The sequence below is a fragment of the Curcuma longa genome, chromosome 4, assembly GCF_044706935.1.
Source record: "Curcuma longa cultivar G26 ecotype Majalengka, Jawa Barat chromosome 4, ITB_CL_G26_1.1, whole genome shotgun sequence".
NCBI lineage: Eukaryota > Viridiplantae > Streptophyta > Magnoliopsida > Zingiberales > Zingiberaceae > Curcuma > Curcuma longa.
Window position 1 is genome coordinate 14439081 of NC_133864.1, and position 121300 is coordinate 14560380.

General features: G+C 38.8%; 20 protein-coding genes, 2 non-coding genes and 1 pseudogene across 26 annotated transcripts; 9 read left to right on the forward strand and 14 right to left on the reverse strand.

The window, feature by feature from the left end:
• Positions 1-2647: 2647 nt before the first annotated feature.
• On the reverse strand, positions 2648-4092 carry LOC141828349 (transcription factor bHLH30-like). The gene is made up of 2 exons (XM_074715766.1): positions 3562-4092; positions 2648-3148 (listed from the first exon to the last, which is right to left on the reverse strand). Exons 1-2 carry the CDS (start codon positions 4090-4092, stop codon positions 2648-2650), a joined length of 1032 nt encoding a protein of 343 aa, XP_074571867.1.
• Positions 4093-10017: 5925 nt separating this feature from the next.
• On the forward strand, positions 10018-15735 carry LOC141827329 (ABSCISIC ACID-INSENSITIVE 5-like protein 5). 2 transcript variants are annotated; one of them, XM_074714550.1, is made up of 5 exons: positions 10018-10104; positions 10383-11400; positions 12738-12809; positions 13278-13307; positions 15109-15735. In XM_074714550.1, exons 2-5 carry the CDS (start codon positions 10396-10398, stop codon positions 15184-15186), a joined length of 1185 nt encoding a protein of 394 aa, XP_074570651.1. In that variant the 5' UTR covers positions 10018-10104; positions 10383-10395; the 3' UTR covers positions 15187-15735. The 2 variants fall into 2 exon arrangements, with proteins under 2 accessions (XP_074570651.1, XP_074570652.1); XM_074714551.1 differs by lacking the exon at positions 10018-10104 and adding an exon at positions 10115-10278.
• A 5113-nt stretch (positions 15736-20848) lies between these two features.
• On the reverse strand, positions 20849-21964 carry LOC141828635 (E3 ubiquitin-protein ligase ATL31-like). Its single transcript, XM_074716095.1, has one exon. The coding sequence runs from the start codon at positions 21940-21942 to the stop codon at positions 21028-21030; it is 915 nt and encodes a 304-aa protein (XP_074572196.1). The 5' UTR covers positions 21943-21964; the 3' UTR covers positions 20849-21027.
• Positions 21965-23860: 1896 nt separating this feature from the next.
• On the forward strand, positions 23861-25308 carry LOC141828309 (uncharacterized). The gene is made up of 5 exons (XM_074715712.1): positions 23861-24030; positions 24124-24195; positions 24286-24356; positions 24448-24641; positions 24935-25308. Exons 1-5 carry the CDS (start codon positions 23981-23983, stop codon positions 25058-25060), a joined length of 513 nt encoding a protein of 170 aa, XP_074571813.1. The 5' UTR covers positions 23861-23980; the 3' UTR covers positions 25061-25308.
• A 5771-nt stretch (positions 25309-31079) lies between these two features.
• LOC141828390 (uncharacterized) lies at positions 31080-31860 on the forward strand. Its single transcript, XM_074715815.1, has one exon. The coding sequence runs from the start codon at positions 31080-31082 to the stop codon at positions 31623-31625; it is 546 nt and encodes a 181-aa protein (XP_074571916.1). The 3' UTR covers positions 31626-31860.
• A 2738-nt stretch (positions 31861-34598) lies between these two features.
• On the reverse strand, positions 34599-37548 carry LOC141827751 (F-box protein FBW2-like). Of its 2 annotated transcripts, none has more exons than XM_074715068.1 (3): positions 37424-37548; positions 36031-36371; positions 34599-35456 (listed from the first exon to the last, which is right to left on the reverse strand). In XM_074715068.1, the coding sequence occupies exons 2-3, from the start codon at positions 36336-36338 to the stop codon at positions 34787-34789; spliced, it is 978 nt and encodes a 325-aa protein (XP_074571169.1). In that variant the 5' UTR covers positions 36339-36371; positions 37424-37548; the 3' UTR covers positions 34599-34786. The 2 variants fall into 2 exon arrangements, with proteins under 2 accessions (XP_074571169.1, XP_074571171.1); XM_074715070.1 differs by having other exon boundaries at positions 37309-37430.
• A 1273-nt stretch (positions 37549-38821) lies between these two features.
• LOC141826725 (protein PHOSPHATE-INDUCED 1-like) lies at positions 38822-39904 on the reverse strand. The gene has a single exon (XM_074714012.1). It carries the CDS (start codon positions 39875-39877, stop codon positions 38942-38944), a length of 936 nt encoding a protein of 311 aa, XP_074570113.1. The 5' UTR covers positions 39878-39904; the 3' UTR covers positions 38822-38941.
• Positions 39905-42109: 2205 nt separating this feature from the next.
• Positions 42110-43108, forward strand: LOC141827454 (protein PHOSPHATE-INDUCED 1-like). Its single transcript, XM_074714703.1, has one exon. It carries the CDS (start codon positions 42141-42143, stop codon positions 43065-43067), a length of 927 nt encoding a protein of 308 aa, XP_074570804.1. The 5' UTR covers positions 42110-42140; the 3' UTR covers positions 43068-43108.
• A 2352-nt stretch (positions 43109-45460) lies between these two features.
• LOC141826230 (EPIDERMAL PATTERNING FACTOR-like protein 1) lies at positions 45461-45883 on the forward strand. The gene is made up of 2 exons (XM_074713479.1): positions 45461-45577; positions 45665-45883. Exons 1-2 carry the CDS (start codon positions 45461-45463, stop codon positions 45881-45883), a joined length of 336 nt encoding a protein of 111 aa, XP_074569580.1.
• Positions 45884-48942: 3059 nt separating this feature from the next.
• Positions 48943-50185, forward strand: LOC141826556 (transcription factor MYB93-like). The gene is made up of 3 exons (XM_074713811.1): positions 48943-49075; positions 49159-49288; positions 49387-50185. Exons 1-3 carry the CDS (start codon positions 48943-48945, stop codon positions 50087-50089), a joined length of 966 nt encoding a protein of 321 aa, XP_074569912.1. The 3' UTR covers positions 50090-50185.
• A 4878-nt stretch (positions 50186-55063) lies between these two features.
• Positions 55064-55136, forward strand: TRNAR-ACG (transfer RNA arginine (anticodon ACG)). Its single transcript has one exon. It is a non-coding gene; the product is annotated as a tRNA-Arg (tRNA).
• A 1022-nt stretch (positions 55137-56158) lies between these two features.
• LOC141827136 (uncharacterized) lies at positions 56159-56893 on the reverse strand. Its single transcript, XM_074714393.1, has one exon. It carries the CDS (start codon positions 56891-56893, stop codon positions 56159-56161), a length of 735 nt encoding a protein of 244 aa, XP_074570494.1.
• A 5686-nt stretch (positions 56894-62579) lies between these two features.
• Positions 62580-64630, reverse strand: LOC141826075 (putative trehalose-phosphate phosphatase 6). The gene is made up of 11 exons (XM_074713327.1): positions 64376-64630; positions 64154-64294; positions 63981-64052; positions 63797-63892; positions 63650-63706; positions 63474-63575; positions 63277-63354; positions 63110-63179; positions 62905-62975; positions 62723-62815; positions 62580-62648 (listed from the first exon to the last, which is right to left on the reverse strand). Exons 1-11 carry the CDS (start codon positions 64628-64630, stop codon positions 62580-62582), a joined length of 1104 nt encoding a protein of 367 aa, XP_074569428.1.
• Positions 64631-66616: 1986 nt separating this feature from the next.
• LOC141827137 (leucine-rich repeat receptor-like protein kinase PXC1) lies at positions 66617-69344 on the reverse strand (annotated as a pseudogene).
• Positions 69345-70481: 1137 nt separating this feature from the next.
• LOC141827138 (type I inositol polyphosphate 5-phosphatase 5-like) lies at positions 70482-72826 on the reverse strand. The gene is made up of 9 exons (XM_074714394.1): positions 72743-72826; positions 72567-72651; positions 72402-72473; positions 72115-72313; positions 71522-72041; positions 71235-71431; positions 71040-71148; positions 70807-70955; positions 70482-70713 (listed from the first exon to the last, which is right to left on the reverse strand). The coding sequence occupies exons 1-9, from the start codon at positions 72824-72826 to the stop codon at positions 70482-70484; spliced, it is 1647 nt and encodes a 548-aa protein (XP_074570495.1).
• An 823-nt stretch (positions 72827-73649) lies between these two features.
• Positions 73650-76397, forward strand: LOC141827891 (pentatricopeptide repeat-containing protein At1g74600, chloroplastic-like). The gene has a single exon (XM_074715231.1). The coding sequence runs from the start codon at positions 73650-73652 to the stop codon at positions 76254-76256; it is 2607 nt and encodes an 868-aa protein (XP_074571332.1). The 3' UTR covers positions 76257-76397.
• Positions 76398-76979: 582 nt separating this feature from the next.
• LOC141827901 (chlorophyll a-b binding protein CP24 10A, chloroplastic) lies at positions 76980-78070 on the reverse strand. Its single transcript, XM_074715242.1, has 2 exons — positions 77804-78070; positions 76980-77710 (listed from the first exon to the last, which is right to left on the reverse strand). The coding sequence occupies exons 1-2, from the start codon at positions 78019-78021 to the stop codon at positions 77161-77163; spliced, it is 768 nt and encodes a 255-aa protein (XP_074571343.1). The 5' UTR covers positions 78022-78070; the 3' UTR covers positions 76980-77160.
• Positions 78071-79456: 1386 nt separating this feature from the next.
• Positions 79457-88618, reverse strand: LOC141827894 (MICOS complex subunit MIC60, mitochondrial). Of its 2 annotated transcripts, none has more exons than XM_074715235.1 (12): positions 88434-88618; positions 88226-88286; positions 86654-87322; positions 85340-85435; positions 85050-85172; positions 84302-84379; positions 82072-82164; positions 81872-81991; positions 81630-81707; positions 80863-81042; positions 80007-80108; positions 79457-79863 (listed from the first exon to the last, which is right to left on the reverse strand). In XM_074715235.1, the coding sequence occupies exons 1-12, from the start codon at positions 88442-88444 to the stop codon at positions 79630-79632; spliced, it is 1845 nt and encodes a 614-aa protein (XP_074571336.1). In that variant the 5' UTR covers positions 88445-88618; the 3' UTR covers positions 79457-79629. The 2 variants fall into 2 exon arrangements, with proteins under 2 accessions (XP_074571336.1, XP_074571335.1); XM_074715234.1 differs by having other exon boundaries at positions 85298-85435.
• A 179-nt stretch (positions 88619-88797) lies between these two features.
• Positions 88798-91236, forward strand: LOC141827892 (pentatricopeptide repeat-containing protein At2g22070). The gene has a single exon (XM_074715232.1). The coding sequence runs from the start codon at positions 88798-88800 to the stop codon at positions 91159-91161; it is 2364 nt and encodes a 787-aa protein (XP_074571333.1). The 3' UTR covers positions 91162-91236.
• Positions 91237-92567: 1331 nt separating this feature from the next.
• LOC141827895 (glutathione hydrolase 1-like) lies at positions 92568-96949 on the reverse strand. The gene is made up of 5 exons (XM_074715237.1): positions 96221-96949; positions 95104-95339; positions 93763-94027; positions 93274-93411; positions 92568-93140 (listed from the first exon to the last, which is right to left on the reverse strand). The coding sequence occupies exons 1-5, from the start codon at positions 96734-96736 to the stop codon at positions 92889-92891; spliced, it is 1407 nt and encodes a 468-aa protein (XP_074571338.1). The 5' UTR covers positions 96737-96949; the 3' UTR covers positions 92568-92888.
• Positions 96950-99370: 2421 nt separating this feature from the next.
• On the reverse strand, positions 99371-99442 carry TRNAW-CCA (transfer RNA tryptophan (anticodon CCA)). The gene has a single exon. It is a non-coding gene; the product is annotated as a tRNA-Trp (tRNA).
• Positions 99443-101406: 1964 nt separating this feature from the next.
• Positions 101407-106160, reverse strand: LOC141827896 (aspartate aminotransferase, chloroplastic). Of its 2 annotated transcripts, none has more exons than XM_074715239.1 (12): positions 106064-106160; positions 105890-105969; positions 105728-105775; positions 104376-104570; positions 104160-104198; positions 103979-104068; positions 103551-103659; positions 103354-103463; positions 102488-102631; positions 102249-102415; positions 101914-102178; positions 101407-101781 (listed from the first exon to the last, which is right to left on the reverse strand). In XM_074715239.1, exons 2-12 carry the CDS (start codon positions 105962-105964, stop codon positions 101650-101652), a joined length of 1374 nt encoding a protein of 457 aa, XP_074571340.1. In that variant the 5' UTR covers positions 105965-105969; positions 106064-106160; the 3' UTR covers positions 101407-101649. The 2 variants fall into 2 exon arrangements, with proteins under 2 accessions (XP_074571340.1, XP_074571339.1); XM_074715238.1 differs by having other exon boundaries at positions 105728-105778.
• An 862-nt stretch (positions 106161-107022) lies between these two features.
• On the reverse strand, positions 107023-120283 carry LOC141827890 (callose synthase 5-like). Its single transcript, XM_074715230.1, has 42 exons — positions 120049-120283; positions 119776-119876; positions 119542-119663; positions 119348-119444; positions 119104-119214; positions 118834-118959; positions 118648-118740; positions 117078-117169; positions 116864-116996; positions 116624-116761; positions 116445-116521; positions 116265-116352; positions 116055-116180; positions 115872-115986; positions 114483-114814; positions 114230-114282; positions 114101-114161; positions 113926-114007; positions 113782-113831; positions 113592-113678; positions 112625-112747; positions 112433-112551; positions 112281-112365; positions 112037-112197; positions 111799-111922; positions 111607-111701; positions 111374-111497; positions 111148-111299; positions 110928-111037; positions 110699-110824; positions 110550-110618; positions 110271-110460; positions 110025-110136; positions 109828-109947; positions 109609-109724; positions 109441-109524; positions 109255-109367; positions 108947-109176; positions 108005-108802; positions 107766-107816; positions 107494-107679; positions 107023-107365 (listed from the first exon to the last, which is right to left on the reverse strand). Exons 1-42 carry the CDS (start codon positions 120281-120283, stop codon positions 107135-107137), a joined length of 5838 nt encoding a protein of 1945 aa, XP_074571331.1. The 3' UTR covers positions 107023-107134.
• Positions 120284-121300: the final 1017 nt, after the last annotated feature.

Genomic DNA, 121300 nt, shown 5'->3' on the forward strand with positions numbered 1-121300 from the left:
TTTAAGTATGCTATTAGAAATATAACTTCAAACCACGAGACTTTAAAAAATAGGTAGATGTAATTATGTTTACATCAGTTATAAAATGAATTCAACTTCAATTTGTATTAAAAAAATGATAAATCTCAGTTAGTCCCATTGACTATCTCTGGAGCTAATCGGTCTGGTCGGAAGTTTCCCACCGGCCACTAGGGTAAATCGAGAAGTGCACGCAGCGATCAGCCCAGACGCCCAGCCAGCATCCTTTGATTCTTTCTATTTGGAGAAAAATTCCTACAAATACGTCGTAGTTGGGGATCGAACCGTAGGTACCAGAGTGACAACCTGAATGTACTACCGGGGCACCATTGCCCCGGAGACTTTAAATTTAAATAGGATCGAAAGGTTGGTTACAAATGTTTTTATTTTAAAAAAATAGTAAAATATTAAAATTTTAATTGGAATTTAAAAGAATCTTTTCCCGTCTCCCAGTCGCGGGGCAGGCAAATGAGAGTCGGAAGAGCACCGCGGCGTGCCGGCAGTCCACCGTGGCCGCCATCCTCCTCGGAGCAGCACTTGTCTTCCCTGCCATTTTGTCTACATGTTCGATCCTCTCTCTCTAGATCTCTCTTCACCGGTGAGCCGTTGCTGCAGAAGTGTAGTCGTAACCTAACTCCTCGATTCCATCTCTATCTATCTCCTCGGAGTCTACTTCTTTCTGGACTTTAGATGAATGCTCTCCGTATTCACGTTGCATTGATTCATTCAAATGTTTTTAAAATGGCGACTATGGTTATAGGCGATCGAGTTCTAAAACGTAGGGTTTCTGTTACAATTCTTCCCCGGGCTTATTAGGGTTCATGCTGTTGGAATGGCACTGAATTCTCTATATGATCCAGCTCTGTGTGTGCAGTTGTTCAGACGTGTGAGCGGTGAAATGGTCCCTGCACTCTTGCTTTCTGACTATTGACCAACTTGCCTTTTAGATATCTTGCATATTTAGTGAAAGTTGTACTTGCTGGGAAATAATGTGTTAATCTGTAATGCCTACATCAAGACAGGAGGCATTCTTGTTCATTTCATGAATACTTATTGCTTGTTTTTTGCATATATTTTTCTATAATATTCATGAAGTTACACATATTGCTTGTTTCCACTATTACGCAACATCACAAATGATTTCTTATTCATTAAAAACCAAAATGTTAATTGAAATAGAAATTGTAAAAAGCAATTATTAAACTGTGTTTTTTCCCTTTAAAGAATAAATTCTCTGAATAAATTATTCTTTTATATGTGTGTGTGTATATTTGTTTTCTTTTAAAAAAGTTATTTTCTTGAAGAGAAGATATTCGATGCCTACCTATTAATAAATAAGCTTAGGTTTTTTTTAAAGTAAATTAATATCAGAATATCCTTGAGATATCCAAATGGTAAGCCATGCAAAGTAACCATATTCCCTCTTCTATCTCTTGATGTGTACCTGATTATTCGTGGATCTGATCTTCTATCTTTTGATGTTTTCCTTAAGCAGGACATTCATGGAAGTGGTAACACAGCAAAAATGTCTTGGTCTAACAACTCACGTTTGAAAAACTATTACAAGTTTTATAAATTGTTTTATAATTCAATTTATTTTTTTCGTGAACAATATATATACACCCCCAGAAATATATATACCTTTTATATTAACAACTTCTCCTTACAATTTTATATTTGTTTTCCTTGATTTATTCCTGTCCATTAATTGTTTGAGCTTTCAATCAGAGATAACCTGAAATTATGAACTAAAAAAAAGTAAGATATATTTCAATTCAGCTCAGTCATTCTTAACAAACCACTCGAATGGCATGGTAACTAATTATAAAAGAACTTTCCTATCCTAAAGATAGTTTGACACATGACATTGATCTTAAGATATCTTAAAGCATGACTAGTAGAATAACATGAATGTTAAACGAGATACAGGTGCATTGATTCAATATTCCATGAAATCTAGCACTAGTTTAATAGAAGTAAATACATCAATTTTGCATTTCATTATGCACCTGCACTAGTCTTCTAGTAAATACTTAAGTACAAAGTGTAAATGTAATTATCTTTGCTCTTACTCGACCTGCCTATGTTCTAACAAGCATTCAAGCAAATAAAGTAACGTCTAGCTTTTCTTTTTCAAAAGAAAAAAAATGCTATATTGATAAATTAAACAGTATGCATATATCACTTAAAATTTTCTTTATCCATGTACCAGAAAATGAATGGATATAAAAATATTCCTAGGAGTAGACAAACTTTAATGAGTATAAAAAGTAGATGCAAAGACGATATATAGAAAAGCCCATTTGTCGTACATTCCAAACTTTTGCAAGTACAAGAACACACAGGCAATTCCTGGTTTTAAAAATTTACCAGATACTGACCTACCTCACTCCAAATTCCATAAATAAAACTGAGTAAAACTCATCACATCAATTCACAAGCAAACACAAACCTTGTTGGTTTAGCTACGAACGTAGACACCCAAATCACACCGCTGTAATTGATAATTAAGAACTTAAACTATATGTAATATATGCCATATATATCTTATATTTTAGCTACCTCCCTGCATGCACTGCATGCAAGCCCTGCAGAGAATGTCCACCGGTCGAGTTAATTAAGCCACTACTCAGACATTGGAACTGTGCTCGATCATACCTGCCACCGATAAGCCGGCCGTCCGCTGTCGCTTCGTTCCCCCGGGTGACTGATCGTGCTTCGTCGCCTGCTCCAGCACGGCCTTCAATGCGTCTTGGACGGCGGCCATCAGCTGCTGCTGCTTAATGTGGTCTCCGTCGTCGTTAATAGCATCTTCCGGCTCGTTGTCTTGCTCCTCAGCGTGAGAGACGATGAGGACGTTCTTGACGCGGCCGCCGACGGTGGTGATCTCGGCCTTGAGGACGCGGAGCCGCAGCGCCTTGAGCGCGCCGATGAGGTCAGGGAGCAGGTCGGGGCGGTCGTCGCAGCAAAGCGAAGCTCTCACCACCAGCTTCCCCTCGTCACAGGCGGATTCGACCGCGACCTCGTCGGCCTCCGTCGGCAGCGGGCTCTCCTCTGCGATCTCCGAAGTCTGCCGCTTCAGCTCCTTCACGTGCTGGATGACCTCCGCCAGCAACGACGCTTTATCCGTCTAATTAATCAAATAATCAAAAGGATCGATGAATTAAATAATTGAATGGTATGAGGAGGGAGAGTTGTAACGAAGCAGAGGGCATGCGCGTGCATGTTTGATGTTTCCACTTGCGATTTCGTAGAGGAAATGGCAAACTTAGGTAAGGAGATAAAGCTGCAGCTGCGTTGTGCTGCTTTTTTATGTAAATTTCTATTGGGTTTCTTTCTGACAAGAGTGCGCATGTTTGTCTTTCTTAGAATAGGCGCATACATTCTCTGACATGCACTAGCAATCTCTCTGTTTGGTCTTACACCGTCTGTTAATCCAATATTCGATATGCATAGGGAATGATACATAAATCTCAAATAGTTAATTAAGATGCATATGATATCAATGTTTTCGGTTAACTAATTAACATATATATATATTACCTTGGTGGTATTAGGGAGCATGCTGCGGAGCTTAGCAAGATGGCCGTTGATGCGCTCGCGGCGGCGGCGCTCGGCCTCGCTGTGGTTCTTGGAGGCGGCCAAAGCCTTGGCATCCATGATTTCCTGCGCCGTTAACTTCCCCAGCTCGGCGTGAATGGTGCCGAAGAGAGACGAGGAGGCGGAGCCTTGATCCGACCCTCGTAGGAAACGATTCAACCCCATAAACGCACTACCGCCGGCTAACTCCATCAGCCCTGCAGGTGACGGATTGGGGTACATGGCACCAGCTCCGTAGAGGGAAGGGGCAAAAAGAGGGAGAGAACTAGGACACATGGTGAGCTCCTGATCTTGGTGGAGGGAAGCCGCTGGGTTCGTCGAATGAAATGAAGCTGGCAGAGACCACGGTAGATTGGTAGGGTTAATAGCAGCAGCCACATGTTCTCCTCCTGCAGGGAAGAAGCTGCAGGCCCCGTCTCCTCCTCCATAGCCATGAGCCATGTGATATGGAACTTCCAGTACTTGATTCTCCATGGATAGATGATCTCAGTCGATGTGTCTCTTCTTCACAAAGTCAAGCCCCAGCTGCTCTCCGGCCGGTCACACTCACGCACGCCCTGCTCTTTAAATGCAATCTTTTCCTCCAAACTTTACCACTTGGTCTTTGCTTCACTTTTCCTGAGGATAGTACGGCACCATTTTCTAATAAACCGCTGCTTTTGTGTGTTGGGGCGAGGCAGTGCCTGTTGGATATATAATTGCACTAATCCTACAAGTTACTGACGCTTCTTGAGAGGCTGCGGGGACAAGGCAGAAAAAGAGGAGCAGCGGCGATGGAATTGGAACCGACCGAGCCTGATGAGATCAAAAAGATGGTGGCTACGACCTAGCCATAAAGAATCATATATTAATATTGGAAGGGCAAGCCAGGGAATGTGTGCAGTGTAGTGCAGGGGAATGATAAACAATTATGATTCCAGTCTTTACTGACCGAGTCGTGCCCCACGTTGTGTCTCCTCTGCGCCTGCTCCTCTTTACTTTCCCAGTTCCACGCCTACCTCCTCCGGAACCACGCAATCATTGTGATGATGCCCATCGTTGAATTGAATCGATCCATGAACCAAGGTATCCATATGAACAACCATGTATTCGTATTGCATCGTGTATGTGTGTGCTGTGTGTGTGTGTGTGTGTGAGAGAGAGAGAGAGAGAGAGAGAGAGAGAGAGAGAGAGAGAGAGAGAGAGAGAGAGAAAGAGGGATTAGAGGATGTTGAGGCGAGCGCGTGGGTGGGCAAGCACATGCCCATGCCCTCCTCCTCGAGCTGTTTAATTTAAAAGGATGCGGAATGATGCCTCCACCGCGGCACCGGCACGGGCAAGGCCACCACCACCATCGCCACCCACCGGAATGGTAGGGACAAGGCGAATGATGATGTCAGAGCCACGCGCGAGTGACGTGGTTCGTGAGACCGCTAGCCATCAATTGCTGATTGGGCTCCCGAATGAAAATGCATATATAGTATAGGCCATTATTATTTTTTTCATGGGGAATTATAATGAATTTAATTAATGGAATGTGGTTAATTTCCTCAACATTCAACAACGCTCGTCGGTAGAAGACCACACGAAGGATCGCTTATTTCTAATAATTGTGACATTTATTTACAGGCTCAAGGCATAGGCCATTGTCTAGGTCTCTATTAGAGCCCCTAATTTTTTATATTTTATTATTATTTATATATTTTTAAAAATATATTCATAAATTAATTTTTAAAAATATCAATTTTAAAATTTAAATTATTCTAATTTTATTTATTATTGATTTATTTTAATTATATATTTTATTTTTAAAAACTTAATCTGATATTTTAAAAATGTGCGGCCTCATAATTGTCTATGATCTCGTACCTTTTTCTTTTTTTATTGATCTTTTCATATCTTTTTTCTCTCCACTTGATGTTTCGTGCCTAATCTTTTTTTCGATCATACTCTCAAAAAATGTTCTGTTCCTTCCTCAACGGTGATCATACTTCTTTACTTTTTCTTTCTCTTTCAGAACTAAAAGTAAAGGATTTTCCTTCATTCGATATGTAAAACAGTATATTAATTTTTTAAATATCAAATTGATTCTGAATACGAAAAATGCAAAAAAAAGGAAAAAAATTATTCAATCTCACTTTATAGATTTATTACTAATATTAAAATTCAAAAAAATCAATTAAAATTTAAATAAAAAACTAATTAAATTTTCGTTAGAAAACAATACTTTAGAAAAAAGAAATAATAAATTCAAAATTAAAATAAATACGCGACGTACTAACCCTTATAAAAAAATTAATTTTTTTTAATGCACAGATAATTGATAATTTATAGAATACTATTGACCTGGAAAAGAAAATTTTTAAAATTAAAATTAATAAAATTTGATTTACGTTCAACAATATATCAAAAAAATTAAATATTATAATTTTATCAATTAAAACAATATTATTAAATATAAAATTTTAATTACTATTTTTATATTAAAAATATGTTTAAAAATTAATATTCATTTTTTAAATTATATATATATATATATATATATATATATATTTTACCTGGGCCTCGGAACTAGCTAGTTGAGACCGCGCCTTTTTAATCTTGAGTACAATAGTCGATCGATTTTGTCCCGTAATGTGATTGGTAATGCCTGAACGATGAATAACTCCGCTGCGTATAAATAATTAATCAAAGCACAATCAATCAAACTAACTCAACGCACTGGTGGTATATATATATGCCTACTATAAGTCCTCCATCTAAAGATTTTTCTGTTTCATAACTTAATTATCCAACTCACGAAGAAGAATCGGTTTCCAGTTTAACATGGTTGATCATTGAGCTTCAAAAACATAGGCATTATCGATGTTCTTGATATACAAAAACTTAAATCGCTCATTACCAACACTAACTTTACGTTGTCCCAAAAGTTGGATACTTCCTAAAGCTACTGCATAGCAAAATAGACATTTAATTTCCTTGCAGATTTGAACTTGTTTGGCAAGAGAGGACATCGTGCACCAATGTAGAGCAGCTGGAGACGAACATATATAATTAAGCAACTCACGCATGTTATATATATCGGTCTGTATATCTACTCACATACGCTATAGTTATCCACTTACAAAGCCTTCAAGGGAATGCAAATCCTGTAGAGGGACCATCAAATCAAGAATTATGCAGTGATAGTTATTGAAGAACACAAATTTTACATTATGCATTAATTTCCACTACAGATATAGTCAATCTGCCATTCCCCAACCCATGAATGTTCTCAAGATAAAAATCAGGAAACAAGTGCTTAGACTTACAAGAAGAGATATGTTCAGATAACGTTTCACATCCATTTGCTCCTGCAGAACACATCTTACATATCATTAATTCTCATCTGCCAAGCATCCATCAGAGAGGAATATTTTCACTGTGAACATCAGGTTGCCCTCCCTCCTTCAGACCACGGGCCACTATAAATTTATACCTAGCCACTGCACAAGTGCATGCCAAATTGATCATCAAACTCAGTTGACATGTCAAAGCATGCCCATATGACTAAACAAGGTGACCTTCCCCAACCCATTAATGTTCTCAAGATACTTGTTGAAAACAGCAAAGATTTCCAAGTCAAGCAACAATCTTGAAATTTGTGGAGGCCTATCGAACTCTGTTGATCTGGAGTGCACACAGGGAATGAAATAGTCGATCTACATAGATAAGTATCATAACTTCTGTGCAAAGACAAGGCATCCGTATGGAATATAGAGTAAAATTATACTTTTTATATGTACTAAATTAAAGTGTGTGGTTCTATCAAAGTGAATAGTCAAATAATAATGATAATTTAACCACAGCTAGATTCTATGCAAAAAAAGATGACAATCAATAAGGATTACCAAATAATAGAATAATGAGATAAATAAAACAATGCGAGTGTAAGAACTACCAAATAGAATAATTTAAAGTGATTAACTTAAATATTTATTTTTAACTTAATTGAAGTAATCATTATTGAAGGGGTCGCCCTATCCCCTCTTTTCTCTTACGAGCCGTTGCCCTAAATCACGATCGCCTTCCTTCTAGTTGAATTCGTTTATAGCTTTGGGGATGTTGTATAGTGATGTGCTCGTACCGCAAGTAGTACACGGTGTCATTAAGTAATAAAACCCCACAAAGGAGGAACAAGATTTTCTCAAATTGAGAAGGAAACTGAAGGAACAGGTTTAAAAAAAAATAAATCTGAAGAAGCAAAATGCTAGTGAATTTGGGGAATCTTCTGGAGGTCAAGAAAATAAAAGAGCTACTAATTGGCACTTTTGGCTCCTTTTTTAGTTCGTCACAGCCTGCCATTGCTTTGAGGGTTATTGAAGAAAGCAAAGCCGTCGAACAACTCAAGTTCTTCTATTAAGAAAGGAGATGGCACTTGTCAGTGCCAACTATACCAAACTAACAACAGCATAGCCAACATCCGAAGCTGTAAAAGAAATAAAAAAAGAAAGAAAACACTGGTATTGAAGGACTTGCGTGATTACTCTTTTATTTTTTCTGATGATGCTGATCGTCCTGCTAACAAAAGACGAGGCTAGGCCCGAGAATTCAACTCCACACTCCTGTGGTCACTCTGCTCAGAGGCTAAACAAGTTGCCAATCGGCAAATCTGACAACTGCAAAGCAACAATTTTCATCCCAGAAGCAGCATCACCGAAAACAGAGACTTACTCAAGGACGTGATCGAGTGAGAAAAACAGTGAAACAGCCATTGTCTACTTTGAAATCTCAGAATTTAAAGCAAAATTTGTCTCGTGGCAACTATGATATGATCGTCCAAAAAAGAGACCGGCACCAAGGAGTTTAAGTGACGATGAAAATGTTGATTATCGAAGTCTCATCTGGGAAATGTCTAGGTATGACCCTAACAAGTATGCAGGGAATGATGACGATGGTTTCGATGTGATGCAGAGAAGAGCGAAGAAGTTTGAAGATCGCCAGAAAGGAGGATCAGGAAGACAGGAACAGCTTCGCCTGATCGAGGAAGAAGAGGAGGAGTTCAATCTTTGCATCTTCGCCTGATAATATAGAAAAGTGCTCATTTATCATTCATTTACTTCAAATAGCAATGTTACCAGCAAGAAAAGAAAATAGAGCATAAAAGAAAAAAAAAGATACAAATCTTTGCATAAGAAACATGATAATAATATAAGTTGTTACTTTTGCAAGAAAACTCGACGTGTGAAAATAAGTTTCAAGCATGCAAAATGTCCCGCAAAAAATGTAAATTTCTCAAATTTGTATTTTCAGAAGTTAATTTGGATTTAATATCCAGTCACAATTCATTTATGTGGATGATAATAACAAGACTCTAGTAAGTCCCTATGAATTTATGCATGTATGTTGTTTTTTTATTTAGTTTTCTTGATGATTTAATATAAAATATTCAAATGAAATTAAATTTTTTTAAAAATATGATAACGATTAATTTTCTTACACAAGAATCAGATTCAATGTTTATCACAATCAGATTAAAAATATTTTAAGAATATCATTAAATAAGAATCAATTTTGCTGGCAACCAAATAATTCACAATTTTTGTCTCCTGGACCAAAAAAAACCGAAAGTTCGCTAAACTTTCGAATCGAAATTGAAGACGACACGTTTACGTCATCAGTCAGTTAACACGTCGCCAGGCGGCTTCCAGCCTCCAACTGCAATCATGAATTAATTAAATCATCCCAACGTAATTTGGTAACCCTTGAGGTAATGAGTTGATTCGCAACGTAATTTCGCGGAGTGAACTTTAATCTGCAAATTTTTACAGTAGTGGAGTGATCTGCAAATTTCTAGAAGTTTCGCGTTCGTAACAGGGCCTTCATTATGGCAATTGGCAAGTCCTAAATTTGGCAAGCCTGCGACTCTTTTAACCATTCGAGCAGTAATTTCTCGACCTACAAATAAAGTCTTTTTTTTAAAAAAAAAAAGCACAGCGTGACGTCACGCCTCACTATCCACCAATTAAAGTGCTGCATTATTTCCATAAAATAATGACTGCTTTCTATCAATCCAACACCCTCGACAGAATCTAAATTAATAAAAATAAGAATCCCTCTGCGAAATATCTTACAATTGCCTAATTCTAGCCGCTGGATCAAAATCCGAGGGCCAATGAGCAGGACAGACGTCCGTCAGCTCATGCATCATCCTTACAATAAAAAACTCCGCGTGCAAATCTAGGCCCTTGTCGGGGTGGCGAAATGGACGGGAAGGATCGCAGAATGTGTCGGCTCGCGAGTGAGTGCATGTCGCCATCAGCAGACACTCCCACGTTCATATCGCGCCACGTTGCGCGTGACCACTTTGGGCAAATGCGTCTCTCCGTGCTCTCGCTCTTTTATATGTACGCGGGCCGCTGCTAACGACACCTGGCCATCCTCCACGCAGCGGATCACAAGCTACGGAAGGGCGAGCGACGGGCGGAGTTAACACCCCTCTCGCTGCTATATACAAAAACAAATCAGGTCTCTGTTTTCTTCTCGCTTTTTTTTTCCTCCTCTCTTTCTCACGCAGTTCTTGGAGTTCATAAAAACTTTTGGATTTGTATTTGCTGCCTTTGGCAAGTGCGATTTGCTAGGGTTCTTTTAAGGACGTGCTAAATCTCGTAAAAGATTAGGGAGCGAGTGTCGTCGCTGCTGGTTCGTTTGTGTTTGTGGGATGACTTTGTCGAGGTTTTTTTTATGTCCGTGAATTCTAATTATATTATGTTCTTGTGGGTGTGATTTGAATTGTTGGAGAGTAGGATTTGAGGAAGGATGGATTTTAAGGGGATGGGGGGAGCCGGCGGGGAAGCGCCGTTGCCGTCGACGCCTCTGACGCGGCAGGGGTCGATCTACTCGCTGACGTTCGACGAGTTCCAGAGCACGACCGGAGGCATCGGGAAGGACTTCGGTTCGATGAACATGGATGAGCTGCTTAAGAACATATGGACGGCTGAGGAGAGCTACGCCGTGGCCTCGGCACTCGGTGATTCAGGTGGCGGTACCGGGGCCGGACTCCAGAGCCAGGGATCGTTGACTTTGCCCCGAACCCTCAGTCAGAAGACTGTAGACGAGGTCTGGCGGGACCTTGTCGGGCCTTCCTCGTCCGGGCAGAGGCCAACTGTAGGCGGCGCGGACGTCCCGCGGCAACTCACTCTTGGGGAGATGACGCTGGAGGAGTTCTTGGTGCGTGCTGGGGTGGTGCGGGAGGAATTGGCTCCTCAGGCGCCGCAGAGGCCGGCGGACAACAAAAGTAACAGTACCAACTTATTTTTTGGCGATTTGTCGGGTGAGAAAGTGTCCTCTGCTCTTGCACTGGAATTCAATCAAGGAACAAGCCGAAGTAAAGGAAACATAGTGACTCCAATTCCTCAAGGTTCGGCTGCCAATTTGGGGATGGCGATCACTGCGGCAACACCTTATGCGCCTACCGTGCCCTTGGGAAATGGCGTAGACTTGGGGAACCCGCAGGGCATGGCAAGTGGAGGACTTGTTGGTTTTGGTCATGCTGGGTTGAACAATGGAATGATAACGGGAATGGTTGGTCTCGGCACACCAGGAGTTATGAAGGCATCAGGATCACCGGTGAATACTCTTTCTTCTGATGGATTTGTGAAAGGCAATGGGGATCTTTCGTCTGTATCGCCTGTTCCATATGCGTTCAATGGTGGAGTAAGGGTGAGGAAGTCCAGTGGAACTATCGAGAAGGTGATGGAAAGGAGGCAGAGGAGGATGATCAAGAACAGGGAATCAGCTGCCAGATCACGCGCTCGAAAGCAGGTGATCCTACTCTTCTGATTTGCAGTACTGTCTGTTCTTGCTTAAACCCAATGTCTATATTTTGTAACATGGTTGCATTTCGTTTTTTTGCCCCCTCTCAAAAAGTGTTTTCTTGGTTCTGTACCTAGTTAGGCAATAGAAGCATGCCACACCAAGCTGGAGTCTGATGTTTAGTTTGAGAACTTGTTATTTTTCTTCTTCTCACACAACAGTCAGTCCACTTGCTACAACTTTGAATTGTCTCATCTTGCTATTTGATTACCTTTTGGATTAATATTTATTTTAATTTGAAAATTTATAATAATATTGGAATACTAATGAACCATGATGAATATTCCAATCACAATCAAGTATAAGAATTTGGGATTGGCTTTCCATCATGAATAACAGCATTCTGCAAAACATCCAGTCACTTGCATGGTACTTAAAACATATAAGAGAATCTCCCCTTGATTGATTATTTCATTTGCTAGATCCAATGACACCTGGTTATATATTCTAGTCAAATCATTAGCTCTGTTACGACTAGTTGGCTAGCTTGCCCCAAAATAAAGTGTAAATTAAAGAGTAATATCTTTGTAATTTGATATTCCATTGTTAATAAATCACAATGTAAAGGAACACCAATATTTTTTGGGGGAAAATGTGTGACACACATGATATGACATACTTTTAAAACAATATAGAATAATGAGGATCAAAGAACAATTAATGTTTAAGCAGATATAATTAATTAACTAGCACCGAATCCCTAATATGTACTTAGCTGAAGGGTTTATTTTATCATCAGAGTAACTTAGAAGTGCAAGATCAACTTGATAATCAACAAAACAATAGATCATACTATATACAACATATTTTACTAGGGCCTTAAATCCTCAAAAGTAGTACTATAAGTCTATACCTACATGTGTTTTAATTACTGGAGGAATATGATTTTAGCGGTATGCAAAGGTTGAATGTGCACTCGAAGGTGTAACGTGCAACATGGTTGCAATTTGAAAGTCAACTAAACTTGAAGAACTTGTGCTATATAGTTTTTTACACCTATGATTAAATTGAATTGGCACATACAATGGGTGTTGTTGTAACTTTTAAGCACAATTGAAGAGGTTGTCACACATAGCCACCCTTGTACTATAAACAACAGTCCTCCTCCGACTATTCTTGTGCAGCCGTTATATTCCCATCTTAAATGAGTAAAATAGATATATGTAAATATCTGTGTACGTGTGTCCTCTTTAATTCCTGTAGATATTATCTACATATTGAGAAGTTTTACATGGAACATTCTTTTGTGTTCTAATTTTTTGCTGTCGAATTTATATGTTTTATAGGCTTATACTATGGAATTGGAAGCTGAAGTAGCAAAACTCAAAGAACAAAACCAAGAATTGCTTAAAAAACAGGTGCATTCTCCATTTTTTTATAGTTCCATCCTTGTTTCTTTTGCTTGGCTGTTTATAAAACCCATTTGCAAGTCTTAGGCAACTATCTGAATTATTGTGGTTACAAATTGGTCATCAAATTACATATCTATTTGATATGTCTTCCTTGAAGACTCGGGATATGAAAATTTAGTTAGATGATGTGATTATTCCTTTTTTTTCTACTAGATGATAAAGAATTTGTGATGATGGTTGTGGAAAGTCGCATATTAGTCCTGATGGTTCCAATTGTTCAACATTAATGAGCATACATGGCTGCATTGAATGTGCTTTATTCATGTAATTTAGCATTGATGTTGCATCGCATCCTGTGAAGTTCTACATGTAGGCACATTCTGAGTCAAGTTTGTGGATTAATATGAAAATTCAAAACGTTGTCGTTGGATATGGCCCTTTTAACCTTTATTATGACATTCTTGTTTATTTCAGACTGAGATGATAGAGATTCACAAGAATCAGGTAACTCTTTCTCCTTCAAGATTTTTCTTTTTTTTTCCTGTATCTATTTAAATCATCTGCTCTTGTCCTGTTTATTATCTCTTTAGAACTTTATGTTATGCCCTTTTGGATGCATAATTATGGGTTGTGATTTTGCCACTTTGGTACGATCTACTAATTAATGAGGCAATATATTATGTTAGTTTACTGAACCACACGCCTAAGTTTTCCAAATACCAAAATCACCCACCCTATTTCAAATTATCAAATAACGCACTGATTTTCCAAAATACCCCTCAAGCCTCCATCATTTGTCACTCTAAAAAGTGGCCGAGACTACCCTGAAATTGCGGCCGAGTTGGCCTCATGGCCAGTTGACTGCTCAACCATGCTGCTATCAAATCACAATCAGGCCGCTACGAACAAGCAGCAATTTTGTGGCTTGAGTTGGCCATGAAATTCAAGCTAAGTAACCACTCGACCAGCTCGGCCACGATTTCTCGGCCACGATTTCATGGCCACCTCGGTTTTGTGTTTGAGTGTCACCAATTGGACAAAGGCGGAGGAAGGGAAATATTGAAGGGTCGAAGGGTATGGATAAGGGGTATTTTGGAAAATTGATGTGTCGTATGGTAATTTGAAAGATATGGTGCATGATTTGAGTATTTAGAAAACTTAAATATGTGATTTGGGAAATTGCCATTATATATTAGTCTTTTTGTCATAACTTTTTCTCTTTTGTTTTGCTGTTGTTTCTATCATGTTGAATATCAGCTAATTTGGGATGCCCTACATTATAAGCATGTAAGCATTACCCTTAACAAAGCGTAGAAAAAGATGTTTTACAGGATATATTAAGACTAACTAGACCGATTGAGTATTCCACGAGTGCAACCCTTCGATTTTATCCATGTATACTTTCAACAAAAAAGTTACAAGAATAACCAATATTTGCTAAATTTCCCAGTGAAGATATTTGGCAAGAGGATTCACAATTTGATTAGATACATGCTCAAGGTTCGCTATTTTGGGATGTGGAAATTCATTGTACTGAAGCCTGAAGAGTCTTATCAGTAGAGTTGTTGATGATTAATGGCAAAAAGTTGGTTCTTTCTGAGATTTTGTTCATTAGTCATCATTTGATGCCACTAGTTGACTCTTTGTTCTCGGTTGATCATTTAGTGACCAACTTCACTATGCACTTAAAACAGTAAGTTTATGTAAGATTGCAAATTATGAATACCTTTACAAAGGCTTGTATTTTAAATACATCATTCTCCTACTATGACATACAAGTTGGCAAATCTCTTTCCTGATCTGTTGAACTGGAAAATTTTAAAAATTTTAACATGTTAATGCATGATAACTCGTTCAGACCATAGATGATACCCTATATGCAATAAAAATATTTGCAAAAAACGATCATAAAAACCTTCAACATCTTAGCTATGAAGTCATCTGGATAATATCCTTAGGAATTGTCAACTCACGCTGGCTGTGGGGTTCTAAAAATCAGACACACATGAAAGAAAGAAGAGAGAACACAGTAACACAGCCAATGTCTGGCTCGGCTTAATTGGATGAATAACTAGTACAGGAAAGTGATGGTGCAAAAATGTCCATGCATTTCATATGCTCCCGACCCATCCCATTTTTCAAGTAAATTCATCTTATATAGATCTTGATTACACCACCATTTGTCCTATATGTATATATGGAACCTTGGAACTTGCTATTTGTTGGAATTATGCTGACTCTACGTTTCCATTCTAATTATTCGTGGTAACAAATATACTTAATAAAATTTATTTGCTCATTACAGATCCTGCAGATGATCATTAATCGGCAACATGAACCAGAAAAACGTTGCTTAAGGAGGGTACAAACAAGTCCATGGTAGAGAAAGGCATCCGAAATGCTAGTGTCATCATCATATTCTCGTTTGAAGGTTATTTTTGTATATGTGTAGGGTTTGGGTCACTTGATGTAAGCCACAAATCATTATCTTGTAGAAGAAGTTGCTTCTCACCCGTCTGTCTGTTGTAATAGCGATCTTCATTCTTGTATTCTCCATTTTAGAGAGTTGTCTTGTACTTACCTAGAGTACTAGCTATTTTTCATGCTCATTATGGTCTTCTCACATGCAAAGATCACGTTTTAAGGATCGCATGCCGGAAACTGGCCGCTAAAGATGAGCATGTTGGTTTTCCAGTCCTCGTGCTCCACTTAATGTGTGTGTTCTTTAAGGTTCTTGTTTATGTACCTGAAGCATCTAGGGAAGAAGCAGATGAATGGGTAGGATTGGTGACTTTTGACTTCTTAAGTTCTTATGGTGTTTTTTGGACACATGGCCACGTGGCTGTGTTATCATTTAGATACTGATTTTGTAACTTTGTAATCCAATTTTATGAATAAGCTTCGATGGGTCCTTGTGATTTGACTGATTTCAGTTATCATCCAATTTATTTTGCTTTTTTTTATTGCTAGTGGATATAAATGTTACATCAGCTATTTTTCTGATTGCTAAACACTCGCCTGCACCGTCTCTATCATCGTTTACTGCCTCCTTCCCAAACCCTCGCCTGATCTAGTCATTACCGTTGCTCCCAAGAACGCGGGTGCCCCGCGGCTGCCGCCCCCACAGGCGCGCATTCTATCCGGCTTCAGTTCTTCGCCTTTTTCCAGTCATCACCCTTTTCCAGAACAATTATTCTTACGCCTTTGTAATGTATACCGTCGAATCAATGAACAAGACATTGGAACTTTTTCAGAGAAAACAGTCTAGAAAGCAGATCTAAATCAAAGGCAGTAAGGATTCGAAAAAGGAACAAGGCATTATTTATCTCCTTCCGAAACTTCCGCCGGTCTCTCGAGAGGAGCGCATAGAAAGATTGTCCTCTATGGGCTCCGGTGAGTACAGTGAGGAGCAGCACGAAGGTGAACAAAACGAGCGCCGCCAGTGACTTGGTCCCTCCGAACCAAGCGCTAGATCCAGCCAGCGGTGGCTGAGGCGACGGCGGCAGTGGCGCGCGGAGGCATTTCCATCTGCTTCATCATCTCTATACTCATGCATCTCCTACTTCAACGAATTAAACCTGGTTATCTCAGCAAACTGATCTCCCGCTTGGAATTGGAAAAACGAAGTCGAATTGGCACGAATTAAAGGAGCGTGCTAGCGATGCGTATAGAATGGAGTGGTTCCCTTCTCATGGCGAATGGTGTTCTTAATCTGGATTTAGGAACAGGAGGAGCGGGGATGTATCTGGTGCGGTCGGTGGTGTTCAATTCAGTCGCACCGTTCACGCTCTCATCTGCTACTGGATCTCCTCGACTAGGTTCGCTAATTGGATGGCAGGCGGCTCAATATTACGCACCACTTGATAATGAAAAATACACCAAAAGAGATAAAATAAAATGATTAATTGTTAGATATATCATAATTAAACTTTGCAACTTAGAGGTGGATTTCTTGCTCATATATATATGAAGACAAAAATGTCCTTATATCCTACACTGACAAATTAAAATTAGTATATATGGTAATTTGTGGGATGAATGCAAGGATTTCTTGACCCACTAATTGTTCAACCCGATTAAGGTCAAATAGACTAATAGAGATAATTGTAAAGTTGGGTACGTTCATCAGTCAATCCTAACGATATTTAACAAATCAATCAATTAAGTAGGTTCGTTATACACTAATTGATTAGATGGGTTAAGCAAACTAATTAGCTGATCAAACTAAAGTGAGGTCTGTCTATGAAATAAAACAAGGTGAATATTGGTATATTAAACCGGCCTAGATTTATAATAATAGAATAATTAAGATTTGAATCACGATTAAAGTATGCCTTTGGAAATTAGCTCCTCCCATCTATTCGGATTTGATATGATGGTTTACCTCCCTTGAGGTCTTGAGACGGATAGATGACGCGCGAGCTAGTGTTATCACCTATGATCATACTATTAATATATACTTCTGAAGCAAGCGATCGGTCAGAGATATCATTGCAACTTAATTACAATACGCACTCGAGTACTTATTTTTTGCATTATTAGATAATATAGTGATGATACAGGTGCACATGCAATATATATGACTAATTTAGCACGCACGTAGATAGACACACACGAGTCCTTTAACAGTTAACTGTATAATATAATTAACTAGTAGAGAGCCCCTTGATGCATGAGCCCCCCATGAGCATCGACGATATTCACAGTCAGGGCGATGTTCCAGTGGTGAAGGGCATAGTCCTTGAGCGCGTCCATCTCCTTGTTGCTGATGTAACCGTCGTGGTTGCTGTCGGCGTTACGTGCCGCCTTCCGACTCTGAGAAAATACGGAAAAAAAGTCACCACCTAGAGTTTTACGGAGACCTTTCCGAAGCTCGCTGACGCTGATGCGGCCATCCCCGTTCCGGTCGGTGATCGTCACAGTCATCGGATGTCGTCACCTGACCGGGTTTTCCCCACATTGTATTGTCTTTTCTATATATAATTGCCATGAACCCTCGAATTGGATTGATAAGCAGGTCGATCGAAAGCCATCTATTTATAGCGATGTATAATTACCAGGTTTAATTTCATTGTTCTTCCTTATCTCATTCGCCGGGAATCAAATTTAGTGCATCTTTTGCAAGAAAGGTTACAATAATGGATGCATCTTTGCAAGAATAATATATATATTATTCTCGGCACAAAATAAGTGGCTTAGTTTGCTCCCACGAGAAAGTTGTTCTTACAGGAACGTAAGTATGTGTGTGTATTATATATACAATATTACGTCATTCAAATTGACGTCATTAATATTTCTCATGAGAAATAAAGAAAAATATTCTTTGTCTGTAAAAGCGATTTCCTTCTTTATTTTTTATTCCTCCTCTTTTTCATCCTTGTGTAATACGATTCAATTGCAAAAAAAATCAGTCAAAAGTGAAGTATAAAAGAAAGAGATGCCTAATGCTATTGCTTCGGTCAAAGATGAGTCAAGATATCGATGTATAAACTAAATTTCAGTAGCTTATAAACTTTCCTATGATAAATCTTATTTAGTTACGTTGTTCAATTGGGATGGATAAAATTTCGATTGTTGATGATGAATGATAATTAATAGTCCAAATCTAACAGATTTTGATAATAGGGATTCTTTGTACTAAATATTTTGATAATATGGAATTATTTGTACTAAATTTATGAAAGGTCTTTATAAAATTTATATTCCGTGGACTTGGAGCTTCTTAATCTAAAGCTATGGCAATGAACATTTTTTTCCTTATTACTGCTTGTTTAATTAATTAATTAGTTAAATATTTATTAATTAAATAAGATATGAAAATATTCTCATCAAGTTGCATATTACATACACTAATTCAATTAATGGATAACAGGAGTTTTAAACATGAAAAGATAGGCTAGCTAAGAATATGTGCAAGGGAATAAAATTGTATGGGCCTGTGGCATCGAATTATTGGAACATTTTGGGCACTCACAATAAATATGTTTGACCAAGATGCTTATATAATTGTGTCCACTTAAAGCATGTGGTTGATCAAAATATACATATTGACTTTTTTTATCCACCTTATCTGTTAATTATTCGAGAGTCAATTCTTGCATGAATATATATATTTTTGTTGAAGCTTCAGATCCATTGGGTGTTCTTAATAGGGAAATTGGATGGTCGAGTCAGGAAATTAAATGGCTCACAGAAGAGACCATTCATGCATGTCTTTCTGAAAGGAACGACAGAAGAACCTTGTTATTGAGGAGCTAGAGCATAGAGGAAAGCTAAGGCATTGCTAATATGATCCTATATATTGCCTAAGCCATCTGAAGGCATCCAAACCAAATATATATGGTTGCACACTTTCGAGACTTCGTCAAATGCAAGGGAGAGCAAACCACCATGTGACTTGTCTACTGGAGGTTCCTGAGCGGCAGTACAAACTGATCTGGTCCCAGATCAAGGAGGAGGTCAGCTTGTGGCTCATGTAAAACCCTACCTGGTTGTGTGCATGCATGCTTACCGGACCTAGCACAGCCCCAAACTCGAGCCACACTTGGATCAAAAAAATGTTCCAATAATTTGATGCCATAGGCCGATAAATTGAATTAGTGTATGTAATATACAACTCGAGAATATTTTCATATCTTATTTAATTGATAAATATTTAACTTATTAATCAACAAAGTTAATTTGGCGAAAAAATAATTTTCGTCGCCAAATATCTCCATTTTCTTGTAGTCTCTCTATTGCAACAAAATCAATTTTCATCGCAACTTTGGTAAATTTTGATGAAAATATTTTTGTCGTAAAATAACGACGAATTTGACGATAAAAAATTTATTCGTTGCAAAATTGACAACGAATCAATACTTTTTCATTGCAAAATTTATCGTAAATTACATTTATTTTTGTAGTGTGTATGCAGCCACTCCAGCCTCCACCTAAAGCCTAGCTAGCTTAAATTGGCCCTCGTGTTTGTCTGCCTAATTTACACCTATATCAAGAATAATATCATTCCTTTAACAGTCGAATACTTTGTGATAACCTTTTCTGTGCTTCAAGGGCTTCTACTAGGGGCAGGGATCGATTGATGCATAAGAAAATTGAGCATTGAATGATTTGACTATTCTTCGAAGTGCATCTACCCTGCTTTGCCTTGTCTTGCCTAGCCTAGTGCGCTCCATGGAAAGTTCTTCATAATTAAGAATGATTGAAAGGGATCCATATATATAATTATATTTTATATTTTTCTTAGTTGGATGTACTCTTGGTTACGAGATACCAGTTTTTTTTACAAAATAGTTTATGATTAGGTTTTTACCATGAGACACTAACTAGATTTCTCATCCGAATAATTAAATTCTCTCTTCTTACTGTCATTATACATATATAAACTACGAATTTAATTAATTGTTTAAACTAAATTAAATATCTATTGAATATTTAAATATTATTATTTTATTCAAAGGTTATTTGAAAGCATTCCATACATCGAAATTGAACTAGAAGACATATTTACATGATTTAGTTATCATCATCAACGGGCTATATTTAAAAATCGAATGCAATAGCAAATGAAGGGCTTATCTGAATCCAACATTAGAGTCATTGTTTTTTACTTATCATCGAGAAACTTTTGTAAGTGCAACAGAATGACTATTTGGAATCAAGGAACAATCAGATTCTTTATCTCAACGGGGAAGAGAAGTAAGAAAAGAGATGCTCCAATTCAACATCTCCAATTGAATGAGGATACCTTGGCCCATGGACTATCCATCATAAAGGACTATTCAAGCCCATTACCGGTTAAATCTCCTTCACACATTAAATGTTAAATTATTTAATTAGGATTTAATTCTTTAATAACAATTAGTGTGGGTTGTTACCTTCACTATAATGTTTAAAAAATATTTTTAAATCCCTAATTTAATTATTTATAAATTTAATCGCCCTTTAAAAATCTTTTAAAAAAATAGGCGAGAGTTGATTTATCAATATAAGTAAAAGTAAGATATAATCATAAAATTTGTAGTTTAGAAAGTTAAAAAAAAAAGTTATAAATACGCAAACTGTTCCATAAGTTTTTCTTTTACTGGGTAAATTAAATATAGATTCGAATCTTTTTATGTACATTAGATACCGTAACGCACGGCCAGTTGACCAAGTTGTATATGAGAAAAAAAAAAAAAGTGTTGAAACTAAAAAAGTCAAGAACAAAGCATACTGCTACATGTCAAGCTTGCGACGGCGGCAAGGAGGTGGAGGAAGACCCATCGTCGAGGGTGGCAGCCGACCTACCTCCCCTCGAGCTCTCTCCCTCCTCAACTTCACTTCTCCTCGCCGCCAAAGCCGGCAGACTCGTTGATAGGGAGCGCAAGAAGACAGATGGCCATTGGTTTGTCTCCGCCATGACGAACAGGTAGATGTCCATGTCCGGCGTCGGACGGACTGTCACCGAATGACTGGTCGAGTGAGACAGTTGGAACCAAGTCGGGGGCATCCTCCCTGAACTCGACCTCGCCTCCTGCCTCTGCCTTCCCAGACGCTCGAGCTCGACGGCCTCCTCTGCTTCGCCCGCCACGATCGCCACGTGATCCTGCGACGCGCCGGCGGTCGTCGTCTCATCCGGAAGCTGGGCGACATTATCGCGGCAGACGGGGCAGGTGGCGTGCGAGGCGAACCAGGCGGTGATGCAATCCGCGTGGAACAGGTGCCCGCACCTCGGGAGGAGGCGCACCAGCTCGTCGTCGTCCACGAACTCGCTGAGGCACACTGCGCAATCCATAGGAAGCGGGCCTCCCTTCATTCCCTTCGCCTCCGCGTATCTCACAATCGGCAGCTTCTCCATGGCCTCCGAGCTCAGCCCCAGCCCCCTCGACAGCGATTCGCCGCCTTCCCCTCCAGCAGCGCCGCGGAAAAAGGTGCTAGCGAAGTCGTCTCCACCGCTGCACCGACGGACGTAGATGGCGAAGAGGGCGAAGAAGAAGAAAGTGGCTGCGATGACGACGACGACCACGGCCATCGTCGGGCTGAACCGTCCGTCGTAGTAACGATAGTTGTCATTGCGGTTGTCGGAGGCCACCTGGGCGTCGGAGCACCGGACATTGAGGACGAGCAAGAAAAGCAAGGCCACCATTCCGGTGGCCATCGATAGGGAAGAAGTTGTGTAAGTGAAGCGCGAGGTGGTTGTTAACTTATAACAACCATCAAATGCTGCGTGACAATTGATAAAAAAAGAGTTGTCATTTAATTTTCCACCCGCTTGTTTATCTTCCCATTTACTGGAGATGCCAGGTGGGCTCCAAATGGTAGGTCAACGATTTGAGTCGTCTGACCGAAGTGTAAAAGAAGGGTGGCACTCGGTACGGTTCAAGTAATTCTAGATACGAAGAGGATACCGTGGAATCTATACGGTTTCCACCAACGCCGGGTTTGACCGGGATGTTACTGGGTATGACTTTATACGGTCGGAAAATTAATAATATCTTAGCTCATGTATTAATGTTTTTGAATTTAAAATTGAATTAAATACTGGATTTTACTAAATGCAAGATTGGGATGAAAAGAAAAATTCGGTGCCATCAATATTTAATAGTAATTCTTTTCCTTTAAAATTAATTGCTCCGTTGAAACAGGGTGTTTCTTAAAGTTGTGAGCTTGGCCAACGGGGAAAGCGTGACAAGTGAGTTGAAGTATCGTCCTTGCCAACTTCGTATAATTATTACTTTATTAGTCTAATCAAATCTTCGTAAGTGAATCCGCCGGTTCAAACTTTAAAGCCATGATTGATTGCTTTTCGGCATTTTATTGAGTACCGCTTGAGAAAGTTTCGGTTTCAAATATTCAACTTTGTTAATTTCAAAAAATACGTATCATATTCCCATTATATCTTTCCTTTCTTTCCATTTAATTATTTCATGAATTTACAGGCATAGATCGTTAATTTTTTTTAATCCATTCAAAAATTCATTAGTTTTAATTTATACTATCAAATTCAAATTTTAAGACATAAATATATTTAAAAAACTTTTAAAAAATATATATAATAATTTTAATTTGATATGATTTAAAATTCTCTAAGTTCATTAATTATTTTTCGGATAAAACTGACTGATTGATCTATATTATTCAAAAAATTAAAAATTTAATATTTTTTGAACTAGTAAGTTCTAGGAATTCATTGATGATATTGATCAGTGAATATTATTATTCTAGGTCTTATAATAAGATTGTGATAAATTTTTTTAAATCTTTATAAATTTACAAATTTATTATTCTCAATTTATGTTATCTAATTTAGATCTATGAACCTTAATACATAAGGAGGCTTACAACGTTGATTATGATTTGAAGTATCCAAGTTTTCTAAGTTTATTAGCCAATTTTATTTGAACTTGACTGATAAATCTACACTATTAAAAATTTAAAATTTTAATATTTTTTAATCGGAGGAGTCTTAGCATTCCATGGCAGTGTTGCTTAATGAATATCATCATCATAAGCCTTATAGTGATTCATGAATTTTTTTTAAAAATATTTATAAGTTTAAAAATTCATCGTTCTCAATTTATAGTATCGAATTTAGATATGATACATGAATACACTAATAAGAATTATATGAGTATATTAATTTTGGTTTGAAATGATTCAGAATTTTTAAATTCATTAATTAGTTTCAAATAAACCTGAACGATAGACCTAAAGAACTTCAAATAATTTCAAATGAAAATCAATTTACTTCTAAAAGTTCCTAAATGCCCTTAGATCTAAATTTTGACCGTATAAATGGAAAATAACAAATTTTTAAACGGATTGAGAAAAATTTAGACATCCACAATAATTATGTGGGAAGAAGAGAAGGTTATAACGGAAATATAATACATAATTTTGAAATTTAATTAGATACGTGAAATAGATCACGTGTTTTTTTTAAAAAAAAGTCACAAAAAAAAATTAATATTCTAATTTTACCCAATAACGCGGAATGACCTTATTGCCCACTGGGAGGCGTGACCTATGAAAATTCATTCACCAAATCCGTTGAAGCAGTCAAATTCGGAGTCGCCGTTCAGTAGTTATCTGGCGTCGAGGTCCGTCGTGCAACCTCTCCTCCACCGACTCTTCCTCATCCCCGAACTCCCATCTCAAGATCTTCAAATCAGCATCGGTCGTTGACCAATCGAGCAATGGACTCTGCCGCCGTCGAAACCGAAGAATGGACGCTCGTCGATGCAGAGTACTCGATCTCCATCTCAGAGAATCACTTTCTTCTTGTCGATTTAGCTATGCGCCGGATAACAGTTTCTGATGCTTTTTGATCTGGTTCTAGAGACGCAACCTCTTGCGCTGACGCGACTGCCGATTCTCGTTTAGAAATTGGATCATCTGGCATCTCGATATGGTAAGAGAGAGACTCGATCAGAGTTGTGCGAACTTGTTTCACCTTGATCTCTGAGCATCTGATCTGATGGAGAAATCCTTGGTCTTGAAGGGCTTTGTGGATGGTCGGATCGGTGATAGATTTTGCTGTTCCGCTGTACAGAAGAATTTTAGGAACAGAAGGTTCTGCAACAATATCTAATTCGTCTGATCAAGTAAAGCATATTTGGTCTTAATTGTTTTCTAGGCTGATTAAGTAATGATAATTGTTCAGATGCTATAGAGAAGACTGCTGAGAGCACTGCAGAAGCTCTGGAGAAGATAGCTAAGATAGCAGAAGAAGTATCGTCTGACATCGCCGGTGGACTCCCTGATGGCGCAAGGCTCAAGAAGGCGGCTTTGCAGATGGAAGAGATTTGTGAAATTGTTGACCAGGATTCAGTAAAAGCTGAAGCCTTTATTCAGAAGGTCCTTGAACTTCTTTTCCATATGAAAGATCTTATCTCTTCTCGGTATTTGCTTGACATGGATTTACTTGCATCGATCTAAAGTCAATTTTAGTTGGCATCATAAATAATACATTTAAAGTAGATGCACGGAAATCTTATAATTGCTTTTGTTCTCTTCGAGCTTAGATCACGTATGCTCAATTTGCTTGTTTCTTCTCTGTATTCTCTTTGGCAGTGATTCCAATCTGTTGTGGTTTTTTCCTATCAATGTTGGTAATTAGATTGTGGACTGTTCTCTTGTGGTGATGGCAGGTTGATCATATAAAAGTGCAGGTAGATACGGTGATTGAGCCCATCATTGAGAAAGCAGAAGAACTAGAGAAAGAGATCCGAGAAAAGGAGACCAAGCCAAATGCTGTTCCTGATCAGGCAAACTAATTGCTTGATCAATGAATGATGTCCATTAAAATTCAGAAACTCGTCATTGTTCAATGCTCACATGTCCTCAACTTTCTGTACATAGAATTAGGTTTGTAGTTAAGGCTGTAAATAATTGGGATGTCCAAGTTTGCATTGAATGCTAAAGTCGTGTGGCAAATGGTAGCTGCAGGAACAAGCTTGAACTATTCAGTAATTGACATTCGAACTGTGTCTGCACTTTTAGATACAAATCGAGCTTCTGCTGATGAATGTGTTCATTCGGATCTTTGGATTGGATGGGTATCAACTCATGCTTGCTTTGATTCATTGGAATAGATAATTACTTTTAGATAAATGTAGATTCTAAGTAATGCTTTTAAAATTTGATCCGGCCAGCCGTTTCAACCAATTCAACCAAACTCGGCAGTAAATCCACTATGGCCGTTTCCTTACTATCTTGTGTTTGTGACAAGTTCGACACCAATTAAATTTGAATTTTTAGATTGTTTTTCCTCTCATTAACTTAACTGCTACTATACAGTCTGAAATCTCGATAGTTAACATGTTGATTTATTCGATACAATTGATATAATATAACTTTTTATATTTAAATTTTTATATATTTTACATTTTTTTGATAATTTGGATATTCAATTTTTACGATCTGACTAATCTCATAGTTAATTGATTCGGTCCCATGCAAATTTTTTACAGGCCATCAAGTTAAATGGGAAAATGTAGATGGATCCTATAGCGAATGAATCAATGTTATAAATTTTTTAAACTCTCCAAGTATAATGTGTCATGGATGAAATTCAAACCCTCATTGCCTAGTGAGTCCGTCTCACATCGTACTGTCACACCATAATCTCAGTTTTTTTTGTTGTATATAAGTATAGTTGGTATTAATTAATGTAGTTTAATAAATATAAGTTTATGGAGATTTAGTTATATCTAACTATATATTACCCTGCTAGAGAGATGAATCCATTATAAGTTGGGACTAGCAAACAGGATGAATTGATCATGCTGGTGAGCCCTAGCAAGTTGAACAACTAGTCTAATTAATCCATTTAAATAGGTCTAATGGGTTATGATGTGGTAGAAATCTGTCATCTCATTTGAGATTGCTGACGAAACTTTCTCCTGAGTTATCGTTGACCTTACATAGATTAATGCTCGTTAAAGGGTTTGCTGAGAGTTACCCGATAAACCCCTCCGATATTTAAGTCAGCCTTGGAAGAAAAAAATTAGTAAAATCGATAAGATAGCAAAGAGTAATGTTCTCATATTTGTGATGTTGATATCATTATCGTATATAGGAAGAAGAGATAGATGAAAAACTATATTGTCTTTGTCTAAAACGTGCACCATGCCTTTTTCATATTCATCAAAGGACACATTTCTTTGCAACTAATGTGATTGTAATCGCTGTGTCAAATTGACCTCAGTTGAACTCCCAAGTCTTTGGCTTTTAAATACTCGGGTGATCGAGTACTTGGTCTCGAGCTCAAGTGTAACGCCCGCCCTTACGTGGGCCCTTGACGGACGCTACAGTTTCTTACTTTACATTCATTCTTTCATTTACTATCATATACGAAATCTAAAACTAACGGAACAGTTTAAAACTTTGCAGCGGAAACATAATCTGTTAATTTCTAACAGGAGTTCATATATGATAGCATAATATAACTGAATAGTAACACTAACCTAAGTTGCATAGCAATGCTAGGTTATAAGGTTCTAGACATGATAATTGAATTTCTAAACATGATACTTAAGACATTGTTTAACAGGCATAAACAAAATCCACGGCTTGGTCAAGTCACCCCACACACATCTTCACTGCCCTGTCCTGCTGCCTCCCATTGCTTAGTACCTGTTAACTGGATCTGCAATATAAGGAAAGTATCTATAAGCATAAAGCTTAGTAAGTTCCTTTCCTACTCACAAAATCCATCGTTACATAGCATCATAACATTTAAAACATGAAAGCATATCAATATCTCTTAAACATGCATATTCAATCACATTTGTATCATAAACATGAAAATCATTTCCTTTTGAAAACATTTAAACATAATCATAATCATTCTTGGGGATCCCTGGCTTGGTACCAAAGCGCGCTCCCTAATAGTCACTGGGGTAGCGAGCCGCCAGCCTAAAAGGGGTCTACCAGGCCCAACACCTTGGAATTGGTCACCTGTGGTCTCACTAGGCCCAAAACCTTGGTATTGGTCACCTGGATTTCTTTAATGACAACCTTGGAAGTCGAGTACCAGCCATACATTAAAGTAAAATAATGATATACATGCTTCCTTTTCATTTTCATCATGAATGTTCCTTTCATTTCATTATCATAACATAATGAACATTCACTATCCTTCGACCTACTAGACCTACTATCCTTCGGCCTAGGAGCGTTCTTAGGTGCCCATCCCTTGGATCCCTTTCCGGGTCCGGTACAAGCCTCGCATTAATATAACATACATTCTTTTCTTTATCATAATGTATGTTCTTTTAACATTCAGTCAATTTACATATTATAACTCATAAGTCATAGCATACACCATTCCCTTTCCTTTCATAGTGAATGTTTTCCAACATTCCATTATTCATTAATCAGGTATAGCCTAGACACGTATGAGTCTTCCCATAATATTCTTTAATCATTTCATTACGCTTAATCTATGTCTAACACATCTTATCATAACTTAATCTTACTTGGCATAGAGTAGGGTCATGGAGCATAGATCATCAGGCATATCATTATTTAAATCCTAATTTGCTCCAACCATAACCTTTCCTTAAAGAGGTCAACCACTCATAGCATATCATTTCATTTCATTCGAACCTGTTTGAATACAACTAACTATGATACTTGAAACCCTCATTCAACTAACCCAAATTTCTTAGGATTAGAGCATTCTTAGGGTTCTTAACATAGACCTGTTCTCATCGGTTGCATTCAACATATCTTTGAAGCCCTAATCTAGGTTTGGTTGAACTTCCTTCATAAACTTAGCTTCACTAAGCTTCATTCACCTTAAACCGACCCAAACAGGAGATTATATCCTTATAATCGATCAGAAGATCAATTGATAGGCTTAAATCGATCCACGGGTCGATTCTGTTCATAATTTTCCTCACAGTACTCTCTGTAATCGATCAACCGATCGATTACAGGAGTTTAATCGATCAGAAGATCGATTTCCTCGTTACGGAGTCCACAGTAGGCTTGGTAATCGATCAACCGATCGATTACAGCCTCGTAATCGATCAGCTGATCGATTACGGCCCCTTAATCGATCGGGTGATCGATTACGAGCCGCGATTTCCATCTCATTAAGCCGTGTAATCGATCAACCGATCGATTACACGCTTTGGTAATCGACTAAGCAGTCGATTACCATCATCGCTGTTCTCGGTTAAGTTCCGTCTAACCAAAACTTTTTACAACATTTATTCTAACAACTATCTAATCTATCTTTAAATCTTAACTTGTAAAACATGATCGAATTCTAGGTTTTCAACAACATAGTTTACACATGCAATACCTTAAATCTTGTTACCAACATACTGAAAACAAAAACATTTAAACATGCTGTAAACCTTAACATGCCGAACAGAACATAGTTTATCTCTACGGTAAACAAAATGCATGACTACAACTCATATTCATAGCTATTATATCGCAGGTGAGGGAACTTACAGTGGTTTCGAAGTTCTAAAACTCTACCCAACCAAAAGCCAAATTCCTCTTTGCTAAACCTCCGAGCTCTTGCCGTCGACTTCTTGAGCACCTTCGGCCAGAAATCCACAGGGAAGAAAGCAAGGAGAGGAGAAGATAGAGAAGCGAAAAAGGAAAGGACTCGAGGAGAGGAGTTTATAAAGGAGAGAAGTCGGCAGTTACATTACTGCTCGTAACCCTTGATCCCACGACTTGACCCCACTACTTATCTCTTCGTTTGGTTTTAATGAACTTCATGAACCCTCAGGTTTAACAAGCATTGCCCTCATTCCTTTAACAAGAATTGATTACTATCTCATATGGTTAGCTTGGCTTGCTACATATTGGAGGTCCAAGGGTCAATCCCTGGCGCCTCCACATTTCTTTCTCTTTTTCTTTCTTTTTGCAAAGCCTTTATGCGTTAACCCATTAAAGCAACATTCTTAAAACATAATTATTCATTTCTTTTTATCATAATCAATTTATCATTTACGCTTAATTATCCAGGAATTATCGTAGGGAAATTGCGGGTGTTACAGAGAGTTAGAATGGTATCGAGAGATCCCGACAAGTCATTCCGATATTCAAGTTAGAGTTTTGCGGGAAGAAAGAGATTAAGAACTTGAAAAAAAGTCGGATTTTGTATATGCATACCTGTGCCCATAAATATAGACAATCTTTTATAAAGTTATCCATATATTTAGTCTCTGAAAGATCAACATCTATTTAAAATATATTTCAAAATACGTACTACCATTTATGATATATTTTCATATACTCATTCTAATTGTCCATGTCTCTGGGGACTGAGATGAGGTCGATCGAATAGAGGTGAGCTCATGAGGTCGGTGTCAGGACCCATGGATCCAAGGCTTAGGTTGCCAACTGGTTATCCTTTAAAATTTATCTAATCTTTCTTTATCTTGCCTAATAGTTGTAATACTAGATTTAGGATTACATGACAACTTTGCGCTTCCGCCTTATCATTGACCATAATAGCTCACGGATTAATTGAGCCAAATAAAATTAAACAAATCAATGGAGCTGAACCATTCACCATATGACCCATCGTCACCATGAGTTAGAGAGAGTTAAAAGTAGGAAAGTAAAAATATGTGAGGTAAAATGTGATCGGATCTGTCCTGGAACCATCAAACAATTCGGGTCTGTCGACCCCTCCACCAGGGCTCAGGCTCGGTTCCAATTCAATAAATAAATACAGCCACAGCATACTCGAACCACTCCACGATTCCTCTTGCCTTTTTATGGTTAATTTTCCAATAAAATTCGGACCCCAAACGTCGACGTCTGCGGACCACATCGGAAGCTTTAAATCATATCCTTCTCCGACTTTTTATGAACCCAACGCCCGTGTCCTTTCTTTTTCCCGCAGCGCCAGCCCAAAACCTGCCCTCCACTCTCCACCCTCCACCCTCCACCCCGCCTCCCAGTCCCACTCCGCGGCACGCATTATTCTTTTTGCCCGGAAGACTTAATTTACCCATCGACGAGGCGCATCCAAATTAATCCGTAGCCGTACGAAAATTACGCATTTTAATTACGAAACGTTCCTGACTCGTTGATTGGGACCCACCGCGTTATATCCGACAAGGAATGATGGGATTCGCGAGGATGGCGGGGTCGGGTGCACGTGAAAGACGACATGACACGTGCAAAAAAAAAGGGATTAAGCGGGGTGCAGGCAGCAACTCCGACGAAGACGACGCCGGGGCACGCGCACGACTTTTGAGGCGAGGGCAGGTTCCGCGCTCGTGTGATTCCGCCGGCCGTTGCTCCCACGCTACCTGCCGATTGCTGCTGTATTATCTTCTATTACGAACGGTACTGAATCTGTCACACCCAGACGGCCACCCATTCCATGGTTGGATACGCGTGCGATCGATAAAGTTACCAGTGGGAGTGCGTAATCACAAAAGTAATGGACTCGTCGTTTTCGGCACAAAAGTCATTGATTTTGACCTTTTTTTAAAATATTGTTTGGTGGGTGGCGCAAATTCGGCGATGTCAGATCTGCATGTTTTAATCCTCGGGTCCGAACGAAGGAATTAAGGCGATGTTGGCAATTAATACAGCGACGTGGAATTCCTCGCCCAGCGACGTGCGCTTCTCAATAGAGTCCAAGTCCAACCCAACCGTCTCCAGCATGGATTTGGACTCCTCCATGTCGTTCTCATCCACGAAGTATCCACGAAGTTGGTCGATCCCAAGGCACCTTCGCTGCTGCTTCTCATCCTATTTATGTATCATCTCTCGGCTCATGCGACAGCCAATAGTAGTAGAAGTTGAATGGAGGGAGGGCGGTGTCAGCGTCACCCGAGACACCGGCAGGCCACCGGCGTATGCCCCTACTGCCTCCGGGAGTGCCTCTTCCGCCTGCCTCACCACCACCACCACCACCACCCCTCCACCACCGCCGACCTCAGATCCTCATCCGTCTCCTCCTCGCCTTGCTCCTCAGACGACGACGCAGAGGTCTCTTCCTCGGAGGACTCCTCGCCCATTCACCGCCATAGCCCAAAGAGCACTGCCAGGGCCTCCTTTCTTTTCCGAGCAGAGATTTGCGCGGTGGCGAGTGGGCTGACAAGGAGTCAGTCCCTGGTTTTCTTCGAAGCAGACGGAAGGAAGGAGGGGAAGGAGGAAGAAGGAGGAGAGAAAGGAAAGGAAAAGGCAGAAACTGAGAAATCTTGGAAAAAGGGTAAGGTTTGGTGGAAGCTGATGAGTGGTTCGAGGAGGTGGTGGAATAACAAGAAGGAGAGCCGCGGCGTATCCAATTTGATGCACTCGCAGACCTTCAAAGAGAAGTCCTCAGCCAAATGGGTCTTGTTTGTTTAATTAACTAACAAGAGAGAACTCCTAGTTGTTCTTTGCTTCTTTGATATATTGATTTCTTCAGTGTGTGATTTGTATTTCGTCGTAGTACTATTTTCTGTATCTTTTGTCTACTCGATCGCTGTGTGTTTCATCCTAAAAGGGTGTATCTGTTCCTGTTTCTGTTTCTTTCAATTGTACAGAGGACGGAAGAAATGAAACATTGTTGCACGACCATGAAAGGTTCTTTTTCTAATCATTATCTCTGTTCTGTTCTTGGAGTATTCAAGAAATTTAGTAATAATATAATTTACTAATTTAATTGTAAGGCTAAAATAATTTACTATAATCGTTTCAAAAAAAATTCTTAAACAAACTTTAAATAAAAAAGTCTCTTTAATTATTTATAAAAATTAAATTAGCATACAAATTTAAAAGATAGTAATGGCCAATGATTCACCAACCGGCCCATGGCCAGGGTCCGACTAAAGAATAATAGTTGAAACTTGTAGATCAATTTAAGAATACATATATATAACTAGGCATGGTAAATATAGAATATAGAAAACTCATATCGCTTCCTAATTAATATTAATATAAAACTCAAGGAAAGACAAGAGTTACCATGATCAGAACAAGATATGTTGTATGTATGTGAACAAATATGCACACAAATCACCTACAGAGGAAAAAACAACTCAACAAAATGTAGAAAACCTAGATTTTGGTTGACCAAATAAAACTTGGTCAACTAAAGCAGTTAACCTTATAGAAATTTAAAAGTAGAAAAGGTTTAATATTTAATCAACCAAAGCAAATCCTTAGGGCAACTCACCTTTAACAAAAGTAGTCATTTAATTAAACTGCCACAAACCAAGGATGGATCCACGAGAAGAAGGTGGGCTGGACTTTGGGTGTGGAAGTTCCACCCTGGACCAAGTAAAAAACTTTTTTACAAAAAAATTAATGTGCAATAAATTTAATAGTGAATTTTTTTACAATTTTTTTTACAATAAGTAATAATGAATCAACCATAATTTCTAAGCTCGGACTCATAGGAAGCTCCTCAATATTGATACTTGAAAATTGGCACAAGGTTAATATTAAACATGGCTAATAAAGGCTCCATAAGTAACTAATCTTCTATGTAGGTGAAACATTCGTATTCAGTATAATCTACCCATGTGCACAACAAGATGGCCTTTAAATTCTCAAGTCTGCTACAAGCTTGATGGCCTTTAAATTTCTCCACAGCTTCACGCTCAAACCACTACATCCTAGCTTGAGCCTTTGAATCAAGTCAACCTACACACTTAACCAATATGTTAACAATATATTAATTGCTTGCTTTAATTCGCTTTGTTAAACATCAGAACAACTAAAGACTAACAATCTTCTCATTTTTAAAATTTGCAAAATTTTAAGCTAAAGGAAATGTTTTAAACTTTCTCTAAATCAATTATAAACTTGCCCTTAATTAATTCTTGCATCTGGTGAACACATAGCGCCTCAATCCATGCATCTAATGAACAATCATAAATAGTTATTCTTTATCTATATCAATCAGAAACCAATTACGAAAATTTTATTCCTTATCTATTATGTTCCATGAATCAAACCACATCATAACTTTCTCTCATTCAACTACATTTTCCTACTATAAGTCCCAAAGGTAGAAAATAAGAATGAGCCACCGCTTGTGGAAGATCAGATTGACTCCTGTGTCCAATTTGAGCTATATTTATTTACAAACTCGTCTACTGATTGCCTCGTTGCAATCTCTTTTACTTGGACCTTCAATGAATGAAAGTTAATTATCACCAAAAGAGAAAGGAATAAACTTCTAGAGCCTGACTCTGAGAGCAAGAATGTTAGACATTTTCTTCGGCAAAGTATGTACCAATTGAAATTGTTGTGCTCCTGCCAACGGCTGCAATTTGTGGAGAATGCGCCGGATCTGGATATGCGTATGAACACTGAATTGTTGTGGCAAGAGCAGTCATTTTCGAAATCGATTGCTCACTCACTTTGTATCGATTTGAAATCTCAAAGCTTGTGAACTTCCAGTCCCACTTTGTTTTCTTAAATTCGGATCAAGTTCCAACATCTTAGTCTGTACTCTCACCTAATCGTATTAATTAAGCATTCAATTGTAACTCGAAAACCTGCATACTAAAGTAAAGTAACGCAATTGATGCCTAGTTTTTTTTTATTGACCGATAAATGTCTCATAAATCGCCGACTTTGTTATTCTCTTGGCCACTGGAATTCCAAGTTTGCGGCGCAGAGCGCGGTCTGTGAGTCCACCTCATTGAAGACTTTTGAAGTCAGATGGACCCCACGGGACCGACACTGATCGCCCATCTCTCCGACAGCTCCCCTTCATTTCACACAGAAAACCCACAAAGCTCGTCTAGGCTAGCACAGGGAAGGGGTCTGTCCGTCTGACTGTCATCTGCTATATCCGCCGTCCGTTTCTCTTCCCTTCCGTAACATTACGCGGTATTTAGCGGGTGGATTTTTCTGGGGTGTTTTCAGCTCCGCCATTTCTTTTCGTCGTCCTCGAAAAGATTCTTCCAGGCACGAGCGCGGCCCACGCCAAGTCACGTCGCGTCCGGTGAATGAGACGCGTTGCTGCTTCCCTGTGTCGTTTGTCGATCCATAATTCCCAAAAACTAACAAACACTACAGCGCTCTCTTCATAAAAATGTCAAATCTTTGTACAAAAAATCAAGCATTTAAACACGAGTAGTGTGATATACCAACTGGCGACCCACTATGTCACACCCACGAGTAGTGTGATATCATGGAGGCATGCAGTTGTGAAGCACGACATGCATCGCCGGCACTTCACTTTTCTTGCAACAAACGAATGCAGAGAAGATAAGAGACATAGTCAAACCAACTGATGATGCAATTTCACGAATTTTTTCTGAAGGAAAAGAACCAAATTTTATTACATATATATCAGTTATTCAGATTATACAGTAAGCCAGAGTCATGATTGTCGATGCGGTAAATTCTTTATCAGATTGCAGAATCAAAAGAAGAGTTCAATAGGCAAAGCAAAGTTACAATGGATTTAAACCTTATAGTTACATTATGTGACAGACTTTTATCGGTAGAGAAAAGGCAAGCATTGCAGCAACGAAACTATCTGATATACTTAAAAGCATCGACCATACTCATGGAGATGGAGGCCAATCAAAGCCAGTGATTACGTCACTGAAGCCACCTCCATAGAACCTTACTTGAAAACCATCCAATTGAATTCCATTCTCATTCTCCCAAATGACATCATCATCAAAAGCCTCCTCGTAGCCTTCTTCATCGTCATCCATAAACTCCCATGAGTATACAGAAGAATCTGAGTAGGAGTCCGCACAGTCATTCCAAAAACTTTGTTCATAACGGTCGACGATGTCTGGTCCCAGCACCTTGAGACTGGAATGCCTCTCCTTCAGGTACTTCTCGTCTAGTTTCACATCCCAACAACCTCTTAGGTCCAAGTACTTGAGATTCCTGCACTTTGAGAGGATTTCGATTATAGCTCGTGTCGTCAAGGGTTGGTAGGACATTTCCAAGTGGCACAACTTGGTCATTGTTTTGGCAATGGCGTATGCCTCTTCTTCATGGCAGTCGAAGTCCCTGAGGACCTCTGCTGGATGCATTGTACGCCGGAAGACAACTAGGGATCTACAATGTTTGCCAAATGCTTCAATGGCACGAGCACTAATCTTTGAGCAGTAGCTGACGTCCAAGTAAGTTAAATTGCACAATTTTGGCGCAACAAGTTCAGCAATTGAATCATTCATTTCACTTCTTGGAAGCTCCAACCTCTGAAGGGAGCCAGCACTAGACAAATGCAAGAACAGATAGAAGAACACAATAATGCCAACCAGTCAGCAATCAAAAACGCCCATTAGTTCCCACCTAACTCAATATATAATATGAAGTTACCATGAGAAAAGATCAAGACAAAGTGCAAAGAAAAGAAAATGACATTTCAAAAAGAAAGTGAAGAAAAAAAGGAATGGCAAAATCAAATCAAGCATTCAAGTACATTGTCATTGGCAACTGTTACTAACAGTCACTCGCCTTGTTACTCCTACATCAAGTTACAGAGAAAGCTCCAAATAAAGAATAATTTCATGGAAGTTTTGCCGTTTTGTACCACAAACTTGTGATCAACAGTAATGCCATCGCATTCATTATCTATCAACAGTTTGTAAAATTGATAGTGATAACGATAGGTCTACTAATTAAGTCACTGTTTCACCAAGTTATCTCCGCCCATTAAGCAGATGCATTAAATGCAGAACCATACTCATGATCACCACCACGAGGACCAGAGGTATGTTTGTGGATTAAAAAATTTTGAATCATGAAAATCAGAAACAATAAGATAATTGGGGTGAGATCTACATACTGGTCTGCGATGAATGTGAACATGGATTCAGTATGGAGGCCGGAGACGCTGAGCCTGCGAAAGGAGCCACAGCTGCGATCTATGAGCATGTGAAGCATTTGATCGAGCTGCTCTGGCTTGCAGCGCTGGCTCCATTCGTCGATGTCGATCTCCTGCCAGCAGTAGGGGCCGGACACTGTTCGCGACCAAGATTTGCAGACCCTGGGGATAACGGAGAGGATCTCCTGAAGAGGGAGGTTGCGGAAGATGAGGCCCAGGGCATCAGGGATGAGCTCCTCCCACGCCCTTACTTCACCGCCTTCAGCCATGCCCTCGGAAGAGAGTGGAATTAACCTGCATTCCTGTTCGAGCAACCATGTCAAATGTTAATCAGTTTTCTCTTTTTCATTTTGTTTTAAAAAAGAATTCCAAGCAGCAAAAACAAATTTTGACATGAGTGTAAGATTTAGCAAATGGGATGAGTTAGATTCACAACAACAAATAGCGAGTTAGAAACCAAATCAATGCGAAGATTGAACAATGGGACAGATCCACAGAAACATTGACAAAGAACCCTAAATCTTCGTAATGGAATCATGAGAGTGAGAACGAGAAAAGGAGGAAAAGCAAAGGGCTTATGTTCAATTGAGCACCTCGAAGTTAAGTGAGGGCGAATATTAACAACAATAAGGAAGAAGAATATAATAGAGCAGGAATCTTAGAGGCAAGATGAAGAGATTCTGCCTTAGATGCACAAATAACTGATCTTTGCCCAAGATATTGTATAAGGAAAGCTCCTGCATTAAAGAAACATGTTCACGGAGGACGCAACCCCAATTCAGGGAAATAGCTGCAACAGGCAGGACAAGCAAGCAACAAGACGAAATTTTAATCGTAAAACATCGCTTCCGACAAATAATCCACGATGAACAACAAAATCAAACATGAAACAAAAATGGGAAAAGATCGAGGCTTGAGCGTTCAGTCTTCCGTTACGTGAACCAGAACGGCAAGGGATCCACAGCCAAAAGGAAGAAACGCCAAATATTGCGTCTTTTATCACTTTCAGTCTAATTGAGAAAAAAAATGGGAAAAACAAGGCCAAGTGCGATTTTGTTGCTTCCAGATCGAGTGAAGAAGCTGCCAGCATACGAATCATGAAAAAAAATGCCATCTTGAGTATTCCTAACCATTCAAGACGAGAAACCCTCGCAGAACCATATTTATCATGGCAAAAAGAAAGAAATACTAAAAATCGCTTTTAACAGAACGAGAAGAGGGAGAGAGATGAAGAAATACCAAACGTCAAATACACAAGAAGAAGTGTTCGGACGAAATCAGCAGCTGCGAGCGAAAATGAGAGAGAAAACACTCGCAGAGAGAGGAGGTGAGGCGAAGAAGGTAAGAAGCTCACACTGAACCGAAGAAGGCAGAGGAAGTGCAGGGATTGCCAAAGCCAGAAGACAGCAAAATGACTTCAATATTACAAAAACAAAAAACACTGATAAATGTACTTTATAATTTGCGCCAAAGAAAAATAGATTTGTCAACTTAATCAGTGTAAACACTCTCAGTCAAATTTAACTTAATTCTCGAGCCTTCACTAGGAATTGGGAGGCCGTGGTGGTGCAGAGAACCATCCTTAGCCTATCTTGACCTGAACAAAGGCAGGAATCAGACAGCCAACTACATCTCTCAGTTGAAATGTAGATGAAGGCAACTTGTTGCAACATCACAGTGGAGTTTCCTGAAGCTCTCTGACAGAAGGTAGCCAATTGGCCCACTAACACAGCTCATCACGAAGAAAGATCGAATCCAAATCTCAAATACCAAACAGCTGTGAGCCTGAAATACTCATTGAAGCATCTCTTCCATTTTTAAGTTGTCGAAACTGGCCAAGGCGTGCTCATCCATTTTTCCAATGTCCTAGCTGATAGTAGCAGCCATTGACCTACCAATTGGTTGTTTTAAATAAATCAAAACATTACTCTCCCTCACTCTGTCTAACAAAGTCCCAGATGGAGTTGTCAAAAAGGCCAGCCCATGCACCCCCACTGAGGAGGTTGTTTAAGCATTCAGTAACTCAACAGACAGTTGAATTCAATTGACTGATAGGTAGCTCATGCCGAGCCAAAAAAACGTACGTGGAACTCACAATCAAATTAATGAATATTCTGCACACATCAAAGCAAATGACATGAAAACTCGAAAACCTATTTTAGATCCAAACTTAATGACCTCGAGCGGCAACAATGGCTAGCTGAGTGCACCAATCATAATGCATTCTATTGAAGCAGACGGAACATGAGTCTGAGCTGATCAGCAATGTCAAATTTATGGCGAGGAGCAGAGAAGGTGATATATAACTCTTATATAATTCGTTTACCTATTAATTTATATACTATTTTACAGTGCCCCATTTATGATTTTGCAGAAATATATTAATACTTGAAAAAATTATTGCAGCTAAAAAAAATCTTGGAAAAGAAGAGATGCTGTTAATTTTGAGAAATTGTTCAATTCAATAGATGCAAAGAAGCAACTAACTTCTTGATACAAGCCAAACGGGCTTCCAGGAGGCAGGAGCAACTAATTTCTTCTGAATAGGACTGTAATTTTGTAAAGGAATTGAGTGATGCTGATGCACAAACTCTTTTATTGGAAAATAAACGAATTCAAGTCGGGATTAACAATAACCGATCCGTACGTTACATGTTTAAGCTTTACTGTCCACTCGTGCTATGTTAAATAGATACTTTAAAGGCTTAAAATTTATTGAATATATAAAAAAAATCTATGGTATTCTGGATACGTAGAAAGAGCCGACGTGCTAACATTATGCAGTTTATTAGGCATTTTTTATCATTTTAAAATTTACTTTACAAAGCTATAGATTTATATATACAGGCAACACAAACTATATATATATAGATCAAACCAGAGTGGAGCAAGTGGAGGTGGAGGGGTCAAACAGAGCAGGAAGCAGATATTTCCTACCGTCGACCCCATTCGCGTTGTAGCTGGCCCCAGTAGACGGGTCCACGCTCAAGTCGCCGGCGTAGCCAGGATAGGATCCCTTCGCGTACACCCCGGGGCACGCCGTGGCCGCCTCCAGTGGCGCCGACTTGGGACCCTGGTAGAAGCCGTCTCCGAATGGGTTGCTGACGGCGCCGGCCACCATGCTTGCCAAGTTGATGATCATGCCATCGGCCCCGACGTCGCCGTTGGGCGCCACCAGTGGCGGCGTCTGCGGGCCATAGAGGGGCTGGTGGAAAGGCCAGGCGCACTGCCCCGGGCACTGCTTCGCGGCGTTCCCCACCCAGATGTAGGCCGCGCCGGACTTCCGGTTCGACCCGTGCGAGCCGCACCGGTTCATGCAGAAGCCCTCGACGGCCACGTCTTCGCCCGTGAAAACCACCGCGATGCCGCCCTTCCCGGGATTGGCCTTAGCCGCGAGCTCCCACACCTGCGACATCTTGAGCGCCTTGCCCAGCGAACACTCCTCGTCCGAGACTTGGCCGGCGACGACGATGCTGGTTTTCTCCCTGTTCCCGGCTTTGGACAGGTAGAATTGGTCGATGGTGTTCCACCACTGAGGCACGGAAGGGGCTACTGACTGAGTCTGGGAGGTGGGCGAGAGGGAGTGAAGGAAGTCGGTGATGATGGCCTTCTGCGAAGGGGTAAAAGCCCCATACCACATGATGGAAACAGGGATGTCGCCATGGAGCACTGCCCCATTGTGGTACGTGAGAAGCTCCTCCGGCTGTTGGACTAAGCTTGTTAACCTTCTCGCTCCCATACTCATCTGAACTAAGATCACAAGAACAAGCAACGCTAGAGCTGTTTTAGAAAATCGCAAAGAAGACATTGTAGGAAAGATGAGCCGAATATATTTGAGTCTTGGTGCTGAGTGAAAGGCCGAAGGGAGGAGTATTTATAGGTTAACAAGCATGAAGCTTCCCCTCAGCTTCCTGGTACACGAGTATTGATTGTTAGAATGCGACACCTGGGGACACGAATGCATCGTCATCCACTGTGCTGGCCAACCTCGCCGTGTTTTAATTTAAAAATATTGAGGCGGTCAAAAGGTCGATCGAAGTAAATGGAAGAGACCGATCACGCAGATTCCGCCGCCGACGATATGGTGGGCGGCTGAGATTTGCATGTGAGAGCGGAAGGTTAACGGGCCGCCCCCCTCACAGCCGAAGTTTGAGTTAGTATTCAAGCTTGTCTGTCGAGACAACTGTGCATCAATTATTAGATGCTTAGTGGTCCTATCCTTTGTTGGAATATCTCTCGACGATGCTTGAATAACGGCGGCACGCACGCTGGATTAGTAGGGATCCATTCTCACAAATATCTATTATCGATAATTAATTAGCGTCGAAAATGAAACAGGAATATTATATCAGGAAGCATTGAAGTATTGAAATCATTATTAGTTGACAGCTAGAACGCACAGTGTCTGCATTCCGTGGACAGTGCTTGCAGGTCCACTCTTCCAAATTCCAATGCTCTTAACGTGCGTTGCATGGCTGCTTCGCTGCGCTCCCGTCCAAAAAGAATTCACATCAGCACGCCGCGCGCCTTAAAGCTTGTTTAATACGATCATGACTTTTGGTGCACAGAGAAGTTCAGACCGAGCCGAATTTAACACTCGATATCGTGTCCTCTTTACTTAGATTCCACCAATTATTAATATCTTTAAACAAAAAATTTATTAGTGAGAAGATAAGGTCGAGGAATGGAGCCAGCCATATATTTGATTGACAATGAGACAAATAATGGATAAATAAATACACTATTGCCGACCTCTTGCTCTGGTGCGCGTCAAAGTGCATGGCACCGGCCCAGCTCCTTCCTCTTTGTTCCATGCATCATAATTCAGTACAGTGATTTTGTGGTCGGTTCGCCTCACCTTCCTGCGGCGCTTAAATTATATTAACACCCAATCAGTCTACATAAAACTCATTTAGGGCAAAACATCAATTGCGAGCATCTCTGAACAGGTATATCATGGTCGGTTCCAACAACTGTTCTTATTTCAATCACTTTTGAACTTCTCTAGAACTGCATGTTGAGATTGTTCGTAGAGATGAAACTAACAGTGAGGCTCGAGGCGTAGCAGGCCATCTTCCCAACTACTCGGTTTTGGATAAGCCCAAAGCTGTGAGAGAGCGTAGAGGATGCCATTGCACAGCAAAGCTGCTGCCTCCGAAGAGCTTTGTAGCTTAATTCTGTGAAGCTGCATCATGTCTCAAGGGTACGTGCCTGCCAAATGGTCAATGCCCTTCGTTCTCTCTTTTGGGGGCATGACAGTGCAAGCATCTCGCAAACTAGAAATACCTTTCAATTTGGTTCACGCGTCTGGGTGTTGACTTGGAGGCAAATAATAATGCCACGGAATTTAAGTTACTGGATTCTTTCATAGCTGTCTCACAAACTCCTAGCAAGATCTATCTACTGCATTTGTTTTTGCAGTTGGTAAGGTCCCGATCTTTTAAGTTACACCTTGTACATATCTTTTTTTTTAAGAAAAAAAATCTAAAAGAACAAGATGAGAAGCTGTAAAACTTGCTAACAGATATACCACACAGCTGTTAGATTCGTCAAAAACCAGCTGATATGCATTGTTCTGTTCTGTTATCTACATTTCTCACTACATAAGCTGTATAAAACACAATTTGCTGACTGTGGCAACTACGTTTTAATGAGATGGCATGCATATATTAGATTAATCTTAAAAAAATATGCATGCATCTGCATAGGAATCACTGCATGCTAATGGTTTCTTAGACAGCTAACCTCAACTGCACCCTCACCATTAAAAACACAAATATCAACGAATAAATAAAGCACCCATCAGTATCCATCTGACCATCTCCTAACCCAATAGTAATAATTCATTAGTATATAACTACGGCTGTCTCCTCCTCCACCTGTCAATTAAAATTAATTGCCCCATATTAAGCCATTACGCTGTACCATGCCATAGGAAGCTAATTCGAAAGTTCCTTCTTCTTTATTCTCCTAATTACAGACCGCCTATTTATATTCCCCTGCCTCTGTTTCTATCCTCCACCCATCTCCAATTCAAGCTTCTTCATTTCCTCTTGGCATTGTACTCTTCAATGGCTTCTTTGTCCTCGATCCTTGCACTGCTTGCCCTTGTGAGCTTAGCTCAAGTGAGCCTGGGAGCAAGAAGGCTAACGAGCTTAGTTGAGCAGTCAGCGGAACTCCTCACGTACCACAATGGGGCAGTGCTCCATGGCGACATCCCTATTTCCATCATGTGGTACGGGGTTTTTACCCATTCGCAGAAGGCCATCATCTCCGACTTCCTCCTCTCCCTCACGCCCACCTCCCAGCCACAACTAGTTGCTCCTTCCGTACCCAAATGGTGGAGTACCATCGACCAACTCTACCTGTCCAAAGCCCGGAACAAGAAGAAGACCAGCATCGTGGTGGCCCGCCAAGTGTCGGACGAGGGGTGCTCGCTGGGCAAGTCGCTCAGGATGTCTCAGGTGTCGGAGCTGGCGGCCAAGGCCGGTCCCAAGAAGGGCGGCATCGCGTTGGTTTTCACGGCGGACGACGTGGCGGTCGAGGGCTTCTGCATGAACCGGTGTGGTTCGCACGGGTCGAATCCGAAGTCCGGCACGGCCTACATCTGGGTGGGGAACGCGGCGAAGCAGTGCCCGGGGCAGTGCGCTTGGCCCTTCCACCAGCCACTCTACGGCCCGCAGACGCCGCCACTGGTGCCGCCCAACGGCGACGTTGGGGCCGATGGGATGGTGATCAACCTGGCAAGCATGGTAGCCGGAGCCGTCACCAACCCATTCGGAGATGGCTTCTACCAGGGGCCGAAGTCGGCGCCGCTGGAGGCGGCCACGGCGTGCCCCGGAGTGTACGCGAAGGGTTCCTACCCTGGCTACGCCGGCGACTTGAGGGTGGACCCGTCGACCGGGGCCAGCTATAACGCGAATGGGGTCAACGGTAGGAAATACCTGCTTCCTGCTCTATTTGACCCGGCTACCTCCACTTGCTCCACTCTCGTCTAGACTCTGTTTGATCATTTCTATTTGCTACTGGTGTACATAGTTCTATCTCTATCAAAAGATTGCTTAATTCTTTTTTTTTTATTAGCTATTAATCAAATAATCTCTTCCTTTCGAACTTAAATCCATGACAGCGAAACAGTTTCTTTGGTTAATTATTCCTGTCGAATTCATAAGTGCTACTTTATGGAACATAATGTACGTACAGATTCAAATATACATCACCTTTTCTGGAGGTAGCCAAAATTAGTGATTCAAATATCAAAAATAACTTTTTAAATCTACTAATTCATTCACGTATGAATATCAAAAATTAAAAAATATACTTACCGCTTTCCTAAGAAGACGATGAGAATATTATTAATCAATAAAAAATATTTTAAAATAATTAAATAAATATTTAAATAGACTATAAATCTTAATCAAAGGACAAAAATACTATTAAATTTTAAAAATAAAAAATTATTATAAATAATAAAAAATATATTCAGAACTTTCAAAAAAATACTAAATAATGTTTGATGGATGAAACTGACTGGTACAGGTAAACCCCATAATGAATATAGATCTTTGAAAGAGCTATGATTAACAATTAAAAGTTATAACTTCTGAAAGTTTACTTTGCTGTTTCAGTATCATTCTTTACAGGGTGAAAAAAAAATTTGTCCTTGAATTGCTAACCACATATAATCATCATCATGAAAAAAAAATCAAATATTTCACATTAAAAACATCAGTTGTGCAAATATGATCAGATAGTTTTAAATAATACATATTGGGATTTATCTTTTCAATAATCTCAACCGAACCAATCTTCTTGGCTAATAATTTATTGTAATCCCCAGCGGAAAAACAATCCTTAGACAAAACTAACCATATGAAGTCACCAACATCAAACTCCAAGTGCCGGTGCTTTTGGTCAGCTTTATGTTTGTACTTTGAATTAGAGATTGATAGGTGTTCATGTACTATTTTATGGACCTTTTATAAGCAATTCACAAAATCAACTATCTTACCATATGTTGTGCCCTTGCTAGGCAAATGTCAACAAATCCAGTGGACCTCAAGGCTGAGCTGAGTAAACCACTTAAAAAGAGTTGAAACTAGTACTGCGATTCATGACATGGTTGTGAACAAATTTCATCTGGCAAAACTTCTACTGTGATCCTCCTCTACTGCTACTTTGCGTTGCCTACTGGAAATTTCTTCTTCATAAGCGTCCTCTTCTCCTTCTGAGTTGATCCGATGATCGTTATTGCATCGGATCAGGCCTCCTCTATTCACGTTTTCATATCTGTTTCTGATGATAGTTGATTTACAATCAATTCCATTCATTCATCAATTGTCTCTCGAATTTGTTATTTCTCCAATTCGCTACTCCATATTATGCTCATAAATGTTGTGAACGTTGTCAACATGCGATTGTCTCCTTAGCGGCATGATAATACAAGATCAATTCGGCTCTAATACCAACTGATATAACGAAAAATATTAATCTGTTGATTTGCGCACGAATATAGGAAGCAACCTTCTAAAACATATTAATTCTACCAAAGAATATCATAAATTAGGAAAAACACTCGTCACTTTTTGAAGAAACGGCAAAAATATTATTAATGAGCAAAAATAATCTCAAAATAACTAAACAATGCTTAAATAGACCCTAAACCGTACCTTAATCAAAAGACAAAAATACTCTTAAATCTTAAAAATAAAAAATTATTATAAATAATAAAAAAAATATCCATAGTCTCTGAAAAGATATACTAAACGATATCTAATGAGTCCAAAATTAATCAATTACGGATAAATCCTACAATGAATATAAATTTAAAAAAAGTTCTGATTAACTATTAATGATTATATCTTGTTCTAATATTTGAGTCAAAAGTCATATGTAAGTTATTTTGTTGTTTCGGTATCAGTAAACTATGGAGTGATTGGTGGGTACGTACTTGTAAGGACATTGATCAGCTAGCAATCAGATCCAACAATTGGTATGGACTCAAAATAAGTTCGTGAATCGTGACTAACCTACGTGGGAGGAGGACTGAGCGACGAAATATATCCTGTTAACGTTTGTTCATTTGGGTAAACGATGATGTTAAAGTGGGTTTTAATGGAGGAGGACGAGGCAGGCGGCGGCATTTACTCGGTCAAACTCCAATTCCGAAGTCGATGGATGGGGTTGGGTCCTCCCTCAATCCCTGAACTGATCTGGTGAGACATCTGTCAACTGCTTGTACCTCTGTTGTTGATGTGGAAACATCCCATTTGTTGCCATTCCTAAGCCTTTGTGCTTTTCGATTCCTCTCCTCTCCTTCCCTTGCTTCCTCCCATTTAATAAGGACACAGAGTAGCCCATAAAGTGAACTGAACCCCTCCCTCTTTACTCCATGACAAATTCACTTCTCAGCCATGGCTTCCTAATTCTCACACTGCTAAGTCTTCTTCTTGTGCTTCCCCCGCCGGCCTACTTCCTCGATGACTCGCTGCTGATTTCTTCTTCTCAGGTAAGCATTTGGCTCCGTTAATTGTTGATCACCGATTCTTCCTCTTGTGTTTGCTAGAGTTAGATTCATATATATAATTGGCAACAGGGAATGCTGGTGGATCAAGACAAGGTTCTTCTGGGGTCTGCGCCGCCCAACTGCCGCAACCGGTGCAACCACTGCTCGCCATGCACGGCGGTGCAGGACCCGGCGCCACCGTCCGGGTTACGACCGGGGAATGGCTGCTCGTTGTCTGCGAACCAGTTCTCTAATTACAAGCCGTTGGAGTGGAAGTGCAGGTGCGGGAATCGCCTGTACAACCCTTGATTAATTTAAGGCAATGTGGTTAATTGGACAGATTTCTCCTTTATCGTACTATTCCTATTAATTTAAGTTTCAGAAACCATAACATAAGAACAAAAGAGCTCTTCATTCTTCAACCTATTTCCAAACATTTACAGCCCTTTCGTATTATGGAATAGCAGAACATGAGCAGCAGGGAATTCTTGATCTGTACTTAAAAAGAAAAAACAAAACCAACATCTATAAATCGACAAAGCAAATGCGAGAAAACATGTAATATTTATCTCACAACGAGCATCTGTCTTAGGAAACTTGGACCTTATTTCTAACAAAATCAATCGCTTGATGACCATCCTCTTCTATTTCTGGGTGAAGCCTAACCTTCGAACCGGACAACAATGCATGATTTCCTCTTTACTTTCCAGAGTCAACCGTCGAGCTGCTGCTAATTGATTCTTGAGTTTTCTAGCAAATATCAACAGTCTCTTGATTGCTCATAATCTGGTTAAAGTCTACAGGAGCATATATAGTTTGTATCTTACAGACTCTTGTCCCCAAAAGTCCCTGAGACGGCTAATTGTCCGTTAACTCTTGCGCAATCTCCTGAAAGTCCAGAGAGGTCATTAATGACGAAGAGCCACAGTTGGGGCCAACTTGTTCGTAAAATGTAAACACACTAAAGTTACTAGAAAATATGAAGTGCTATAAGCCTACCAAAAGATATATAAAACCTTGTCGTGCTTCACAAGAGTTCAGTGAGAATTTCAATGTAGATTTTAATGCAACTGTAATTTATAGTCGAATGCCTCTATCACGTGATAATTTTGCTACAGAAATAAAGCAAGAAGAAGATGGTTTCTTCACAAAGTATTCATACAACTCACCATACGAGGTAGAGATATGAAAATATTTTTTTCTCTCAATTAATATTTATGATTATCTTGAGCAATATCTGCGTATTATTCAATTGAGGAACATAAATCGCCCTTATCACTTTTAATAATTTGAAAAGTGAAATCATATATATAGATGACACGTTTTGATAAAGAAAAGAAGAGAAAATAGATAAAAATGCTTTTCTCCAAAAAATATTGAAGTGAAAAAATTAAGAATTAATAAATGTCATCATCAGCCAAATGTCTTTTTTTTTCCTTAAAAAAAGTAAAGGCATCATTAATTCAGACGAAGAAACAAACTATATATTGCCGCTCAAAGAGTCTAATCATAAGCCTGCCCTGGAAGCAATTTTGATTCTCCACTCTTTTATTTATATATTTATTATTATTATTATATATTCGATATAATTAAAAATGAGAATGACTATAAATGGTCCATTTCGTCTAAATTACTTGTATTAATAAAATGGTAAAACAAATGGAATAGTGCATTTATATTTGTCTTGTCCAAAAACTCTCCTTCTATTGATTAATTTGACCTCCTTAATTTGTTTAGCATATCAGAGTAATCGATGACAGAAGGAGGATATCAAGTAAATCAACGACGGGAGAAAAGAAGATCGCTTGGGATCTGAGATCAGCTCGGGTAAATCGGCCATTCTGACTCCGCAACTAGTGCTCAGCCTTATGGGTTTACATAGTTTGATTCATTCAATTTATTTAAAACGGTCTATACGCGGTACTCTTGCTTAACTTGTGGAACACCAAGAAATAAAATTAAGTTGGTGAAAAACATACGAAAGCATGCAACAAAGTGAAGAGCATGGACAGGAGAGCTTTTACGTTGCGTGGAGTGCAATGATGTCACCTCCAATATTTGTTTGTAGGTTTAGTTGGGTCTTTAAAATGACTCCATGCAATCACCCTTTGGTTTTAAACAAATTTGTAGATGAACAACTTCCTAACCTATGATTCATCCAGAGCTTCTGGGAGATTTTTATTTATTTAGAATAATTCTCTCTCAAATTTTTTACAAGTGCAGTTACCAGACTTGCTTACTCAGCAGTTTCAACCAGCATGTTGCTGTAAAATTAACTTGCCATGGAACTAATTTCATCCATGATCACTTTCAACGTGGGACTATCATAGGAGCCAATTTCATTCACTTTTCTAACAAAACAAGACAAACATAGACTCTTTTCGATATTTAAGCTGTTTGCTTTAACCAATATTTCCAGTCTGTTTAATTATCTGAAACTATGCTCAGAGGAAGGAGCATCTTAGGGTGGTCCTCTACAAGTCATGTCACTCCCTCTGAAATTTTTTACTTCGTATCTTGTTCTTCATCGAACTCTGTTGTTGATATGGAGATCTTTCACAAGAACAAAGTAGATACTTCAGTAGATAGAAATGTAGAATCAGGACAGGGCATGCTCTATAATAACATTACACGTGCGAACTAAATTTAATTAGACCAGAATTTATCTTTTATATATATGGCACATGTGATGTCCTATCATTTGACTTCCATTTCCAACCTTAATTAAATAGTTGGTAAGGGTAGATTAGATTGTTGAGTTCCTGTAATAAACTCTTAGTACTGTCGGCAACTAAGGCTGGGTTAGCTAAACATTGCATGTAAATGAAACCTTACAGGCAGCATCACTTTTATTTGCATCAGATTTACTAAATAGCCTCATGCACGTCATATATCATCTATGAGTCTGTATAGTCATAAAGCTAAACTTAAGGTGGGTGAAAGGTGACGATAGTCTCTTTGGCTTCGTGTTCTATTGCGTGCAAGGGGAAGTTTTGTGACGTGGAGAAGCTTTAGTCTTCGTCCATCGAACTGTACATGAAAAATCTTAGATTTCAGGCTCTTGAATTATCATACACGGTAACCCTCAGTATAGTATTAGTGACTGACTACGTAGGAACAAATGATTACTTGTGATCTAATTAACCATCTTTTTTCTGAAGCTACCTATTCGGATGAGCCGCAGGCACGGCACGTGGCATGCTCCAGAGTCATGTTGATATTTAAATACAGGAGCAACCAAACGAACGAGTGTTTATAAATAAGCAGCTCATCTTCTGGTAAGAAAGTGTGGAGTAACCTAAGGATCAGTCAGTCCTCGGCTAGCTACTCCTCCTACCTCTACCACCCAGCTTGATTCAATTCCTTCAATGGGGAGATCGCCCTGCTGTGATGAGAATGGCCTCAAGAAAGGTCCCTGGACTCCTGAAGAGGACCAGAAGCTCATCCAGTACATAGAAAAGCAGGGCCACGGCAGCTGGAGAGCCCTCCCTAAACTTGCTGGTGCCTTTCATTTCTTACTAATTTCATGTTTATATGCGTATTGGTGATCTTGTTTTCAGCCTTCTCACTGAGATTTTACACAGGTCTGAATAGATGTGGCAAGAGCTGCAGGCTGAGATGGACCAACTATTTGAGGCCAGACATTAAGAGAGGCAAATTCTCGACCGAGGAAGAGCAAACCATCCTCAATCTGCACTCCATCTTAGGCAACAAGTAATAACCTTACTGACTATACTGATTCCTCTCTCGGTTAATGTCGTGCATGCGTTCCAATATTTGGTCCATCCTTGATCTGAATTCAATCAGTTCAGGTGGTCTGCAATTGCCACGCACCTTCCTGGACGTACGGACAATGAGATCAAGAACTTTTGGAACACCCACCTCAAGAAGAAGCTCATCCAAATGGGGTTCGATCCCATGACCCATCAGCCGAGGACTGACTTCTTCTCAGCTCTCCCCCAGCTCGTTGCCCTTGCCAATCTCTGTGAATTCTTCGATGGTTGGCCGAAGGACAACCATGCTGCACGCCTCCAAACTGAGGCAGCCCAGGCTACGAAGCTGCAGTACCTTCAGTTCCTGTTTCAATCTGCAAGTACCATGACAAATAGTTCCAATAGCAGTGGCCTCGGCGCCACCACAGCTGCCGACTTGGAGACCATGAGCCTGCTTAACTCTCAGATGACTTCACCATTTCCCACAATGGCGTCTTCTGGTTGTCAAAATATCAACGACCATGAACAAGTTAACCAGATAGCATCCGTCTTGTTTGAGCCGCCTACAAGCCAGGAGAACATTGAGTGTTACACCATGACTGGGGGATTTAGCCAGGGAGACAACAGCCAAATAACAACACAGCACATTTCTCCTCATTCATCTCTTCCTCCTCTCAATGGTGCGTCAGTTGCCAACCAGGGGGATGTTTGCAACATGTCTAGCTGCAATGAGAATGAGACTCACTCCATTTGGCCTGAGTTTTTGCTTGATGACCAATTCATAGCTGAATTTGCTAATTAAAGCATGGGAGATAATCTTCAAAGGTTCTGTCTTGTTCTCCTGGTTTTTTGGATGTTCTGGTCTGATGTTTGCATTCTATGATGGCTGCTGAATTAGTTCAACATACTTGTAAATGTATAAATACATATATATATATATATATAATGCAAATTCTGTCGCTTCTGCTCCTTTCTGTACTTGGCTTCTATCTGTACTAATGATTGATTACTTCTCCTGTAATTAAAATAGCACTAGTCATGCAACAGCAACAGCACATCATAACGTAACTACTTCACAATGATTAGTATAATTGTCCAGATTCAACGAAGACTAGCTAGGAGAACAATGAACATAAAAACAGGCACAGAAATGGAAATAAATGCACGTACCGTGAATCCACAAGAACATGACAACGAATTCAGCTCATATAGTAGTGGAAATATTGTATTGTAGCTTTGACTATACCATTGTTTTTTCTTAAAAACAATAATTTTCAGAGAAATCAAAGTTTTGTATCAACATCGTTAATGGAAAATATAATGCATCAATTATAGAAGAGTGAGTTTCGATTGTAAGCACCAAACTAGGAACAAGATCGGGTGGCCTTCTTGTGCTTTGGTTTTCAAAAAAAATTAGTAAAAGGATTTGCCGAACAAAACTGAAAGCATGCTTATTTACCTAGGTATAGATTTTAAACTGGAAAAAAATCTGTTTATTTCATTTACGGAGTATATACAGCTACATCAATAAAGAGAAGTTGAAGTATTGTTCACTGTAGCAAATACCAGTTTCCTTCGTAGAGAAAAAACTTAAGCAAGAAGTTCATGCTAGTGTGTACCTGAATGGCATACAATATTCAATCAGAGTGATTAGTTTTGTTCTCCCTGAAGCTGCATGCATGTAAAAGTCAAGCACACGTGAAAGTCTAACCTACTATAGTATCAACAACTCCAGTTTGGTTTGGTTTACAATCCAAGGTTTAGACAGCAGCAGGGAAGAATCACTTATGCGCGCTACAGGAGGTTAGGTAGAGAACTGACCTGGGCAAATTATCCTAATGATGGATATTAACTTACAGGAGCATCCTTTTAGATTTTTATTTTTCAACTATCGAACTCAAATTAAGAACGATTTTATTACTTAGCTCGAAAGAAGGTATTATCAAAAGTTATGGGGTCCTCATCTGACCTATTTCTAAGATAAATTATCTCTTTCTTTAGTTACTAGTCAATAAATACTCAAATTCATTTGAGAAATTTTGAGCTCATAGGCGATGCAACACTACTTTTTTGAGGGTTAATTTTGTTGCTTTCAAATTTCATATCATAAAACTTCCAAGATCAGTGTTGATAAATTTTTACATTTTTTGCTCTCTCTCGTCTAATGGGATATAAGACAAACAAATATTTGGTAACTTGGTATCTTCTCTGACATATAGAGGGTCCTGAGTTCTATTAATTATGTTAGATACTGAAGTATATTCCATACAATTTTATTTTGCCTTAAGAGGGGCGTTCTTTGACCTTGTGCTGGAGACCAAAGGTTAAGAGTAACAAACCAATGGCATAGAAATAAAGAGCAAATTAGAATGGATCTTCTTCACAAATATTTTCCATCAACATGAGGAAAAATTGAGTCTCATAGGATAGACTTGTGTTTCAAAGATCGTTGATCAAATAGAACAGGGAAATTATGATAAAAAAAACCCAACAATTACCTATCCAGTAAAAGAACCACAGAAGAAACATCACAGAACAAAATTTTTAAGAACTTGCTTAAGAAAAAAGAATAGCAATCATCATACCCACCAAAAATGAGAAACCAAGGGAAAACAGCCAAACAGAATTTTGCTCCTAAAACATAATAATCTGAATTGATTAAATACCTGCCAGAGATGAGACAAAATAATAGGTCTGCCAATTTGGAAGAAATTCATGATCACATGATTAACCTTTGTAAATATTCGAACTAGTTCAAGTATTGAGTTTAGCAAGCAATAAGTGAGAAACAGTATAAATATGCTTATCAATGTTGGCCTATGATGTTTCCTCTATGCAGATATTTGCTCCTCTTGCTTCCTCCTTGGACAGAAAGATAGCCTAACAATGATATGCTTACATTGACAATCTTCTATTTATCTGTGCTCATCATCTCCATCTCCTACTGTCCACATTAAGACGATCAGAAAGTAGCTCATGGAATTGACCCTTGCAATAATTGTCAGGATGAGAATAATTTACTTTAATGCTTAATCATTATTTCTTGTGAACAATAAAGAAAAAGCTTGCAGCTACTCAAATATTCAAATAACCTAGACACACAAAGATCTTATTTGAAACAACTGTAGTAGTAATGCTCTAAAAAATAAGCTTGCAGCTACTCAAATATAGATAACTGCTTTAGGGTTAGGTCACAAAAGCTTAAAAATGGAAATAGATCTTCCCCCAACATCATTTTTTTCCCAGAGGATATCTGGCAAATGAAATGATTGAAGGGGGCAACTCAACAAGGGCAAAGATTCATTTCAAAAGCTTAAATGAGCACAGAAAAGGTATTTCCTCCTATAAGGAAGCATCTAAAAATTGAGCCAAGGCCTTATATAATTTGCCCCAACAAAATCGTTTTTCCACCTGAACACAGTGAGGATTTGATTAGCTGTGGACAGATCATCTTGACGATTCAAATTGAGCCAAATATGGGTTGGTCAACAGTGAGGATTTGTTTGACTAACTGTGGATAGATCATCTTGATGAGTCAAAATGACTTAAATAAGGGTTGGCCAACATGATTTAGCTTGGCTAAATTAATAGTCATCTTTCAATAGTCAATCAAGTTAAGTTTGGTGGAAAATTGTTATAGCTCAGTTTTGAGCAAGCACATGCCAGACAAGGTACCAAGGTAGTTTCCTTGTCCAAGAAGAACTACCAGATTAACATGAAGGAACCTTAGTCTGAACAAATCGAAGATTTGATACTATGTTTGAACAATATAAACATCAACCATTTTGAATTGGAATAGCACCTAATGGAGACAGAAGAAAGCCTAACACATTTCATTATAAAACCAACAAATTGGAAGAAGATGGATTGTTTTGTGAAACAATCTATGGGCCGAAGACAAGTGGCATTTGTGCTTGGGGAATTCATGGACTGGCTTCCACCAATAGAAGTCTGATACATTTCAAATGGTAGTAAAGTGATCCACAAGAGGAGCTCTTCTACAAAACACTCAGTTTTCCAAGGAAAGGAGAAAGAGACTGATGCTCCTCCTACCTAGCACAAATTATAGAAAGCCACAGTTGAAAATAATCACTAGATCGAGAAGTTAGTAAACCATAAATTTTATGGCATTGGAGTAGATTCATTACCATAAAATCAAATCAACAAAATTGTAACTAAGTTTGTATCAAAATCCCTCAAACAAGGACAAAATATCTAGTAGGTCATGACAACATTATAGATAAATGAGTCCTTATAACATTTTAGATATAAACTTCCTTTCAATTAAGTTGTATCCTTCACATCTTATTGTGTTTAATTCTCTCAATCTCTCACAGTGTATTTATCCCACTCCAAATTCCTATCATAAATCATTTATTGAGTCAACAGACAAACATCTCTGATCAACAATATCCAGATTCAAGATTATTGAGATTTTTATTAAGATTATAGTAAAAATATAACATAGATTTCTATTTTATAACAAAAAAAGAAAGCAAATATATTTTTCTCTGTAGGTGGCAAGGGCTTTTTCTCTAAACACAAATGAACTAGCTTTGCATAACCCATCAACATTTTTCTTGGATGAGGTTATTATCTTGACACTTTACATTGAGGCATGAGGCACTCGTCGAGGCATTGCCTGTTCAAAGACATCAGAGTCAGAGCACACTGAAATGCTAGATTGAGTGCCTCACTTTATCCTACCAACAAGGCACCAAGCTGAGATCACGTGGTGATAACAAAGCTCCAAACGTTTTGGAAGGAAGCATATCCATGTTTGAAAGGGATTATACAACTCAATTACTCTACTTCAGTCCAAAATAGTTGGGATTAGAATAGGTGGTATTATATAGTCTAAAAAAATACAGCTCCTTTATGAGGAAATTGATAGTTAGCCATTTTTGTTATTGATTATTCCAAAAACATAGAGAACTCAACCACCAACACTATTCTCTTCCTTGCTTACCTTCAGTTATCTAGAAAACAAATAGTCTTCAGAAGCAATCGTTCTAATATTGAGCACCAAAACCATAGGGCTTAGTCAACACTAGCGTATCAACAAGCAGAGATGAAGTAATAGAGTCCAACAAGGGTTGACCCGGCCATTTCCTGCTATTACATAATATCAGATCACAAAGCTGCTTTAATTTTCCAAAGTTTTAACATTTTAACCGCATCAAAAACATAGAGAAAAAAATATTAAAAAATGACCGAACCAGACTCCACATTCTCTCAAGGTAAAATAGAAGAATAAAAAACGATTTTGACCATCAGATAAGTAAGAATCAAGAGCACTGCGCTTAGAGAAAAGCAAAGCGGAAACAACCTTACAAAAGTTCACCATGTAAATTAGATTTGAACTCATTTCTCGAAGATTTCGGAGGCCGAAGCACGAAGGCTATCGCTTTCAGGCCATGGACTACTTATTTCGATCTCCTCCATCGTTTTTTGCTTGTTTCTCCTTCATCTCCTCATCTTCCCTGTTGGCTCTCGTTCACCTGTTGTCCGTCCGTGGGAGTGTTCCCGGGATACGACAGCGACATTGCAGCTTGTGACCATGAATCGATTCGGATATCGTGGGCTCAAAGGAATGCTCCGCCGAGGCGAGGAACTGACGGATGTCGAGGAAGTAACAAGCCGCTAAAGTGAAGAAAGAGGAGGCGGGGTTGCTGGGACAAGAAATTGAAGGCTTGTGAGCCATCGATCGATCCTTCAAGCGAGTTGTGAAAAACAAAACTAATTAATTAATAACAACAAAAAGAGTAACAACAATGACTCCGTGGCCCAATGGATAAGGCGCTGGTCTACGGAACCAGAGATTCTGGGTTCGATCCCCAGCGGAGTCGACTTATGTCCTTTTTAACCACCGCTGCAGGTTTTAGACGTCAGGTAGATTCTGATGTTTTTGACCAAATTAATAGTTATTAGTAGTAATGTAGTTTTGGCCGGCATGCCGCCTGTCCAACATACGTGCCCAGTATATTTCTGCATTCAACGCCACTTCATCACCTACTTCTACAGTTCCACAGAAAGATTCGGCGATCGTTCAAGATTTCCGGCGCACGCAAAATGTTGAAGAAAAAGAGGGACCTTGGTGAACTGGATCAAGAACAGTGGCGCCAAGGTGGCCAGCTTCCTCAAAAGAGAGGGCATTTCATTTGTGGCTCCTGCTCCACGAAGATAGATGGAAATAATACTGGCTTGCCCGAAGCAGGTCGACGCCGACACCTCGAGGGCCTCCATGATCACTCCTCTGCCATATATCTTCGTGATCAAGGATCTCGTCGATCTCACCAATTTCTATCACCAATACAAGGACGAATTAAAACAGACAATATGAGTGTTGTTTCTGATTAATTCCTAGCTTTGAACTTTGCTTTGCATGCGGACAGGTTAATCGAGCCTTGGCTGAAGCCGTCGCTGGTGAAGGGAAGAGAGTACCTGTGATCTCCCAGTGATCCGAGGAAGCTCGACGATGCTGAACCTAGTGGACCTCATCCTGGGATTCATGCCAATTCCCCTAATTAATCCAAAGAGCTTAGGTCCAGCGAATTCCTTTGTTGAAGTTAGGTCCAGCGAGCATGTACGCGTTGAAGCTAGATGTCGAATCAAATGGACAGAGGTTTTTGAATTTCCCACAAATTTTATTACAATATAGACCTGACCGAATGATAGTATATCATAATTTGCATAGCTAAACAAATATACAGTATTGCTGGACATCACAAAGGCTAGACAATCATGAACTCAACTGCTTTTTTGTACCTTCGTCGTCGTCATCATTGTCTCCAGCTTTGGCTCCTTGTAATTAAATTTAAGTTTCCAATGACGCTAGTTTTCTTTGTAAAGAAGCCAAGGGTAGTTTTCTTCAGCAATGTTTTTCCCTTCTGTTATCCTCGATCATCTCTGCAGCACCTTGCATTCCTTCGCCACCACTTCTTTCTAAAACTCCCCTCGGCCATGGCGCAGACCGGCATCTCATCATCAAGAGTGCATTTGGAGGTGGCACGATCAATTCTTGCCGCCCATTTTCTGGGTTTTCCAATAGCCTTATACACTTTGAAATCCGAGTTAAAGAGTCACTAGTTGTGACGACTCCCTTGATCTCTTCCTTAATTTCTCTTCCTCCGCTCTCATCGACGATGGCGCAATCGACGTCACCGTGGAACGAGCATAAGCAAGGCTTCTTGGACATGAAGTCAAGCCCCTTGAGAGCAGAAATAAGATGAACCATCGAATCCTTCTTGAGGCTAATCCAATGAGTCCTCTTCCTGTAGTTCTTGTCGCCAATAGTTGTCCTGGGCCATGATTTCGGCCCGCTCCTTAACTTGATCTGGCCGGAGCACGTCACCTCTGGCGACGTCGGCTCGGCGATCTCCGGGCTCATGTTCTTCGCTGCTGTAGCATTGAACAGGGGGCTCGCCTGGCCGCGAGGCCGGGACCTCGCGGGAAAGCGTTTGCTGGTGTCCCCAGGCGGCCTGGTAGGGCTGCGGAGTTGCTTTGGCGTCAGAGAGAGCTGTGCAGTGGGTGAAAAACAGACCATAAGGTCTGTTGAAGCTCCTCCATTCCTTGCTACTCTTCCTTTCTTCTCTCTGTTTTGCATCTCTCCTTGTATGAAATTTGGGTTGGCATGGAATATTGTGTGTTGTGTGGCCTTAACAAGAGAGGTCAAGGGGTGGTTTAAAAGGTAGTGCTGTACCAACCTCTCCTCTCTATCGTCTCCTGTTGGAGTAGGAAAGAATTTAGCAGCGCCCAAAACCTTGAGCTGAAAATGGAACAAATTCGAGCTGAGATAAAAGTCTATGAAACTCATGAGTAGTAGTTGTGCTATATTGAAAGAGTAGTTTGCGATCATACAACCAGTCAACCAACCAGTTAGGTTCTGGTTCTCATAATTTAAAGATCAATACAGTTCTTAATTTGAAACTAAGGTTGTGTTTATTATATATTTAGATACAGCCAACGAACTGCTCAGCCATAAAATTGTTTTGAGGGGGAGAAGTCGAGCAAACATGCACTTAAACAATAGCTTCTGGTCGGTCATAATTCATCAATCAATCAGAGAATAGATATGGATGAGATTCCCTGGTAGTGCAGTACTAACTACAATTGACAAGACCCCAGAAGCTTTTGATGGTTAATAGCAAGGATTATTGTGATGGGAAAAGTAAAACAAAATAATTAGCAAATTTAGTATACCTTATTTATTGTATTATCTTAATTTTTTAAAATCTAATAAATTTATTCATACTTTTAACTTTGGTCATGTGGTACTAAATTAATAGGTGATAAGTGTAGAAACATGAAATCTTTACCATCTTAGCCTTTAGTACCTTTGAGATTTATCTTTAAATAATTACAATTATTTCTTAATGATGTAGAAAAATAATTGATGTTGCCTCACAGATGTGATGCATTAATAAAGTATTTGAGTATATTTAACGGACCGATCCAGCGATCGCGCATCCATTTGTAACCGATATAACAGCCGCGGCATGTGACACTCCGTCCGTTTTATTCTCGTAACCGAAACTTTAGCAGGCTACGATACGTCAACACGCAGAGAAGCCGATACGGTAACAACAACGATACCGGTTTGATATCACAACCAGGAAAAAAAACCGGCAGGCAATGGCAAGGTCGAAAGAGGACACAGCGAAGCAGCGGTCCTGATCCGCTCACTGCCCGTGCGTCACGTGGCTTCCTTTGCCAGAGGCAATTGCAGTCTCGTCGCCGTCGCCTTCGGAACAACAAAGGTATCTAAACGGTGAAGAGCTGCTGGCTGCTTCCCATGTGGGGGCCGATGGTGGCGAATTTACAGTACCCGCTGTAGAATAAACAAAATTAAATGAATCATTAAATTTAAATTCATATAACAAATTAATTTAAATTTAAATAATTATTTCAATAATTTAGTTCATTTTAAATTCGATTGACTTAACTCAATTATCTTATCAAATAAATTTGGACGCCATCAAATTTGACTAGTTTATAGCTCTAGCAATACTTCTGTTGTTTTAAGGTCCATATCAATTATTCAGATTATACAAGCTACTGGGCTCAAGGCCCATCCTAATTCCTTGCGCTTTTGTACGTAATTCGTTAGTTGGGTTTAGGCGGATCCTTTCAATCGTTTGCATTTAGTTTTTCTTTATCCACTCTTTTTTTTTTTTTTCGAGAATTTCATTCTCCCCCTCTTAATCCATCTTTTTTTTCCAAGGCACATTTTTTTAAAAATAAACTCTTTCAGAATTTACGTTTATGTGCAACGTATGCCCTTAATTCCAGGTTAATTTGTAAAGGGTTAATCATAGTATAATTTTTAACATTTTTCTCAAATTTAATACACATCTTTAATTTTTTTCTCTTAATTTAGGATAATGTTTAAATTTTATGTTAAACTTGTTAAACATTGATGACATAAATGTAGTACTTCATCAACTCGATAAACTGCAAACTAGATTTTCTGCACGGCATTGCTACAATTCGAGTCAAGTTTATCAATTGGTTAGTTTTAAGCACATCAATATAAGTTATATCAAATTTAGTATTTTTCTTATTATGAGATTTTTGAAACACATTTATTGTTTAATTTGATGATATTTTTATTATAATTTAGAGTTTTCGCATTGTCAACTAAAAAAATAGCGTAAAGACAAAGCTAATTAAAGAGATGATTTAACAATTAATTTCATTTATTTATTTTAACATTGTCAATTCAGATTGAAGCTCTTCGTTAAGTGAAAATAGAACTAAACACTCAATGTACAATATAGCATTCATACTATTTTGTTATTTTTTACCTGATTAATATAAATTTTGTCGTACACTCGTACTAGGTTTAAAGAATTTATATCGATTGTGGTTGATTAAGTATTGATTATGTTAGATATAATAACACTCATAAATCGATAAATCTAACTCAAAACGAATGAATATCATATAGAAAAACTAATATATAATTGCTGAATTGGCAAATCTTTTAAATAATATTGGCAAATCTTTTAAAATAGTGACCGAATCAGATGACGGCTGACGAGCATTCAACGTGGCGACAACGTAACCACATGACCTCTGACCATATCACTTATTCACACACACGCGAAGTTGGAGACAAGGACGTGGATCTCTTTTCCCGCTTTTGGTTGTTTCTGGTCAACCAAATCTATTGGAAAAGCTGAGCGCTTTCAGTAAAAGCCAACGTAGTACTGACTGCCATCAGACAAGTAACCAGCCAGCACTTCGAAGCCGAACCATGCACCTGCCATTTTTTGCGGCCCCATGCCTGCAGCGACAAGACGCACAGGAGGACTACGTACAGGCCCTTGCACTTCAGCCGCCCAGCTAATCACCACCCCCTAACATGGCAATATGACATGAAGTTCCTATTCCTCCACAGCAGCAGTGCAACACGAGAGACCAGGCCGAGGCCCCCCCTGCCCTCCTGACAAATAATATACATGGGGGCCAGAAGTTTACCAAGAAGGAGCCCATTGCCATTAACCTCTATAGCCCGGGGACCCCTGCAGTTCCAGGCCGGGGCCTCCTGCCTTTCTGCCTACGTACTCCGTGCGACGTACGTAGGTACGACGATAATTTATGCGATCACAGTTTGATTAATGTAAAGTCCTTTTGTCTTTGTTTTCTAATTGCGTTGCGTTGCTCTCCTCCCAAGGAAGCCTTTTTTTCTTTCTTTTTTTATGTCGACTTTATGTGACAGTCTGCTCCACAGTTTCAAAACCAGTATCCTTTCATGCTCCATCCATGTATGTTGCTTGCTTTTGGATGAAACGGTGAATGAATCAAATGTTCTAATAGATTTGATATTTTAAATAAAAATTTATTTATATTCATTTAATATACCTAACGTTAATTAAATAAATAATTTTAAATAAAATTTAAACGAATAAAATATATATGTTTCGAAATTAATAATCAATATATATATTCAATTTGTTAATAAATATATATGTCCTAACAAATTTAAATGAATAATATTTATAAATAAAATTCATAACTTTTGGATCACTGTCTCCGATGATAGCACAGCTCTTTGTTGCTTCTATGGAAATGTTTTCCACTGAGTAAATTAAAGGTGGACAAGAGCTCTGTAAATGGCATGAAGGCTGAGCAAATGCATGAGAGATGCAGTGGTATCTAACCATATAGATTCCTCCGTCAAGGATATTCCATCACCCTCAAACTATTAAAATAATATATTATCGGATCATTAACAATTTGAGATCCGCCGTTTAATGCTTTGCCGCATGCATTGAAAAATAATTCTCATAATTGATTTATCAGATATAAATATGGATATATACCCCATTTGGTAATTAAGTAGATTATTAAAAATTATTTTTTAGGTCGATAAAAGAATAATATTATATCTATTCGCGATGAAGGATGCCTTGAGCTTGAGCTCGTATGTGAATGTGGTGTATGAATAGACAAATATTATCTCAAATATAATTGAACCCCAAGTAAAGAGTACCAAATGAGATTAAATAATTAGTGTCAAATTGAATTAGAGAATCATTTCTTGAGATCGATTAAATCAATATTAATTTAGTAACAACTATATCGACTAAATTCACCAAAATGCATCGATAAATTATCAACAGTGACAATTCCACCGGACCAAATTGCCAACAATAATATGGCCTCGTTATCCAGACAAAGATTGATGGACAGCAGCATGCACCTTATAATTGCTGCTCCAAATACTCAACTTTTCAAGGATCTCGATCGATCAATTAAGTAGTGTTATTTTTTGTTATCCATCCGCATTTGGCCATCATTAGCGAACCTGTACAGTTACATCAATTCCATGTTCCTCACTGTTGCATCGTCCTTCATCAGATTGATGTGACTTGGTAATGGGTGAAAGAGGATAGGGACGGGACTATTTTTATTCCCTATACCACTCCACTTCGTTCCTTCCCTTCCCCCAGAAGACTTCAAATCATCAGATGCCATACCTTCTATGGATGAGGTTACCATCACCAATAATTTAAGTTCCTCTCGTGCGTACTGTTTTAATACCTGCCCCCGAAAGCTTACTTCCTCTAAACATGGCATGAGAAGGCAACTCTGACAGCTCCTCTCTCGGAGATCTAGCTTATATCTTCACTTCTCCAGCACAAGATTCTCTCATGCTGAAATGGCATCGAATCATTGGATTTCATTTAAGGGGCACGTGTAAGGCTCCACAATCTAGAGGTGTTAATTAAGTTGGTAGGAATTTTCTTTTCTTTTCTTCTCCCAAGTGTGAAGTGTCGAGCTTGGAGTTGATCTACTGCGGTGTTACAAGTTTGTTCCTTAGAGAACATCACATGACTGCTTAGATTCAACGGAGATGGAGCTTGAGAAGAAACCAGGCGAGGCGGATAGAAATGGGAGTCTGCGATTGGTGAAAAGGCTCATGCATGCTTTTGGATCCATGACCTGAAAGAGGTGCAGATGTGGAACTTATTAATCATGATGTGAGAAAGAATGGAAAACTGAAGGACCACCTGAAAACTACAGAGAGCACAAATTATTAGCTGACACACTTTTTTTTTTAACCTTCCATGAATAGTTCAGAACATGGATCTCTGTTTCACTCATGCTCAGAATCCTTCCGATTCTAGTTTCATAGATTTAGATCACTAAAAAGAATACGTCAGCGTCAGTGACCTTGTTTGCAGCAAAGCTATTGGAAACTCTAAAACAATTAATGTGATCATTGATGATAGGCGAGATGGAAAAATCGATCACACTCGGTTGCAGTCTACTTATGTTTATGAAGTTAATTGCAGCCAGGAAGCATTAACTCGAGACATGGAGTGATGCAAATTGATAAAAGCGACTAATCCCAGATTTTTGATTGAGATATGGAGAGGTCAATGAGGAATATGGAACACCATCAAGCATAAGTAAGCATTAGAAATCTGGTAATTAGTTGGGACCATGGGACTGCATTGGATCGAGGAAAACCAACTCATGTCCTCGTGCATCATTTGACTATCTATTGTAATCCGCAAAAGGTAATTAATTATCTTAGCCGAGTTTAAACATGTGATTGTGAAACATATCAAAATAATTAGGCACCAAACTAGAAGAATATCCAACAAGCAGAAGCAATTCTTTGCAGAGAAAACAATTGTTGTTCCTTGTTTCTAGCTTGAATGTCCACAGATCGATCTAATTACAGGATTCCACCTCTCTAAGAGGTGTGCTCGGGTTCTCGAGTGATACATAGACCCTAATTCAATGCCCCTAAAGTTTTCACAGGGCAACTTCTAACCCTATTTACCAAACCGAGCCTTCGTCGACAAGCGCTTCCACTCGACGAGCCTCACCAAGAAGTCCTTAACCTGCACAAACACATCATGATCAGTGATTTAAGCGATTTGACATATCACTGTTGTTATCAAGTCTGAGCACTTGCCTCAGATGGCTCTAGAAGGGAATACGTGGCGTTTGTCTCCTTGGGAAACTTTGAAACCAGGATCCCAAAACCTTGCCCTCTATCCCTCAAAACCTATTGCAGAGAAAAAGATGTTAAATGTTTACACCATTAGTTATTGAAATTAGCTTGTAAACTAGTACAACTTCTTCCATGAAGCTCACTTTGAATGCATCTTCATCGGTGCGATCATCGCCGATATAAACCGGCATTACATCCTTGCAGTCAGCGTATCCTGTAAGCGAAAAGAAGGTTGTTTAGAGATTAATAACGGAAGAAAAGGGGGGAAAATGATGGTTTTGGAATTAATCTGTGACTGAACCAAATTGATGAATGTGATGTGATGTTAACGCATGCTTGTGAGCATACCAAGTGACTCCAATAGATATTCCAATGCCTTGCCTTTGTCCCACTTAATAGTGGGACGAATCTCCAATACCTACAGATGAGGCCACCAATAGATCGTGTCACAATCATATAATAGCAAGGCAGCAACGTGCTATGCTCCCGCAGCCAATGAAGGAACAAAATCACACCTTTCTTCCTTGCGTGAGCCGCAGCTTGGGATACTCCTTCAACACAGACCTCACTTGCTCGAATAATGCATTCCATCCCTGCACCAATAGAAACGGATAAAAAATGTAAGAATTTGAAAAACCGAAAAAGGAAATTTTTTTGTCCATTTCTTGCATGAGGTAGGATGTCGGTGCCAAATTCGGCGCAAAAATCCAACCTTTTCATCCACGCATCTGAAGTGGACAGATACGCAGAACTTGTTGTTCTCCACCCTGGCGCCGGGAGTGGACTTGGTTCTCTCCAGCAGTGATCTGTAAACCTGAGGAAGCGGTGGTGTCTTAGTTTCGACGAGGATGGATTGATGCATGAGAAGAAGAGAGAAGGGAGACGAACCGCATCTATCATCGGGAGGAACTCGTATGCTGGTTGAAAGAGGACTGGTTTCGCAGCCTGAACCACCCAAGTGAGAGGCGAGGATAAGCACCAAGAGAAAGTTGTCTTGAGAAAGAAATGTGAGAGTTCGATGCCGAACTAGCTTACCCTGGCTTTGTTATGGCGGGGCTTTGCGGGGCCTTTGATGTCCATGCCGTGGCTACCGGCGTAGTATAGCCCGGCGAGCTTCACGAAGTCGATCACCTAAACACCGTTGTAGTAACAAAGTCAAGAGAGGGAGAGAGGAAGCAAGAATAGGGGTCCAGTCGCCAGATTGGTCATCGAAATGTACCTTGTCGAGGCGTCGCCCGCTAACGATGGCGGTGGGGAAGTACCTAGCGACGTTCTTGAGTGCCGCTCTCATCTAATATCCAAAAATAGAGAGAAAAAAAATCAAAATCGAATCTTTTACGGGAGCAGGAAACAGGGGAAGAGGATAGATAAGCAGAAACAAAAAATGCTCACCGCAGTCGACATGAAGGCGGAATCGGGGTCGTCGACGATGGGTGAAAGCGTTCCATCATAATCCAAAAACATGACGATCCTCTTCCCCTTCGAGTCTCTCATGATCTGCTCGAACTTGCTCAGCGCCGAAGGATGCCGCATCTACCAAAACAGAGTTAGTGAAGAGCAGGACGCACGGGTGTGATAAACAGGAAGCTCGAAGGATAACTAAACACAACTCACCACCCACGCTGACTGCTCGTCATCGACGGTAGTGTCCGCGGGAGCCGCCAAGGCGACCGCTTGCTTGGCGTGAGTGGGGGAAGAGGCCTTCATGGACTCCATCCACGAGTCGATCACGCAGCCTCCGAGCTCCAGCCGAGAGAGGTACTTCATCCGGCTTGAAGCGCGAGGTGGCGGGTACGGGAACATTGGGGATGATCCGGCCACCGCGATGGACGCCACTTTCTCTGCCGGCACGACATTCTGCTTCGTCATCGCTAAGGTTCGATGTGACGGGGTCGAAGTGGGGACGGAGAAGGCGAAGGAAAGATGGTATCTGTCACCTATCCGATAAAAATCTAATCTTGATGGTGCGGAGGTCGGGGGTGGCGGTGACGGAGAGGGGGAGGCGAAGATTTATAAGTGGAGATGGAGGGAGGAGTCGAGGAGGAGGACCCAGGGCCGGACGCACTCGAGGGAGGGGAGGGGTCCGTTGGAGACCCCCACCCCACTGTACGTGCAACCTCGCCGGGCCCACATTGCGTGTGCACGTGTTAGCTTCCGGGAACCTCCGCCTCACTGCGTCTGCGCTCCAACCCAAACAGCTGATTCGGATGGCGTTTTTTTTTTTTTTTTGTTCTTTTCATGTATTATTATTATTTCTTCTGGTTCAAATAATGTTTTGAAAATAAATTAACAGATAAAAACAGATAAGACATAGAAAGTTAAGATCTCTTGTCCGTTTAAATCACTGTCAATGGATCCATCTGGTGGTTCGGTTCAGTCTGTGGGCTATATGTTCAGCAATGATTTTGATTTGATTGAATATTTCTTTTCTCCGCGCGTTGTCCAAAATCATCAATAATATCACTTCACACCAAGTTTCTTTATTGACCTTGACTTACTCCTAAATTTTTTCACCCCAACAGCTTCACTTTTTTTCATAAACTTAACGATTGGAATTTTTTCAGACCGAGAATCTTGTTCGAGTATTCTGTGGACTTGTTTTGAACATCTGTCTGAGTGTTTTTACAAAACTCGTTTGTTCTTTTGCGAAACTTCAGAAAGTTATTATTCATTCGGAGTGAAGAAAAAAAATAAAAGAATTAAATTACATCCAATCAAGACTTTGATTCCCTGAGATGTAAGGTCAGCAAGGCGTAGCCATGGATTCTCCTCAAAGAACGAGGAGAATTTGATAAGCACATGATATTTCACTTTTTTTGAGAATTTATCATCATCATGTCTCCTCAAGTTCTTTGTGTCTCCAATCATTAGCTTATTCCTACTACAGAGGAACAAATAAAACCCCATGTCTACTTCGTCGACCAACGGCTCGATGGACCAGTCCCTCGCTTTGAGATTCGCGACGCCTCCTTTCATGTGCCCCCGCGGATACTCCTCGTCGCCAGTGTTGACTTACACCTTTCGTTAAATTATTGGATGCATGTATTTGATTTGGTGAGCCTAAGCTGTGCCGCCAGTCCAGTGGAACTCGTTAAGAGAATTTCACAGTATTATTGATTAATTAGATACTCGTACGCATCGTGACAAACATATGTCTCGATTGGTGCAAACGATGTCAAGCATCTCATATTCTATAGTTAGTTACGATCTATTATCTGAATAATTTTTCTTCTATGAATAATAGATCAGAGAAAATAGATTATCTATTGTAAATACTTTTTGATTTATTTTGATAGTTGATGAATTTTTTTTATAAAATTAAATAGATCGTCTCAAAATTAATATGGAATATATTCAATTCGCTGTGGTATATGAAAGGGAAATATCAGGATGGTGGTGGGTGGAGCAAGTGGTTTGATGCAAGTAGCAAAAAGGTCTCTTTTGATTATCCTGCAAAATTTAAGCACAAGTCGAAGCGATTTAGGCTCACCTCTTGTGGGACGCGATTCGTCACATTTTCTATGCTGACTCAGCTGGGTCCCACCGTCATAGATTATCCACGGTAGAGAGAAATAAATTTTTTTTTATTAATTTCTTGAAACTACAGATTATCTGCACAAGCCACTTCTAGCTAGCTCAGGCTTCGAATGCCCACGGGCCAAGCGTAGTCAGACTTGGAGTCATTGAAACACATCAAAGTGCTTTCATGTCAACGCACGGCAACAAGTCAACTACTGCTTTTCCTATACCACAATTGATCGTACAAGAGCATCGAACCGGTTGCATATTATTACAATGGATGCATCTTATCTGTTATTTACAGCTATGATCCATGATAAACAAGGATTTAACTGATCATTCAGTGGATTTAACACTTTCGATATACGAAGAGTCGCTCTCTGCATCAAACCCGCACGTCATTATCATCCCAACCTCAGTCACCACTTCTCCCATGTCCGGCCTCTTCTCCGGCGACCATTCGCAGCACCACAGAGCAAGCTTCAGCAGCTTGATCATTCCAATGGACTCCCTCTTATTCTTCAGGATCTCCGTGTCGAACACTTCCGCTGTCCATTCCTCGCGCACTGCTCGGTTAACCCAATGGCAGAGATGGATGCCATGGATGCTGCCCGGCTTAGAGTTCATCGAGATCCTTCCGGTCATCAGCTCGAGGAGGAGGCAACCGTAGCTCCACACGTCCGTCTTCTTCGATACCATTCCGTTGTGCTGGTGATCCGGCGACTTGTAGCACACCATTCTATGTACCGCAAGGGACGGGGACACCAGAGGCAGAAGGCCATAGTCACAAATCAGTGGCTTGTCATTCTCACCGAGAAGAACGTTTGATGACTTCAAGTTGCCATGGGGAACAATGGCTGCCCCATTCATCTTACTGTGCAGGAACTCCATTGCTTGGGCCACTCCATATGCTACTTTCAATCTTGAGGCCCAGGCAAATGGACTTCTGTCGGCGCCTCTTCCTATTCAATTGAATTTCAACAAATTTTAAATCAACTCCGAGTAAATCTAAGAGAAATGGCATGCCAATGGTGTTCTAATCTTACCGTGAATGCGATAGAACAGGTTGCCATTGCTGGCGTAGTTGGAGATCATTAGCTTCTCAGTAGTGGAATAGTAGTAACCAAGCAGAGGCAGTAGATTTGGATGCTCCAAGGAAGATAGCAGTCTCATATACTTCATGAACTCTTCCATGGTTAGTGGTCCAAGGTCCCTTAGTCTCTTCACCACCACCGTCATGTTGTTCTCCAGCTTCGTCTTGTAGCAGCTTCCGAATCCTCCCTTTCCCAACCCCTCTGCCGAGCCTTGAAAGAGATCGGTGAGATTGAAATCGCCCATACCTTTGGTGAATGTTATCTTGCCTGGCTCCTGATCAACTATCACCGCGTCCTTCTGGTCACTCTCTGCACTGCTTACATGATCACTAGACTGGAAGAACTTGGCTTCCCCTTCCTCCACCACTTCGATGGACTTCTCCTTCACTTTCTCACGCTCTTGTATCTTCGTGCAGAATTGGCGGATACTCAAAAGCAAAATGAGCAGCACGAGGCCGTCGACGATGGCGAAGAATATTATGAACAGTTCGCTGAACTGGCCCTCTCCAGCCACAACATGGCCGAGCACAAAGAGGAGCAGCAGGAGCAATTGGGAACGCAAGAGAGTAGAGTGCATGGAGTGCTTTGGGAAGGTGGAATTTTGCTTCTTCTTGGAAGAAGGGTGTTGAAAGAAAGAGATGAAGTCGTGGCACTGCTTATATAATCATCCTACGAATCTGGCATATGCTCCAAATATCATCTGATTCCAGCTTTGGTTGAGTTAAACAAGTCCAGGAATTTCTGAATTATCTTTTCTTCAAGCTTGGAAAGATTATTTATCAGAAGTAAAACAAGATTTGAAGACCAGTGGATTTGGTAATATTCTTCTTGATTTCATCTGAGTTCATGTCATTTAGACCGTCTGTTGAAAATGTCAATCCTTGAACGTATCTAATACCTCGATTGTGACGCGGCCATTTTTGTCCTTCGATTCCTGTTTGCACATGCTTTGCTAGAACTGGCTGTGATTGATTAAACTTGGGGTGGAACACGGAATGCATCCATAAATCAATCCGAAGGATAAGGACATGCCTTGCGTTCGATGTTAACGTCATCGCATCGCTCAGGTCTCCACATTTTCCATCAAAGATTACAGACTGTTCTGTGTGTTTGTTCTGAACAATGTGTACCTTGACTATTCTGTTTAGAACGTTCTTGTTCTCAGCGAGAATAATAGCTAAGAACTATGCAAAAGGTTGACATTTAATTATTGTCCAAATCTGACTCTTTGGTTTAAATGGATCACAATCTGAATATCAAGCTATGACTTTATTTCTCAGATACGCCTACAGATTGTATCAATGGAGGAAATTTGATAGACGTTAAACGAATGATTAGAAGGCATCTACAACAAATAAGACTATTTCAATTCAAGTTGAACTAGAGATAAGTTTCTGATAAAAGATTTCCCATTCTGTTTAATGATTATCGGAAAGAAAATGGATTTGAATTGAAACAACAATTTTGTTTCAGGCAGATGTGGCGGATAAGGCAGAGGCCACGTGGCAAGCCTCGAACTCAATCAACGTGAAACTAGATCAACGCGACCAAGCTTGAGTCAAGCCAATTGGACTTAAGACCGAGCTCGAATCAAACCGGTCAACATAAAAGCAGAGTCCCGTAACCACGGTCCGACCTAAATCAAGCTCAAAGGGAACCTCTGATAGACGGGCGGGCGAGTGGGAGACGTGGTGCAAACACATTCTAAGGATGTGGGCGGACGCTCTAGATGTTGTCTGGACACATTTTGAAGACGTGGACTAAAGTGCACAGAGTACTCGATGTGGGCTACCCCCACTCTCTCAAGCTGATATAAAAAAGTGCTTGTACAACATACATATGTACACACACAATACAATTCACTAGTATATTTCTCTTTCATTTCTTCTTAGGAGTTTTGCTATAAGGTGCACCTTAGTCTCCCTTTTAATTTTTCTCGGAGTTCTCAGTCTCCTCAGTGTGTTCGCCATCGCTTGAGGTCTTTGTCGGAGCTGAATGCATGTATTCTCAGTGGGCATCTCGGAGTTCTCTCGTTGCTCAGTCCCCCAACCGATCCGACATGAGCCAACTCGACAAGAGTCGATCCGATAGAAGCTGACTTGAGGAGAGTCATCTGAACTATTGATGGTACTCTACTTCGATCGGTCCACAAGGAGTTAGTTTATCCCTTGATCTCAATTGGATCACGGACAATTTCTAATAAAGATGGGACTTAAGCAAAAAATTTTTTGATACAATTCTTCTTGCACATAGAAATAGGCCTCTATTTTAAATGTTATGAGATAGGCCACCTAACAAATCAATGTAAGAAGAATTCTTAATTATGTAGATATTGCAAGAGAAGGGGACATCGATCAAATAGAACATCAAAAAAGATGTCATCCAAAGCAAGAAAGTCCCATTGCATATGCCATAATCTAATTAATTTACATCACAAACAAACAAGAGTGATCAACTATAAAAATAAGATAATAATCTTAGTAGCCAAAATTTTAATATTTTATAAAAGGACCAAACACATTGATATTAAATTTCATTACACTAAAAAAAAAAAAGTAAAGTGGAGATTGTGCTACACAGTTCTATAGGAATGAAAAAAAAACTTATTGATATATGTACCATGCCAGAAGACAAATGTTTTTCTTAAACTTAAAAGGATAATTGACATGGTTAAGATTTGCTTTAGTAAAGCTCATGATGTTTTTTTTTTAATTCTTTGCATGTACGTGAGTCGTTAGAAGTAAAATTGATTAAATTTTCTAAAAATGATATTTAACTTTTAATTATTTTCATATAAATATCTATATAAATAGAACTATAGTTTCAATGTTTCGATGCAATACAAATATTTTGCTTCTCCAAATTTGTCTGAGTTAATTAATTATCTCTATATAGATTTCATTTTTTACGAATATTCCTTGATATTCATAATTTTCGGAGTAAACAATAATTCAACTCTGTTACAAGAAATGGACAAATATTAATTAATTGGGTTTCTAATATTATATTCAGTATGGATATACCGAGAGAGCAATTAATTAACCCACCACAGTTATTAATTAATCTCCGCATAAAACATAAATTCGCAGAAATTAAGCGTTGGTTTCCTAGCACTCGTAGAAGCTGTGTCTTCGTGGTATGATATCGTGGAGAGGCATCCTCGAGTAGACACCGGAATATCCCTTTCGGCATAAGCCGCCGCCGCCGCCGCCTTTGCTGCTCGCCTCCACCTGCGCCCTGAACACTGCACAAACCGGCCTGTGATCGGAGAATCTCGACTCCCCTCTCGTGTACTGCAGCTGCTCTATGCCATTCCCATGCCACAGGATCCTATCGCACCTATATTTTAAAATTAATTATTATATAAGTCTCAATTATTTACTCACATTTCGTTATTTAATCACCCTTTTTTTTCCTCTCTTTTTCAAATACCATGCCGGTGTTCTACGCTTCTTCTTGGATTTGGTGGTCTCCCCTGAGTAGGCGTCGGAGTTTTGCGCGTACTTGTAAGTAGGAGCAAAGTAGATCTTGCCCTCCTTCCATCCATGAAACACCTTTCCTGCTTCTCTCTCCATCTTCAGCTGCGATTGTATTTGTTTATCAAGAACAAGAATTATTGATTGTATTTGTTTCAAGAACTTATTAATCCAATTTAGTCCTTTTACCTGATCCCTTCCTAGCAGAGCATCCCAATTATTATCCTCGAGCAGTGTTCTTGCGTCCTCGTAGCGCAGTGCAATCCGGTAGTTCAAGTCACCAAACCATACAACGCGACTTCATACGTTCATTGATAAGAAATCATTCGCTCTGACGATGAAAAATTCGGGTTGAAAAGGAATTAATGAATTGAATTTACGTACTCATGATCGAGGATTTTTTCCGGCATTTTTCGACTTCCGGGGATCTTGCAAATTTTGGGGAACTGCGCGCTCTTAAGGATGTCGGCGACGTCGGCGTTCCTCTTCAGCTCGTCGCCCTCCTTCTCGCCGGAAGTCAAGTGGCTGCACACAAAGCAAAAGGTCGTTCGGTGCAACGACATGCTCAGTGCAACGCATCCCTGTTTTAATTTATAATTTTTTCACACTTAATGAGCTTCAGCTATCCTTCAATTAAGCAGCTTATCAGTTACAGAAGCTCAAATTTGCACCTTGTTCCCGAGGCATCCCATGATTCCTCTGCCGACGGTGTCGACCCGGAGGTGGCCGATGTGCTGCGCCAGATCGTTCCTCACCCACACCGACAGGAAAATGCCCACCATTTGCTTGCTCGCGATGAGGCAGTAATCCGCTTGGCCGGCGGTGCCTCGGACTTCCGGCCACACCAACTGGGACGACGTCGAGTAGCATCCGAACTCGTCGTCAGAGCCCGAGTCGTCGATGAAGTACTCACTCATCTTCCTCTCCATCGGCCCCCCTGCGCCGCCGGGCTCGTACCTGCAGTTGCAGGCCTTGACGAGTGCGGCGCCAGTGGCGCGGTAGTTTTTGCTGAGGACCTTCAGCGATGGCTTCTGGAAGAAGAGGCCGCTGTTCGACTTTGAGATCTCCTTGTTATCGTATCTAGTGTTGTTATTGAGTGCCTGGCCGATGAGCGCCAGCCATTTGGCTGCGGGCTCGTTGTCCTCGATCACCAACACGTTCCCTGCATTCAAAGGAACTATTTCCTGAAACCTGACAAATCAAAGACATTAGCAATCAATCAAATTCATTGTTCAGTAAATAAAAAGGATAGTTGAATAATTACCCAAGAACGTAGATGTCAGAGGATCCTTCTACGCGGAGAAAGTCTTCAAGGTTGAGGTCATTGTTTGGTGACCTTCCTCCTACATTCCATGTCCCCACAAATATAGTGTACTCCCGAGTTCGATGAACAGTAGCTCTCCTTCTGTGCCTCTCCAAGATAGATAGGTTGAGCCCTTCTATTCTCGAGCTTGTGCGTCTGCCTAAAGTTTGGAGAAATCCATGATGAGTTTATAGATTCTGATTCAAAGTTGAATCCATCAAATGCATGCATGGTTTCACATTAGGCACCTGATAAACTTTTTCTTGCAACAGGGTACGCCTCCGGAAAACTTCTCCTTGAGATGTAGCTGCTCTCCAAGTCTTTTGATTTCCAAAACCCAACAGGTTACAAGTAGGACGAAAAAACAGAATACCAACGTCAAATTTAAGAAGAAGAAGAAAAAGGTTATTTACCGAAGACGATCTCTGTTCTTGGGAGGTCACCGTCGGAGCTTCTCTTAGTTTTCCCTTTTCTACTAAAAATGCTTGGTAAAATGGACTACCAAACCGAACAAAAAAAGAAAACAAAGAAATGAAAGATCGATTGATCAAAATGACAGAAAAATGAAAATAAAAGAGAAATGGCATACTTTTTTCTTTTTATCATTCCTGGCAGAGTCGTCGAGGGATCTGGTCTTGGTCATGTCGTCTGAGGGAGGCTCGTCGAATGACATCCAATTCAGAAACACATTGGGGTCGTCGCAGGGTCAGCCGTTGCCGATGCCTCTGTCTCGATTGAGGGATATCATGTGGAGATCAGAGGAGGGGAATGAGATGAATTGTTGGGGATGATGATCAACTAGAAACATGCGAGAAATAGAGAGAAATGGATGATGGATGGGTGGGAGGGAATTAGGAACGTGGAAGAGGAAGAGTTGGTAGGAATTAAGGACGAACTCCTACTTCTCTTCCTTCCTTGGCCATTCTGGCGTCTCTATGTTTTTTGGGTGTCATTGAGGACAACAGATTAGCTAATACATGCAATTTTTAGGCTCCTAATCTTGCAAAAGATATGACCCGGTCTTCCTTTTTTTTCTGCCTTCCTTCTTTCCCATCTACATTGTTTTGTATATATATGTTTAAACCGAATACGTCGACTGCTTCAACTGCCTCAAAGTTTCGATCACTCTGATTGAAATATAACAACTCTTTTTAAATCAAATTCTACTTAACTTTGAATGATTGAAACATGTATGCAAAGTATTATACCAGGCTGAACAGGTTGACACGGTTGAGATTTTTTTCGTTCCACTTTCTTAAAAACGTGTGCGACTGACAGTAGCATTTGCCATATGCTATTGTATATCAAATCGGCGCATTAGGATTCGATGAATCTGGTTTCTTACGCCGTCAAGTCGAGTGGGACTGGGAACGATATATCTGGGCCGGCCTCATGAGTCATAGCTATATAACTGACAGCAGGTGATTCGTTGAGCATTTGGCCATTGAGGGAAAGTGTCGAACAAGATGTAGGCGTCGCGGAACAGCAACACTGCGATGCGAAATTTACTCCCGTTTGCTTCCGATCTCGTCTGGATTTCTCGTAGTATCTTAAATAACCTTCTCCGCGTCCGAATCCACGCTGCACATTCTCCTCCATCGCCCTTCCCAATCTGTGCTTCCGTCCTCCGCGCACCAATTCATGCCCTGCTATCCACCAGCACAGCGCCTAGGGACCCTGCCACTGCCTCGAACTACATTTCCTCGAATTCAGATATCCATGCAGCGAATCCTCCTTCTGGCAAGAACTGTACTTCTGGCGGCGTGCAGGATGCTCTGTGCATGTTCGACGAAATGCCCCAGCGGGACAGCTCTATCGCGGGCTTCTGCCGCATGCGCTCTTCGGGTTTACGTCCCGATCAATTCACATACAGGCATGCGGTCTCGGCCTGTGCTACCTCCCTGAACCTTGGTTTGGCCGAGCAGCTCTATGCTTCAGTGATCAAAGACGGGTTTTGTTCAGATGGATACGTTTGTTCCAGGCTCATTGACCTCTTCTCCACGCATGGTCGTCTAGACGATGCTCTAGGGGTCTTATGGCAGGGTGCCACCAGAAATGTCGTGTGTTGGAACATGATCATCACTGGTGCAGTGCGAAATGGGGAGATTTACTTGGCATTGGATCTTTTCCGTCTGATGCTGAGCGACTTTTGCAAGCCAAATCCTTTTACGTTGTCAAGTATCTTATGTGCGTGTGCTTCTTCTGGGAAACTAGAAGCAGGTGTAGCTGCACATGGTTGGGCGATTAAGAATGATGCCGTTGCTGATGTGTTTGTTGCCACGGCGATCGTTGACATGTATGTGAAATGTGGGGTTATGGATGCGGCCATGCGACAATTCTCGTCCATACCAATTCGCAATGTGGTTACTTGGACAGCAGTTATTTCTGGTTTTGTCCAGAAGGGCGAAATTGTAGATGCTTTGTTACTTTTCAAACAAATGTTGTCTTCAGGCGTCGAGATTAACAAGTTTACACTGACAAGTGTACTACTTGCCTGCTCTAAATCCTCTACGACAAAGGAGACAGACCAAGTACATTGCTTGATTATGAAGAAAGGCTTGCATGTTGATTTTGAGGTAAAAGATGCGTTGCTCAGAACATATGGAAAATTTGGATATATTACGTATGTCAATAGGGTTTTTGAAGAGACAGGTACAGTCAAAAGTGCTTCCACTTGGTCAGCTATGGTATGCAGCCTTGCTGAAAACAAATGCTTGATAAGATCAATGCAGCTCTTCTGCTGGATGTTTAGTGAAGGTCTTAAACCTGACAAGAATTGCTGCTCTTGTATCCTAAGTATAGTTGATCATGTTGATTTTGGAAGGCAAATACACTCATATGCTATTAAATTTGGGGGCGTCCATGATATTCTTGTTGGAAACGCACTTTTTACCATGTATTCCAAATGTGGTAGCCTAGAAGAAAGCTATCAATTTTTTGTCACCATAAAGGAAAAAGACAGAATTTCTTTTACATCCATGATTTCTGGTTTTGTAGGATATGGTCACACAGATGAAGCATTTCAGTTGTTCAGAAACATGATGGAGGAAAAGGTTATACCAGATAATATGACTATATCTTCCATTCTTATGGCTTGCCATGGTGAATATTCCTTGACCAAAGGAAAGGAGCTTCATGGATATGCTCTTCGCGGTGGGCTCGTCATTGATCCACCTCTCGGTGGTGCTCTAGTATCAATGTATTTGCAATGCAAAAGACCAGTATTAGCCAAACAAGTCTTTGATAAAGTCTCACCAAAAGATCAGATGATGTGGTCTTCCTTAGTCTCAGGCTTTGCTACAAATGGTTATAGTGAGGAAGCACTCATGGAACTTCCATGCTTAGTTAGTGCTGGCTTTGAGGTTGATCAATATGCATGCTCATCCCTTCTTAGAGTTTGTACAAATTTATGGAGACCAAGTATTGGTGAGCAATTGCATGCTCTTTCAATTAAAAGAAACACTATTTCTTGTATATTGGTCAGTAGTGCATTATTGACACTATATGCAAAAATTGGTAGAATTGATGATTCTCGTAGAATTTTTAATGAGACTGAAGATCCTGATGTAATCATGTGGACATCCATAGTTGATGCATATGCTCAGCATGGGAATGGGATTCAAGCTCTTGAAATGTTTCAACTGATGAAAGAAAGTGGGGTCAGGCCTGATCTTGTGACATTTGTTAGTGTCTTGTCTGCCTGTAGTCGTAACGGTTTAGTGGAAGAAGGCTTTCGCCATTTTAACTCTATGAGCTCTGATTATGGGCTTAGACCAGAATCACATCACTTTGCTTGTATGGTTGATTTACTTGGTCGTTCTGGAAGGCTCAAAGAAGCTGCAAGTTTTATCAGTATGATGCCTTTCAAACCTGATCTACTGGTATGGAGCACATTGCTTGGTGCTTGTAAACTCCATGGAGACGTTCAGTTAGGAAATTTAGCTGCAAAGAAAATTCTTGAACTGGAACCTCAAGATTCTGCAACTCTTATTTCTTTGTCGAATATATCTGCTGAATTAGGAGATTGGGAAAATGTTACTATGATAAGAAGCCCAATGAAGGGAACTAGACTAAAGAAGGAACCTGGATGGAGTATAACCTAAACAGTATAACTCATTGGCACTCCAAACTCAAAAGAAGAATAACTTTGTTATTTTTCATCTCTAAGGTTGGACATAACAGTCAGGTCATCATTAGATGTTGAGATGGATGAACGCAGAGCCTTGAAGTTTATCCTTTCTTGATAAGGCCAAGCCTTGTAGCTATAGGGTAAGCTCAGATTGCTGTTAAGTAAATTTTCATTAACATATCACTAAGAAACGATTGGTTATCTATATCATATTTACAATAATCTAACATGCCTATTTAACTTTGCACAATTCTCCATCTTGTACTCTTTGGATCGGCATTAATTTCAATTGATTGTGTGGGTTTATTGATGTTAATCGACCCTGTTACTTTGTATGCAGATTCAGCAGGTGAAGCAGAAGCACAGAAGACATCTTGAGATGGTTTCCCTAGCTTTTTAGTGAGAGTCTCCACTGACTGATCCATGCAACTGACCAGGTAACTCATGGTGAGATGCTTCTCCCAAACCTAATATTGTTAGGCTATGTTCATTACTGTTAAACAGAGATTTTTCTTTATATATATATATATATTTGGGCATGAATATAGTGTTGAGAATAGTGTTAAACAGAGATTTTCTTCTTGAATTAAATAGATAATGTGCCACAAGTGTTTAAGCCCAAATTTCTAATTTCCCACATAATTAGGAAACGCTATATACAGTGGATCATCCTATGTTTTTGTTCTTTGAACATAGGTTTGGAGCAGAAATAAATAGTGTCTGTAACGCAATCACAGAATCAAATCACAGCATTCTACAAGATCTTTTATAGAAGACTAACTGTGCTGCCTTAAGTACCTCTAGAAATGACACAATTATCACAACGATGATGCAATAGAGTAGATTAATACATTTGTCCAAGCCTCATGGTTTACAATTTACAATCCCAGTGCACCAAGTGGGGTCTTGCCCTGTCCGGCCTCAAAGTAGAATATCAGCATGGCGAGCATTGCGATCCTGGCGTGCTTGATCTCGGCCAGCTTGAGCCGCTCCAGCTTCTCGAAGTCGGGCACGTACACGCCGTCCTTGATGGTGCCGGCGAGGCTGAGGGGGTCGAAGAACTTGCCGCCGGGGTAGCCCTGTTCGCCCGTGGCGTTGGCGAAGTTCTCGGCAGTGCGCGACCATGGCGTGGCCCACTCCACGGACTGCGAGTCCGGGTTGAAGAAGTCGACCCACCGCTTGGACTCGACCCACCCCATGAGGAGGAGCTGGGTACCGAGGAGGGTGCCGAAGGAGAAAGGCGCGATGGCGCCCGGGTCAGCGCCGGCCTCGAACCACGGCACGCCGCTCCACGCCTGCCCCACGAAGATGCCCACCACCGCCGCCATGGCCCACCGCCCGTGGATCAGCTCCGCCTCCCTGTACCACTTCAGGAACGCGGGGTCCTTCCCCAGCCCCAGCGGATCGAACCCGAAGTCCCCCGGCAACCTGCGCTCATCACATGGTAGAAAAAAAATTTGATTTTTCGACAAACCCCCAATTCTCGACGATGACTATACAGAAAGAAAGTGAAGGGCATACGAGCCATCGAGCCATTCTGGATCGACTAAGTTGCCACCGGCCTTGACGCCGGGGAGCCAGGACTTCTTGGGGGCGGCCGCGACGACGATGAGCCGACGAGACGAAACCGCGGAGGACCTCGCGCCGATTGTGGCGTTGAGGAGAGTCCGGGAGCCGGAGAGGAAGGGGGTGGACAGGCCTTGGAGGACGACCGCGGCAGAGGTGGAAGCCATGGCCATTGCTGCTGCTGCTTTGATGAATTGGTCTGTTCAGCTGGGGGTGTGGAGATGCGCGAGGGGTATTAGTGAGTGGAGATGGCTGACAGGGATGCACCAAATCTAAGGGAGATCCGGGATTGGAAAGAGGATAGATTCCTGACCAATGGGGAACTTGGAAAGGAGCTCTCAATCTGCTGACGCGGATCTCTCTACCTCACACGTGGATATGGGCCTCTAGTTTTTTGTTCATCTCGAAATTTATCAAATTAGATTCGTGTATGTGTTGGCCACGCGGATATCTCGTAATAGGTCAGTTGATTTTTTTAGGCCATCTCGTTGGTCTCATTTGCTATATTCATGTGCGACTCAGGTCGTTTCTTTAGGACAATCTTTTCACACGTAAATATTCTTTTAAGGGCAATGTTTATTGGAAAAATTAGATATTTCGCTCGTTCACAAATGAAATAAAAAAAATAATAAATCAAATTTGCAGCAAAATTCCCAGTTAGAAGCTCAACACATGTTTGAGTTGATCTATCTTATTTTAATGCTATAGCAAACAGAAAATTCAAGAGAATTGAAGAGAAGTTGGATACTACTGATGAAATGTAGTTTTCTGAATGTTAATCTAGGGCAATGTTTTGAAACGTGAATTGAGACAATCAATTCGAACTGAAAAAACCAAGAGACTGCTGATGAAATGTAATTTGCTGATTGAACTTGTGGGGAAGCCACAAGTTTCGTATGGGGACGAAGGCACAAGGGTCATTCTCGTTGGTCGTTAGAACATCAATTGGGAGATTGAAACTAATTGGCAGAGGCCTTCGAGTCACGGTTGAAGCAATAAAAAAATCTTAGTTAAGGGTAGGTTTGTTTCGCTGAAAAAAAATTTGGAAAAATATTGTGTTTATTTTTGTGTGGGTTTAATGCAATGGAAATTATAGTCCTTTATCAATAATTTTGTTTGGTCTTTCACTTTTCACGCTTGTTCCTACATGCCTAATTGAATTGTACAAGGCAGGTGAGTTGAGCGGGTCAATAGATCGACTGGCCATTTAAGCTAGGCAGACCGAGCAATAGAAGATTCGAACAATACTAGCACATCTCCTAATTGCAAACCTAAAGTTAACAACATACACATTTCAAACACAAGATCAATATATACCGCCCTGATGACTTGATGAATCAACCACAAAATCTCTCCAATCAATCAACTCATATTTCAGCAATCTTGCTATCATCAACACAGTGAATATATATACACCAGCTTGTGAGAGCAGGAGCTTCTCTTCTTTTGGATCGATCAAAATCAATTATCATATAAGTGAAAATTCAGGTCGTACAACCTCAGATAATAGAATACATGTAACATGGGTACTTGTTCTTTTTTATAATTGGGAGATTTTTGAGCTATAAACTGCTACAAAATGGCCGAGAGCCCATACAAGAGGTCTCATACAAAAATCACCTCTTTTATTTTGAGTGTTATGGTGCCTGACATCAATGAGAAAGCCTAGGCTAATAGGTTTATATGTCCATACCAACAACTCGGTAGCTTCAAGAGTAATTTGCCTCAGGTAAGCATCAGAACAAGGGGTACCTCTTCAAATCTTAGTGGAATAAACCATGTCAAAACTCAGAAAACGTGACAGACAAAGCATACGAGTGAAGAAGAGAAAGGGCTTGCTCAGCAACAGCACGGTTCCTTGTATGTCTCACCCATTCAGCAACAGCTTCTTTGGCTTCACTGCCATGAACCCCTTCTTCCAAGACATCTGCTGCTTCTGTGAAATTGCCATCCACCAACAGATTCTCAACTCTACTGATGATAGGCTCAATTCCATCTCCAGACTGTTCTTTCATCTGATGAAACAAATAAGAGCATGCGCATTCTTTAAGTTAGCTAAGGTACTACTGGTTCCAGAAGAATAAAATGATGTCTGATTTTCAGTGTGAATAGATCAAATCATCACAAATCAGCATTTGAAATTTAATACGAGGATAACCTTTAATGAAGATGCAATGTCAGCCACAAGATGTGCAAGGATACCACCACCACCAGCTGGAATAAGGCTGAAATGTCGCAAGATGCCCTTGAGGGACTCAAACTGCAATGGAAGAGAAAAGTAATACAATGTTCTAGAAAGGCAGAATACGAAAAAGGTATCATCTTCATACTTAACAGTTAACTACTATTGTAAGGAGCTTCAACAGTGTGAAAACAAGTCATTAGATCGACACAATTCTATTAATACTAAAACTGTACAAATTAACAGCTTAATAACTTACAAGCTGGATAAACATAACTAGAAAGTTGAAACAAACTCTCAGCTGAACTTGAGATTAACCCACTAGATTTGGTAGCAATCTTAACAAAAGTATATAACATTATAACAGGTCAAAACATCAATAGTGTATAGGCTGTCTAAGAATGGTAAACAGCAACCCCCTCCATTATTACTCTAGGTCTAGGAACAAGTTTTGAGTAAGAGTACAAATGACACCAAGACAGAACAACACACTAATCTTACACGTCAAGAACAAAGTAAATCTTATAGCATCCTTTGACAAACAAGAATAAGTAGTCGTGCTGCATGGTACAATATTGCTTCTGGAAATGAAAGTATTCAACTGGAACACAGAAAATTTACAGGGTAGGCAGAATCATGATGCAGGTTATAGGATGGTGACAGCAGTGGATTATAAATACAATAATGAAAATGAGAGTACTGTTTTCCAACAGTAAGACTGTTAGAAATTAGTTTGTACACTGGAAACTGATAATCAAGCGGAAAACTATGACAGAATTATTAACAAAGACAATGACGCTCAAACACAGTAAGAAGAGGATCTTTCGCTTGCCTTTTCATTTAGTTGCATTTGAGTTTTTGCTCCATTGTTCAATATTTCTTCCGGAAGGGATGAAAGTGCCAATTGTAAAAGTGAATCTTTATCAATGCCTTCAAGCGACTTAAGCAATGCAACAACCTCAGATTGAATTGGCAATCCTCTAGATAGAGCATCTTCTAAAGCAAGTGTTCCCTGTATGATCAGAAATAATTAGCAAAAACATGTAAACTTTAAATTATGCTTTGAAACACCTAAGTCGTTGAAAAGGAATAGCATAAATTACAACTCTAAAGTCAGCCAGATTTCTGTTTTTCATAGTGGTTTGATTCAGAGTTGTATTCTACATTTCACATAAAATTTTGGTAAAGAAAAATCACAAGACAAGAATCAGCATACATAAGTACTGTGTGAGGCCTAGCAAAAATAATGTCTTTGATCTTACATTGTGGCTCATTTCATATTCTGCAAAACAATGCCATGCTAGCTAGAAACTGATTTAATTGAGACTTGGCCAAAAACGTAATAATTGCTGAGTCTTCCTACCTTGAACAAATGTAGCCTAAAAATTGACATTATGAAAGTATTGAAAGAATATTCTTTAGTTAAAATTTCAACCCATATGAGCAATCAAAATATTAGTATTGGAACACCTAAACTTCTTGATACAATTTTTTTTTTTTTGCACTATCTTCAAACAATATGTTGCATATTTTTTATATGAAGTTTCATTTGTCCAGAGGTTTAAAGGAAAGGATAGCAAAAAATGCTGGGGAACCCACCAAAGCAAGCTTGTGAACTGAATGAGTCTGGCGTGCTTCTTCAGATCTTGCATAGAACGCTAAGCACAAGGCATTTATCTGTACAAAAAAATGTAAATCAACTGAATAACTGTGTCACTCTTAAGTCAAATAATATTGTTGTTCATAAAGGACATTTGGGGTACCACAGCAACTTATCTGTTCAAATAAATAGCCATATAATGAAGACGATAAGAATGATGAATGCAGATAAAATATCCTACATTTAAGTTTGCTTCAGCAATTTTTTCTATCTGAGATGATTTCTCCTTTGCAATAGCTGCAGCTAATTCTGCTTTTGCTAACTCTGTAACTTTCTTAAGCTGCATATCAAATTCCTCATCCTGCAATGAGTGTTCACCTTAGAATTTGAACAAAAAGCATAAAAGTGTTGTTGGCATGTGGTTTGTTGTTCCAGCTGCACCTTTCTCTGTAATTCTCCCCGAAGATTGTTTTCAGCTTTTTCCTCAATTGATTTGATTGCAGCTGCTGCTTTTGCCTTCACTTTGCATAATTCCTGAAAATAGTGCAGGAATGAAGAGAATGTTTCCAATGAAATGCAGAGAGCATATCAATCAAGTGAATCATCATCTTCAGACTTAATTCATAAGTTACCCAATGTATTAAGCATTTTTTAATCAGCATGTAATTGACTAGAATATTATACATCAAAGATAGTACACAAAATACTAGAGATAATTTTGATGACACTTGTTGAGCTCAAGCCAATCCATTTTGTATGATGCCAACAAAATCAAGTAGGACCTCAGGTAAGAATTATTCTCCTTTACCAAATATCATACGTGAAAATAATCCAATATTTAGATTATTTCTCAACTCAGTCAACCAAGTTTACCATTCAAGGGTCTGCTAGCAACTGGCATCAATTGCATTGCATCTTTGCATTACTTGTGCATGCAAATATCCGAAGGACCTAAACCCTTATCTGAGTAGATGAACAATCAAGATTGCAACGAATTTCAACATCTATGCAATTTAGCTGCACATCCTCCATTTTTAACTGGAAACCAAATACCTATTATTAGCTGACACAAGAAACTTCCATCAGAACATGGGGAAAAGGTAGACTGTACAGAGATATGGACTTGCAAGAAATTTTCAGGCATGCATGCAATAGAAGCAATGAGCTTAGTTAAAGAGGCTGACCTAGTAGGTACTGTTGGTGCAATAGTTGCCCCAAGTGCATTGAGTTTCAATGTTTGGCTAAACTATGTTTGAAGTTAGGCAATTCTTGTTGATCTAACATGTGTGATGCAAGTTTGCAGGAAAGTCCAAGCGTAGTCTTGGCAAAGGAAAAGTCCAAGGGTGGTTTTGGCAAAGGAAAAGTCCAAGGGTGGTCATCTCAGGCTAGTGCAGGGAGGCTGTGGGAGGTGTTTGAAGGCCGAGGTCTAGGTCAAGAGAAGCTGAAATGGGATTTTTCAACTTCACCAGTCGACTGGCCCTGCCAGCAGTCGACTGCTCATAAATCAGACGCACACAGAAAGATCAGTCGAGCCAGAGGAAGACAGGAGTCGACTGTTGTCAGTCGACTGGTCTTGAACAGTCGACTGTGATTTGAACGTTGCAGAAAATTGGCAAGCATTTAATGCGCTTTAATGCGAGATTTTGTTGCCGATTGAAGGCATCAGTCGACTGGCCCTGCCAGCAGTCGACTGATGTTGCAGAGATTATAAAAGAAGCCTGCACGAGAACAACTTAGATTCTTCGCCATTCTTTCATTCTTTTGTGCTTCTTTTATGAGCGTTTTTGTGCTCTGTTCTCTGCTTTATTCCTCTCCTCCTAGACAATATTTCATATCATTCTTGAGGAGATCAGAAAGGTGTAAAGGTTTCTCCGCCTTCGAGTTTTCGAGAAGGAGAAGATTCATAGTGCATCGGGTGTGTGCGTGCGTGTGGATCCTTGGATTAGTCACCTCTGCGGAGGTGGATACCAAGTAAAATAAACCGGGTTAGCGTTGATCTCTTTCTTTCTCTTTTATATTTTTTGCTTCCGCTAATCTCTGTGCAGAGAAAGATCAAGAAAAATCGAGAAACGCTATTCACCCCCCCTCTAGCTATTCAACCGATCCTAACAGGTACAGGACTATTTTGTGCATGAGAATATAGAACCATATATTGGTAAAGCTACTAATCCAGTTACAATAAGCTCCTAATGGAGCTTTTATTTCTGATTAGAAATCGCTAATGTACATATGTACAACTCATAATTTTATTCGCTTGCACTTGTAAATGGGAAAATCATGAAAAATGCACTTTAAGCCATACAGTCACTATATTAATGCACGATACAACAACAATAACCCAACCTTATCCCATTAGGTGGGGTGGCTCACTACATTAATGCACAATGCAAAAAAAAAAAAAAAAGTCTTTTTTTGTAATAAACAAATTAACTGACTAAATTATTTGAATACAACTCAGTAATAAGAATAGATCAAAAAAGTCTAACCATAGAATACACATCCAAATGGAAGTCAAAGCAACAAGTTTAGAGTAAGGATTCCAGAATCAAATAGCAGAGTTAAAATTTATACAGTAGGGAAGAAGAACAAGAACTACTAACTATTGACCGAGGAGCTAATCATACTAACTAAATGACATTATTATAGAAATATACAGAAGTGATGTCTAAACCTTGTCCAAAATTGCAGCCTCTTCTGCATACATCAGTTCTCGTGCCCTAGCATCCTTTAGTTCCTTTTCATACTTCTCCTGAGATCAAGATAAATGAGGAGAATGAACATTTAAGGTTTTTCAATTGAAAGCTTAAACATAAGAATTGTTGAAGGTAAGCTACTCATATGATAGCTAAGTCATTTCCAAAATATATTAAATAACTTCAATTTTTGTAGATAAGGACGAAAGATGATATATATATATATATATATATATATATATATATATATATATATATATATATATATATATATATATATATATATATATGTCAGCTTGAAACTCTACAACCTCTGTAGATTAAAAAATTATATTTGTCGTTACCTACTTTTTTTTTTTAACACAACTCTATGCCCGTGGAAAAATTGCAATATATGGAGAAACCAATGTGTAGAATGCCACGATCCAAGTCACTAATCTAAGTTAAAGATGACTAACAGCATGAGGTTTAAATTAACTTGTTTTCTTCCTTAATGGCAACTAAAAGCTATATAAAGGGTGGGTCCAGATGGTTATGCTCATTTTATCTAATTGACAAACAGATACTTGGTAGAGGATTAAATATTCTGATATATCATATCTACTTAGAACATATGTTTCATTTTTCTCCAAATGCCTTGATATGACCATTTAAAAAGTCATTAAACAAAACGCATATTAAGGAGGGAACTTCCTCAATGACATTGAGTTGATAACAAAAGCCAACCTTCAGGATTCTTTTTTCCTCCGCAAACATGGAGGCATCTGCTTCAGCTTGCTTTTTTTCAGCAGCATGGATAGCTTCTATTAGGTCAAGTATTATTTTTCCATCTTCAGGAGTTCTCTTATCCTTTGGATGTTCAGTATCATGAAAAAAGACATTAATCATAAGAGAATAAAATCAGGTAACACTTTGTCAAGGAGAAAAAAGAACCTTGACAAGAATAAAGAAACACAAAACTAAGCTTAAATAACCTCTTTACTAGTAGAAGAGCTTCCAGCAGCATCATTATTCACCTTTTCACTGGAAATGTCAATGCTCTGTTCATCTTGTAACAAATATGACTCAGAGAGGGGTTTCGGTGTCTCTTTCTCAGCATCTGCATAATGTAGCTGGATATACCAACAGAGCAGATGAACATGTGCAGGCCAAAAGAAAAATGCATTATGATACTATTAATCCATTGTTTTCTAGCATTCATGGAATATTATCACATTTAGGATAGAAAAAACATGTGATTTCTAGGATAATAACCAAAACTAAACAGGGAACTCAGAATAATTTGAGACTCAAAGAGGTCAATATTGCATTTTGTGGTAATGTAAAATGTAAATAGTGTGTGGAAATTTAGTATTTGAAGTGTTCAATTTTTTTTCTTAATCAATAATTGTCTCGCATTTAATTTTAGCAAACTATTGCAGTAACAGAATAAAATATTGGCTTGACTCCATTATGTGTTACATGCTATTATGCCAGCTCATATACTGAAAAATGCACATATTCATACAAGTACATTACAAGATGGCCCTCTGTCAGACGGTTAAATGCCAGTATTCTTCCTGTGTTATGTAGTTTATTAAGACATTAACAAAGATAAAGAACCTTTTCAATATAGACCATTATGTTAAATGTCATGGTAAAGAAAATTCTATTCCAAATTATTGACAGCATAGCTTACTACACTACAAGTGATTTAAAAGATAAACATGCATAAAAACTAAACAGTTGGATGCTGTTAGAAACTAGAATAAATAATTTAGTCTCACATGGGATAATTTTCTATTAGTTATCATGTTGCATGATTGTATATGTAAGAATAAGTAGTCCTTTTAAATTCAATAATATTGCTCTATCATTTTCGACTTATTATTAGAGCAAGAAATTCTAGGAATAAGTAGTCTTTTTAAATTCAAGAATTTCTTCTTCAATCCTGGTTGGGGGATGGCCTCCCTCCTTTTCTTTCACTTTTTTCTACTCAACTCTTGCATGCGTTGTCTATTCCTTCACTCTTCCTAACGTTGCCTTCTGTTCGATGTTGCTTCACACATGTACATCTCCTTCGCTCAAGGTTACCTTCCCATGCAAGCTCTCTTCTGATCAACAGAATCCTGTGTGGTACTAAACTATCAACTCGACAACATCAACTGGTTATTTTATTTTATTTTATTTTATTTGCGAATATCTGTATTACAACAGTTTTTGTAGTTTAACTAGACACAATCCTTTCATACTAACTAATTTATGGGTCCCTGTAATATGTTCAGTAAAAAATAAGAAATACCCATAACCAGCACTAGTGCATTACGATTATTAACTGAAAAAGATCATACCTCTGCCATCTTTGGAGGAACCTCCAATAAACCAGCTTCTTCAGAGACTTGTACATTTTCTAATCCTATGGTTTCTTCTGAAGTACCATTTACCTTGGTCTGTTCCACACTCACTTCTGTTTGGGCCAATATGTCATCCAACTTTGCATCTTCAGGTGATTTCTCAGAAACAGATACTTGCTCATCGGTGACTGAAACAATCTTTTCAGATGGTTCTTTAGAATCAACTTCTGCTGGTTCATTTTCTTTTAAATGAAGTATTTCCTCTCCAGGTACTGAAACCACAATTGCTTCTGTTTTAATCTCAATTTCCTGGCTTTGAGGTTCATCACTTTTGTCAACAATCTCTACTTCAGGTTCCAACATGCTTGGTTCGCTGTTAATTGGAGCAATGGCTTGATCAACTGACTGTTCCAAGTCATTAGAAGTTTTAGCCTCGTTCAGTTTAGTAGCATTATGAGAAGCTCGCTCCTCCGTCACTTGAATGCCCAGCAAGTCAGCTTTATAAGCTGCCATTGCAACAGCCCCAACAACCATACTTCCAAAGACAAGTTTTGAGATAGAGCTTGTAGAATTAGAATCATTTTCTGCAGGAGCAGGTTTCTGTGAAGAATTCCCCTTAGCAGCACCAGAGAACTGTTTTCTTGATGAAAGGTAGAATGATGTCGGCTAACATAAGGAAATGGTGATGGTTAGTACTAGCAATTAGGAATGAAGACTAAATAGTTAAGACCTCACTATAATTGCTAATTGTCAAAAGCCAACTTTCATGAGTATGCTCCTAGAACCAAAGATCCAAATACAATAATGTAATATAATATATAAAAACACATATTAACACTCTCAAATACACCAAAGAAATAGTCAAACAAACTATTTTACAATTCTGCTCATCAAAGAGCCCCTCGACTTCAAATTATCTTGTAATCTTTAGATAAAATGGTGTTGGTAAGTTTGCTCCTTTATGATTTGAGTTGATCTTTTCACCTTGCTGAGTTGTGGATGGAAATATTGAGTCTCCACATAGCACATTGACGGCTTGTTTATGGACTGACCAAAATTTTTGGTTTTTTTCCTTCTATATGACAGAATGAATTAAAAAATGGGCCCATCTAAACCCATCTCATAAATTCTCCAATAGATGAAGTCACCTTATAAAGAAATTGAAATCCCACAGATTCTATCTAAGGTTACTATTCCCAATAGTAGAGATCGTAGTGACAATACCAGTACCAAAGCAGAAGCAAAAAAAAAAAAAAAAGATAGGAACGAAACAAATAGAAATTTCATGTTGTATACTTACTCATCAACTAGCGATACTGTATTTTGTCTCAACTCTTCTGGTAATGTAGGCATAAAGAATTTCAATAACAAGTTCCAAATGGGTCGCATTTTGTCAATGCAGCAATTGTAAAAGGAATTTTAACTTCAAAATTAACTTACAGAAACAAACTTACCAAGTTAAAAGTAAATCAAGTTTCTGTTTCACAGAAATAGCACATATTTTGTACAAAGTCGAAACCTAACATATCCTCATAAATATTACAAAGTCGAGGAGAGATGCATGCAAACCTGAGACAAGATCGGTCGGATCCTACTGATGGCTCGACGCGAAGAGATCTCACAAAAGCACCTGCATCGGTCCAATGTCATTGAAAAACTATGAAAAATGGCGGATTCAAGCAAGTGACGACCGAAGAGGAATATCAACCAAAATATGCATCCTCGAAGAGAACTTGACGAAGATAGTCTTCTTCAACAACCGAAAAGAATCAAGTACCTTCGCAACATCACGGCAACGATAGCGATCCTTAGGTCACTGTAATTAAAGTATCAATCAGCCTGAAGAACCGCTGAGGACGTCGATCACGAGGAACTGTCAGGCCGGTTTCGCAGTGATGGGGAAGGGAGGAGAGGAAGCGAAACGCGGTGGGAGGAGAGATCGGTCTCGAAATTGGGAAGATGAAAAATTGGAACGGCACGGGCTACCAGGAGCGGAAGCCTAATTCGACTGCCTCTTCAGAAAACCCCTCTGAATTTTAAAATTTACAAAATGAAATATTTATTTCGAGTAAATTAAATTAATAGTAGTATATTAGGGTTTGAATCTTCCCACTCTAATTCTATCCCTCTAATTACTACCAATGCTCCTGACTAGGCCTCAACCTGTCCTTTCCCGGCCATTGCTCGCTGAGCTCTGTACTTCTCTCCTCCAAACGTGCCTGCGGACTGACAACATCTCCGCCGGCAGATCTGTTCATGCTCATGTCATCAAAGCCGGTCTCCAACCCGGCGTCTACTTCGCCAACAATCTCATCCACTTCTACTCCAAGTTCGGATTTTTCGGCGATGCCCACCTTGTGTTCGACGAGATGCCCCTGAAGAATATTTTCTCCTGGAACTCATTGCTGTCCATGTACGCCAAAGCCGGCATGACTCAGGTGGCGAACAACGTGTTCGACAAAATGCCTGAGAGGGACTCTGTTTCTTGGACCACAATGATCGTGGGATCTAATCAGGTGGGAGATTTTGAGCGAGCTGTTGGCTTGTTTCTGGAGATGCTTTGCTTCGGAGTTCCACCTTCTCACTTCACATTCACAAATGTGCTCTCGTCGTGTGCGGCCCTTGGGGCGTTAGATATTGGTAGGAAGGTGCACTCTTTTGTGGTGAAGCTTGGCCTTAGTAGTGTTGTTCCAGTTGCTAATTGCCTTATTAACATGTATGGGAAGTCGAGGGATGCAGTGACAGCAAAGGCTGTTTTTAATAGGATGAGATTGAGGAGTGTGTCGAGTTGGAATTCAATGATTACCTTGTATGCTCAATCTGGAAGGATGGATCTTGCTCTTGACCAACTTGAACAGATGGAAGAACGCAGCATTGTTACTTGGAATGCAATGATCGCAGGGTACAATCAGAACGACATGAACCAGGAGGCACTGGAATTCTTCACGCGGATGCTTAAAGACCAATCGGCAGCCCCTGATACCTTCACGTTTACCAGTGCTCTTTCTGCATGTGGATACCTTGCAAGGTTGGATGTGGGGAAGCAAATTCATTCCCACATTATAAGAACCGAACGGTCTCTCCATATGCATCTTGTAAATGCTTTGATCTCTATGTACTCCAAATCAGGTGGGGTTGAAATTGCTCGAAGGCTTGTTGAACAAACAGTGGCTGCTGATCTCAATGTAATATCCTTCACTGCACTTCTTGAGGGTTACATTAAGCTTGGAGATTTGCAACCAGCTAGAGAAATCTTTGAGCTGATGAAAAATCGTGATGTTATTGCTTGGACTGCTATGATTGTTGGGTATGAGCAAAATGGTTTTAATAGTGAAGCTATGGACCTCTTCAGGTTGATGCTTGACAAAGGCCCTAAGCCAAACAATTACACATTGGCCGCAGTACTAAGTATCTGTTCTACTTTGGCATCTTTAGACAATGGAAAGCAAATTCATTGCAAAGCTATCAAATCCTGGAACTTGTCTGTTTCAGTAAACAATGCCCTTATTACAATGTATGCTAAATCAGGAAGCATCACAGGAGCTAGAAGAGTGTTTGATCAGGTATGCCAACTTAAAGAAACAGTCTCATGGACTTCAATGGTCATCGCATTAGCTCAACATGGTCTTGGAGAAGAAGCTATAACCTTGTTTGAAGAGATGATCAACACAGGTGTGAAGCCTGACCATATAACCTATGTCGGTGTCATCTCAGCCTGTACACATGCAGGACTGGTAGAACAAGGCAAGCAATATTTTCAGCAGATGCAGACAAAACATCTGATCCAACCCACACAAAGCCATTATTCATGCATGATCGATCTCTTTGCACGTGCCGGTTTACTTCAGGAAGCACAAGAATTCATCAAACATATGCCTATAGATCCAGATGATATAGCATGGGGTTCTCTTCTGGCCGCTTGTAAAGTTCACAAAGATGCAGAGCTGGCAAAGATTGCTGCAGAAAGATTACTAGCCACTAATCCTGACAATAGTGGTGCTTACTCTGCACTTGCTAACGTCTATTCTGCATGTGGAAGATGGAATGATGCTGCTAAGATTTGGAAATCAATGAAGGACAAAGGAGTGAGGAAAGAACAAGGATTCAGCTGGATGTACTTAAAGAATAAGGTTCATGTCTTTGGCGCTGATGACGGATTGCACCCACAGAGATATGAAATTTATCAGATGGCTGCAAAGCTCTGGAAAGAGATTAAGAAAGCAGGTTTTGTTCCAGATACACAATCTGTGTTGCATGACATAGATGAGGAGTTGAAGGAGCAATTACTAAGTCGTCACAGTGAAAAACTTGCTATAGCTTTCGGTTTGATCAGTACACCTGAGAACACTACTCTAAGGATTATGAAAAACCTAAGAGTTTGTAATGATTGTCACTCTGCAATAAAGTTTATATCCAAAGTTGTAGGAAGGGAAATTATTGTGAGAGATGCTACTCGCTTTCACCATTTTAGAGATGGTTTTTGCTCGTGCAGAGATTTCTGGTAGAATGTAAAATATTTTGGCACATGGAGATAATCTTTTATGTATTTAGATATGTGGCACATTGAGTAAAAAAATAAAAGAAACAGACTCAAATTATCAATATTGAGATTTGAAATTCTCAATTTTTATGTATGTAATATTTATATATGATTATTAATCATTGAGATTAAATGTGTTAAATAGTAGTACATCCTACCCAATGAGCATACATATACACAATACACTTAATAAAACATGAACATGAGTAATTCTTTTATGGTGAAAACGCTTTAGTGGTCACTTAATGACGCTACAATGCTCATATCGTCCATCCAAAAACTGATATGTATACATGGGGAGAGAATGATATTAATTTATGAGTCGCAGAGGATAACGAAGTAGTTTTGAGTTAGAATTACTTGAAGGACCTTCACCCTTCATATTGGTTATATCACTTCCTATTTCTGCTCTTTAGTTCCATATATATAGGCCTGGAAGAGGCTATCTCAAGCCTCATCCAAGTTTATCATCATGCAGAAACAATCATGACATGTTTACAGTTCGTATACAAATTTATTTGATCAATCACATGTACAATAAGCATTCAGTAAGATACGTAGGACGATATGGTTAACACCTATAAATTACTTCATATGATCATTCTTTGATGATCTCAGGTCTGATTTGCTCTTGTTCGGGTGTATTTTCTTTACAATTCTGAAAACATTCCACCTTATCTTTCCTTCTTTTGCCTGCACCGTCTCTCGTTTCTCTTTGCTCGACTTCATCTCCTCCATGCAGAGTTTCTTCGCGACGTAGATTTCTGCAATGTCGCGCCCTGCAAAAGCCATGACTAACACTGTTTGTTCCAGTGGAGCTACTGTTGCATGAGTTGTGAGACTGAGAATGAGGGAGGACTTTATAGGAGGAAGAATGGGAAGCTACTTGGATTGGCTGGCAAGATTGCGGAAATAAGACAACTTGCTTAACAAGGAAGTACACCACAGTGGACTGGTCAAAACTCAATAGTTTATAAGAACTAAGAACAAGCCAAATGATAAATTTTGCTAATTGGCTTGGTTACTAAATACAAGGGTAATTAGTTTGGTATTAATGTTTAATAAATACATCATTTACTCTGGATTTTGTAATAATTCCATCAGAGAGAGAATTTATGACTAAGTTTTTGACCAAGTTCTCAAAATATTACTTCCACATCATATTTTATTGATATCGTATTATTTTGGCACTTCATTGATTGTAAGTATTCTATTTTTTGGCACATGGAGATAATCTTTTATTTATTTAGATATGTGGCTCGGCAGATGCAGTGGAGTAATGGAAGATCCAGGCCTAACAAAGAACATCTAGGCTTAGAATAAATCAAAGCAAACAGGGAAATGCTAGAAAGCTTAAGATTGGATTCTAGATTGAAATCCAAAATGTTAGGATTCTAAGATATATATGGTCACTCATGTAAAAGCTACTTTTGGAAAGTAATACAGAAAATTTCTGCTAAGTTGAGCCTTGACTCGTAAGATGCAATGGAAACATATTGAGAAGGAACAGTTTGAGCCATTCCTAAAATAAGTTGGTTTAATTTAATCATGCACTTTTTGATGTGATAATACATAGAACATTATTTGAATCAGGCTGAGACATGATCATGTAAGCTGTGACCAGTATAACTCAACCAAAACTATCTAGTGTGATCTTTCCTTGAATGGTTCTAGGTTCATCTGAATAGTACTTCAGTAACCAGCTGGTAAACCTCCTTTTCTAGGGTCACTCACAGCAGTGAGTTGGCCGAAAGAAACCCTTCCATCTCTATGGGCCGATGACTTCCCCGGGTGGTGGACAATAAACTGACAAATTGTGCCACCAGCAAGGCCTTGAAGAACATGACCCTTCTTTTGCAAGGCTGCTCTTGTTGCAGCGGGGACTTCAAAGTGGCCTCCTGTTACTGTTGTCCAATTCTCAAACTGAACCACGTTTGGTATTAGCTACAAAAGCAGAAAAACAAAGAATCCCAATGAGATAGCATATAATCCATTTCATGCTGTGGTAGATAAACATTTTGGAGGAAAGGAAAAACAAAAAGGTTTCAATCTACCAAAGTCGCTTTTGTAGGCTAACCTGATGATACGATCTAGGTGCTAGAACTGAAGATAAAGGATCCATTCCCTTCACAAAATGATTCAGAAATACTTGGGCAGTCCCAGCAATGATCATACCCCCACCACTTGCACCCACCACAGCTTTCAATTGTGCATCCTGCAAAGCAATAAATGAAGATTTTATAAAATAAAATTGGTTCACAGTTGACACTGCCAACAGTTCTACCAATTAACTCATTATATACATATATTTTGAATTGATGGTATAGTTAAGATAATGTTTACCTGCCAAATACTGTCACTATATGAATTATGAAACAAAAAAAGGTAGAATAAAATGAAAAATGAAAATGCACATCAAAATGTAAATCACTAATCGCATCGTTATCATACAATTTAACCACACAAATCATTGTTCACCACAGTTCTTGAAAAGCAGGTAGCCCAAACTAAATTTCTAATACTTTGTATGTTGAATTAGATTAAGCTTTGACCATAAATGTCATACCTCAACCACAATTGTAGGTGCCATCGAAGATAATGGTCTTTTTAGTGGTCTAATAAAGTTTGCAGGAGCTGGTGGCAGAACATTGGTCGAAAAATTACCAGGGATGGAAAAATCATCCATTTCATTGTTGAGCAATATACCAGTGCTAGGTGACAAAATCTGTGATCCAAAGTATGAGTTGACAGTAGTGGTCATTGAAACTGCATTTCTCTCACGGTCGACAATGCTTAAATGACTGGTTCCATGATCACTGATAATGTTCCACCTAGATATTTGTACCACAGATAATAAGTATCTAATATCTCAATCAGTATCTCAACTTTCAAAAGAATGCACAAATGAGTTTCTGTGAATTATGAGAAGCAAAATACAAGAAATTTGGTAAAAAAAAAAGGAGATACAAAAATGTTACCTTTCTGAGGTAAGAAAGCATATAGATGTAATTTAAAAATCTTAGTTACGTCAGTCCCAAAAAGAATCAATGATCCTCTATCTAAACATGGTTTAGGTGTTAACATTGCAGTACCATCAAACAACCACTTGCAGAATGTTAATAGAAAGACAGATTTTACAATAGGAGAAGTTGCTGCTTATTGATCAAGAAATCAATTTTAGACTTAATTCTCAAAGTATGACATCCTGTATTTGCTCCCAGTAAAGCTCATGTTTAATCTCATGGGTGTGAGCAGAAGAGTGCTCATATCTCACCGGTTCAGTTAATATGACATTAAAATACACTTGTAAAAAAAAATGAGATCCTATTTGCCATGGTCAAAGCTAAACATCATGCGCGTAAGCAGCAGAAATGTGCTGAAATCTCAATATTTGACAGTCCAAAAATGTGAAAACTAATTGACCAAACAAAAAAAATGTCAACTGTATCAAATACAAACCCCTTCAAAATGCACAATAATAATCTTTTCTTTGTCTTCCAGCTTTGCCTCATTAATTTTGTGCAACCTCTACTTTATTAATGGGAAATTAAACACAGTACGGCAAACAAACTCTGCATGTAATTTCTCATGTGAGAAAATCAAGCTACCAACAAAAGTACGGGAATGAAATGTGAGCCCACATGCACATTACTGAGTGACATTGCAATTCAAAACTCAACTTAGCAGACATGATGCAATTCGTAAATCAGAAAACCTTACATTGCATGTGTTTCTATTAAGGTTTCACCCTCGATTCATTGGAGTTCAAGATGTACCAACCCTAGGTTTTGAATGTTTGTTATTTTCTGTAAATGAAAAGATGTTAAAGTGAACATACTTCAAAGTTACCATGTTATATGAACTGAACTACCAACTACTGAAAGCTGCTTTATGTATTTCAGCTTACCTTCCACCATAATAATCAGGAGGAAATGTCTTGTTATCAAATATGGTTTTTCTCAATTCTTCTGCAAACTTAGGAGAAAGCATATCTGAAAGAACTTGAGTGACATTCTGAAAGTCAGGATCGCCAAGATTCATTCTTATGGCAAACATATGTTTCAGTGACTCAATAAATCGATGAAGTCCAAGAGAGCCAGAAACACCAGATGGAATTCTATATTGAGCAAGAATATTTAATATCTGTGCCACAAGGAAAACAAAGAAAGGATAAAGGATACGTTTATTACATGAAAGAACTAAAGAATCCTACTGCTTTGGCAAACAAAAAGCATTCTGCCCAGATTTTTCATTGTTAATTTCATGATCTGATCCTAAAAGCTCTGATGTTCAAGAGCTATTAGGTGAACTCAACTTATAAAGAAACCTTGGTTGGATAGTCCACAAGCTTACTCCTAGAGGCTGGTTATTGATTAGGCATTTTAAACACTTTCATTTAATAGTAACTTGAACTTATTCTTTAACATCGTTTTGTGTAGCTTCTTTGTGCAAGTGATCTTATTTTGACATGCTACTTGATTGAGTATAAAAGCAAAGCATATCATATGGAAAATTGGCAAAAGCACAACTAAATTCTGAGATGCCAAAGCAGTTGACTTCTGGAGAAAATTTTAGTTATTCCGACTAGTTTGATAAATTAATGATTACATTCAACCTAGAAAATTGCAACAAAAATCTACAACATTTTGCCAATTTTGGTACTGTATTTACCAAATATGAACCATTGTGTCCTCTATGATTTTTATTGATTGTCACTGCAAAATGACACAGAAGGAGAAAAAGGTTAATTAACAAATAGCTAAATGTAGAATCAATTCTCTCAGCTGTTTGGAATACATTTTAAGTAACTAGAGGTACATGGCCATTAAGTTCATGGAAATGCCATTTAAAGAATAACGTCAAATAATACATAGGGGTCAGATCCCTAATATCGGAAACTTATGTCCGGATGCCAAATTGCTTGAGATAACAAGCAGTGGTATGTACTAACCTCTATGTGCCTATTAGATGAAAATTGAATTTTTAACAATTTAGCTGGAAACACAGATTTACATAGTACTTACAAGTATGATTCCAGCACCACCAGATGAAGGAGGTGGCATACCCAAGATGTTTAGTCCCATGAATTTACCAGATACAACCTTCTTCACTTTTACTCTATATCTCTCCAAGTCTTCTTTTGTTAATATCCCTCCAGACTTTTGCACATCTGTAATTAAATTAACTCCAACTGGACCATTATAAAGCACATCTGGTCCGTGTTTAGATATTTCTTTCAAAGTATCAGCAAGTCTTTTATTATAACACACATCTCCCACTTGCAGGAGGCTTCCATTTGATGTAAAAATGTCAAACAGTCCTTTATTTGCAAAAATGCCTAATTTTGTTCTGTTCATTTGAAAATACAAATATGGAGATATTTTGAATCCTCTGTCAGCAATCTGTGCTGCTGGCATCACCAGTCTGTCCCATGGAAGTTTTCCATAATGCTTCCAAGCCTCATGCAAGCCTGCAACTTCCCCTGGAACAGCTATTGAGAGAGCACCACTTCCTTTAAGTGTAGCATTTCCAGCATACATATTCTGCAAGCATCGGCAAAGAAAAAAAATATTCCTTTTGAACAGAAACTTTTAAAATGCAATTCTCTTAATATTCATTTGAACTATGAAGTGGAAATTTGTAGAAGCCATATGCAAGAGAGAAATAAAGTACACTGAGTTTCCACACTGCGAATGAAGTTGACTAAAGAGTTTACTAAAAGCTTGATTATAGTTCTAGCCTCCAGCTCAATAAACCAGTTTGAACCAGAAGTTCAAAATATTGGTTGTGCTCTTTTGGAGCTCGGGCATTAAACTAAGATTTTATGGTATTGTATTGATTCAATTTGGATTTCTACATGAAAATAAAGTGCTAAATGACATGAATTGATTGCAATTATGAAATATTGTATATTTGGACAATTAATTCTAATTTCTGTGATTTTGCGGTAAATTTTGCATTAATTAATTTTAACTCTTTGTAGGACTCAAGTGGAACCGCATTCGAGCCAAATTGGGACCGAGTCAAGCCATGATTGATAAATTCTATTGACCAAAAACTTCATGATCAAGATTAGGGTTTGATTGGAGCTGAAACCATGTTAATTGGAGCTAAATTGGTTGAGTTGGGTCGCACTTGGGCTAACTCAGGCTGAACCAGCTAGACAAGCCGGCTGTGAACAGTGCAGATTCAAAAACCCAGTTATAAAGAGAAGTGAACAGTGTTTTGACGCGAACACTGTAGCGTAGTTACTGTAGCACCTTCGTCCCGCTTGGTTTTAGCTTAGTTTTCTTCGTTTTCTTCGGCGATTTTCGAGATCTTCTTCTTCCAGATCATTTTCCAGCTTCTAGAGTAAGATTACAAGCCGAGTTTGGGATCAATCGTGGACGGGATTGCACGGCGAGGGTTTTGCCAGATTCTCTGTTCCGCGGCGAGTTTCAGCTGATTATTCTTTGATCCAACCTAATCGGAGCAATCACACCATTCGGAGGGGTTCTCTGAAGGATAGTGAGGGTTCCTGAGCATTGGAGAGATTTTGATTTGAAGGATCTCAAGCTGATAATCTAAATCTGTATTGGCTCTGTTCGGAGAAGATTCTGAGGGTTTCTGAATTTTCACTGATTTAATCCGATTGCAGATCAATCCAAGCTTGGTTTGATAGTCTTTTCTCTTGGATTTCTGATGGTTTCCTCAGATCTAGTGTGACGGCTAGATTGGAGAAAGAATTGGAAGGGAAGAACCGAAATACTTAGTTTTCCTTGTTTCTGTCCATTTCATTTCTGTAAATCTCATTTCTGTAAATTGAACGTTTGATGTTGATCTTGAATTCGGTTGATTGATTAATTCATCACTTTGATTAGTTTGTTTTGGGTTGTTTAAGTGATTTCCTTGTTGAATGTTCAGATTCCATTAGGTTCAATCCTTAGGCCAAGTTCTGAAACGTAACTGTTCTGTTTCAATAATGTTACTGTTCACCGTATCAGTATTTTGATCAGAGAACTTATCAGCTCATTTGGTAGCTTAAGTGTTAGTTTCATTTGATAGATAATTGCATGTAATTGTTAGATTGCATTTGTGGTTTGTAAGCTAGGTTGGTTTCGTTATTAATTCCAATGCTTGTCTTAGTTAATTTGTTATGCATTGCATTTCACATTTTAGATGTTGATTTTAATCAATTGTTAGAATTTTGAGAATTGTATTTTAGATTCACAACCGTTAGTTGAATTCTGATTTCCTACAAATAGAGAGAGTTGAATTTCGAATTTCATAAATTGAGTTGATTTGCATTTTCAGTTTATTTAGATACTTTAAAGTGCATTTTCAGATTAGTAAATTGCATTTCTCATTTGTTTTCTGATTTTAATTTTCATTTATGTTGAACAACATCAAAACCCCCATCTATATTTGAAAAACCCAAAAATAACGACATCTTAGCTTGATTCATACAACTTCTCTACTAGTCCTTGGAAAATACGACTCGTGGCCCCTATATTACGTTTGTTTGTGAGCTAAGGGTTTTCGATTATAAATTTTAATTTGAGGCTCATTCGTGACACTAGTTGTGGGCTTATCATCCCACGATCATCTGAGGAGGTAGATGAGAAGCTGCATATCACGACGGAGGAGGGCATTCGACCTTTTCCACTTCAACAACTTCGTCTGTCTGTCGGGGCTGGCAGTAATAGAAACGCAACAATCCTCAAGTCAATCACGAAGATACTTTCCATGATCTAATAACTAATTTAGCATCAGCTTTTACAAATATAGTAAAACTGTATATATAGTTTTAATTCTTCTTTCAGTGTTTTACCGCATCATCACACTTGTGAGGGATTCACCTACTTTCAAGATGATCAACATGTTATAGTCAACTGAAATCATTTTCAACTAACAAATATTACATTTTGCGATAAAGATTTCACCAAGTTGGCTTCTTAGAAAGTATAATGCATTTCAGAGTCTTCAAAGAGAAAGGGACAAGACGTAGGGTGGTCAGCATATCTACTCCTTCATGACAATAATTCAGATCACGCGTAGACTCTTTAAAGAAAAAGGATCCATGCTTTAACAGTGCTATGCTTTAAACATCAATAGGGCATTCGTACTTTTGTTCATCTCTGACAGTCAGAAATCGTTAAATTGAATTATTCAGTGTGGAGATAAAAAAGCTTTAATGAACCCGACGTGAATCGAACACGCAACCTTCTGATCTGGAGTCAGACGCGCTACCATTGCGCCACGGATCCACAGACATTTAGTCTTAAAATTTAACTAATATATAGTATGTTCATATTTCTCTCTCTCTCTCTTTTTTTTTTTAAAATCGCTTCTAATGAGAAAGAATTTTTTTTTATTTTTCAATAAATAAAAGAAAATCTCAACTTATCACCTGGCATGAAAATAATAATACTGAATGTATAACTTCTGGCAAAATCGAGCTATAAGGAGATATATGGAGGTTCAAATATCTTTCACTAAATTATCATATTCTAAAATTCAAAATGAATCTTGTAGTTCAATTGAAGATATGTATTTTGCAAAGGAGGCTTTGAATATTGTAATATTCAGATATGAGAGCATTATAGACTTCCTCCCTGTATTGAAGTAAATGAAATAATTTTCATAAAATTTATTATCTTTCAATCATGAAATATAAACAGCGAATGCATTACCTGGGGGTGTGTTTGGAGGTAAGTTATCATGCATAACTTTCATAATATGATTATCAGTTAATGTAATCATATAACTAAATTATAGAGAATAATACCGTATAATTTCGCTGTTCGATTGGTAATGTAATAAAAATTTATTTGTTTGAAAATTTTAGTGTATAAGTTAGTTTAAATTTTTAGGGAATAAAATATATAATAATAACTTTTATTATTAATAGTGATATATATAAACCAATCGCGATTGAATTTCTCATTAACCTTGGGAAAAAAATCTGGCTCTTCCGAGGTAATCACATTGCAGCTGGATTCCCGTTAACCCTAGAACAAAGCTCTTCCGAGGTAATCGCACCGCAGTTGGATTCTCATTAACCCCATAATAAATAAAACCTCGCTCTTACAAGTTAATTGCATTCTGGATTTATAATCATACTGACTGTTTGTTAATGTGGTAAGCATAGACTCGCTCAACTAGCTCATTACCTAAACTAAACCAAACAAGGTTAAATAATATAATCTTATAATCAAAATTATCAACAATAATCTTGAACCAAACGATATTGGATGAACACGATTAAATAATATATAACCTTGTAATCAAGATTATTAACGATAATCTTGAACCAAATGCAGGTATTGGATGAAATTTATCGCCAGAGCAGATCACTTCTGCATTCTGTTCAGGCAGCTCGTTGCCGACAAAAATTCACAAACAAGTTGACACTTGAGCACAGTTTCACTTATTGCTCAAGTTTCTTCCCAGATTACTCTCAAGATTTTTGCAGTTTTGAAACAACAGTATGAATAAATAGCTTCTACAACTGAAATAAACACGTTATAATCATAATCATAAAATGTTATTCCAGTGTCAGAAAGTTTATGTTGAAAACAAAGATTGATCTGTTACTGAAAGTAGTCTGGCAAGACAAACGGTTGGGTGACTTCTTAGACCAATATGGTTTACAGGTAGATTTTCAAATGACAATAAAAAAAGAATTTATTTGTGTCTCTCTTTAAATTAATCTAGAATTTATTGTTTTCCATCTGAAAGTCTGTTTGTATCAAATAAATCATGCTTCTCCAGAAACCTAAAAATGGTTTCCTTTGGAATTTTGATGTTTCTTGATTCCTAGTTGGACTGCTCTGAGTCAGTCATATTGCTTATGGAACTTCTCTTCCATTCAGATGCTACATATGTCTGGCTGATTATGAAAATGGAAAATAACATTTTCCATTAAACCTGCTTTAAATCCAATTCAATGAAAAAGGTAGAAATCGATAGGACCAATTCAGTTTCAAAACACCGGAGAAATCAAAGATTGACTTATAAAGTTTATGTAAACTGTTGCTCTTAAAATTCATCTCTGTGAATTCTGCATCACTTTGGGAGGCAAACATCACTTTGGCATACTCTAGAGATCAATTGATAATACCTGGATCTTCTCAGCTGAGGTTAGTTCTAATTAGACCACTAACGAACACCTTTACTGGTCCCTAAATCAAACAAATCATTATGATGACTCCAGAAACCATATCTCACATACTGAAACTTTCTTCCTTCAAGAAAATAACAAACATTCAAATTTTTGTTTTTAGCACATATCAAACTGTTAAATATGAACAAAATTGTTGCCCTCAATGTTATGTTTTATTCGCATGGATGTCAGTAAATGGATGAACTATCCTCGACACCAAAACAAAGCGCACTGAAAGTAATAACTGGATCAATTGCAAAACTTTCCAGAAGTACATTTGGACATTGCTCTAAGCCAGCGTCAAATTTCCTAGCTGACGTTATGGAATGAATCAATAATGGCATCAGTGAGGTATTCGCATTTGGCAAGAGAGAGTCCAGCCAAAGATATTCTTCCGTCCTTGGTCATGTAAACATGCCACTTGTTGGTCATATTATCGCTCTAACAACAAAAAAAAAAAAAAAAGAGTACAACATGAGATGTTGTCATGTGATGTATGGTTTTTAATCTGGAAAAAATGTACAAGAAATGCTAGTTTAATTATGGCATTATGAGATATTAGAATATTAGTACCTGTGCTTTGTTTAAGCCAGTGTAGGAGAACATGCCAATTTGCTTAAGGATAAAAGACCAGTCCTTGCCGCTTTTATCTTTCTGAATGAGATTCTCGTAGAGTCTTTGCCGGACGTTCTTTATTCGTCCAGCCATTATTTTCATCTCCTCTTTCCATTCACTGAAAAGGTTTGGGTCTCCAACAACATTGGCAACTATCCTAGCACCGTGAACAGGAGGATTGGAATACATTGGCCGGGCTAGTCTTTTGAGCTGGCTTTTCACCCTGATTATAGAAGGTGAAACAGATGAAATAGGAGGTAGAACTAACTTTAGGTGTATAGCACACAACACACCTTACTGCAGCATCTGAAGATGAACAAACTACATTTATAGCTCCAATCCTTTCCGCATACAAACCTAAATTTTTACTGTAAGACTGCGCAACGAAAAGCTCCATGCCACGTTTGACAAATAGTCTAACGGAATATGCATCTTCATCGAGGCTTCCACTAGCAAAACCCTAGAAGTTTGTTTCACGACTCAACATAATTTGAGCTTTGAAAAGGAAAGGAAATTTGTAAAACAAGATTACCTGATATGCAACGTCAAAGAATGGAATGTGATTCTTCTCTTGAATGACATCAGCAATCTTTTCCCATTGCTCAGGAGTTGGGTCAATTCCTGTTGGATTGTGGGCGCATCCATGTAGTAGGACAAAAGATCCATCTGGTGCTGCCTAAAGCAGAGAGAAATTGATTATCTTACTAAAAGGTACATGGAAACAAACAAGCATTAAGTATTCATACTAGGAAAGAGAGAACTCGTATGTATTAAACATACTAAAAAGCCCAAAATTATTCCAATAAAAAACGAAAATAAAACAAAAAAAACCTACTATATATAATTTAATTAACTCAATGGTCCTTCCTCTGAAAGCACCAAACTATACAAGTGGATGGTGGGGCTTATACACCACCAGACATTGTGATGATACAATAATATGGAGAGAGAGAGAAAGGGTGTACCTATACATTTAGAACTAAGTTAAAATTAAAAATGCAATTGCCAAGAAGACTCAACAAGACTGATAAACCAAGATCACTAGTAACATAATTCAAGGATTACAAATACCAACTACACTAAAAAAACAAAAAACAAAAAAAACGGTATTGAGAGATCGTTTCTATCATTGGATACCATTTGGAGTCTAAAATGCTAAAACAAACAAAAAGAATGTCTCCAAAATGTATCAATCAGATGCTGAATGCAGAGCTGGAAGCAACAAAGAATGACTATAAAACATGAGAAAGTTTAATGGCTTTCAAAACATTCAAATTGTAAAAAAAAAAAAAACTCATTAAATTTTCTAAAATGACATCGTCATTTGATCACCAAATGACTGAATGTTTATATGTGAAGCAGATCAAGGTTCCAGCATATGACAAAAAAAATCATTACCTTAATGTCTGCTACCATTCCATCAAAGTCTAATCCAACTGTCCTAGGGTCATAATAGCGATATTCAGACCAGGGAACCCTAGCATCATTGAAAATGTTCCTGTGATTACCTGTTAGCCATATAAAAAATTTATTAAAATCATGTCATATTGGTCATCCCTCTATTTACATTCTAAGAAAATGTAAAATTTGTTCACCCCAAGTTGGAGAGGATATCAAAACTTTTGAATCAGGAAAATATCTTTGTATAAATGCTGCTGCAAGGCGAAGAGACCCCGTCCCTGAAAGCCCTTGAACAGTTGCTAGCTGAACAATCAAAGCTAATAGTCTGTTAGGAAAACACCAAGACAAATTTAAATGAACTCTCTCTAGTTTTGCACAAAACCTATGTCAAGACTCACACATGGAGGTTAATATGCCATGGTACCAATTAGTTGCAACCCAAAATTTTGAAAATTAGCTACTGCTTGCAGCCAGACTTACCAATGCTAGCTTAGATTGCTGTACTAAATACCAGGTACGCCAAGAAACAAGAGATTTACTATATCGCAAAGATCTATTTTCTTAACATCAATACTGGAGAATGAAAAGTTTAAATAAATGATCAAAATGATATGAGACATACCCTTCCTTCCTTGATTACAGGATTATCTACTCCTAGTAATAAATCTGCAGTCGCTTTATTAAAGGCAGCTAAACCTTCAATAGGAAGATACTGCAATGCCAAGAATTAACCAAAAATCAGAAAAAATTATTGTCAGCAATGACAACACAAGAAAATTGAATTAACAAAAAATATAATATACCTCCTTGTTTTCTCCTCCTTCCAGCATTAGCTTTTCTGCCTATGAGGTGAAATGGCAATATGTACATTTTAGTCACTAAATATAAGTAATTACTAAAAGATCTCCAATTTGTAATCGATAGCACAAAGATCAGTGAGAGAACAGCACTTTATAGGATGTGTGTTTATAATACATTAGAAAAGAAACTAATGAAAATTATTAAGCAACAATTTTTACCTTCTTAACTACATTTAGCACATAGGGTTGAAGTTCTTCTGTCCTGTAAGCTCCAACACCAAGGTTAAGTTTCAGATCACTTGTGTCAGCTCTGAATGCCTCAGAAACCCCAAGGATAGGATCTGGAGGAGCCATGGTAACACCCTCAAAACGAGAAGAACTAACTGCGACAGCCATACTGACTCGAGTGAAAACCTGAAATTTTCAAAAGTTGACTATTGTGTTCCAGGTACAGTAAATATTAATACCAAGGGTAAAAGTGACTATTGAATTTGAATCTGAGGACCAAAAGATATACTCTTCCGGTTTCTGATGTTTTTACAGAATTTTCACTTCATGATCTTTTCTAATGTCAACTGCAAGCTGTTGAAACAAATTGTTTCATTTCTGAATATTCCGAGTTTCACTTATGCCACACTTCCTCAGGCTGGTACAAAATAATTATAACATTGAGAACACATCGTTTCAGCATGCACTGTCCTTATATATCACAAGTAGTTGTACCATATTCAGATCGGCAAACACAAGGTACATGGTGGCTTCAAAAAGAGTGAAAATGGTTAACTAGAAGAATAGCACATGTAATGTTGGCAAAACTTTCTAACTTCTTTGTGGGGTATTTGAGAACAATAATAAAAAGGCAAGCGATCGCAACAGGTCATCAGATTTTTAAATAGACACAGTCCAATTAAGAAAGCACATAATGCCACGCACAGGGAGTAGTGTATAAATTGCAAATGCATATGACCTCAATTTATGTCTAGCAGAATTCTGAGATGAAAGCATTAAGAAATTCCAAAGCAAGCATAGACCTATTAGCAGTATTGCTGAACAAATATATTCAATAGGTTCATGCAAAATTAAAATTTTGTAATGCTTGATAAATGAAGAAATAGCTGTCAGCATCTTGAATAAATCATGCTAAGATTGTTTGTCCAAGTCCAAGAAAAACACGTGCGTATCACAGAGAACAGTCAAGTAAGTTAAGCAGGAAAGCTTTCATGCACTTAAGCAAATACGATTAGGAATTGAACGACTATAGTACATCGTTTTTACTCGTACCATCTTAGACTACTATATAAGATCCTCATCGCATGTCATTACCAAACATAAATAGTTATTTTTCCCAAAAATGTATATGTACATAAATAGTTATTTTTCCCTAAAATGTATATGTTTCTTTAAGTATATCTCAACCTCTCCAAATGAGTCCAAATTGTCAAGAGAGGACAAGGAAACAAGAAACAGTTGACAGTAACATGCTCACAAAAAAGCTAACTACAAGTGGAACTTAAGCCAGAATTTAAGCTGCAATAGGTAACCTGGCGAGATCAAAGAGAAAATGATCATACCTTCCCCTTGAAAAGGAGATCCGCATGTTTCTTTCCGAATCCAATCCGCTGCTGAAATAGCGAAGCGATTCAGCAACCAGCACAAAACTTGACCTCAAGAAAATCAAGTAGCGAACTCCGATCCAGAAAAAAAACAACAACAAGAGAATCGAAAGCCTAAACCTTGGGGTTCCCCCGAAGGGACACTAAGGAGGCAGATGGCACAGAGATAGCGACGGAAGCTACGTTCGAAGCCATTCGATCTGATGAGGAGAAGAAAAAAAGGGATCGAATCACATTCCTGAACAAGGACGATAATAAGAATAAACAGAAGAGGAAAGGATTTCGATCGGTAACCTCAGTAAAATCGAAAGGAAGAGACAGGAGGTGCGATAAGATCGCCTGAGTGGATCTCTTTCCACCCGACTATCAATTTGGGCCCCCTTAAGTACAGTGAATGCCGTGGCGTGATATTTAATTCGACTTAATTCCTTTAAATCTATTTGTGGTTTTTAATTTATTGGAAATACACCACAAGCTGTCACGGTGTCTTCAAATGAATATTATTAAAACTATATTATGTTTTTCCTTATATTTTGCAATAGATGTGTTTTTTATATTAAAAAAACTCGTAGAAAATTAGTACATGCCTTTTAACATGAGAAAAATCGCATAAAAACATGTCATTCAAAAAGGTGCTCCCTCTATCTTCCAAACATATATTAAGTATTCGATTAAAATTAAATTAAATCTAATTAAATTAAATTAATCAAAATCAAATTAAATTTTTTTAATTAATCAAACTGATTAAATTTTTAAATAAAAATCAAATAAACAGATAAAATATCGATTAATATAATTTTTGATCAAATTAATAAAAATAACTAAATTTTTTTTAATATTATAAAAATTTATTAATTAATTAAGAATTTTTTATAAATTTAAAGAATTTATAAATTTTTTTATTTTAATGAATTTGATTTATTCAACTTAATCGATTTTAAAAAATTTTAAAATCAAAATTAATAAAATTAATCGATTTTTTTATAAAAAATAATTAAAATTCTAAATTAATAAAATTTATTTATTTGATTCAGCGGAGTAGGTTCTCAGACAAGTTCTTCACCGTGCTAGTTTGCTTAAATGATATAACATTGTTACTGCTAGAGGAGTTCTGTGGTCGTTTAAGTGTTGTGGTCTTCGGCAAAGTACTCTATTCATGCACTGATACTAAGCAGGTATGTCACGTCCACAATTGAGACATTGGTAAAACTCATAAAATCTATTGAGGTTTGGAAAACACTAGACTCATCGAGTTTATTGAAGAAGGGAAGCTTCAGTTACAGAATTTTGCATGCACTGAATGGAGTACATTTTCGTGTGGACGTGTGAATGACTGAGGGCACATTTGGACGGGCTCAGCTCAGCTCAGCTGTGCTTCTTCCCTCCGGCCAAAATACGTGATATTTGCAGCCCTCGGCTGAAGGCCTGGTTGAACAGTAGCCTTGTCTGGAACTCCGACACGAACGGGAACCAGGCCAAGACGGCCACCGGCGAGAAGATCACCAGCCCCATCACGTACTCGTAACCCCTGGCCAACGCTTTGACGGAGCCCCACAGTCCCAGCCCCTTCACCACTGGCCTCAGTGCCTGTGAAATCTGCACCGCCACCAACGACAACGAAAACCAAGCGCAAGTTTAAGGATTTAGTCTCTAAAATCCTCCAGTCTGTCTACATGAAAGAGAAGTGATCAGCTAGTTAACAAGCTTAATTGATGATACTTCACCTGAAGCAAAGCCCAACCAGTAGGCATGAAAGCGAGGATGCTGCAAAAGATGTCTCCTACAGTTAGATTGAGGAAGATGAAGAGAATGCTCAGAGTTCCCACAAATCCAATGAAAAGTAGCAGCTTAAGCAGCCGGAACAAGAGCTGGAAATCTGCGCTAAACTTCTTCCTCCCCATCGACACCACCTGCACACGAGTATTTTTGGCAAAATGGAAAAGAAAGTATTGCCCAAATTGAGAGAATCTACTAAGCTGGTAGTCAGACAACTGACCTTCAGTATCAAAAATACCGCTGCAATCACGAACCAGGACAATCCGTACACCTGATCAATGCAGGAACATCAGAAAATATGCAAAAGATTACATTATGTTAGATCATCTAATGGGTCTTTTGTGATGCATATCAAGCAGAATAGTTTCACCTCAATCGTCTTTTTATGTTCAGAGTGAGGTAGAACAACATAGACAAATAATTTAGAACACTGAGCTTGAGGTATCTGGAATAACTTACTATGATGTTTGTGTCGCCATTTGAAACATGAAGATGATACACGATGCCATATTGGAAAATGAAGAACCGCAAAGAGAGGACGATTTCCCAGAACCTCCCTAACAAACCGGTTGACTGCAAATGTTCTTGTTCTTCATCCCACCAAGATTCCCAACTCTTGTTTGCTGGCACACCAATTCCACCCCAACTGTTTATCCATTTGCTCCAGTCATCCCAGTCTTCCACTATCTTTTGCCATTCGAAGCCTGAGGGGTTGAAAAGGAATGGTGCGAACAGCCATGTACCAACTAGGAACCACATCGATGATGTCAGAAGCATATAAACAATTGAATCAGTAGCCACTGAACCATAGATCTGATAAACTATCAGCATTATCATCAGCTCCAACCCTTTAACAAAGTGGCTCCTTGAATACATCCTATAATTCTCAGCGAACTTAACATGCCGGACAACGAATCCTCGTCCTGTGGCTCTGTATTTAGCTCCACCATGCAGCACTGTTCTTCCAAAGTAATGAGACTTTGTTCCTAGGGAGAATGTGAAGAACACAGAGCAAAGCTGAAGCTGCATTATGATGAAGTCACCAAGGGCGGTCCTGAAACCTCTTTCTAGTGCAATCTCCATTATCATTGGTAAAGCCATTAGCAAACCTAATTGAACCACCGACTGAGATGCCATTGCTGACTCCAAAGCAGTATTGCCTCTCTTCCTTGCCTGCTTCATAATAGCATCCTCCATCCCACTCAGTGACAAGTAGAGTCTTCCGTACAAGAAGGAATAAACTATGATCACGACCAACTGCATGTAGCATAAAGAAGTATTAAGCAGTGATATTCTTTGCTGATAAATAATCACAAATTAATATTTTTAGAGAAGAATATGAACAAATGATGGGCAATAAAATGTAAATATCTGAAATGTAAACAAAGGAACATGCGTTACCATCGAGCTGATGTAGAATCCAACAGTTGTAAAATAACATGACAGCATTCGGAAAAAGTCAAAACGATGCCCCAAGCGATAGATATCTCTGCTAAGTATCTGCTCTCCATTGCCACAGGCCACTTTTGCTTCGAACAGGGAGATTTGGTTAAGTCCAACATCACGACCTTTTCCAACCTGGATATATTCATGATGGGTGATATTTCCACGCCTTAATGTTGAGTTAAAGCCTGATAGTGGAGAAATATGAGTTAGGATGGCCATAAGGCTCAACAGGATCTAAGTGGAATGTTTTCAAGTAGCATCACCAGCAAATATATCTTCACTTAAATTGATCCCTCGAGATGCCTTACTGATGCCACCTCTAGTTATGTGAAAGATTCTATCAAACACATCTGGGTGGCCATAATGGAACCGAACTCTGGAAAAACAGATAAAAAGATAAGAAGGAAGATTTTTGCCTATACGAACTTAAAGGGAAGCGATGAACTTACTTCAAGGGGCTTGCTAGGACTCTTTGTCCAATTGTCACAAAACTTGTTTCCTGATTTGACATAAACCATGCCAAAGATGAAACACTGCAATAAACATAAAGCACTCTAAGTCATATGTCCACACGATAGGAACAACGCATAATTTTAGAACTGATCATTTAATTTTACCTTCCTGTGAAAATATGCTCACGGACACCAAGGATGGTAGGTTGGCGTAGCCCATGGTCTTCGTTAAATTCTTCCAGAAGATTGCGCATTTTAAATGCCTCCTCTAGATAATTATCCTAAAGTTTCCGTAAAAAAAGGAAAAACAGGAAAAAGAAAAAGAAGAATCCTGATAAGCTAAAATCTATAAAAATCATTAACCAATTCAGAGATTTTTATTACTTGATTCATATCAATGGCCTGAAGAGCTTCACCACGAGTGAAGATTATTGCATGATTTTGATTTTCTGGTTTCCCTTCACCTATCTTTGCTGGCCCTGGTAATTTTATCCTGTATATTTCCTGGAAGAAGAAAAATACATATCAGTATTTCATGAATTCCGTTAGTAATGCTGATGAGTTTGTCCTAAAATTGTCACCTGATCATGGTTGTCGACAGCTTTTACTAGCACAGAGTAGTGTACCTTCTGAACCTTGTCACCATCTCTTTCTTCAACTTCATCAATATATGCAACACGAAGGGAAGGGTAGCTACATTTATGGAATTTTTATTAGATACAATTGTAACACATACAAGAATGAGCAAAAAAAAAAAAAAAACAGACATGTCATTCTTTTCTTTCTGTAAAGGAACTGTCATTTTGATGTGCAAAAACAAGACATACTTAACCATCAAATTCAAAATGTCCGTTGCACGCCGATCTCCAGACCGTTTTTGATTGCCATAAATTTGGCATGTCGCAACATATGTGAATTTCATATCTGCTATAGCCTCAAGTTGAGCACACAATGACCTTTGGCTCCTCTTTTCTTCCTCTGTTGGATCGGTAACTACTTTATAACCCTCAAGTATCTCTGCAGAAGGAAAATCAGAGAATATGGAATATCATGCAAAAGATCTTTTTTCCAGGTATTAAAAATAAATTTTTGAAAAAAGAACTAACCACTTTCTTGAGCCATGTCAAGAAAAGCCTGGAGCTTCAAAGCTCTGCGATAGTACATCATGCCTCTCACTACAACCATACATATGCAAAGTTGTTGTCAAAAGTCCTATTTGATAATAATACTTTCAGGTACGTGATCAATTTTTTACCAGTTCTACTAAGTGTTTGTCCTCTAAGAGAAGCCCAATGACGAAGCTGCAAAACATTTTCTTCATTTGACCAAACCTCACTTTCTCGTTTGCAATTGATTCTCTCCATAAAATTGTTCCATTCATCTATATCAATCAGATTAATGTAACTACAGAGACAACAAAGAAGCAGCAGTGGAAATAGCTAAAATAGATTTTTAAATGAACTACAAAGAAGCAGAGACTAAACCTGGATAGATCTTTTGCAGGTAAAATATTATAGAGATACCATCTTCATTCTCCAAATCCAGATCACTTTTTGAAAACACAGTTTCCTCACTGTAGTATGGTGTCATTACACTGCAAAATATTTTAAATTAAATGAAAGTGATGAGAGATAACTTTCATGAACAAGTTACATATTACATGTACTAGTCCATCTTCTTGGCATTGATAAATTGAGTAGATACCTGAATGACAACATTTTACGAACTCTAGGAGCACGAGGCATGTCCATAAATAAAGAATTTGAGAAAAATTCTATTCTTCTACGAGCTTCAAGGTTTGTGGGAACATCAGTTGCAGATTCCTTTACTGTCAATAGGAGGTAAAGCCGTTTAATCTGCAATAAAGTAGAAAATTAATGGCTTCTATCAATATAATGATTAGCATAGGACTGATTTTCTTGAGAAACACCTGTTCTTCCCAGTGTGGGGTGAGTACAGGAGGAAACACTATTGCAGGTTTTGAACCTGTACCCGCAAAAAGTTGTCTTCGGGGAACTGAATCTCTATTACCATGCCCCAGCTCAACTAACTCGCTGAAATCAATGTTGAAAATCAGAAGTTAAAAGACAATCAGATGACTTATTTCTCCTCCCCAAAAAGCACCAAATTAACTATTCAGATTGAGTATAATATTGTACTAACTGGATCTCATTAACCATCATATCACGGGAGACTACTTCTAGCATGTCTTGCAGCAATAATACAACTGTATCAAGTTTAGCTGCATCACCCTCTTTCTGCAATATGAAAAGGAGAGAGTTTATAATCCTCCTTTTCAGTCTAGTAACCAGCAGGGAGGAGGACGGAGAGACCAATTCACATAATATGACTCACCAAGATATCAAGAAGCTCCACAAACTTCTTACATAGTGTTGGTAGGGCACTCATTCTAAAATTGCTAAGAAATGTATTCTTTGCAATGTTAGCTTCAATTTCTTTAATAATGATGCCAATAATCCTGTAGCCAGCAAGGAAATTTAATATGAATTTAAACATGACAAAATAGGTCTGCGAAAAAAAAGAATTTATATTTAAATTTTCAGAATCCAGTAACAGGAGGCTTGCATCAAACCTTTTCTCATTCTCCCCGACTACAAGAAGGTTAAGGACAAGCTTAAAGGACTCATAGCACTCAATAACAGCGCATTTCATGTACTCATCAGCACAGATACGTTTCCAGAGATCAGCATCCTTAGCTTGAAACTGGGCAGCTGTATCCAATGCTACTGGTATCTGCTCAATAAATACATGTATTGACAGAGGAAACCTTGAAAGTAACAAGACTAAGAAAGCATCATAATTGTGTCAATAATTACCTTGCTAGATAGCAGGAACGGTGGCCATTGTATTACCTTCAAGCTGGGATCTGATGAGTAAGGAACTAGCAAAAGATCCATTTCCCTGAATCACCAAACTAGATTGAGTCTCCAAGTAACTAAACCAACAATTATTGTGCGAAAAGATAAACAAATAAGTTAGTTTGAGGCCTTTCCTATCGCTTATAAGGTCTTCCTCCCGGAAGCTACATATTACTTCATTCCATAGCTGAGCAAATTTTGCTGCTTCAGTTCTCTTATTTGGAGAGGCCTAATATTGATAGGTGTTAGAACAAGGAGCTGAAATTCCAATATGAGAATATATTCTACAGTTTAATGAGAACCTCAGCAAAGCGCTTCGAGAAAGAGAATCCCTTGTTACGAACTTTCTCAGATGGTACAAGGCATGTGTTGAAAGCCCCAGGCAATGAATAAAACCGTGATCTCAGCATGCTTAGTGTTCGAATCTACAAGAAGACAAATGCAAGACTTAGAAAAAGTTAGAAATAACAATAAATAAATAAATGATGTAGCTTAATATGTCAAGCATCGAACTATCAATCACTATCAAACAGAAAGAATAAACACTTCGTACATTATCATAAGTCATTATTCTACTTAACAGGTTATAAATAGATCAATTTATTAAGCACAGAAAAACCAATGAATATGTAAACATATTAAATTTCAAACAGTGTCAACATCAAATACAATTTAAAATGGAAAAATGCATGAAAAAAATATGTCAAAACACATTTGTTCAATATACTATCAATTGTTCCCCATGATTGGGGAAACAAAAGAATTAAACATTTGAAAGAACCAAAAAGGGAGAAGCTAAGAAAATCTTTTGTCAGGGTTTGCTAAGTAAGGTAAGGTTTATGGTGTTCAATAGCATAGACATCAAAAAATTAGAACATCTGGTACTTGGATCTTCATTTGTCAAAGACCTAGAATCAGACACAAGTGTGGTCAACAACACCAAGGAGACCACAGCTCCAAGGAGAGGGGAAAGGTGCACCTTCCACAATAGGTAGTTGTCGCTAGTAACCTTTGCTTGTAAGAAGACATGGCATTGTAACAGATATAGAGGTGGACCATGGAAGGGGAAGAAGAGATTTATCATGTATGTGAATCAATTTGTTGAGCAGAGAAGCTCTGGTATCATGAGAGAGTAGCACTGAGAAATGAATGAGATATTTGCTTCTTGATGAACTCTTGCAGATTCACTTGTGAGAAATATTTGAAAATTTTATTGCAAGAAGTGTCTTTGCGTTTGAACTAGCAACATTGATGCTTCAAAATTCATACCTCTCCAAGTCGACCAAATGCTCCGGAGAAACCTCCACATAATGTTGAGAAAATTGCATACCATATTTGAGTATCCATGAAGTAAACCTGTGAAAAATTTTAAAATAGCATAAATGAGTTTTTGAGGTTGGATACACTGTATTATGAAACATAATATTAGCAATGACCACAGAGAACCATATGGGCATACCAATACCACAGGAGCCCAAAGTGAAATAATAGCACCATAGTTGCCACGAGCTGCAGCAGCGAGAAGAACAGTTTCAACAATTTAAATCTAAATAATGTGTTGTGTAAACTTGGCACTAAGAAAACAGGAGCTATGCATTCTCACCATTGGGGAAAAACTCATGCCACACAAAATGTGTATCATGAACATTGATAATGTCCTTTGTGGGCTTCACAAGAGGTTGTATCTGTTACACAACATGTGGAGAGAAAGGATGCTCTCAAATCTTGCATTATGCTATGACGTGTGAAAACTAATATAAAAGAGAGGGAGAAATTGCCTGGATATAATAACTAAATGCAAACTTGGAAGATAGCAACAACACCCAAAACAATGTGTACCTTCAGGAAAAAAAATCCAATTAAAAAAATAAAAACATATTGCAGAAAACAACTACATACAAACTTACTTGAACAGTGCAAATTGACTTTCATGCATACCACGCCCAACATAAATCATTGGCTGAGAAAAAGTTGGAGAGTTAGCTAATCAAGACACAAGAAGCGTGTGTGTTGTGTGTGTGGGGGGGGGGGGGGGGGGGGGGGGGGGGGGGGAGATCTAAGTTTACTAATAGAGAGTGAAAGAGAGCTTGTATAGTAATTAAGAACAAAGAAAATAATTACGAAAAAGAAAAAAGAAATGGAAAACATGTGGCTACATACTTGAGACCACCATAGGAGCATTCGGACGACACCCCAATCTGAATTCTCTATCCATCTTCGAAGCATAGGAAATAGGAATAAAACTCCATTTAAGACATTAGGCAACAAATATAATAACACAGCCGCAATATATAGAGGTGGTATGCCATTTAGCTGATGTAAGTAATGCCCAATGTTATTCCAGGGCAAATTTATCCATGTAGAATTTGTATAGCTTAGAGGAAGGATTATGGCCCATGCAAGACTCACTAATATCTTGAGGACATTTCTTGAGACATCAGTAAATTTCCATCTGTGGTAGCCAGGGAAATTAAGAACTAGATCAAGAATACCTGTAATAAAAAATAAAAAAAAAAACAAAAACAGTGGGTTCAAATAAGTGAAAATAAGAAATCATGATATTTATGATCTTAGAAACAGTGAAACGGATCAAATAAAAGTTAACATTAATGATTTCTGCAATATTCCCTTTAAAAAAACAAAATTGGAAGTGCAAGAACCTTATACAAACTGGCAAATCAGTAAATGAAGCTAATTCAAACAAAATGATGTTTGATTGTTTCCAGCCACACAAATTTGTTAGAATATCAGAATGTCAAGTGAAATTAGAATAGGTTCTCCAACTAAGATGAGATGCACTAAAAATAGTGACTATATATTATATCACTTTTGTGCAAACAATGAAATGTTGTGGGCGAACGAACGAGATTTGTAAGCTTTAATGAGTGAGCTATAGTGCCTTAGACTTATGCATTTCAGGCTAATGGTTACCAAAAAAATTGATATGTATTATCATCTGAGCAAGCAAGTAGTGACAATTTTCCTAGAGCAGACCTAGTCTTAAGCAATGTAAGATAGTTGAAAACTCTTGTTGTCTGATGCACATAAATGCGTGCCACATTTTTTGCTGATTAGGGATGATTGTTAGATTGTGAGCTGGACTTAAGATCTTGACATGACATCGAGCTTTGAGTTGGGGAGATAATTCCATTCTAGTATCACATAGAGTGTAACAAGCTAATGAAAGAAATATATAAACTTATATAAGAGTACCTATAACCTTCTGCTTAAGAATTTTGGACCTAGATCTGACAAATTAATGAATTGGTTCTTTCATCTAACCAAATATTGACAATATACATGAGCCATCTCATGCATAACATCTCTACCAATCATTGTGTGGTGAGAGGTAGCTAAATAGCCAGAAGTTATCTTTTTTATCAATTGCTTTAGAATAGTTTTTCTCATTTTGGTTCAAGAATAGTGTGATCAATATCATGTACATGAATTTTGTATGAAGCAGATAGGATTAACTTCATAATGAAGTTTTTTACTAATTACAAAATCTATATTTAAAAAAATTAAGAAAAAGTTTCAAAGACTTCATACTTTGAAGCAGGCGTAAAAATGCTGCTGTTATGAAAATGCTAGATATCGGGTACAACATGTCTTCCTGAAAAATCTGTGTCAGTGGGTAACCACTCCAGGCCACAATTATCATTGCCTGATCAAATTCCAAAATTGGATTATTACCCAATTATGGTAATGAACAATATATAATCATGATAATACCTGTAATGCAATTGCGTAGAATGTCCACATGCGATCAAAACTTCGAAAAATATTCCAAAATGTTCTGGTCTCAACAAAATTTTCCTTCCCCATGCTTTTGTTAGGCACTTTCCTAGATGAGCGTCCCTGTAAATGAATTTTGTTACTGTGGCAATATATTTAGGAAACTCTATCAAATGATTTAGTTTTTCTTCCACGTCTGTGTAATACCTGGACTGCAGACCTTGATTCCCGTATAGATTTGAAGAACTCTCCATCATCTCTCATGGGCCAGCCCAAAGAAAAGCAATCAGTGGACCTAATAGTTATGCCAATCGAGCTCATGAACAAAATGAGTAATAAAAAGTAAAATTATACAATGCTAATTTCTTTATGAATCTATTCACAGACCAGAAGTACTCATTGAGATCATCATAATTGCACCAAGCTGAATGTGGGGCATTTCCATTATTGCTTTTCTGAGCTTCCTGGAGAGTAACAATACATGTATATAAACATCATCACTTAGTTATTCAACTCATGATGTCACTTAGTTATTCAACTCATGATGTCTTTTCCTTCATCCGAACCTTTTCTATAACACGATAAATTGGACTGATTACTTTCTTCAAGAATGCTTCATCATCTCCTCCATATGAAGACCTAACATTCTCTCCTGTCACTACACTGACATTGCCTCCCAATAGTCCATGTAGCTCATATGCCATCTGATACCATCATGATTTACATGAGCACAAACCAAACAAATTAAGACAAAAAGATCATGCCATTGCAGGTTTAGAAAGGTAAATTCAACATAGAGGACTCACGTTGTGGAATATATAGGACAAGCACTCTGGCATAAAGCGAATGTTCGCAGCTTCACCCCAAATAAGGAGAAACAAACCCATATAGAGAATCTTTCTCTGCTGAATTTCTTGTGGTTGTAAACCTTGTGCAAGCCTGTAGCATATACAGTATTAGACAGATAAAATATTTACAATAATCTAATAGGTGAAACAGAAGGGAGTATATGATACATACCGTAAGCTATGTTTCTTCCCCAAGAATTTACACCATGATTTGTAGTTCTTGAATATTTTGTTCATAACTGCATCCACAGCACGTTCGTCCAACTGTGACAAGAATATTGCTTCAGCTAAACTAGAGTTTTCATGAAACAAAATTATTGCATTGGAAGTGAAGAGATAATCAGATATCTAGTTTGTGTAATCAAGACTTGCTCAACAACTGATGTGTATTATACAATTTGTATGGGGGCAATTTAGGATGCATATAGATAATCAGAATTCTTTTGCGGAGAAAAAGAAGAACAAGAGAAAACTGGCATTCATTTTTACCTGCTACTGGCAACTAGCCTCATAGAAAACTTTGCTAATTGATTATTTGATATTGCTATATGAATAACACAATGTTAAGGAATGCCACATGATGACACAATATCATGGCAGTATAGCACAACGATAACAGTATACACAAGGGACTTTTTTGGTAAATAATCAGAATAAAAGCCAAAGAAGTACACAAGAAGCAACTGGGGCATAAACAATAAACAAGTTCCCCAAAGATGATAGGACTAACTTTGGGCCCTAAACAACATAAGAAAAATTCTATACCATGATCTTGAGTTTAACTATTATTTTTTTAGAATAAAGGGGAGAGAGTTTAAATATTGTTGAATGGCTGAATCAAATAGATCTCATTTCCTTTACAGTTCTGATTAAACAATTTATTAATGTTGGAGTTCAGTGAGGTCTTCCTTAAAATTTATTTGACTTTGCTCGGTATATATTTAACTTCTATCAAATTTTTTAACTGTTAATTGAGTTTATGTTGCTATTGGTGATGCCAGCTACAGTTAGATGCAACTGTTGGAATTTTGTAGTCATCATATTTTGGAAAGAACCATTGACTTACATTCTTCTATTTTGCAGATACCCAACACTTTTTTCCTAAATATAATGGATATTATTATCTACAAGTAAGTTCTGAATAGTTTGGTTCTTGCTGAAAGCCCTCTGTGGAAGCTTAAGCTCTTTTTTTTCTAAGAGGTGTTGAAGCTGTTAGCTTTATCATTGTCATTCAAGTAATAGTTAGCAAATAATCAAGATAGTGTTAAAAAAACACACAAAATAAAAATCTACAAAGTACTATATTCAGATGGCAGAAAACATTAGGAAATTGAGCAAATCTAGTGAATTATAGTTATAAAAATAAATATCCATCTTCTGTATAGATTTTTTTTAGTTTTTTTCATGTAGTTAAGTAACCTCTTGAGTTAACCTATTTATCATATTTGTTAGTTTCACACTAGAAGGCAATACATTTTGTCTTGGAGGGAAAAAAACTTGGTTTTAAGGTAATGATGGTATTTTTTAAGCTAAATGAAGATGGTGTTTTTTTTAAGGCAATATGAAATAAATTAATGGGCAGCCATGAAGTTGAGCAATATATGACTAGGTTATGTGGTACAAATTATGCGCAATAAAGCAAGCAAAGACAACAGGTATAAACATTAGTCATATTACAAGCTTAACATACTTTAGTGAAGGTGTTAAAGAGATTGGTAATCTAATTCTAGAAGCATACGTGCCTTGGTAAGAGGTTCTGGCTTCGGTGATAGTCTTATGTGAACATTGGCAAGGAGCAAGATCAAGTGTTCTCTTTGATTCCTTACATTGTCTTTCTGCGAACAGCAATAGAAAGTGGTGATACTAAGATTCTTGAGGAACAAAAGAAAAAGGAAAAGAAATAGCTCCTTATTTGGAAAATGTTCTACCTGAAACCCAAACGTGACTCTTAACCAATCAAGTAGATCCAATTCTCCTGTTTTCTGTTTTTGCTTATCAACGGAAGGCCAATTCAAACCTCGTGTATTCTTCAGGGCTGCCACAGCTGCTCTAATCTGTCAAAGTTGGGGCAGTAAGTTTAGGTTTCCTAGTCTGTTTAAAGCTTGCAGAATAATGTTTCTCCCGAGAGTTCACTACCAAGACGCATATCATCAAAAGGAACTTAGCAGTACAGACTCTTGGAGTGTTAAGATCAGTACCTCTTCAAGCTGCATGATGCATTGTGAAGAACCAGCGGCATCCAAGGGAAGGATGTTATAAGGTACATAAATTTCTGTCTTTTCCTGAACATCTCTGGCAGCAGCAATGATCTGCTCACAGAGAACCACCACAAGCATAAGAACCCGCGGCAATTTCATACTCTCGTTGCAATTCCAGAGGTGACAAGGGGAAAAAAGAAAAGGACGCAAATTAGATAAACAACACATCGTGGAGGAGACGAACCTCTGGGGCGACTTCTTCGCCCTTCTCAGTCTTGTTAACAGCACAGAGGACTTCAAAAAGGACACTAGCAGTTTGATAAGCTTTCCCGATTTGATCTCTGCCAATAATCAAAAACAAACATATGGATGACAGATCCAAGAATGCCCGAAGAACCCACCAACAAAAAGCAGCGAAGCGAAGCGAAAATAGCGTACCTGTCTGCTTGCTCCCTCTCGTCCAGAGAACGAACGTAACGCTCATAGTACTGCTGATAAAAGCTCTCGATTTCTCGCGCATCGCTCTTTTTCACTCTTTTAGCAAGACTCGGCGTGTTATCCTGCGACGTCGAACTAAAGATTATGCCATGATCTTCAAGCAATCTCCGTTCTCTGAGAATAATCTCTCGAGAAGAAGAGAAGAAGAAGACAGATAATTTTCAAGGAAGTTACCCGCTCGAGGCGCTGAAGGAGACCAGTCTTGAACTGGCGAACTCCGCGTCCGGTTGAGCTCGGGTCGAGCCTGTGCGCCTTCTCGAACGCATAAAATCGGCCTGCAATTGAACAAAAAACAAATGATAATAATCTACCTTTAAATTCTTTTCTTTTCTTTTTTTTTGGAAATTAATTTATGAATTGAACTTTAATTTCTCTAAATAAATAATTTATTTTTTGAAAAAAAATTGAAATGAAATAATTAAAATGCAAAAAAAAAAAAGAACCTACATAGATAAGCCACACGAGGGCGCTCGGCGTCGATCTCCGATGCGACACGAAGGACAGGGGAGATGCTACTGAGCGACGAAGGCACCACCTCGTTGTCGAACACCTCCAACGAGAAGGTCGTCATTGCTGGATTCCTTGTCGATGCCCGTCGCGTCAATCCTTGCGGGCCCGTGACTAAACCCGAGCTCACTCCGCCGGGCATCCCGGAGCTAAATGCTTGCTCTCCACCGGTCATTTTCGAGTCTATTCTTAATTCCTCTAGCTTCCTCGGTATTTATTTCCGAGAATTATAAATTCATTTTTATTTACAAATTTGTTTTTCTTTTTTTATTGATCGGTTGAACTTGACTTTCGTCGGCCCGTCGCTTTACCGCCTATTAAAAAAATCAAGGATGATTAATAATAATAATAATAATAATAATTTTGAAATAAAAAAGTGAACCTTTCAGAGGCGGAGCGATCGCGGGCAACCAAATGAAAAGAATTCGAAAAGAATGAGAGTTAAATATACAGAGAGGAAGGAGAAAAGACCAAGTTAATTCCCTTCTAAATAGGTTCATGTACAAAGAGAAAGGAGGGTCCACCTCATATGGAGGGACACGTGGATGAACTAAATATTATCGATAAGAGTCGCATGTTTATATGTGTGGTCACAACTTAAACGTAGCTAAATGTTAGGAGACCCGCTGGTTAAAGAGTTTGTGGATCTGAGTAATATGAATTAATTAATTTTTTGCATGTGTTATGGTAATATCCTGGACGACCCGGGATTTGGTTCGAGTCTGATCCTGGTCTCATCTATGGGTTCGGTCACCCGCACAGTCTCCTCCTATGCTCCAAAAGAAGTCAAGTCACCCTTCTAGCTCTTTCATGACCGAATCGCTCATTCGGCCACGCCCTCGCCGAATCACTTATTTCGACCACGCCCTGGCCGAATCACTCATTCGGCCACGCCTTCGCCGAATCGCTCATTCGACCACGTCTTCGCTGAATCACTCATTCGGCCACACCTTCGCCGTATCGCTCATTCGGCCACGCCCTCGCCGAATCGCTCATTCGGCTACGTCTTTGCCGAATCGCCTATTCGGGCATGTCCTCGCCGAATCACCCATCGAGCTACGTCCTCACCGAATCACCCATTCGATTACGTCCTCGCCGAATCGCCCATTCAGGCATGTCCTCGCCGAATCGCTCATTCGGCCACGCCCTCGCCGAATCGCTCATTCGGCCACGCCCTCGCCGAATCGCTCAT

Coding starts and splice junctions, on each gene's coding strand:
- LOC141828349 (XM_074715766.1), bottom strand. CDS start 4,092: ATGGAGAATCAAGTACTGGAAGTTCCATATCACATGGCTCATGGCTAT. Junction 3,149..3,561: donor TGCTCCCTAATACCACCAAG/GTAATATATATA, acceptor TTGATTAATTAG/ACGGATAAAGCGTCGTTGCT.
- LOC141827329 (XM_074714550.1), top strand. CDS start 10,396: ATGGATTTTAAGGGGATGGGGGGAGCCGGCGGGGAAGCGCCGTTGCCG. Junction 12,810..13,277: donor AAGAATTGCTTAAAAAACAG/GTGCATTCTCCA, acceptor TGTTTATTTCAG/ACTGAGATGATAGAGATTCA. Junction 13,308..15,108: donor TAGAGATTCACAAGAATCAG/GTAACTCTTTCT, acceptor TGCTCATTACAG/ATCCTGCAGATGATCATTAA.
- LOC141828635 (XM_074716095.1), bottom strand. CDS start 21,942: ATGGCCACCGGAATGGTGGCCTTGCTTTTCTTGCTCGTCCTCAATGTC.
- LOC141828309 (XM_074715712.1), top strand. CDS start 23,981: ATGGACTCTGCCGCCGTCGAAACCGAAGAATGGACGCTCGTCGATGCA. Junction 24,031..24,123: donor TGGACGCTCGTCGATGCAGA/GTACTCGATCTC, acceptor ATCTGGTTCTAG/AGACGCAACCTCTTGCGCTG. Junction 24,196..24,285: donor TCATCTGGCATCTCGATATG/GTAAGAGAGAGA, acceptor TTGGTCTTGAAG/GGCTTTGTGGATGGTCGGAT.
- LOC141828390 (XM_074715815.1), top strand. CDS start 31,080: ATGGAGGGAGGGCGGTGTCAGCGTCACCCGAGACACCGGCAGGCCACC.
- LOC141827751 (XM_074715068.1), bottom strand. CDS start 36,338: ATGGCTGAAGGCGGTGAAGTAAGGGCGTGGGAGGAGCTCATCCCTGAT. Junction 35,457..36,030: donor TTCACATTCATCGCAGACCA/GTATGTAGATCT, acceptor GCATTTGTCTAG/TGCTGGCTCCCTTCAGAGGT.
- LOC141826725 (XM_074714012.1), bottom strand. CDS start 39,877: ATGTCTTCTTTGCGATTTTCTAAAACAGCTCTAGCGTTGCTTGTTCTT.
- LOC141827454 (XM_074714703.1), top strand. CDS start 42,141: ATGGCTTCTTTGTCCTCGATCCTTGCACTGCTTGCCCTTGTGAGCTTA.
- LOC141826230 (XM_074713479.1), top strand. CDS start 45,461: ATGACAAATTCACTTCTCAGCCATGGCTTCCTAATTCTCACACTGCTA. Junction 45,578..45,664: donor TGCTGATTTCTTCTTCTCAG/GTAAGCATTTGG, acceptor AATTGGCAACAG/GGAATGCTGGTGGATCAAGA.
- LOC141826556 (XM_074713811.1), top strand. CDS start 48,943: ATGGGGAGATCGCCCTGCTGTGATGAGAATGGCCTCAAGAAAGGTCCC. Junction 49,076..49,158: donor AGCCCTCCCTAAACTTGCTG/GTGCCTTTCATT, acceptor GATTTTACACAG/GTCTGAATAGATGTGGCAAG. Junction 49,289..49,386: donor CACTCCATCTTAGGCAACAA/GTAATAACCTTA, acceptor CAATCAGTTCAG/GTGGTCTGCAATTGCCACGC.
- LOC141827136 (XM_074714393.1), bottom strand. CDS start 56,893: ATGCAAAACAGAGAGAAGAAAGGAAGAGTAGCAAGGAATGGAGGAGCT.
- LOC141826075 (XM_074713327.1), bottom strand. CDS start 64,630: ATGACGAAGCAGAATGTCGTGCCGGCAGAGAAAGTGGCGTCCATCGCG. Junction 64,295..64,375: donor ACGAGCAGTCAGCGTGGGTG/GTGAGTTGTGTT, acceptor CTGTTTTGGTAG/ATGCGGCATCCTTCGGCGCT. Junction 62,816..62,904: donor CCGATGAAGATGCATTCAAA/GTGAGCTTCATG, acceptor TCTCTGCAATAG/GTTTTGAGGGATAGAGGGCA.
- LOC141827138 (XM_074714394.1), bottom strand. CDS start 72,826: ATGTCATTCGACGAGCCTCCCTCAGACGACATGACCAAGACCAGATCC. Junction 72,652..72,742: donor GGAATGATAAAAAGAAAAAA/GTATGCCATTTC, acceptor TCGGTTTGGTAG/TCCATTTTACCAAGCATTTT. Junction 72,314..72,401: donor TGCAAGAAAAAGTTTATCAG/GTGCCTAATGTG, acceptor TCCAAACTTTAG/GCAGACGCACAAGCTCGAGA.
- LOC141827891 (XM_074715231.1), top strand. CDS start 73,650: ATGCGAAATTTACTCCCGTTTGCTTCCGATCTCGTCTGGATTTCTCGT.
- LOC141827901 (XM_074715242.1), bottom strand. CDS start 78,021: ATGGCCATGGCTTCCACCTCTGCCGCGGTCGTCCTCCAAGGCCTGTCC. Junction 77,711..77,803: donor CCAGAATGGCTCGATGGCTC/GTATGCCCTTCA, acceptor TGATGAGCGCAG/GTTGCCGGGGGACTTCGGGT.
- LOC141827894 (XM_074715234.1), bottom strand. Junction 84,380..85,049: donor AGGAAAAAAGAATCCTGAAG/GTTGGCTTTTGT, acceptor TCTTGATCTCAG/GAGAAGTATGAAAAGGAACT. Junction 82,165..84,301: donor AGGCTGCAATTTTGGACAAG/GTTTAGACATCA, acceptor CACTATTTTCAG/GAATTATGCAAAGTGAAGGC.
- LOC141827892 (XM_074715232.1), top strand. CDS start 88,798: ATGCTCCTGACTAGGCCTCAACCTGTCCTTTCCCGGCCATTGCTCGCT.
- LOC141827895 (XM_074715237.1), bottom strand. CDS start 96,736: ATGTATGCTGGAAATGCTACACTTAAAGGAAGTGGTGCTCTCTCAATA. Junction 95,340..96,220: donor GTGGTGCTGGAATCATACTT/GTAAGTACTATG, acceptor CTTGTGGCACAG/ATATTAAATATTCTTGCTCA. Junction 94,028..95,103: donor CCTGATTATTATGGTGGAAG/GTAAGCTGAAAT, acceptor ACAAATATCTAG/GTGGAACATTATCAGTGATC.
- LOC141827896 (XM_074715238.1), bottom strand. CDS start 105,964: ATGGCTTCGAACGTAGCTTCCGTCGCTATCTCTGTGCCATCTGCCTCC. Junction 103,660..103,978: donor CTGTAATCAAGGAAGGAAGG/GTATGTCTCATA, acceptor TTGATTGTTCAG/CTAGCAACTGTTCAAGGGCT. Junction 102,632..103,353: donor GAATGGTAGCAGACATTAAG/GTAATGATTTTT, acceptor TCTCTGCTTTAG/GCAGCACCAGATGGATCTTT.
- LOC141827890 (XM_074715230.1), bottom strand. CDS start 120,283: ATGACCGGTGGAGAGCAAGCATTTAGCTCCGGGATGCCCGGCGGAGTG. Junction 112,552..112,624: donor TCTCGAAGCGCTTTGCTGAG/GTTCTCATTAAA, acceptor TATCAATATTAG/GCCTCTCCAAATAAGAGAAC. Junction 109,177..109,254: donor AAGTGAAGATATATTTGCTG/GTGATGCTACTT, acceptor CTCCACTATCAG/GCTTTAACTCAACATTAAGG.